We start from the raw sequence: 104,518 nt of genomic DNA on the forward strand, positions 1-104,518 counted from the left end.
ATCTTTGGACTGTGGAAGGAAAGTGGAACACCTGCAGGAAACCCACGGAGACACAGGGAGAACTTGAAATCTCTACACAGTCAGTCACCCAAGGCCAGAATTGAACCTGGATCCCTGGAGCTGCGAGGCAGCAGTGCTAGCCACAATGACACCGTGCCGCCCCCGTCAAAGGGGAGAGCAGCCTATGGGACTATGGCGACTTCACTCCGTGTGCAATGGTCAAGGGTATCACATCAACACCTCTGCCCCCCCCCCCCCCCTCCCCTCCCCTCCCTCCCTCCCTCCCTCCCTCCCCCCCCTGTGGCCAAATTACGTGAGGATTAAACCTGCGGGGTTCCTGCTCTTGATTGTTATTCAGTGAATTGATTTAGTTGGTAATGTGGACTTCTGATGGGATTGAATTCAGTTGTGATGCACTGAAAATCAACTAAAGTTCTGACACTGACTTATATATTGGACAATATATTGGAAGGTAGATATTGACCATGAGAATGAGTCAGCGCCTTTAGAAGAGGGAAAAAATGGAACAGCACAAAACAAAATAAAGGTATCAATTTTTTTTTTAAATATCACATTCACAATTTTTTGCCTTTTTGATGGTGTTCATAGCACAAATAACTCAAGCATGCAACGTAACTCACAGCCTGTACCAGCACCTCTGACAAACTGGTGTTAATATGAAGGAATAATGTTAGGCAGTGATATTGCCAAGCAGTGCCTATGCCAGCAGTGCGCATGTCTGCCATTGTCAATGCTTGTAATGTTAGAATCAGACCATACCAAGACCATAGCAGTCATATCAGTGCTTATTCAAGTAGTGACAGTGCCAGTCAGTGTTATTGCCAGTAGTTTTAGTGCCAGTGCCTGGATTTTTTTTTTATTGTTCTTTCACAGGGTGTCGGTGTCACTGGCTAGCCCAGCATTTATTGCCCATCCCTAAATGCAAGTATCATCAGTGCCAGGCATTGCCTATGTTGGTAGTGTTGGTGCCAGGCAGTGCAATTACTGTTAGTGCCAGTGCCAGGCTGTGTGATTACCATCAGTGTCATTGCACCAAATATTGTCAATATTAGTAATGCCAGATGGTGTAATTTCCATCAATACATGGCACCAGGCACTGTCTATGCTGGTAGTGCCAGGCAGTGCAATTATCAACAATGCCATGATGTCAGACATTGTCAATGCTAGTTGTGTCAGATGTTGATGGTGGGTGGTGTAATTACCATTGATGCCATTATGCCAGGTCGCATAATCACTACGAGTGCCAATGCCAGGCTGTGCAATTACCATCAGTTCCATATTTCCAGGCATTGCTTATGGTGGTAGTGCCAGCAACATAATTACCATCAGTGCCATGGTGGCAGGCATTGCCTATGTTGGTGCTAAGAAGTGTCATTAAACAGTTAACACTGGTTAACACTGCTGCCTCACAGCACCAGGGACCCAGGTTTGATTCCAACCTTGGGTGACTGACCGTGTGGAGTTAGCACGTTCTCCCCGTGTCTGCATGGGTTTCCTTCGTGGGCTCCGGTTTCTTCCCACACTCCAAAGATGTGCAGGTTAGGTGGACTGGCCATGTTAAATTGCCCCTTATTCTCCTAGTGTAGGTAGACGTGTAGGTTAGGGGAATTAGTTGGGTAAATGCGTGGGGTTCCAGGAATAGGACTGGGTAAGATACTCTGTCAGAGACTCAGTGTAGACATGATGGACTGAATGGCCTCCTTCTGCAATGTAGGGATTCCATGACTACCATCAGTGCCATGGTGCCAGACATTGCCTGTATTGGTGCTAAGTATCAGTGGGATGGTGCCAGGCATTGTTTCTGCTGGTAAGTTTAAAATTATTTATCAGTGTCACAAGTAGGCTTACATTAACACTGCAATGAAGTATCTGTTAAAATCCCCTAGTTGCCACATTCCAGCACCTGTTCGGGTACACTGAGGGAGAACTTAGCATGGTCAATACACCTAACCAGCAGTTCTTTTGGACTGTGGGAGGAAACCCACGCAGACACGGGGAGAATGTGATTCCGTGATTACCATCAACTGCATGGTGTGCTAAGCATCATTGTCATGGTGCCAGGTATTGTCTATGCTGGTGATGCTAGCAATGTAATTACCATTAGTAAGAGTTTTAACAACATCAGGTTAAAGTCCAGTTTCGAAACCAGCTGCAAACCAGACCAGCTGCGAAACTCTGCCAAGCAGACGAGACAAAGGAACTACACCATCTACATGCACACCAAGAACAGGAAACTTGAGAAACTCGGCATCACCACCAGCAGCAACCAAGCCTCCCCCCGGTACCACAGTAGAAAACAGTACCACTGCAGGGAAGTCCATTGTCAACTTGTCGGACTACACACTTCAACCAGGTGAAATCGAAGTTCTCAGCCGAGGGCTCAATTTTTGCCCCACCACCAAAATAGACCCCATCAGTCTCGCAGCAGACACAGAGGAATTCATCAGGCGAATGAGGCTGCGGGAGTTCTTCCACAAACCCCAAGAGGCCAACAGCGAACACAATGAGACAGCCAATGAACCGGAACAGCCGACAGAGAGATCCGCAGTGCAACCGAGGAGGAATGGACTTCAACCTGGGTGTTGTTAAAACTCTTACTGTGTTTACCCCAGTCCAACGCCGGCATCTCCACATCATGATTACCATTAGTGCCAGGCGTTGCCTATGTTGGTACTAAGCATCAGTGCCATGGTGCCAGGCTGTCGTGCCAGTGCCAGCCAGTGTTGGTCCTCCAGCAGCTCGGGAGGTCAGCGGTAGTTTGTGTAGCGGGGGACTCTCTTGCCCTCCCCCGGCCGGATGCAAGCTCATTGTTCCGGAAGCCGGTGCCGGGCTCCGGGTGTTGGGAAATGGCGGCCGGAGACTGCGATGTGATGATGGCGCCGGAGCCGAGCGGAGCCGGAGAGGCCGACCTGGAGAGGTAGCGGGAGGGGATGGCGACGGCCCCGGGGGATAGGGGAACAGAGCGAGGGGGATTTTTAAAAAAAAACCCGGGCCCCGAGCAGAAGCGGTGCCGGCCTTTCCCCTCACCCCGGCCTCACGTTGATCAACCCCCCCCAGAGGGAGAGATGTGGGCCTCGGGGGGGCAGAGACGGTTAAACCCTCAACCCGGAGCAACACACCAGCCACTGGCTCCAGGGGAAGGAGAGGCCCAGGCTGCAGCCGGGGCCCTGTGGAGCCAGCCATTCAAAATCTGCTTCAGAAACCTGTCCATTTTGAATCAGTCACTGAAAACAATTGATCATTTCTCAGCCTTGATGCTGCACCATTCCTTTTCCTTTATCTATTTCCCACTGCGCAACTCATCTGCCTCCAGTTGTGATTTGTGCGTTAATGTCCCTTCAGCCAGTCAGTACTTATCTGTGATAATCAGCATTTGGGTTTTTGTACCAGATTTTTATCCTGTGTGATTAAAGGAAATCTCTCTTTGGCTCCCACGTGGGGTCTAATATTAAGGAAATGGGAATTCCCTCTCTCCTCAAAATACTAGAACCTTCCACTTAGGCAAATAGGATCTGCATTTTCCCCTGTCATCAGCTTGCACTCGACTCTATCCAAGATGTCTTGCTTGGTTCCCACACATGGTTCTGATTTATCTAACGCCTGATTTACTCAGTCAAACAGAAGATTTTCACAGTAACTTTGTTGCAGTGTTAATGTAAGCCTACTTGTGACTAATAAATAAACTTGAACTTGTCGAAACCTTCCTGGCTATGCAGCAGCCAGAGATTGTAGTGAGGAGACTTTTCGTTCTGGTCTTGCAAGAGATTCCTTTCCCCACCTTCTCTTTAGATGTGACCTTCTCGGAAAATGTTTTTGTGTTATATGCGATTGGAAATTTATGAATTCCTCAGTTTTGTACTTGTTTACAGCAAAGTTTGAAGGCAGTACCGGAATTGTTATTGTACTGATATCATAGAATCATAGAAACCCTACAGTGCAGAAAGAGGCCATTGGGCCCATCGAGTCTGCACCGACCACAATCCCACCCAGGCCCTACCCCCATATCCCTACATATTTACCCACTAATCCCTCTAACCTACGCATCTCAGGACTCTAAGGGGCAATTTTTAGCATGGCCAATCAGCCTAACCCGCACATCTTTGGACTGTGGGAAGAGACCGCAACACCCGGAGGAAACCCACGCAGACACAGGGAGAATGTGCAAACTCCACACACACAGTGACCCAAGCCGGGAATCGCACCCAGGTCCAGATACGGGGAACCCAGATATGGGGATTGGAAAAACCAGTTCTTTGGATGTTGAGGATCAGGGTGATTTAATTGAATTGTTTCGGGTGATTAAAGGATATGACGGGGCAGAAGTAGAAGTTATCTCCTGTGGTGAGAAGCCCAGAAAGAGAGGACATAACTTTAATACTAATCTAGGCCATTCACAAGTGATATCACGAACCAGTTCTTTGTCCATGGTGGTGGGAATCTGAAACATTCTTTCCCCAAAAAAAGGTCCAGGCTGAATCAATTGAAAATTTCAATCTTGAATGCTTAGATTTTTGTTACGCATGGTTATTTAAGGATTACACAAACAAGGCTAATGTGTGGGATTGTGATGCAGATGAACCATGACCTGATTGAATGGAGGACACGTTCAGGAGGCTGAATGGCCTACTCCTGTGTCTTTGTTTCTTTTAACCATGACTATTGTTACAATCCCAACTGATAATACTGGAGAAGCCAGATCCCAGAGTGAAACCTGGCTTGATAGATCCTCAGATGAAAGCAAAATACTGTGAATGCTGGAATCTGAAACAAAAACAGAAAACGCTGGAAAATCTCAGCAGGTCTGACAGCATTTGTGGAGAGAGAATTGAGCCAACATTTCGAGTCTGGATGACCCTTTGTCAGGGTCATGATGATGGGTCATCTAGACTCGAAGCGTTAGCTCTATTCCCGCTCCACAGATGCTGCCAGACCTGCCGAGATTTTCCAGCATTTTCTGTTTATAGATCCTAACTTTCTTTTTTAGAAACTGTGGAGGAAAGTTACTGAATAAATTCACAAGATTCTGTAGGTGAACATTTGACACACACAATATTTATGAAACAAGAAAAAAATGACTGTGTATCATAGAACATAGAACATTACAGCGCAGAACAGGCCCTTCGGCCCACGATGTTGCACCGACCAGTTAAAAAAAAAAACTGTGACCCTCCAACCTAAACCAATTTCTTTTCGTCCATGAACCTATCTACGGATCTCTTAAACGCCCCCAAACTAGGCGCATTTACTACTGATGCTGGCAGGGCATTCCAATCCCTCACCACCCTCTGGGTAAAGAACCTACCCCTGACATCGGTTCTATAACTACCCCCCCTCAATTTAAAGCCATGCCCCCTCGTGCTGGATTTCTCCATCAGAGGAAAAAGGCTATCACTATCCACCCTATCTAAACCTCTAATCATCTTATATGTTTCAATAAGATCCCCTCTTAGCCGCCGCCTTTCCAGCGAAAACAATCCCAAATCCCTCAGCCTCTCCTCATAGGATCTCCCCTCCATACCAGGCAACATCCTGGTAAACCTCCTCTGCACCCTCTCCAAAGCCTCCACATCCTTCCTGTAATGTGGGGACCAGAACTGCACACAGTACTCCAAGTGCGGCCGCACCAGAGTTGTGTACAGTTGCAACATAACGCTACGACTCCTAAATTCAATCCCCCTACCAATAAACGCCAAGACACCATATGCCTTCTTAACAACCTTATCTACTTGATTCCCAACTTTCAGGGATCTATGCACACATACACCTAGATCCCTCTGCTCCTCCACACTATTCAAAGTCCTCCCGTTAGCCCTATACTCAACACATCTGTTATTCCTACCAAAGTGAATTACCTCACACTTCTCCGCATTAAACTCCATCCGCCACCTCTCGGCCCAACTTTGCAACCTGTCTAAGTCTTCCTGCAAACTACGACACCCTTCCTCACTGTCTACCACACCACCGACTTTGGTGTCATCAGCAAATTTGCTAATCCACCCAACTATACCCTCATCCAGATCATTAATAAATATTACAAACAGCAGTGGCCCCAAAACAGATCCCTGAGGTACACCACTTGTAACCGCACTCCATGATGAATATTTACTATCAACCACCACCCTCTGTTTCCTATCCGCTAGCCAATTCCTGATCCAATTTCCTAGATCACCCCCAATCCCATACATCTGCATTTTCTGCAGAAGCCTACCATGGTGAACCTTATCAAACGCCTTACTAAAATCCATATATACCACGTCCACTGCCTTGCCCCCATCCACCTCCTTGGTCACTTTCTCAAAAAACTCAATAAGGTTAGTAAGGCACGACCTACCTGCCACAAAACCATGCTGACTATCACCTATCAATTCATTACTCTCCAAATAACTATAAATCCTATCCCTTATAATTTTTTCCAACATCTTGCCGACAACAGAAGTGAGACTCACCGGTCTATAATTCCCGGGGAAGTCTCTGTTCCCCTTCTTAAACAATGGGACAACATTCGCTAACCTCCAATCTTCTGGTACTATACCAGAGGCCAACGACGACCTGAAGATCAGAGCCAGAGGCTCTGCAATCACTTCTCTTGCCTCCCAGAGAATCCTTGGATAAATCCCATCCGGACCAGGGGATTTATCTATTTTCAGACCCTCCAGAATATCCTGCACATCCTCCTTATCAACTGTAATACTGTCTATTCTACTCCCTTGCAACCCAGTGTCCTCCTCAGCTATATTCATGTCCCCTTGCGTGAACACCGAAGAGAAATATTGGTTCAATGCTTCACCAATCTCCTCCGGTTCCACACATAACTTCCCTCTGCCATCTATAACTGGCCCTAAACTTGCCCTAACCAACCTTCTGTTCTTGACATACCTATAGAACGTCTTAGGATTCTCTTTAACCCTATCCGCCAAAGTCTTCTCATGTCCCCTTTTAGCCCTTCTAAGCTCGCTCTTCAACTCCCTCTTAGCCAATCTAAAGCTTTCTAGTGCACTACCCGAGTGCTCACGTCTCATCCGAACATAAGCCTCCTTTTTCTTTTTAACCAACAAAGAAACTTTTTTGGTGCACCACGGTTCCCTAGCCCTACCAATTCCTCCTTGCCTGACAGGGACATACCTATCACAGACTCGCAGTAGCTGCTCCTTGAAAAAACTCCACATGTCGGACGTTCCCAGTCCCTGTAATCTCCTAGTCCAACCTATGTTTCCTAATTCTCTCCTAATAGCCTCATAATTACCCTTCCCCCAGCTAAAACCACTGGCCCGAGGTTCATGCCTATCCCTTTCCATCACTAAGGTGAACGTAACCGAATTGTGGTCACTATCACCAAAATGCACACCAACTTCCAAGTCTAGACTGTGTATCTGTTACATCTGACGGAAAGGTTGAAAAGTTCTCGATACAAATACAAGAAGACACTTCAATTTCACATTATCCTTTACCTACCAATATCGTTACAGACGCACAAACCAGTGAAGAGTTACCTCTAGCTTGACACACAAAGGCTTCTCACTTGGGACTGGCACAGTTGCAAATGGATTTTCTTCCAATTAATTCCTGAGCGTTCACTCCATGCTCTTCACCCGACTTGTATCCCCCGACATAACCTCAGTTTTCCGGCAACACCTCTGCTAAACTGACCACTTTACTGAGTTCTATACCTGCCTATTCAATCAACCACTGCCCCAATTGCCTTGTAGTGTTTTCTTCTGAGAGCTGAAAATCCCTGTCTTCACTCTGACACACATTGAACTCTCTCTTCTGTTTTTTCTCTGTGTCTGTGTCACTTGACCACTGTCACTGGACACAACAGTAAAGATTTTCCTCCAGAATCAGGTGGTGCGGCTCAGTGGTTAGCACTGCTGCCCCACAGCGCGAGGGACCCGGGTTCAATTCCAGCCTCCAGGTGCTCTGGTTTCCGCCCACACTCCAAAGATATATGGGTTAGGTTGATTAGCCATACTCAATTCCCCCTGAGTGTCAGGACGATAAACGAGGGGTTACGTGAATAGGATGGGATTGTTGTTGGTGCAGGCTTAATGGGCCGGATTGCCTCTTTCTGCACTGTAGGGATTCTATGAATCACTAGACTTTTAACCAATCTCTATCGCCTGAGGGCTTATAAAACCTCATTATAAATGTATATATGCAACCAAACCCAAAAAATCTAATCAGGAATCCAACTAGATGTCCCAGCATCAATGTTCACAGACAAAACCCTTTTTGCCTTACTTAACACACACACACATATATTCAACTTAAAAATTATACACTATTCCTAACACTATTGATGATTCTTTAAGTCTCTTGTTTCTCTTGCTTCCCTCTCCAAGAAGAAATAACTTGTTCTGAATGTAAGTAAATATTTACTGATTCATGAATTACGATGTCATAATAGGGTGGCACAGTGGTTAGCACTGCTGCCTCATAGCGCCAGGGATCCAGGTTCAATTCCGGCCTCGGGTCATTGTCTGTGTGCAGTTTGCACATTCTCCCCGTATCTACGTGGGTTTCCTCCCACAGTCCAAAGATGTCCGGATTAGGTTGATTGGCCATGCTAAATTGACCCTAGAGTCAGGAGGATTAGCAGGGTAAATGTGTGGGGTTACGGGAATAGAGCCTGGGTGGGAATGTGGTCGGTGCAGACTCGAAAAGCCAAATGGCCTCCTTTTGTACTGTAGGGATTCTGTTCTAAAAAAAAATGCAAAGATAGAATGCTTTTTGCAAATGGTATTTCCGAAATATCTGAAAATTCCCAAGTAATACTGAGTTGTATATATAGGAATAAGGCAGGGGAATTGAACTAGATTGCTCTTTCAGAGAGTAAGCCAGGAGGACTGTGGACTAAGTGACCACTACTGGAAATGATGTGATTATTCTATTTGCTATTTCACAAGTGGTGATTGTACTAAATTCAATGTACTGTTAGCATTTTGATCTGTTCTGCTTTATCTTTATCTGGGACTTGTTAAAAGACCTTCTCTGGGTCAGCTCTGATTCTTCCCACACACATCTTTTGAAGGTAATTATTATCATGTCACTCGAATTAATCTTTGATGCTTGCAACAGCACAAAAAGAGAGACTATTTAGCCATCACACCTGTCAAGGCTTTCTGAAACATTTACTCCCCTCTTTTACCCTATCCCAGTATATTTGAAGTATTTCTTCAAATTTTTCGTCCCTTTTTTAAAGCTGATTATGTATTCTCCGGAGCCCCGTATCCTGAAGAGTATTATCACATGCCCTAGCAATTCTCTGTTGTTAAAGCAAAAACATCCTTTCCTCGCCTTACACTTTTTCTGATCTTAAATGTATGATCTCTAGTTTCCAATTCACCAAACAGTGAAATTAGTTCTTCCAAATTTGCTTCAAAATCAGTATGTGTGTAGGACTGTAACTACAGGTTGGGATGAGTGTGGAAAGGGCCATGTGTACAGATAAAACAGAGTATGTCCAGGACTGTACCTACTGTTAGACACCAGTCTAAGCGGGGTCTTACTTTACAGACTTATGTCTCAGTCCATGAAGTAATTCTTTCTCACACTCAGCTTCACAGGTGACTGGGAAACTCTGTGTTTGGGAATTGTGCTGTCTAAATGCTTGCTTGCTGGATCTTGTGGAGTAGGGTTTCACAGAGAGAAATAAACTAAATCATATAATTACTCTGAAAGCCTGAGCGGGGGCAGTTCAAAACTAAACATTAAGCCTCGTAGATAAAGGATACTTGTCTAAATTCCTTAAGATTTTGATTTTAGCATATCAGATGAATGCTTTGTTGCATTCTAATTTATGTAACACTCGTTCTTTTAGACAAATGATCTGAAGTTTCTTGGTTATGAAATGGACGTTGTGTAAAAATGTGAATCTGTGAAATGGCAAATATTGTTCTGAATGTACAGCCCACCTTGCTCTAATGTTAAAGGGCTTCAGTAGATTTAATATTTTGGTTAGTCAGCTCACTGCCCAGTGAGGAGCTGCATCATTCGTTGCAGGAAGTACCCAGGTTTGATCCCTGATTTGCCAATATCAACTAGAATTCTGTAAACAGATGAGAGAGGGAACAGTCAGAGTTTACTCCCTTGATCACTGTTTAATCTTCCTTGCAGGTAATCATGTGTGGTTACCAGCTGAGGACAAAAACAAACTCGATTCTGATGCCCTCAGCAGCCAGTTAACTTTTTGAAACTGTTCAAATTTATATTGAAGTGGAATTCTACTTGAGAACGGGTGGTTTCTTTGTGGGAGTTGAGTGGGGAGGTGTGGATTAGTGCTATCCTCTTTTCAGTTTTGATGACAGCATACATCTGACTACATGGGCGGCACGGTGGCCCAGTGGTTAGCACTGCTGCCTCACAGCATCAGGGACCCGGGTTCGATTCCCGGCTTGGGTCACTGTCTGTGTGGAGTCTGCACATTCTCCCCGTGTCTGCATGGGTTTCCTCCGAGTGCTCTGGTTTCCTCCCACAGTCTGAAAGACGTATTGGTTAAGTGCATTGGCCACGCTAAATTCTCCCTCAGTGTTACCCGAACAGACGCCGGAGTGTAGCAACTAGGGGATTTTCACAGTAACTTCATTGCAGTATTAACGTGAGCCTACTTGTGAAACTAATAAATAAACTTTAAACATCTTGTCAGGGCAATTGTTTTATGAAGGTAAAAATTGTCCTTTTTCATAACTCTAGCTCGGTTATTATTGAGAAAGGAGGATTTCTGCCCTCAGTTGTAGTGACGACAAAACTGTCAACACTCACTGTCATTGCTGCTGTGGAGCTGACAGTGACTCCTGGTATCCACACATGCGCAGTTAAAAGCTGAAATTCAGAAGTAGCTGTCAGTGATTCCTGCTCCACTACTAGGTGCGCAGGTGAAGTCTCTACAGGCGGCAATCTTTAGAAATCACTGAACTGAGAAGAACTTTCCTTTTTAACATCGCTGTTAAAAACCTGAAAAGGTTTATTCTTGTTAATGAGGTGAAACTGCGTTTTTAATGGTGCATTAAGTCATAACTATTGATAAACAACCTCTCGAGGCTGGAAAATTAATTCTATATTTGTGCAATGTCATTTTTTTCCAATTTGAAACTTCCATGGTTTTTTAATATAATTATATTTTTCTAATATAATTGTTAGCTTGAAATTTTCGGTTAGCAATGAAGTGTGAGTGAAATTTTCTCTGGTAGCACTCTGAGCCAAATAAATCTTCCTGATAGTTGAATCTGAAGGTGTACGTGGGGTACAAAGACTGTTGACAGAAACAGTGGGAGAAGTTCAAAATAATGCATTAAGAAAGAAACATCTGAATGTTTCAGATTCACTGTCCCAATCTTTGTTTTGCTCTCACTTTTATTTTAAAATGTGATAGATAATCAGTGCATTTTACTTCCGGGTTTGCTGCTTCTGAAAATTCTTCAGTGTGGCTGGTTGCTTATCTTGCTTGCTGGTTTCATTTTTGCTGGGTGCCTGGAGATCCGCTTGACCCGGCAGCAGAATCAAATTAACGTTGAGAAAGGTGAGGTCCAGACTAGATCTATGTGGGCAACTGTTTTCAAGGTCCACATCAAATGCCGAACCCTTTAGTGCTGATCAGAGACTCTGGGCAAATGTTATTTTCTCCCTTTAGGTACTAGCATTCCAGCTATAAAGAGAAAACTTGTATTCATAAGCCACAGAAAGTACCAAAGCACATTTCAGCCAATTAATTGCTCTTGAAGTGTAGCCACCATTGAAATGTAGGGAAACACAGCAGTCCGTTTGCACAGAACAAGCTCCCACACACAGCATTGAGATAAATGACCAGATTATTTGGTTTTAGTGATGTTGACTGAGGGACACCAGAAAAAACTCTTCTGTTCTTCCTCAAAATCACGCCTTGGGATCTTTTATGTCTACCTGAAAGGTTGGATGGTGCCTGTTTAATGTTGTAAAGAACATGCCAACATATATTATCTTGTGTGAATAATGGATGTTGACAGGCTCTTAATCCATAAAGACCTTGGATCCATTTTTTGACAGGAAATTCTGAAGTCAAAGGACCTTTGGTTGGTTAATCCCAATTGTGATGATTCCCACTGCGGGCAAGAACAGAAAATCCAGGCCATTCTAGTGAAGCCTGATCCCTTCCTCAACCAATAGCCATATATGCACATTTCTAATGGTGCTTGATAATATTCAATATTGGGAACACGGCCTGGTTTTACCCTGGCATAGCTAATAGCCATGATGTGGAGATGCCAGCGTTGGACTGGGGTAAGCACAATGAGAAGTCTCATTATGCCAGGTTAAACTCCAACAGGTTTATTTGGCAGCACTAGCTTTTGGAGCCTCAAGCTCCTTCAGGTGAGGAGGAGGAGCTGAAGAAGGAGCTTGAGGCTCCGAAAGCTAGTGCTGCCAAATAAACCTGTTGGACTTTAACCTGCTGTTATGAGACTTCCTACATAGCTAATAGCAGCATCCTGCATGCTCTCTGGCTCAGACCAGCTAATTTGGTGCAGGCCGTAGATCAAACCTTGGACCTTTACATTTATTTGGAGTAATTTATTCAGTAAAGAAATACATCTTGTGGCATAACACATTGCCAATGTTAGCTTGAAATTTTCAGTTAGCAATGAAGTGAAATTTTCTCTGGTGGCATTCTGAGCCAAATAAATCTTCCTGATAGTTGAATCTGAAGGTGAACTTGGGGTACAAAGACTATTGACAGAAACAGTGGGAGTAGTTCAAAATAATGCATTAAGAAAGAAAGCCTTACACTTACATAGTGCCTTTCATGACCTCTGGGTATCCCGAAGAACTTTACAGCCAATGAAATACTATTGAAGAGTGGTCACTGTTGAAATGTAGGCAAATCAGGAGCCAGTTTGCACACAGCAACCTCCCACAAACAGCAGTGTGATAAATGAACAAATAATCAGTTTGTATGGTGTTGATTGGGGGATAAATATTTGGCAGGGAACTGGGGATAACTCTTGTGCTTTTCAGAATGGCGCATGAAATCTTTTAAATCCATTTGAGAGAGGAAATGGGGCCTCTGTTTAACAGCTCATCTGAAAGACTCCTTCAGTACTCAGCACATCAGAGTGTCAGCCCAGACTTCTGTGCTTAACTCTCCGGAATGAAATTTGGGTCCACAACCTGGAACAAAGGTGAAAGTGTCACTAAATGAACCATGGCTGATAAAATATCACAAAATGAGAATTATATAATTGATTAAGTAATATATTGGGATAAATTTAAGTTTACTTTTCCGCATACCAAATGAACACTAATATGCCAACTGAATATGATGATTTGGATGATACTATCTGCAAACTTTAGCTGGTTCTCTCATCTAATCTCTGAGAAAATAGTGCAAAAAGATTAGCAAGTTGCCTGATATTGGTGAAAGTCTCCATAGAGTTCAAGTCCACCTCCACTGCTGCTCAATAAAACATCAAACAAATAGTTTTGAAGCCATATAGTCATTTGGTAGCGCAGAACTTGATTATTGCTGATAAAATACATTTTTATCGAAGCTTTTCATCTTGCACTCATCAGGACAATAGCAAGAATACTAATGTCAGACCAAACAGCAACTTTATACTGTCTGAAAAGAGGATGCTGATCGGTTGGCAAATGAACTCTGATTGGTAGAGGCATTGCCATGGACAGTGCACCAGTTGATGATGATTGACAGCCAAACATTATTTGTGATTTAAGTCAGGCAGTTGACTGGTCCAGGCATTGCACCAGCAAATGGTTATCTCTTGTTTTGTTAGGCTGAATGGGGCCGTGTTCTTTTGCAGACAGAGGAACGTATACACTCCTCATGCCTATTTTCGACTAAACAAAATAAGCAATAGTTATTCGCTGGTTCATTCCACAGGGCAAAGCCATGACAAATCAGAGTCAATTATCTGGTTTCAATTTCAAACAATTCTTTACAGTTAACCATCATTCACCATCAATTGGTGTATTCTCCATGGCAATGCCTCTACCAATCCAAGTCCACTTGCCAACGAATCAGCACCCTTTTCTCATACAATATATAGTTCTTGATTCCCCGATATTGGTATTCTTGCGAGCAACACTCAAGTTTTACATTCCATCAATCAAGTCCAGCATGGACCGGTACAGTTGACATTGGCAGTGGTGTCATTTACAACTTTGTATTGGACTAGATTGAGATTTGCTACAGCTGCCCACACTGTAGATCATGCTAGTCGGCGATGTTCGCATGGCTGAGTTGTTTAAGTTTCCTTTCTGAGCTTAGGAAGTTGTAAGAAATAATTATTGCTCCTGTTTTTCTGTAACCTCCTTTCACATAGGTACTTTTTCCATATGCAGGCGCCATCCCTCTGTAACTTGGAAAAACTAAGAGATTGATTCATCATGTGATGCAAGTTACTGTCTTAGTGGACCTTATAAATAAAGATTTTTTCAAAGGGTACAACTCTTTACTTAAAATGTGATATCCTGGGGGAGAAAACACAAGATATTAAATAGCAGGGGAATTTATAGGTTAAAATAAAGGATACTGGCTAATGAACAAGTCAGTGGCTTCAATTGAGTTAAACCTTTTAAACTTTGTGCTCTCAAAATTATTTTCACATAATTAATCCAGAGAAGGTGGTAATGCCAGTATAGTAAAGCGATCAAATTAATTGTTTGTTTTGTTGGGAGTGATTTTATCAATAGCTGTAATGCGTTTAAGGCTTTCTGTAGAATGCTGACTGGCAAAGGGAACAAAGGTTTATGGGGGCAGACAGGAAAGTGGAACTGAGGCCACATTAAGATCCACCATTTTCTTATTGAATGGCAGAGCAGGCTCGAGAGGCTGAATGGCCTGCCCCGCTCCTGTTCAGATGGCATTGAATTGTGGCCAAACTTTCCTGACACATGATAATTCTATATTCACTCTGCCCAGGAACAGGAAACTCGTGTGTAAACTGTCAAGGTGATGCGGAGAAAATATGGTGATTAGTTTTTGGCTGCTGGAGTTCTGAATCAAATTCCCCAGGTTTATGACAGTCTGAAGTTTGGACTCTGAGTCAATCTTAGGCTGATGATCTGATTTGCCACAAATCACATAATAGCAAATCAGTAGTTGCAAGAGGGATAATACCGGAACAGAGAGGAACTATCAGGAAATGAACGGCTGGGGAGCTTTTCCCTAGAAAAGTAAAGGCTGAGGGATGACCTAATCGAGATCTCCTTGATTATAAAGTGGTTTGGTTAGGTGGATGTAGTGAAGATGCTTCTATTTCTGAGGGAGTCCAAAACTGAAGGACATGAATATGAGGTGGTCAGTAATTAATCTAATAGGTGGCAGGGTAGCACATTAGTTACCACTGCTGCCTCACAGTGCCAGGGTTCGATTCCAGCCTTGGGTGACTGTGCGGAGTTTGCGCGTTCTCCTCTTGTCAGCGTGGGCTTCCTCCAGGTGCTCCAGTTTCCTCCCAGTCTAAAGATGTGGAGGTTAGGTGGATTAGCCATGGTAAATGTGCGGGGTCACAGGGATAGTGCAGTGGGGAGAATTTGAGTGAGATGCTCTTTTGGAGAGTCGGTGCAGACTTGATGGGCCAAATGGGTTCTTCTGCGCTGTAGGGATTCTATGGAATTCAGGAGAAAGGTCTTTGCCCAGAATGTAATTACTTACTTTCCAGCAGATTGAAGTGATTACCGTAGAGGCATTTATGGGAAGGCTTGATAAATCTATAAGGGAGAAGGGAACAGAGGATTTTGCTGATTTGGTTGGATGAAGCAGGGTGGGAGGTTGTATGTAGCATAAGCACTAGCACAGACCAGTTATAGCAAATGGCTGGATTCTGTGCTGTAAATACCCTGTTCTGTGTAATGTGCAAAGGAGCTGCTGGATGTAATCACCCTCTGTTTTGTGCCACAAGAGCTGATGCTTTGTGTTTTAGCTTAAAGTAATGTTCTGATGTTGAAAATTTGCACACCCGGATAAAATGCAGTGTTGTAGGATTATCATTCATTTCACTTATTCACATGTTAGGTTTGCTTGCTGATGTCCGAGTGCGGAATTGATAGCAACTAGTTTATATGGTGTTTCCTTGCTATGACATTAGTAAAAATTAAATACTTCTCATCTTCCGTCGGAAGAATCCACCTCCTGCTGATTGTAACAGGTGATTTCTATTATGTAGTATCTTGTATGAACTATTGCAGAGGGCAAGGGAAATAGCCACCAAGATTGTTCTTTTTGCAGCTGCATTGCAATTCCATGTTCACTTTACAAATAAATGTTGCCAGTGCCTTACAGAGAGTCGGGTTTTACAAGGAAACTTTGGAACAAAATTAGGACCTGGAACTTGAGTGCATATACAGGCAGTCCTCGAACTTGCAACGCAATTGGTTCCTGAAAATTTTGCTGCAAGTCAAAACGTTGTAAGTCGGACCCAATGTTCCCATGGGAGCAATGGGATGAATGAGGGATTCGTTTTTGACCCCAGGCTGGAAATCACTCGTGGGATGCCTGGTGCTGTTAAAGCCTCTCAACTCTTGCCCAAGTCACTGAAGCAATTGTTGATGCCCACACGCCTTAGCACCAGTTCCTCGGTTAGTGTGGGTGATATAATGAAGCATTGATCACTGTTAGTTGCCTGTATAACCTTGTGAGTCTGAGTGTATATTAGACAATGCATTGGGCGCTGTCACACAATGGTTGTGCCAAAAAAACCTAACATTAGCTTACAGGTGGATCAACAGAATAAAACACTCACTTCCAACCTAATAAAAGACTGCAGTGGCTGGAGCGACTCAGAACATTTATGCGCATGTATGAATGTGCGAATGTTGCGCCGTAAAGTCAAAACTGGGTGTAAATTCGAAAATCATAAGGTTGAGGAATGCCTGTACAAAGTTCACAAATGCCTGACTATTGGATTTGCCATGACTGGTCCATGGGAAGCCAGAACAAGATGTACACAGAGCGGAGTACAGGAAAGAGATAGAGAATCTGGTGACCTAGTGCGATGACAATAATCTCTCCCTCAATGTCAACAAAACAAACTAGATATTCATCGACTTCAGGAAGTGTAGTGGAGGACATATCCCTCCCTGTCTATGTCAACAGGGACGAAGTGGAAATGGTTGAGAGCTTCAAGTTTCTAGATGTCCAGATCACCATCAACCTGTCCTGGTCCCTCCATGCCGTGCTACAGTTAAGAAAGCCCACCAACACCTCTATTTTCTCGGGCGACTAAGGAAATTTGGCACGTCTGCTACGACTCTCACCAACTTTTACAGATGCACCATAGAAAACATTCTTTCTGGTTGTATCACAACGTGATATGACTCCTGCTCTGACCAAGACCGCAAGAAACTACCAAGGGTTGTGAATGAAGCCCAGTCCAGGACGCATACCAGCCTCCCATTCATTGATTCTATCTACACTCTGCCTCGAAAAAGCAGCCAGCATAATCAAGGACCCCACGCAACCCGGACATTCTCTCTTCCACCTTCTTCCGCTGGGAAAAAGATAAAGAAGTCTGAAATCACCTACCAACCGACTCAAGAACAGCTTCTTCCCTGCTGTCGTCAGACCTTTGAATGGACCTACCTCGTATTAAGTTGATCTTTCTCTACACCCGAGCAATGACTGTAAAACTACAGTCTATACTCTCTCCTTTCCTGCTCTATGAACGGTACGCTTTGTCTATAGCACGCAAGAAACAATACTTTTCACCATATACTAATACATGTGACAATAATAAATCAAATCAAGGTGAAATTTCCTTTATTGGTAGATTGGTAATGCTGAAATAGTTATGGTGAGGGGTGGGATCTGTGGCCTCTGGAGCTTGTGAAGCTCAATCTCATGGCAGAAGTTTGAAACTAGGCTTGAAACTCTACCCAAATAAGGCACGTATAACATGCACTTCAAATTTAATATGCTGTAGACATTATGGGTCATGCATTACATTACCAATGTCTGATTATGTTTATATACCGTGTCTATGCAAGACTTTGGAAAGTGGTGGAAACCGAAGTGCCTCGGATAGAAAGAATGAATTTGCAACATACAGCATCTTTCATAATCTCGGGACTTTTGAAGTCTCATCACAATTATAATGTAGCGAAATACAGCAGCCCATTTGCACACAGCAAGGTCCACAAACAGCTGAGTGACAAGATAGCCTGATTTGCCAGGCGCTGTTTGAGGCATAAATCAGAGAAGCTCCCTTGCTCTTCTTTGAAAAGTGCCATGAGATCATTTAGCCACTTTCTCAGTACTGCACTGAAATGTCAGTCTAGATTATATGTTCAAGTCCTTGAGTACCTTTTACTGACCAGTGAGCCAAGGCGGAAACCCGAGTCATTCTCTTCTTATAGTCTGTGGCACTACTAAATTAGCAGTTTCAGTGAGTTGCTGTTTAGCGGTAGAACTGGAATACTGTGTGATGAGAGATTTAACCACAAGCATCTTAAATTTGTTTGGGGCCTCTCGTGCAAAGAAGCCTCCCAGGGCATTTCACATGTTGGAAATGAAACTGAAATACGCAATTAATGATTGACAACAACATGCATTCATGGGGAAACATCATGAAAAGCATAAGATGACTGTGGGAAAACAATGCTAAGATTACCTCTATGAATAGAGGGTCTGCATTGTCACCTTTCAATTTCGTCTCCAGCGGGTCAAGGGAACAATTCTTTGTGATTCCAAATCCTGGGCGACAAAAGCTGTATCAACCCAGTACTTCAAGTATGCTCAATCACAGCACCAGGGACCCGGGTTCGATTCCCGGTGTGGGTCACCGTCTGTGTGGAGTTTGCACATTCTCCCCATGTCTGCGTGAGTTTCCTCCGGGTGCTCCGGTTTCCTCCCCCAGTCCGAAAGAGTTGCTGGTTAGGTACATTGGCCGTGCTAAATTCTCCCTCAGTGTATCCAAGCAGGCACCGGAGTGTGGCGACTAGGGGATTTTCACAGTAACTTCATTGCTATGTTAATGTAAGCCTACTTGTGACTAATAAATAAACTTAACACTCGATTTTAATTCAATGTTGTCTCATGATTTAAGCACACTAATGCACTGAATGACTTAAAGAATGGTGACAGCGCAATTTGAGGTTGGTGAGGTGGGAATTGTGTGGGGTTATGGCATAGGGCTGGGGAAGAGGGCTTGGTTAAGAGAGTAAGAAGTCTCACAACACCAGGTTAAAGTCCAACAGGTTTATTTGGTAGCAAAAGCCGCTAACTTTCGGAGCGCTGCCCCTTCGTCAGGTAAGTGGGAGTTCTGTTCATAAATGGCATATAAAGACACAAACTCAATTTACAAAATAATGGTTGGAATGCGAGTCTTTACAGGTAATCAAGTCTTAAAGGTACAGACAATGTGAGTGGAGAGAGCGTTAAGCACAGGTTAAAGAGATGTGTATTGTCTCCAGACAGGACAGTTAGTGAGATTTTGCAACCCCAGGCAAGTCGTGGGGGTTACAGATAGTGTGACATGAACCCAAGATCCCGGTTGAGGCCGTCCTCATGTGTGCGGAACTTGGCCATCAGTCTCTGCTCAGCGACTCTGTGTTAAGACTTGATTACCTGTAAAGACTCGCATTCCAACCATTATTTTGTAAATTGAGTTTGTGTCTTTATATGCCCTGTTTTTGTGAACAGAATTCCCACTCACCTGACGAAGGGGCAGCGCTCCGAAAGCTAGTGGCTTTTGCTACCAAATAAACCTGTTGGACTTTAACCTGGTGTTGTGAGACTTCTTACTGTGTTTACCCCAGTCCCACGCCGGCATCTCCACATCTTGGTTAAGAGAGTCAGTGCAGACTTGAGGTTGGTGAGGTGATGTTACCTTAGCTAACTCTTGAATATCGACAGCTTTTGCTAAACCTTGGGAGATTAACATCATTAACTTTTAAAGTCGCTTAATAGTCATTTTATAGAACTGATCTTGAGTATTGCTGAAAAAAAAAAGAAATGCTGCCAAAGCTTTTCGTCTTGTACACATCAGGGCAGATCACAAGATTGCCAACTGTAAAGGGAGCAACATTTAAAACTGCATGGGAAGAGATTGGTTGACAAGTGGACTTTGGTAGAGGCATTGTCATGCAAAAGGGAACATTTAACTGCCAAGCTTTTGTTCAAATTCTAATGTTTACTGTCAGTAAATTTGCAACCTTTATCCTTTGTGCAGAATATTTTTACTTTATGGCATGCTCAAAGAGTAAAAATATCTTTAATCTGCATACAGCCAAAACTATCTCTTCTGGGTCCTTTTTAATTCATTTTACGGGATGGCTAGGCCAGTATTTATTTCCCATCTCTAATTTGCTTCAACGGAGTGGCTTGCAAAGCCATTTCAGAGATCATTTAAGAGTTAACCACATTCATAGAATCCCTACAGTGCAGAAGTGGCCATTCAGCCCATCAAGTCTGTACTGACTCTCTTAACCGAGCCCTCTTCCCCAGCCCTATGCCATAACCCCACACAATTCCCATGGCTAATCCATCTAACCTACACATTTTGGGACTGAGAAGAAACTGGAGTACCTGGAGGAACCCCATGTAGACACAGGGAGAAATGTGCAAACTCCATACAGTTTTTTTTTAGTTTATTTATTTTATTAGTGTCACAAGTCGGCTGACATTAACACTGCAATGAAGTTACTGTTAAAATCCCCTAGTCGCCACACTCCGGCTCCTGTTCAGGTACACTGAGGGAGAATCATCTAACGAGCATGCCTTTCAAACTCTGGGAGGAAACCAGAGCACCTGGAGGAAACCCACGCAGATACGGGGGGCAACATAAGAACATAAGAAATAGGAGCAGGAGTAGGCCATCTAGCCCCTCGAGCCTGCCCCGCCATTCAACAAGATCATGGCTGATCTGAAGCGAATCAGTTCCACTTACCCGCCTGCTCCCCATATCCCTTAATTCCCTTATCGATCAGAAATCTATCTACCCGTGATTTAAACATATTCAATGAGGTAGCCTCCACCACTTCAATGGGCAGAGAAGTCCAGAGATTCACTACCCTCTGAGAGAAGAAGTTCCCCCTCAACTCTGTTCTGAACCGGCCCCCACTTATTTTGAGGTTGTGCCCTCTAGTTCTGGTTTCCCTGCTAAGTGGAAAGAATCTCTCTAGCTCTACCCTATCCAGCCCCTTCATTATCTTATATGTCTCTATAAGATCACTCCTCAGCCTTCTAAACTCCAACGAGTACAGACCCAATCTGTTCAATCTCGGCACGGTAGCACAGTGGTTGGGGCGGCACGGTAGCACAGTGGTAAGCACTGCTGCTTCACAGCCCCAGGGACCTGGGTTCGATTCCCGGCTTGGGTCACTGTCTGTGTGGAGTTTGCACATTCTCCTCATGTCCGCGTGGGTTTCCTCCGGGTGCTCCGGTTTCCTCCCACAGTCCAAAGATGTGCGGGGTTAGGTTGATTGGCCATGCTAAAATTGCCCTTAGTGTCCTGGGATGCGTAGGTTAGAGGGATTAGTGGGTAAAATATATGTAGGGATATGGGGGTAGGGCCTGGGTGGGATTGTGGTCGGTGCAGACTCGATGGGCCGAATGGCCTCTTTCTGTGCTGTAGGGTTTCTAAGATTCTTCTACGATTCTCCTCATAAGCTACACCCTTCATCTCCGGTATCAACCTGGTGAACCTTCTCTGCACTCCCTCCAAGGCCAATATATTCTTTCGCAAATGAGGGGACCAAAACTGCACACAGTACTCCAGTTGCGGCCTCACCAGTGCCTTGTATAGTTGCAGCAAGACCTCCCTGCTTTTATATTCTATCCCCCTCGCGATAAAGGCCAACATTCCATTTGCCTTCTTGATCACCTGCTGCACCTGCAGACAGTTTTTGCGATTCGTGCCCAAGGACCCCCAGGTCCCTCTGCACAGTAGCATGATGTAATTTTTCTCCATTTAAATATTCCAATTTACTATTATTTCTTCCAAAGTGGATAACCTCACATTTGCCAACATTATATTCCATCTGCCAGATCCTCGCCCATTCGCTCAGCCTATCCAAATCTCTCTGCAGACTTTCCGCGTCCTCCACGCAATTCGCTTTCCCACTCATCTTCGTGTCATCAGCAAACTTTGATACCCTACACTCAGTCCCCTCCTCCAGATCATCAATGTAAATGGTAAACAGTTGAGGCCCCAGCACTGATCCCTGCGGCACGTCACTGGTCACCAACTACCAACCAGAAAAGCACCCATTTATTCCAACTCTCTGCTTCCTGTTAGATAGCCAATCCCCAATCCACGCCAACACCTTACCCCCCAACTCCATGTACCCCAATCTTCTGCAGCAACCTTTTGTGAGGCACCTTATCGAATGCCTTCTGGAAATCTAAAAACACCACATCCACCGTTCCCCTCTGTCAACCGCACTAGTCACATCTTCATAAAAATCCAGTAAATTCATCAAACACGACTTTCCCTTCATGAATCCATGCTGCGTCTGCTTGATCGAACCATTCTTATCCAGGTGCTCTGCTATTTCCTCTTTAATGATGGACTCCAGCATCTTCCCAACTATGGACGTTAAGCTAACCGGCCTGTAGTTACCCGCTTTTTGCCTACTTCCTTTTTTAAACAGCGGCGTAACAGTAGCTGTTTTCCAATCAGCTGGCACTACCCCAGAGTCCAGCGAATTTTGATAAATAACTACTAATGCATCTGCTATTACCTCAGCCATTTCTTTCAGTACCTTGGGATGCATTCCATCCGGGCCCGGGGACTTGTCTACCTTCAGTCCCATTAGTCTACCAAGCACTACCTCTTTAGTAACAGTAATTGTATTAAGGACCTCACCTCCCACCAACTCTCGATCTCTAATATTCGGTAAACTATTTGTATCTTCCACCGTGAAGACCGACACACAGAACTTATTTAAAGTCTCAGCCATTTCCTCGTTTTCCACTATTAAATCCCCCCTCTCGTCCTCCAAGGGTCCAACATTCACTCTAGCCACTCTATTCCTTTTTATATATTTATAAAAACTTGTACTATCATTTTTTATATTTTGAGCTAGTTTAGTTTCATAATCTATCTTTCCTTTCTTAATCGCTTTCTTAGTCATTCTTTGTTGTTTTTTAAAGCTTTCCCAATCCACTAATTCCCCTCTATTTTTGGCCACTCTGTACGCATCTGTTTTTATTTTAATACTCTCCTTTATTTCCTTCGTTATCTACGTCTGGTTATCCCTTTTCTCAGTTAGAAGTCTCACAACACCAGGTTAAATTTAACCTGGTGTTGTGAGACTTCTTACTGTGTTCACCCCAGTCCAACGCCGGCATCTCCATATCCCTTTTCTTACAGTCCTTCTTTATCACTGAAATATATTTTTGCTGAGTACTTAAAAAAACTCCTTAAAAATCCTCCACTGTTCCTCAGCTGTCCTACCTACCAGTCTGCTCGCCCAGTCTACGTTAGCCAATTCCGCCCTCATCCTATCGTACTCCCCTCTGTTCAAGCAGAGGACACTGGTTTGGGACCCTACTTTCTCACCCTCCATCTGTATCAGAAATTCAACCATATTATGATCACTCAACCCAAAAGGATCCCTCACAAGAAGATTCTTAATTCTACCTGTCTCATTACACAGTACCAGATCTAAGATAACTCGCTCTCTCGTAGGTTCTGTAACATACTGTTCAATGAAACTATCCTGACAGCATTCTAAGAACTCTTCTTCAAGCCCTCCACGTCCAATTTGAGTCGACCAATCAATATGCAGGTTAAAATCCCCCATGATTATTGCCGTTCCGTTTTTGCATGCATCCATTATTTGCTTGTTTATAGCCCTCCCCACCTCTAAGTTATTATTTGGGGGCCTATAGACCATGCCTACCAGTGTCTTTTTCCCCCTACTATTCCTTATCTCCACCCACAACGATTCCACGTTTTGCTCCTTAGAGCCTATGTCGTCTCTCACTACCGTCCTGATATTATCCTTTATTAACAGAGCTACCCCACCTCCTTTTTCTACCTGTCTATCCTTCCTAAATGTCTGATACCCCTGGATATTCAGTTCCCAGTCCCGGTCACCCTGCAACCACGTTTCTGTGATGGCCACTAGATCATACTCATTTGTATGGATTTGTGCCATCAACTCATTTACTTTGTTTCGAATGCTTCGTGCATTCAGGCAAAGTGTCTTTATGCCAGCCTTTATCTGGACCCGGTTTGTTGAAACGTTACTAACATCTCCCGAGCCCTCTACTCCTTTAACTCGCAACGTGTGGTATCCGCACAGACAGTGACCCAAGGCTGGAATTGAACCCCGATCCTTGGCGCGGTGAGGCAGCAGTGCTAACCACTGTGTGACCATGTTGTGATCTGGAGTCACATGTAGGTCAGACCGGGTAAAGGTGGCCGATTTCCTTCCCTAAAGGGCATTAGTAAACTAGCTGGTTTTACACAACAATTGACAGTGGTTTTATGGTCATTAACAGCCTGCAGCATTTTTATTGAATTCAAATTCCACCATCTGCTGTGGTCTCTGGATTACTAGTCCATTGACAATACCACAACACCACATCCTTACCATATGAAAGACAAATAAAAGACACAATTTGTTCCCCTTTTTAATGAATGCAAAATTTACCCAAGAGGTAAGATTTATCTTTTAAACTTGTAAAGCAATGAAATAAGCAAGCTGGCTGGTGAATTCTATGGAAGGCCATGACCTTTTATTGGCACAGAGTTGTAATCAAGTCTGACACTAAAAGCTACTCGGTCCTCAACACGAGTTTGCCTGAAGCTTTCCCTCTGGATTTTAACAGCTAAGCTGTACTGCAATAATAGTTATTTCTTTGAATGTCCTCCATCCCTTACTTTCTAACCATAATAGCCTGCAGCATTGGAAAACTAATAGGCTTAAAATCAATGTTTTGTCGGGTTTACCCTTTCTAATAACTGACTGAAATTATGGATCAGTGTTGTGCGATTTTTGGACTCGAGATCGATGCTATTACAGAAACTAATATTGGGACAACAAGAGAGTGATTTTTGTCAGGAGCTGTTTGCCTAGTTTACAATTTTAACAGCGACCAGTCCTTTTGGAATCCTGGAACTCCCAGTGACGGCTTCAGCAGTACTGTGCTCTAATACTGTTTCTATGTTTAGATGGGACACTTCAGTACTTCATACGCTTCTCAAGGACATTCATGTACTGTGATATTTGTTTAAAATAGTCTTCCAAATTCACTGCATTCCTTGCAAACTGGTAATCAAGGCTTACTTTCAAAAACATTTTTAGGGGGACATTTTGATATGCATTTCCCACTAAGTGTTTTGTTAACAAAGCCCAAGGTACTGCTACATTATTCGCCTTCGCTTCAAATCTTCCCTAGAATCATAGAATCCCTACAGTACGGAAAGAGGCCATTCGGCCCATCAAATCTGCACCGACCACAATCCCACCCAGGCCCTACCCCCATATCCCTACATATTTATCCACTAATCCCTCTAACCTACGCATCTCAGGACACTAAGGGCAATTTTAACATGGTCAATCAACCTAACCCGCACATCTTTGGACTGTGGGAGGAGGCCGGAGCACTCGGAGGAAACCCACGCAGACACGAGGAGAATGTGCAAACTCCACACACAGTGACCCAAGCCGGGAATCGAACCCAGGTCCCTGGAGCTGTGAAGCAGCAATGCTAACCACTGTGCTCCCGTGCCGCCCCACTGTGCTCCCCTGCCGCCCACTGTGCTACCGTACCGTGCCACTCCCTCTTGATAAAGAATCTTTTGGAAATATGAGTCAGCATCTAAAACAAAGATATGTTAATGTGTCCCAGGCATTGCTGATGCTGTTTCTCTTGAAGCATAAGCCTAACTTTCACTTTCCATTCCTGACGCATTGCTGCACCTTTCCAGCAGTTTCTATTTTGTTTCCAAATGTTCAGCCTCCATTTTACTTTCCCCCTTGCCTCTCCTTTCAGTTAATGATTTACTCATGTAAAAATGATTGGAAATGGGTGACCGTAGGTACTGTCTCCTCCAGAAGTAAACTGCCTATCACATAATTTACTTAGGTAGAATAAACAAGGATCAGACTTCAATCATAGCTTTTGTAAATATATGCAAACTTCAAATGTGGTGTCCTCATCTGCATTAAACATAGAAAATAGGTGCAGGAGTAGTCCGTTCGGCTCCTCGAGCCTGCACCACCATTCAGTATGATCATGGTTGATCATGCACTTTCAGTATCCCACTCCCACTCTCTCTCCATACCCCTTGATCCCTTTAGCCACAAGGACCATGTCCCGCTCTCTCTTGAGGATATCTAATGAACTGGCCCCAACAGCTTTCTGTGGTAGAGAATTTCACAGGTGCACAACTCTCTGTGTGAAGAAGTTCTTCCTCATCTCAATCTTGAATGGCTGACCCCTTATTCTTAGACTGTGACCCCTAGTTCTGCACTTCCCCAACATTCTTCCCGCGTCTAGCCTGTCCAGTCCCATCAGGATTTTATATGTTTCTATGAGATCCCCACCATGATACCCAGGTCATGTTGCACTTCCCTCTTTCCTGGGGAAGTGCAACATGACCTGGGTATCATGGTGGGGATCTCATAGAAACATATAAAATCCTTTCCTAAGCTGCCACCATTCAGATAATAATGTTCCTCCCTGTTTTTGCCACCAGAGTGGATAACCTCACATTGATCCACATTATATTGCATTTGCCAAGTATTTGCCCACTCAGCCAGCCTGTCCAAGTCACCCTGCAGCCTATTAGCATCCTCCTCACCGCACACACTGCCACCCAGCTTAGTGCTGTCTGCAAATTTGAAGATATTGCATTTAATTCCTTTGTCCAAATTATTAATGTATGTTGTGAATAGCTGGGGTCCCAGCACTGAACCCTGTGATACCCCACTAGCCACTGCCTGCTAGTGAAAAGGACCCGTTTATTTCCACTTTCTGCTTCCTGTCTGCCAACCAGTTCTCTATCCACGTCAATACATTACCTCCAATACCATGAGCTTTAATTTTGCTCACTAATCTCTTGTGTGGGACCTTGTCAAAATCCTTTTGAAAGCCCAGGTACACAACATTAATTGGTTCACCCTTGTCCACTCCACTGGTCACATCCTCAAAAAAATTCCAGAAGATTTGTCAAGCACAATTTCCCTTTAACGAATCCATGCTGACTTGGACTGATCCTGTCACCGCTTTCCAAATGCTCAGTTATTACATCCTTAATAATTGACTCCAGCATTTCCTCACCACCAATGTCAGGCTAACCGGTCTATAATTCCCTGTTTTCTCTCTCCCCCTTTTTTAAAATGTGTGGTTACATTAGCTACCCTCCAATCCACTGGAACTCTTCCAGAGTCTATAGAATGTTGGAAAATGATCACCATTGTATCCATTATTTCTAGGGCCACTTCCTTGAATACTCTGGGATGCAGAGCATCAGGCCCTGGGGACTTAGTGGGTTTTATTCCAAGCAATTTCCCAATACAATTTCCTGACTGATAAGGATCTCCTTCGGTTCCTCCTTCATGCTAGACCCTCTGTCCCCTAGGTTATTTGTGTCCTCCTTAGTGAAGACAGATCCAAAATATTTGTTCAGCTGGTCTGCCATCTCTTTGTTGCGCATTATGAATTCATCTGATTCTAACTGTAAGGGACCTACATTTGTCTTTAGTCTTTTTCTCTTCTATCTATAGAAGCTTTTGCAGTCAGTTCTTATGTTTTCTGCACGCCTACTCTTGTATTCTATTTTCCCCTTCCGAATTAAACCCTTTGTCCTCCTCTGCTGGATTTTCAATTTCTTCCAGTCCTCAGGTTTGCTGCTTTTTCGAGCCAATTTATATGCCTTCTCTTTGGCTTTAACACTCTTCCTGATTTCCCTTGTTAGCCATGGATGAGCCACCTTGCTCATTTTACTCTTACGCCAGTTGTTGAATTTCATCCATGTGTTCTTTAAATGTCTGCCGTTGCCGCTCCACTGTCAACCCCTTAAGTATTCTTTGCCAGCTTATCCTAGCTATTGCATGTCTCATACCATCAAAGTTAGTTTTCCTCAAGTTCTAGATCCTAGTCTCAGACTTAACTGTGTCACTCTCCATCTTAATGAAGAATCCTACCATATTATGGTCACTCTTCCCCAAAGGATCTCGCCACACAGGTTTGCTAATTAATCCTCACTCACTACACAATACCCAGTCTAGGATGGCCTTCTCTCTAGTTGGTTCCTCGACATATTGGTCGAAAAAACCATCCCTGATACATTCCAAGAAATCCTCCTCCATCGCATTGTTACCAGTTTAGTGAGCCCTATCAATATGCAGATTGAAGTCACCCGTGACAACTGCTTGTACCCTCACTGCACGCATCTCTAAAGGCCACAAGCACTAAATTTTGAACACTAGTACTGTACTTAATCACTGTGCTTTTTATGAGGTGGATTTTGGGACTAAGTTCAATGGAAATTTTAATTGAAAACAAAATTCTTCAGAAAGTAGTACTTGACATTTGGACTTGGAGCAATTGCTACAGATTCACATTTGTGCTTTGCATTTCAAGCGGGTTTTTAGAACTGCTGAAACATCTGAAAAGATTTAAAATTACTGTTATGTATGCGAAGAGGAAGCTTTTAATATTTTGAAATTTGATAGAAATGTGTTATTCATTGGAACAATCCTGTAAACGTTGAACACATCCACCAATTGTTTTCTGCTTCATACAGGAAATGTTTGCTAAAGCTTGTCCTCCTTCCCACTCCTACTGAATTTTATTAGTCGCCAATTCTTATGTTGGGCAGCGCTTGCTTGCTTCCTAACACCTTCAGGAAATTCCTGCTTGTATTGGAAGCTGGTGCTGCCATTAGAATACTCCTGCTGACTACGGTAAATTCGAAACCACCTTCCCTCAAGAAATCAGTAATTCAAATTGAGCAAGTTCAGTAAGACGGCCGAGGAGGCAGGTTGCTTGATTTCAATTCAAACCAGTGATTTGAATTAAGCAACCCCAAATTAAGATTGAACTGGCGCATGGATTATGTAACTCCAATATTAGGAGCTGCTTCATTTTATTGTAGTAATAAACCAATACATTTAAAATCACACCATCTTAAATAAGTGCTGAGTGGATTCTCTGATCTCATCCACCCGCTGCCAGCGAGAACAGAGAATTTGGCGCTCAGCCAAAACTCCATTCACTGCAGCAGGGCTGGAGAATCCCAGCTGCGGGTGAGGTCGGAGAATTCTGCCCACAAAGATTTGGCACCTCTTATCTCTGTACTCCCCATAATCCCCCTTACTATCTATTCTTTTGTCCTTTGCCTTTTAAACTGCTGTCTTTCCCTATCTATTATGATCTCAAATATTCCCATAAAACTGGCTGAATCGTTTTCCCAACCTTCATTCTTCCCTCTCTTGGTTGCCATCGTCCCATCTTGGAGGTGGCAAAAAACTTAAATATATGGCCGTTCGCTGATAATGCCTGTAAAGCCATCGAAGGATTTTAATCAAATAAATATACTTTTTGGCAATCCTTCCTCCACTCCCAGATATTGGTTAAGTAAACTTGGCATGGCGCTACAGAGTTTGTTCTGATTGCCCCAAGATTCTTGGAGTTATGTTCTTGCTGTGTTCCAAATTGAAATCGAATGTGATTATGTTAAATGAGTTGGCTATGGTTGCAATTACACCATAGGCTTTGATTCTTCTGTTTAGATGCCACCATGCATCTGGATATAGCATGGAACAGTACAATCTCTCAAGCTAAGCAGCAACCTAAGAAGTAATTTGCATGCTTCCAAGACCTTAATCTTAGTGAGAAGTTACAAAGTTTAAGTAGTTAAAATATCAAGTTGTTTAAGCTTTGCTCCTAAAATAAAATCACGGTATAAATTGTATTATTCATTCTCGGGAGGTGAGAACCACTGGTAATGGCAGCACTTATTATTCACCTGAAGATGCCTTGAGAAAACAGAGATAAGCTGGCGTTGAAACCCCTTCAGTCCTTGTGATAAAAGAGCTCCCACAGTGCTGTTAAGTAGGAAGGTCTCTGATTTTGAACCAGTCATGATGAAGGAACAGTGATTTATGTCCACTTGGGGTGGTGTTTGACTCAGAGGTGATGGTGTCCCATGCACCTTGTCTTTGTAATTGATGACGGTCTTGTTATCTATTCTCTGCACCTTGATTACCTGTTCGAACTATTGCACTTTTTATCAGACTTCACAATTTGCAAATAGCCACCAGAGGCCAGGTGCTTGATGCACATTTCCAGCAAGGTCAAAAGGCAAATGGGAGTAGGAATGACAAAGGAGCAGAATCGGGATTAATCAGAATTGAAGAATTATCTGCATCCTTAGCTTACCTATACCATCAAAGTGCATTTATTTCTTTGCTAAATTTACTTCTCCCTTAATTCTACACACTCCATTCTGCATTCACTAGTTGGTAGGTCTTGAGTGTGACCTTTTGTTCTTTACTATTTCCAACTAAGATTACCAAACAAGAATTAGAAGAAAAGATCACTCCATCATAAGATCTGCTTTAACCAATTTGTTGCCCTCCCCTATTGCTTTCAAAGTCTGAAATCAAATTTATCTGTTGTACATGACATTTAATTCCTTATAAAATGCTACTAAAAATCAGCTAATAAAATAACAAATTTGTAAATCAGAAATAAAGGCAAAAAATGCCAGAAGTTAGTAGTTGATCAGTTCCTGATGAAGGCAAAGAACAGAGGTTCTGGTATTTTTTCATACATACCCTTTATTAGAACACTATTTTTCTAAAAGGGTTCGGCCTGAAATGTCATGATCCCTCTTCTCCTAGCTGTGCATTTTCATCGTTTTCTATTTTTCTGCCAGAAATCGCTTCCTTTTGATATGCAATTGGTTATTCGATGCCAAGTTTTGCATCTGTACAGAGAACACCTATTGAATGAAAATGTGGCATATGCATAGACTTGAGGATTTCTCGTTTTCATTGACATTAGATGTACGACATCACTTAACATCACACCTGGTTTTCACAGGAGGCATTCTATTAACTAGAGCACCCTAGGCCATGTCTGCTAAGATAATGGCAGCCTGGAATATATGCTGTATTTATAGGCCACGGCCTGTTTCTACTGATAGTGTTGTGTCACGGTAATAACATTTCAGACCTCAAACAGATTAAATATTAAGGCTGTGCAGTTACCCTTCTGGTATTGTTTGTGATTGTGTTGTGTGAAAATACACTGGTTCATCGCAGAATCTCTGAGGGATACACTTGCATTGGAAGCAGTTCAGAGAAGGTTCTCAGCTGTTTCCTGGGATGAGGGTTTGACTTGTGATGAAAGGTTGGACTTATACCCATTGGAATTTAGAAGAATGAGAGGTGATCTGATTGAAACATACAAGTTTCTGAGGGGGGCTTGACAGGGTAGATGCTGAGAGGATGTTTCCTGCCATGATGCTTAGTAGTTAACTGTATTGTACACACCGGAGTCACATGTAGGAATGGCAAGTTCCTTTCACTCAAGGGCATTCATCAGCCAATTTGGAATTTTACAGCACTCTAGTAATTCCTGGTCATCTTTCTGATCTTTAAAATCGAGCTCCCTACATTGTGAGTTCGGCACCATAAACGGGCCGCTATCGTTTTTTTCTTATACGGTTCGTAAAGATGATAGAAGTTACTCGTACAATCTAAATTTATAAAGGTACAAATTTACAAAAATGTCAGGCATTGCAATTCTGTGCTCTTTTTTGTTAAATGACGCAAACCTGGAAATCGGAGAACCATTGAGGGGATAATGAAATAGATTGCATCTGGGGGAAAGAGTTATGATTCTCTATCTAATGCATCAAATTAAAGCTGTATTTTAATTCTACAGAGAGGCTGAATTATTTAAAGAGCAAGGCAATGCATTTTACGCAAAGAAGGACTACAATGAAGCATTTAATTATTACACAAAAGCAATAGGTAAGCATTTGGTTTAAATCAGCATCTGACATCATTACAGTTGAGGTGATTATGAGCTTTAAGTTTAAATTGACTCTTTGGAAATGATGCAGCAGTTCTGTTGTCACTTGAGTTTAATTAAAATGATTTACTGTCAACCTTTTCCAGAGTACTTTTCCTAAACTGATTTACAAGGACTGGCATAACATTACAATTCTGGGCAAAACTCGACTGACGCAATTAAAGTGTCACCTCTTTGCTTCTATCAATGTTGTGCATAACATTTGGTAGATTTAAACCTGGTTGTGGTGGCTGCAGGCATAAAAACTACCCCCAAGATTGTAATGAATTCTGATTTGATTTGAGAAAGTGGCTAGTGTGGGGAGTGGCAAAATTCACACTGCTGAGATTGTTGGGGCAAAGTAACTAGGAGCTAACTCTCCTTCTGACCATAGTCACAGCTAGTCAAAGTTACCTGATGCTGAAATTGGATGCAACAGCAACGCAAGCGTTGAATCCTCTATTTAAAAAAACAGTAGCTGTATTTAGGGCGGCACTGTGGCACAGTGGTTAGCACTACTGCCTCACAGCACCAGGGACCCAGGTTCATTTTCCAGCTTGGATCACTGTCTGTGCAGAGTCTGCACGTTCTCCCCGTGTCTGTGTGTGTTTCCTCTGGGTGCTCCAGTTTTCTCCCACAGTCCAAAGATGCGTGGGTTAGGTGGATTGGCAGTGCTAAATTGCCCCTTGGTGTCAGGGGACTGGCTAGGGTAAATACATAGGGTTACGGGGATAGGGCCTGGGTCGGTGCAGATTTGATGGGCTGAGTGGCCTCCTTCTGCACTGTAGGATTCTATTTCTATTTCGTATTTATTCATCCCTTTGATCCTGACTGGACAAAACATGAACGCGGTGAGTCTTGTTAAACCGACAAGGAAACAAGTGTCGCACAGCAATCGAAAGAGAAATATGTCACTGCAGTTTGTTCAGTCCATGCAAACTGAAAATGGTGATCTTGCTGGGGCTGAACTCCACTCTTAATATTACAAAGTAGCTTTAACAATTGTGATGCGAGAATTGGCTTCAGTTCCCCTGGGCTCCAGATTTTATCAGCTATATTCGAGGAAAGTAGAGGAAGATAGGATCAAACTTGGCTGTGATGCCAATCCTGCTTTAATGGCATACTGTGGCCACTGTCAAGGGGCTCACACATGAAGAATGGCTGTGGATGTGAGATGCCAGAGAGTTGCTGATATCTAAAGATTCAACTTCTGACTTTTAAGGAAAAGGTGAAAATTGGACAGTAGGGGAAAATGTAAGTGTGTTTAGAAGTTATTATTAAACCTGGCAAGCTGTTAACAGTTGTTCTTGATCTGTGGTTCCTTTTAAAACCACAGCCTTTTGTAACTTCAAAGAAATGTTAAATCCATTTTTTTCATTATCACAGCTGAAGGGAGACTGAATGGAATAGGATTTCATGGTAACCGATCAGTCTGTTGGTTCATTGCCACTTTTGTTACATAAAAGCAGTATTTTAAATTAGTCTTTGCAATACTAACTTGTGAAAAGGCTGGTTTATATGCTATTTTAGTTTGAAGTATTGCCCCCCTTTTTGCTATGCAACACAACCGTGTTCAGAGTCAAACTTCCTCATCTGAAGGCCCCCCCTTCGCCTCCAGAGTTTGAGACACCCATTTGTCTTTCCAGGACAGAGCAACTGTAGGGCGAGAGGTAAGCCTTTGTAGTGAAAGACACAACTGAAGAGGATAATGACCCTGATCTGTTTTCTTATTTAATGTAAGCAAAGCTGTGATATTACTGGTCTGAGTGACATTAGCCAAGGGAATCAGACCTTCAGATAATTTGTTCCACCGCAAAGTGTTCCATCTCCTTTTACAGGGCTTGAGAAAAAGCTTTGTCGAATAACAGCCCAAAAAAAGGTTAACATTTCAAAGGAATTGAAAAATAAAGCAGTGCAAAGTTTAATTCCCTGTCAGTGGACCATTCCGATGACTTCAATTGGGGATCAGGATATTGAATTTGATGATCAGCCATGGTCATAATGAATGGTGGGCAGGCTCGAGGGGCCGAATGGCCTCCTCCTGCTTCTAGTTTCTATGATTTCAATTTGTTTAAGCCCTTGGAGGAGTTCTGTGGGTAACTACGCATCAGTAGATGAGTTTAATTGCAGAGCTACTTCCTATTTTTGCAGATTTCTGAGGTATTCTTCCAGATTTGTGTTGGTTTTTCTGCTAAGTAACAGGTGAGGTGTTTACTTTGGCATTTCTTGCAACTGTTCTGAAGCTCCTCGTAAGTGTTCCATTTGTTTTCCCAGATATCTGTCCTAAAAATGCCAGTTACTATGGCAACCGAGCAGCAACTCTCATGATGATTGGTAAGTTCCGGGAGGCTCTTGAAGATGCACAGCAGGCTGTGAGGCTGGATGACACTTTTGTGAGGGTATGTCACGGATGATCAGACTGAATTGTAGCTTTGGGTAGTAGTGAAATCCCTGTTTCCGTTTTTATTGTATAATACACGACAGAATTCTCTTTCAAGTTTTTCCTTGCATTCTCCTTGTCACTACGAATTGTAATGTTTAGTGTGCTTGTAAGGAAGTGCAATGTCTTAAATTAGCTTCTCTGAGGAATGGGTGGTAACCTCAATCTCTGAAATTTTGGAATTCATTTTTATCTTTCCTATCACTAGCAGAGGATGGTACTCACATTTGCCTTGCATCAGTCCATTGTGACCCGCTTTATTTTCTTCCTGGAATATATTGGCCGGAATTTTGCCATCCCGCCCACCACGGGAATCGGAGCGGGTGAGGGGCGGGTCATGGAAAGGTCCGTTGGCCTCTGGCGGGATTTTCCGGTTTCGGGGCGAGCGAGGCTGGAAAATCCTGCCCATTGACTCCCTTCTTTAAAGCAAGACATTGGAGGTGGCCTGTTAAAGCTCTATTGTACATGGCGCTGAGTTGATATAACACATGTAAAATAGACCTTAAATGCTGGTTTAACCTGGTTCTAATAAATAAGAACATTTGACTGTCTTGAGCTGTGAATTACCTAAGAGGTCTCCTGGGATGAACTGAAAATTGGCTTGTCATTGGGCCTGTTAAGCTTAGCCTTGCCAATAAGCCTTAGAAAAGAACATAACAATTCCCCGTTTACTTTGAAGGGTTGTCTCCAGTGGTGCACTCCTTATTGCCAATTTTGCAAAGTAAGCGACAGTGCCACCGGAGTCACCACGACGCCCTGGGACTAAATTTGCCGCGTGCCTCCGATTTCTATATGCCAATGTAAACAGCTGCCTCCAGCAGTGCTTAAGTAACATCAAGCATCTCGGATCTGGCCGCAGGTGAGCTGACCCTTCAGCTCATCAGTACAAGCCGGCAATGTGCTTTGATATTTTTGGCCTGGGCGGGGCTTCCCTAAGTTTTGGAAAGGGCCCAGCCAGACTGAAAGAAGTATCAAACGTGCCATTTTGCTAACAATACCGCTAAAGCTGCTTTAAGACTTCTTTTGCAACTTCCAAATAATGTGATATGCACAAACATGTTGCCTGTTGTCATATCCACCCCATAACAAAAAAGATCACAGATTCAGGAGCAAGATCAGTATATAAACATACCAGTGGTGATGTTTCAGAAGTATAACTGTGTGTGATACTGTTAATTGATCACCTAAAATGGTTCCTGTCTTTATAACCACCATATGTAGCCTTCAGTATTTCACTTCAGATTTATAAAAGGGATGCTGGCTAAAAGAATTTTAAAAATAATTTTACTGTTGGGTGTTTTTCATTGTTCTATGTGCATATGACGTGAAAGTTTCATATCGCTTATACTTTGAAGTTCTAATTACAACACTGACTTGTACTAAAAATAGCAGTCACCATGACTGTTTTTCTTGCCAGTTTATGTCATTTTATCCCCAAGGGTTTCTGTGGCATATCACAGATTAAAGACGCGCCTTTATTAATTTGGCTACTTTTCTAAGCAAAAATTATATTAATCGTTTGTGCGGGAAGAAAACCATTTTTTTCTAACATCCTTTGTCCTTTTGCCGCAACAGTTCACTTTTATGTTACAGATGGAAAAAAGCAGCAACACTATTAAATATCGAACCATTTTATAATTTTAGGGTCACCTGCGAGAGGGAAAATGCCATCTTTCTTTGGGGAATGCCATGGCAGCCGGCCGGTGTTTTCAGAAAGTTCTGGAAATGGAACCCAATAGCCCTCAGGCACTTACTGAGGTATGGAGCAGGCTTGTCACAAGCATTGCCAGTATCTGATCTACAAGCCACCTTTAGACAGTGCTGTTGGATTATAGTTCTGCAGGTTGATCTGAGAGCTTATGTAAACATCATTACGTTTTTGCAATTTGTTTTTTAAGACGTATGCTGCTAGCCGCGGCCTGCTAATGGAATGCATTTTCATTTAACTACCCAGTCAGTTGTCTTTTGACCATCTTTGTTGGGTGTGCAGGGGAAGAGTAAGCCCACTTTGGGGTCAAACGGCTGTCGGGGAGATTGGAACAGATTGCTTTAATGCTGAATAGACAGTGGGAGAGTCCAAGAACAGCCTCTGAATCAACGGGGACAAAACGTCCTGTCTGACTGCCATTATATGAAGGCTACCCAGTACCATGCATTCACGTAATGTCACAAAGCAGTGGCAATTAAATAAATTATAAAAGAAACCGGGAGGGTGGGTGGAAGGTGAAGTCAGAGGTCAGGTTAGGAGGAGAAAACGTTTGATATTAGGACGTGCATATAAAACCAAAAGAAAATGCTGGAATGGGGCAGTGGGGTGGCACAGTGGTTAGCACTGCTGCCTGAAAGCACCTGGAACCCGTGTTCAATTCCGGCCTTGGGTGACTGTTGAGTTTGCACATTCTCCCCATGTCTTGCATGGGTTTCCTCCGGGTGCTCCGGTTTCCTCCCAAAGATTTGCAGGTTAGTTGGATTGGCCATGGTAAATGCGCAGGGATAGGGTGAAGGGGAGGCACCTGGGTAGGATGCTCTTTCGGAGAGTCAGTGCTGACTTGATGGGCCTAATGGCCTCTTTCTGCACCCTAGAGATTCTATGGTTCTAGTGGGGTACTGTTAAGAGGAGACTGAGTAGGAAGACAGAATGATCAAGGTTCCTTCCAGATGCTAGCATACTGCAATAAGATACCTGTAAATTATTGATCTGCTTTTAAAGTGAACACATGCCAAAACAAAAATCAACAGAGGGGTCAAAAATGACTTGAAAGGATAGTGAAATGCGGGCGTAAATGATAGTAATAAAAAAGAGCATTTGATGTGCTGGGGCTGGAGCAAAGGTCTAATTGCATCACCTCAAAATGAATCATAGAATTAATCATAGAATCCCTACAGTGCAGAAGGAGGCCATTCGGCCCATCAAGTCTGCACGAACTCGTACCCAGGCCCTATCCCCATAACGCCACATATTTTACTTCACTAATTCCCCTTAATCTATATATATATATATATCTTGGGACACTTGGGGGCAATTTAGCATGGTCAATCCACCTAACCTGCACATCTTTGGAATGTGGGAGGAAACCAGAGCACCCGGAGGCAACCCACGCAGACACTGGGAGAATGTGCAAACTCCACACAGACAGTGACCCGAGACCGGAATTGAACCCGGGTCCCTGTGAGGCAGCAGTGCTAACCACAGTGCCAGAGAGAGCTGTGCATATAGTTAAAACCAGCATTTTATTTGGGCTTTGGGGTACAGACAAAAGATTCAGACTCGGGTTAATTGAAAATATAAATGGATTCTAAATTGTTATGTTCTGATGTTGGGTGGGGGGGGGGGGAATAATTTGTTTATTTGAATCAAAGGGGACCATAGCAGAAGATAGAGAAAGATTGATGTCAAGAAAGGGCTGTTGGTAATCACGTTTTCAGGAACTAGGAGGGATTAAATGGAGCACATGATGGGTTTTGTAGACAAGGTGGGATTGATGAGGGAAGAAATCGTGACGAGAAATGGGATTAGATGGCAGATCAGGTGTTTCTCGTGTCGGTGCAGACTCGATGGACTGAAGGGCCTCTTCTATGCTGTATGATTCTATGACAGAAACGTTAATTCTGTTCCTCTCTCCACAGATGCTGCCAGACCTGCTGAGTTTTTGCAGCATTCTCTGTTTTTATTTCCGATTTCCAGCATCTGCAGTATTTTGCTGTTTGACTATATTATAGACAGATCCATATTAGGCAGATGGCTGAGCGTCCACGGTAAATTGCCTGTCTCGTGATTTGTCCAAACATACCAGCCTTTTGTATTTACACAGAATTAGAAATATCTTGACACGACATTATCTGCACTGGCAAAAATAGGATTGTGTGTTACTTAATGCTGGATGGCAGATCCTATCCGAGTAAGAACTTAAGTTACTATGTAAAGCAATATTTGAGAATGTTGACCTTGTTTTGAAACCTTCTGTTTGGATGTCCTGTTATTTCTCCAGCTGAAGAATGCAGAAGCAGTTTTGGAGTATGAGAGAATAGCTGAAGCTGGCTTTGTCAAAGGCGATTTCAGAAAGGTAGTCAGACCATCATATGTATATTGTTGGAAATGTGTTAAAATTTAATTTATAACAATATTGGGGCTTTAAAATGGAAATAATTTTAAACGTTGCGATATACATGTATTCAAAAAGTGCATGACTGCCTCACTTTTAAGGAGCTGCTTTAGAGCAGGCTTGTCCAACATACAGCCCGTGGACTAGAAGATAGGAGGAGGCCATTTGGCCCTTCGAGCCTGCTCCGCCATTCATTACGATCATGGCTGATCATCCGACTCAATAGCCTAATCCTGCTTTTTCCCCCATAACCTTTAGAAACTTAGAAGGTAGGAGCAGGATGTGGCCTGTGAAGCCCCTCTCTCACACACTCCCTTCCCACTCTTGCACACACCCCCTCTGCTCCTCTGACACCTTCTCGCACAGGAGGGAGATAGTGCGTGCGATGGGGAGGTGAAGGGAGTGTGTGCATGAGAGCGGGGAGAAGAGTGTGCGCGCGCGAGGGGGGGGGATTGCGGTTGTGGAGAAGAGAGGTGTGAGGGGGGAAAAAAGAGGATGTGAGAGGGTATGAGGCAAGAGCAAGGGTTGTGAGGGGGAGACAGTGAGTGTGGTAAGAGGGAGAAGGTGGGGGGGGATGGGGAAAAGGTGTGAAGGGAAAGAGAGCGAGAGGGTGTGAGGCCGGAGAGAACGAGTGAGGGGAGCAGAGTGTGTCCATAAGTCTGGCTCACTCCCAGTATCAGGGTTTTCATTCACCCTCACTCACTCACAGCAGGTTGAGGATTAGTGAGTGAACACCCTGAGTCTGGGAGTTAACCAACGCGCACACACTCGCACTCTATTACACTTTAATACTCATTTCTCATTGTATTTCTTTATGCAACAAATTATTTATTTTCATATCTTTTTTAAAAATTCATGTGTAATGCTGCACTGAACTTTATCTCCCTGAAATTTGCTCATTGGCCCCTTGGGTGAGAAACAAACTGAAATATTGCTGCCCCCCACCCCAGATCTGAGGGTCGGACAGCTTTCTGAACTGGAATTTAAATTGCACTCTTATCAACATGCTGTGCCTCTTTGATTTTTAATCATATGGCTTCCATTTTTAAAGTACTTTTTTCTCGCTCTTTATTCCCTTCCAAAAGAAGCTGCTGGTCTTAGAACAAAGAACAAAGAAAATTACAGCACAGGAACAGGCCCATCAGCCCTCCAAGCCTGCACCGACCATGCTGCCCGACTGAACTAAAACCCCCTACCCTTCCGAGGACCATATCCCTCTATTCCCATCCTTTTCATGTATTTGTCAAGACGCCCCTTAAAAGTCACTACTGTCTCCGCTTCCACTACCTCCCCCGGCAACGAGTTCCAAGCACCCACTACTCTCTGTGTAAAATATCTGCCTCGTACATCTCCTTTAAATCTTGCCCCTCGCACCTCAAACCTGTGCCCCCTAGTAATTGACACTTCCACCCTGGAAAAAGCTTCTGACTATCCACTCTGTCCATGCCTCTCATAATCTTGTAGACTTCTATCAGGTCGCCCCTCAACCTCCGTCGTTCCAGTGAGAACAAACCAAGTTTCTCCAACCTCTCCTCATAGCTAATGCCCTCCATACCAGGCAACATCCTGGTAAATCTTTTCTGTACCCTCTCCAAAGCCTCCACATCCTTCTGGTAGTGTGGCAACCAGAATTGAACACTATCTTCCAAGTGCGGCCTAACTAAGGTTCGATAAAGCTGCAATATGACTTGCCAATTTTTAAATTCAATGCCCCAGCCGATGAAGGCAAGCATGCCGTATGCCTTCTTGACTACCTCCTCCACCTGCATTGCCACTTTCAGTGACCTGTGTACCTGTACACCCAGATCCCTTTGCCTATCAATACTCCTAAGGGTTCTGCCAATTACTGTATATTTCCTATCTGTATTAGACCTTCCAAAATGCATTACCTCACATTTGTCCGGATTAAACTCCATCTGCCATCTCTCCGCCCAAGTCTCCAACTGATCTATATCCTGCTGTATCCTCTGATGGTCCTCACCGCTATCCGCAAATCCACCAACCTTTGTGTCATCCGCAAACTTACTAATCAAGCCAGTTACGTTTTCCTCCTCATCATTTATATATAGTACAAACAGCAAAGGTCCCAGCACTGATCCCTGAGGAACGCCATTTGTCACAGCCCTCCATTCAGAAACGCACCCTTCCACTGCTACCCTCTGTCTTCTCTGATATTTAACAATGCTGCTATGCAGGTGATTAGTCAAACTTTGCTACCTAGCTTCACTGTGCTTTCAGTTAATGTCCCCCCACAATAGCAATCCACAAATCGAGAACTTATGGTACATTATGGATGCATCCTCCTTTGATCCATTCTAAAAAATTCTCATCCATCCATCAGGGTCAGATTTTTAAAGATTATGCAACTTTAAGGGACCTTTTGGTACGAACCAATTCATTAAGGGGCGATTCTCCCAAAAAAATTCCAAGTGTCGAATTTGCCTAAAACTGGAGTAAATCGCGCTGGTTTTTCAGTGTGAGTTTAAAAATCAATCTCCTACACTCTGTGCACTTCAGAGGGCACTAGGGTGATTCACGCTGAAAATCAGTGAGCAGGGCTTATTCACGCTGGAGAGGACAGCAGCACAGCGCCGAGCGAGTCACTGCGCACGCACCGATCTGTCAGCGCAGAGATCGGCACCCCGCACTGCCGGACTCCCAATTGCTGGCCAGCTCGATCGCTAGCCAGCCCCGTATCGCCAGCCGTGCGACCCCCAAGGCCTAATCGCTGCCCCCCCCCCCCCCCCAACTCACCCGGATGGCCAACCCCGATCGTACTACCCCCCGCTACATTGACCCCGACTGCAGAGTGGTAGTGGGACCCCCCACCATTGATCGACCCTCAGAGGCCCCACCCTTTGGCACTGCCCCATGCCTGATGGGCAGTTCCAAGGTGCCAATGCCCAAGAGACACTCCAACCCCACTGGCACCCGACCCTCTGGGGGGCCTCTCTTGCTCTCCTCCACCCCCCATCCCCCTTTCACTTCAGCAGAGCTGAGCCACCAGCTCCCCGCAAGTGGGGAGCTATGGTAATCCCCTCTGGAATGAACCACTCCTCATGGAGGGGTGGGGGAGAGGCTAGCAGGCCGGAGAGTTCAATCCCAGGCCCGCTAATTGTATTTAAATCATATTGAAATTAAGATTTACGTAAATTATGCGCCTCCAGTGCAGAGTTGACAGCACCAGAAATCTGGCGCTGGGTGACGCGTGGAGGCCATGGCGCCCAGTGGGGAGCCTGTGAAACAACACCCGCTAGAGTCTCCCGGCCTGCTGCACTAAAAAAGCAGCACAGCAGGATGGCATAATCGGCCCCTGTGTCTTTGTTGGTTAACAAAGTTGAAGGGAATCTTAAAATAATTGAAAGGCTCTAATTTTACTTCCAATCTAATGGAATGAATTGTTTAATGTTCTATGTTATGTCTTTTTCTCCCAGGTTGTATACTATATGGATCGGGCCCTTGAGTTTGCCCCAGCCTGCCACCGCTTTAAAATCCTTAAAGCTGAATGCTTAGCACTGCTTGGTCGCTACCCTGATGCACAGTCAGTCGCAAGGTAGATATTCATCCATTTGAGTACCATAACTTTGTGCTGCGTGTATTTCCCTGATGACCAAATGAAGACTCCTATTCCTGCTCCTACGTTCCGATGTAAAGGCGGAGTAGGCAAAACATTAAGCTGTGTGAAACACCCAAGTTTTACAGACCAGAATGTACCAGATTTGACTTCCTGCCCATGCCGAGTTAATTAATCTCATCAAGGACGTCACTTGCTTTGGGACAATTGCCCTCATTGTGCCATGGCTGAACAGGGAGGGTGTGTGTGTGTGGAGAAACAGCCAAAAGAAATTCCTTTTGATTACTGACCTCTGCTAGAAAATGCATATGTGTTGACATTGCGTGAGAGCAGTATCAGACTTGGCTGCAACCTACTGTCCAGTGCCCTGCAGAGACTCCCTGTTCTGCCTCGCAGGCAGAGGTATCGTAGGGCTGCCAGTGCCCATGGGACCGTTTCACAACATGAAACAGTATTTTCCAAGGGGAGAGTGGATAAATTGGTGGGCAGTCTATAATTGTTTTTTTTATTAATATTTTATTTTGTAGCTTTGGTTTTGCTGCCAACCAAACTGTTTATTTTAGGTAGTTTAGTAGAACCTTAGAAGCCATTTGACCCATTATGACTCTTCTGTGCTCGAGTTGGTCGCATTCCTCTGATCTTTCCCCATTGGCCTGCAATGCTTTTTCCCCATTAAGTATTTATCCAGTTTCATTTTAGAAGTTACCAGTGAATCTGTTTCCGCCTTGCATTCTAGATCCTTTCTATTAAATCTCCCAAAATTTTGAATGCCGCTATTATATCATCCTTTAAACCTTATTTCCTCCAAAAAGAACAGTCCCAGCTTCCCTAATCTGCCTGCTTGACTGGAGTGTTCGCCATAACCCTTCGTTTCTGCTTTTATTTTCAGTGACATTCTGCGTATGGATTCAACAAATGCTGATGCCCTGTATGTGAGGGGGCTCTGCCTTTACTACGAAGACTGTATTGAAAAGGCTGTCCAGTTCTTTGTCCAGGCTCTAAGGATGGCGCCTGATCACGCAAAGGCGCGACTCGCTTGCAGGGTAGGTCTGGTGGCCCTTCTGTCAGGGGGCCAGCGGCTAAAGATTGATGCCCTTCCTATAGTGATTGATTTTTGTGAAAGAGATTTTCTCATCCAGCTTAGTGACATTTTAAATTGTTTAAAGTAGTTTGAGGTTCTTTAAGTATTAGTTGCAGGGAGGATTGGAGGAATTTATTTTTACGCAGCTGGGCAATATATTCTTCGATTATTGTGAAACTGGGTGAAGGGTCAGTACCAAGGTTAGCGAGAGAGAGAACGAGATAAAATCAAGTAGCAAGTGTGGGGGGAGAACTGAAAGTTGGATCTTGATTTGTTTTCCACACGAGCTGCCTTCAATTGGTTCAAGCCACTGTCGAATGCGGGAGCCAGATGAAGTGTACCCTTTTTCAAACAATAAATTCCAGATTATTACTGGATTGTTTCAGTTTTTCAGCTCTTTATAAGGGAGAAACGCGCCTAAAGTTTCATCCAGGGATCTTTTGAGATTCTGGCCATTCACGCCCTGCTGCAAGAGAGTGGGACCAGAGAATCCTGCCAGCATGAATGGCTGGAGTTTTCCGGCCCCTTTGGTTTTCCAGATTCTATTCGGAGCAAAGATCGACCCAATGATCTCCAAACTCAGAGTTGCATTATGCCTGAGCAGAACAAAATCAGGCCTGGTGCGGTGAATTTCTGGGTCGGATAAACAGATGTTGGGATGTATTTCTGTGAGCCAGATGAAAAGATAATTTCATCAAATCACAATATTCTCTGCCATCCAATGGTTGATAACTAAATTATATGTATTGTAGTAATTTATGAATGCAGTGAATGAACCTTTACAAGTATTGCAACAGCGATAGAACCAGAGTCAGTAGAAGGCTTCATAATATCCACACATCTGACAAGTCTGCAGAAATTTGAAGCAGAAGTTTTGACGGTTGGTGTCTCTTAGTCAAGTCATTTTATAACTTGGCTACCTGGTTATATTATATCGATAATGTTTTAACAAAAAATAAACCTGTGACTGCAGATTGTAATGAACCAAGTATTTGAGCAGCATAAATGGAAAGCACGATATATGTAGTAACAACATAGGCACAGAGTAGTATTTTCCTGTGTGCTTTTAAGTTTATTTATTAGTGTCACAAGTAGGCTTACATTAACACTGCAATGAAGTTACTGTGGAAAATCCCCTAGTCGCCACGCTCCAGTACACTGAGGGAGAATTTAGCATGACCAATGCACCTAACCACATCTTTCAGACTGAGAGGGGAAACTGGAGCACCCGGAGGAAACCCACTCAGACACTGAGAGATTGTGCAGATTCTGCACAGACAGTGACCCAAGCCGGGAATCGAACCCGGGTCCCTGGCGTTGTGAGGCAGCAGTGCTAACCACTGTACTACCTTAGTAAATAATCTTAATTGACCAAAAGGCATCTGCTATCTTTCCCTAGTTTGAGTTCCCAGATAACGTACAGTGTCTTTTCAGAGCACAATGGATTGCTCTCTGAGCCAAGATCTTCACTTTGCTGATTGCTTCTAATCAGTGGTACAGCAAGGAAGCTAATCTTACCACAAATTAACTTTGTTCCAGCCAATGGGAATGGAAAAACATTTTTTATAATTCATTCATGGGGTAGGAGTGTCGCTGGCGAGGCCAGAATATATTGACCATCCCTTATTGACCTTGAAACGGTGGTGGTGAGCCGGTGTTGCATTTCTGAAAATAAATTTTTAAGTAATTTTGCAATAGCTTCTGAGATGGTTCACTGAGGTTGCAACATCGTGGCCCGTGGAAGGGGTCAACTTATCAGGAAATACAACTTTCTGGACTTCACACTTTAGGAAGTGATAGAGGCTGAGAGAGGGGAATGTGCAATGAGACCTGGGTGTCCTTGTACACCAGTCACTGAAAGTAAGCATGCAGGTGTTGAAGAAGGCAAATGCTATGCCTTCATAGCGAGAGGATTCAAGTACAGGAGCAGGGATGTCTTGCTGCAGTTATACAAGACCTTGGTGGGACCACACCTAGAATATTGTGTGCAGTTATGATCTCCTTATCTGAGGGAAGGATGTTCTTCTCATGAAGAGTGCACAGCAAAGGTTTACCAGACTGGGATGGTGGGACTGATATATGAGGAGAGATTGGATCACTAGATTTTAGAAGAATTGGAGGGGGTGGAGGGGTGGAATCTCATAGAAGCTTATAGAATTCCAGCAGGAATAAACAGAGTAGATGCACGAAGGATGTTCCCGATGGCAAGGAGTCCAGAACCAGGGATCACAGTTTGAGGAGAAGGGGGTAAACCATTTTGGAATAAGATGAGAAATTTCTTCACCCAGAGAGCAGTGAGGCTGGGAATTCACTACCACAGAAAGTAGTTGAGACCAAAAAATTGTTTGTTTTCAAGAAGGGCTTAGATATTGCTTTTCGGACTGAAGGGATCGAAGGATATGGGAGGAAGGCAGGAACATGTTACTGAGTTGGATGATCAGCCATGATCATAATGAGGGATGGAGCAGTCTCCAAGTACCAAATGTGCTGCTACTCCTATTTTCTATGTTTCAATAATAGCCTCCTTTTGTGATGCCAATCTTTGTGACCTGTTGTTGGGGACAGGAAACATTCCACTAAATGAACAATTCAGAACAGTTGAACAAAATTATTACTTTTGTTCAATCATATTTGCTACTCTATAAAATACCGTAGGGCGGCACGGTAGCACAGTGGTTAGCACTGCTGCTTCACAGCTCCAGGGTCCCGGGTTCAATTCCCGGCTCGGGTCACTGTCTGTGTGGAGTTTGCACATTCTCCTCGTGTCTGCGTGGGTTTCCACCGGGTGCTCCGGTTTCCTCCCACAGTCCAAAGATGTGCGGGTTAGGTTGATTGGCCAGGTTAAAAAAATTGCCCCATGGAGTCCTAGGATGCGTAGGTTAGAGGGATTAGCGGGTAAATATGTGGGGGTAGGGCCTGGGTGGGATTGTGGTCGGTGCAGACTCGATGGGCCGAATGGCCTCCTTCTGCACTGTAGGATTCTATGATTTCTATGACCCTTGTGTGGGTAGCTTCTTAATTAATTAACAATTAATTATCCATTAATTTCTGCACTTGCATTAGCAACAGTAACTGTTGCATAACTGCATTAGTGACTTCAAAATATCGAGCCTGACAGCATGAACTTTGGGAAATATAGTTGCGTTGCTGCCTGTCCGGACCAACTCTGAAGCTTGTATAACTTCAAGATAATTAGCTTTTATCATTTATTTCATATGAATTGTCTGAGAAACCTAGGAAAATGGTGGCATAATAGTAATGTCAGTGCAGTAATAATCCAGAGGGGCAAGATAATGCCCTGGGTCATGACATCAAATCCCACCATGCCAACTTGTGAAATCCGATCTCAGTTAGTCGCAGTAATGGTGACAATTACAGCTGTCACTGATTGTCGTAACAACCCATCTGGTTCTCTGATGTCTTTGCAAGAAGGAAATCTGCAATCATCATAGAATCTCTATAGTGCAGAATGAGGCCATTTGGCCCATCACTTCTGCACCAACCCTCTGACAGCGCATCCCACCCAGACCCTATTGCCACAACCCCACGTGTTTAGCCCGCCAATCCCCCCCAACCCACACATCGCTGAACGCTAAGGGGTAACTTACCATAGCCAATCCACCAAACTTTGGACTGTGGGAGCACCCGGAGGAAACCCACGCAGACACGGGGAGAACGTGCAGACTCCACACAGACAGTCACCCAAGGCTGACACTGTGAGGCAACAGTGCTAGCCACTGTGCCGCCCAAAACCTTTACCTATCTGCTTCCGCTTGACTGCAGAACGACAGCAATGCCCTCTGAAGGGCCACAAACGACTGAGTTCAAGGGCAATTAGGGATGGGCAACAACTGTTGGCCTTGCCAGCGACGTCCACATTCACTGAAAGAATAAAATAAAGGGCTGAAATGGAGAGGAGAAATGCACAGCAGGTCAGCCAGAATCTGGCAAAGCAAAAGAGGTTAATATTTTGGTTGGGATCCTTCATCATAACTCTAGGTTCTGATGTGCCAGAAACACTAAGATTTGTCTTTCAGAAGCTTGAGAATGGATTGATTAGATTGTTACTATCTGACATGCTTTAACTGAAACAGCAGTGTGACGCTATCTCTTTCTGCAAACAGAATGCTAAAGCGTTACGAGCGAAGAAGGAAGAAGGGAACCGGGCTTTTAAAGAAGGATCCTTTGATGAGGCGTTTGAACTTTATTCAGAAGCTCTGAAAATAGATCCAAATAACATCAAAACTAATGCTAAATTGTACTGTAATCGAGGCACGGTGGGTTTCAAGGTAAGATCCTTGCAGTTTTTGTACATTCATTAATGTAAATGTAAATGTTAAAGCAATCATTGAGATAAATATGCGAGAGTAACCCTTGATTTTCCTGATGACTCATGGGATTTATCCAGTGATTTGTTAAATCATACAGAGCAGGAAGGCATCGTATGAGATAGAATAGAATCCTTACAGTGCATGAGGCCATTTGGCCCATCGAGCCTGCACCGACAACAATCCCACCCCAGGCCTTATCCCCACAACCCCACGTATTTACCCTGCTACGCCACGGTAGCACAGTGGTTAGCACTGCTGCTTCACAGCTCCAGGGACCTGGGTTCGATTCCTGGCTTGGGTCACTGTCTGTGTGGAGTCTGCACGTTCTCCCCGTGTCTGCGTGGGTTTCCTCCGGGTGCTCCAGTTTCCTCCCACATTCTGAAAGACGTGCATTGAACCGAACAGGCGCCGGACTGTGGCGACTAGGGGAATTTCACAGTAACTTCATTGCAGTGTAAGCCTTACTTGTGACTAATAAATAAACTTTAAATAATCCTCCTGACACTAAGGGGCAATATTAGCATGGCCAATCCTGCACGCCTTTGGACTGCGGGAGGAAACCGGAGCACCTGGAGGAAACCCACGCAGACATGGGGAGAATGTGCAAACTCCACACAGTCACCTGAAGCTGGAATTGAACCCGGGTCCCTGGCGCTGTGAGGCAGCAGTCTAACCGCAGTGCCACCGTGCCGCCCTAAATGTGAGCCCTTATTTCAATTGAGCGTGATGCTGCTTTCTTGTGAAAGTGCCCGGGTGCAACAATTGCCCTCAGTTATCTGAGGCAGAGAGGGGAAAATTATGCCAGATTTCTGTCCCTGATCACCATCCACTTGATCTTTGTTGAAATGCATATTGTTTGATGGGACGATGGGACTCAGCTGTGATGTTTGCACGCTCTCTTGCCACATGCCTGGCCATGATTCCCAGTCGAGGCTCCTGTGAATGGTAGGGATCACAACAGTTGCAACCATCAAAGATTCAATATCTAAAGAAAACGATGGGTGAATTAATGAAGTTCAACTCGGGTAATAAATGAATTGTGCAAATAAAATTCTTTAGAAATTTGAAAAGTGAGCTGTGTTTGGTCCATTGGCATTATAACCATGAAGATATTATGCCTATAATTGGGGTGAAAGGGTCACGTATCTTTGAAAGAGATCTTCCATTTTCTGCACTGTCAGGAAAGAAGCTACAATTATAAATGTTGCTGGAATATATTTTAAAATATCTTTCTGATTTGAGGTTGCTTGAAGAAAGTCTGTGCCTTGCTAAGCAATCGAGATATGCAGTTGTGGTGATGTCCATTCCTACAGAGAAACGTCATTACAAATAAAAAAAACAGTTCTTAAAAACTCCAGTTGTGACACTGTTGAACCAGATCAAGGAATAATAAGTTCACCGGTTGTTTGGAATATCTTTTGCAGCTCAATAAGATGCAACAGGCGATAGAAGATTGCACAAATGCAATAAAACTTGACGACACATACATCAAGGCATACATGCGGCGGGCACAGTGGTGAGTAACGGGTTTGTTGGGATAGTTTTCAGTGAATTCTGAAAAACATTTGTTTTGAACTGTTGCAGCCACTGGCATTAGACTGAGGCTTTACAATTCACATTTCTAGCCTCCTATCAGACTCTGATGGTTGGGTCTGAGAAGTAAAAGAGACATTGTCTTCACTACCATGACAGGCAGTCCCAACAGGACAAGTTTGTGTTGCAGAAAGTGGGCCTTGTTTAGAACATATTTTTTTAAGCTTCATGGAAATTGACCAAATGCATATTTAACTTGAAAAGCCCGCTGTATCTCCTAGCCCTGTTTGTAACCCTTTTAGGATGTAGAGCATTTTCTGTAAAAGGTAGTGCTAATTCTTTATAGAGGTTTACAGCATGGAAACAGGCCCTTTGGCCCAACTTGTCCATGCGGTCCTGTTTTTAAAAACCCTTAAACTATTCCCAATTGCCCGCATTTGGCCCATATCCCTCCATACCCATCGTACCCATGTAACTATCTAAATGCTATTTAAAACACAAAATTGTACCCGCCTCTACTGCTACCTCTGGCAGCTGGTTCCAGACACTCACCACCCTCTGTGTGAAAAAATTGCCCCTTTGGCCACTTTTGTATCTCTCACCTTAAACCTATGCCCACTAGTTTTAGACTCCCCTACCTTTGGGAAAAGATATTGACTATCTACCTTGTCTATGCCCCTCATTATTTTATAGACCTCTATAAGTTCACCCCTCAGCCTTCTACCCTCCAGAGAAAAAAGTCCCAGTCTATCCAGCCTCTCCTTATAACTCAATCCATCAAGTCCCGGTAGCATCCTAGTAAATCTTTTCTGCACTCTTTCTAGTTTAATAATATCCTTTCTATAATAGGGTGACCAGAATTGCACACAGTATTCCAAGTATGGCCTTACCAATGTCTTGTACAACTTCAACAAGACGTCCCAACTCCTGTATTCAATGTTCTGACCGATGAAACCAAGCATGCCGAATGCCTTCTTCACCACTCTGTCCACCTGTGACTCCACTTTCAAGGAGCTATGAACATGTATCCCTGGATCTTTTTGTTTTGTAACTCTCCCCAACACCCTACCATTAACTGAGTAAGTCCTGCCCTGGTTCAATCTACCAAAATGCATCACCTTGCATTTGTCTAAATTAAACTCCATCTGCCATTCCTCAGCCCACTGGCCCAATTGGTCAAGATCCCATTGCAATTGGAGATAACTTTCTTCACTGTCCACTATGCCACCAATCCTAGTGTCATCTGCAAACTTACTAACCGTGCCTCCTTTATTCTCATCCAAATCATTAATATAAATGACAAATAATAGTGGACCCAGCACTGATCCCTGAGGCACACCGCTGGTCACAGGCCTCCAGTTTGAAAAACAACTCTCTACAGCCACCCTCTGGCTTCTGTCAAGAAGCCAATTTTGTATCCATTTAGATATCTCACCCTTATTTAACCTTATGCAACAACCTACCATGTGGTACCTTGTCAAAGGCCTTGCTAAAGTCCATGTAGACGACATCAACTGCCCTGCCCTCATCTACCTTCTTGGTTACCCCTTCAAAAAAACTCAATCAAATTTGTGAGACATGATTTTCCACTCACAAAGCCATGCTGACTGTCCCGAATCAGTCCTTGCGTCTCTAAATGCCTGTAGATCCTGTCTCTCAAAATACCTTCCAACAACTTACCCACCACAGATGTGAGGCTCACTGGCCTGTAGTTCCCAGGCTTTTCCCTGCAGCCCTTTTTAAACAAAGGCACAACATTTGCCACTCTCCAATCTTCAGGCACCTCACCCGTGACTATCGATGATTCAAATATCTCGGCGAGGGGACCTGCAATTTCCTCCCTAGCCTCCCACAGTGTCCTGGGATACACTTCATCAGGTCCCGGGGATTTATCTACCTTGATGCGCTTTAAGATTTCCAGCACCTCCTTCTCTGTAATATGTACACTCCTCAAGACATCACTGTTTATTTCCTCAAGTTCCCTAACATCCATGCTTTTCTCAACAGTGAATACTGATGAGAAATATTCATTTAGGATCTCACCCATCTCTTGTGGATCCGCACATAGATGACCTTGTTGATTGCCAAACTGTATTAACAATGAAAGAGGCAAGAACTTTTTTTTTAATATAAAGTACCTTGGGATGTTGCAAAATGCTTTGCATCTAATTAGAGTGCAATCATAATTACCGTGTGGTATTGTCACTGGGCTAATGATCAAGTGATCCAGCATCATGCTTTGAGGGCCCAGGTTCAAATCCCACCAAGGTAGATGGTGACATTTGAATTCAATAAAAATCAGGACTGCGCTGTCGATTGTAGTAAAAACCCATCTGGTTCACTCATACCCTTTAGGAAAGGAAACCTACCGTAACTACCTGGTCCGGCCTGCATGCGACTCCAAAGCTCTGTGGTGACGTTGAAAATGCCCTCTGAGATGGGCTTGCAAGACACTCATTTCAGGGGGCAATTAGGTGAATGCCGGCCCAGCTAACTACCCACATCCTATGAATTAAAAAAACATGGCAGCTAATTTTTCAAACAAGGAATGTTGGCCAGGACATCATCCCTCCTCTGCCAATTTTGTATCTGCCTGATCTCACTGAAAGACTTCAATGATGTATAGTTTCCTGGATGCTGCACTGAAATATCAGCCAAGATTAAATGTTCAGATCCTGAAATAGGAACCCAGGCCCTCTTGACTTAACAGACAAAAGTACTCCCGACTGAGCGAGTTCATCTTGGCTTGGCTGGAATTGGCTGATAATCTGAAAGTGAAGATTGACCTTTCTTTGTAAACACTGGGGATCTGAGAGCACTCCGTTAACTATATTAAATTTGTGCGTTTTATGTATTCTTATACTATATAGTTATATGGACACAGAACAATATGAAGAGGCTGTAAGAGATTATGAGAAGATTTACCAGACAGAAAAAACAAAAGGTAAAATTAGACTTTCCAGTGGATGTTTCTGTAAATGCCTCATTGATGTAAAGCTCCAAAACGATCAAGATGTCTCAAAAGATATTTATTCAACAAGGCAAGCAGAATCCATTTGATCTATTTGTTGAAAGTTATTTATTAGTTACATCAAATGGTATATGAAATGAGGGGGCAATCTCACCGGCTCTTATCAGGCGACAGGAGATCTCCCAGTGTGCTCTGTACATTGTGTACTGGGAGATCATGGTGCCTGCGCAATGGCACCCCTAGAGCTCAGCAGCTGGTTTCCCGGCAGGAATAGGCTCCGACCTGCCCCTAATGGCGAGAATCACATCTGGGCTCTTTGTTTTTCTAAGTGCCGTACGGTTGCAACTACTGGCTCGCCCAAAAGATCGGCACAAATCTCACCCATTTTTTTTAGCTCGTTTGGCATGTAAGATTTTTATTTTTGGAAAGATTGTCCCCGAGTGTGCATGGTACAGTGTGACAGCCTGTGAGCTGTAGCGTGTTTTGTGATATGGGCAACTTTGGAGACAGCTTCTCTTAGTAGTGGCATCAGGGTATGCTGCTGCATTTGCCCAGTGAGTTTTGACTGTGTTAAAGAAATGTGATTTACCCAGTTACAGGCAAGATGACATGTGGCTCACTCTCATAGCATTTATGGGGAACGGTAGAACCTATTCTGTTTCTCTCACCAAAGTACGATTTCTGAATTAATTTGGGTAGTGCTGATAATTTATTGGAGGGGTCGGGAATAGAACTTGGCGCTCCCCAAAGTATAAGTATGACTGAGAGTGGAGTTGTTCATAACATATCCATGAATGGGTTCTGAATGCGGTGGGTTTGATGGGCTGAATTGCCATCTCTGGCTCTGAGTTTTATGTTTTTATAAAATTCCATAACCAAACCTTTACGAACAGCAGACGTTTAAGACCATAAGACATAGGAGACGAATTAGGCCACTCGGCCCATCGAGTCTGCTCCGCCATTCAATCATGGCTGATATTTTTCTCTACCATATTCTCCTGCCTTTTTCCCCATAACCCCTGATCCTCTTATTGATCAAGAACCTATCTATCTCTGTCTTAAAGACACTCAATGACCTGGCCTCCACAGCCTTCTGCGGCAAAGAGTTCCACAGATTCACCACTCTCTGGCAGAAGAAATTCATCATCATCTCTGTTTTAAAGGATCGTTTGTTTCTCTGGCTTCGGCTGTTCCAATTTCTTTCGAATGGCCTACAAACAGCAAAATAAAAAAATAAATCTGTAAATGAGCGAGACCCTGAAATGAAAAGATGAATAATGTGTTTAAATTTTAAGATAGTACTCTTTCCCTTGGTGGAGCACAGTCCCATGGCATTTAGGAGTTTTATGTTTTTTGTTTTCTGTTGTTAAGAACACAAGCAGCTCCTGAAGAACGCACAGCTGGAGCTGAAGAAGAGCAAACGAAAAGATTACTACAAAATTCTTGGGGTTGACAAAAGTGCAACGGAAGATGAAATTAAGAAAGCTTACAGAAAGCGGGCACTGATGCACCATCCAGGTATGCCAGGTTTCTCTTTGCTGCTGGCTCACAATGCTTTCCAAAGCTGAGTCTGAGCCCCAGTGCGACTGAAATTATTTTTGCTGTACCTGAAAAGAATATTCTGCCATGAAATTTGCATTTACGTAGAAAATAAGCAAGTTCAGCTACATCTATTTATTTATTTTTGAGTGAGATGGTGCCTTTTGGACTTCCTCGTTCGGCCTGTAAGTTTGTTTTCTTTTTTGAGAGCCACTGTGTTTTGTTGGGAGTTTAAAAAGTGAAGGCGTAGAAAACACTTCAGAGGCAACTCTGAAGCTCTCCTTGAAACCGGGCAACACTGACGCTAATTACCGGGTTGAGCTTGTTACCAAATGTTCAAAATGGCGACAACTTGCCCATCGAGCTGCTGGACACTTTGAGTCCCGTCGTGTTTTTGATAAGGCAAAGTGGCAGCAGAGAAGGGAAGCAAATGCTGCACTCTGGATCCCACTGCCTGCTGTGACATTCCGCCCTGTGCACCCTAAGATCTGTGGGTCGAGAATCGACCTGTTCAGCCACATTAAGACCCATGCCAGAAAATCAAAACCCGCAATCTTCAAATTGTGGCGATAACAGGTCCATGTTTGAAGAGCTTTGTTTCTGCATCCCTAGATCCCTTTCTTCTTTGGTGCTCTGAGCATCCTATCAGTTCGGTGATACTTCATTTTACTACACGTTTTTCCCAAATATGCTAATTCACATTTCTCTTCAATGAACCGCGTCTGTGAAATAGGAGCCCACTCTGCTGACTTGTCTGTCTCGCCTGCATTCTATCCAACAATTTGCCGTGACATTTAATTTGGTATTATCTGCAAACTTCAGCATTATTCCTTCTGTGTCTGGATGCAAATTATTTAATTCAACAGAAAGCCAGGAGCTATTTGACGTCAGCTGTAATGTTTTGAAAGAATTGGCCGTGCTGCTTTGGGACATATCTTCTGGCCAAACTGTGCCAGGTCCTGAGGCTAGTTTGCCTTTTGAAGGAGTAATCCCAGTTCGGAGTAGGCTGCCATCTAGTGTGATGGCTGGAAAACTCCCTGGTACATTGAGAATAAAATAGATGCAACAAACAGCAAGAAATATGTTTCAGTTACAAGGTAAAGGAACAGTTCATCAGATTTTTTTTTGGTCCACAGTGCAAAATGAGCATTTATTTCCGTGTAGTTGTCTTCCTCCATTTTACAAGGTCCAGCTACGATTGAGGGACTTGGATTTTTGCCATTCTGCGAGCTCTGTCAATATTAAAGCACCATCTAATGGCCAAACATATAGCAACAGATGCAACAATAAATGTTTACTCAGTGTAGGTTCTTTTACGGCTGTTATAGAACATAGAACAGTACAGCACAGAACAGGCCCTTCGGCCCACGATGTTGTGCCGAGCTTTATCTGAAACCAAGATCAAGCTATCCCACTCCCTATCATCCTGGTGTGCTCCATGTGCCTATCCAATAACCGCTTAAATGTTCCTAAAGTGTCTGACTCCACGATCACTGCAGGCAGTCCATTCCACACCCCAGCCACTCTCTGCGTAAAGAACCTACCTCTGATATCCTTCCTGTATCTCCCACCACGAACCCTATAGTTATGCCCCCTTGTAATAGCTCCATCCACCCGAGGAAATAGTCTTTGAACGTTCACTCTATCTATCCCCTTCATCATTTTATAAACCTCTATTAAGTCTCCCCTCAGCCTCCTCCACTCCAGAGAGAACAGCTCTAGCTCCCGCAACCTTTCCTCATAAGACCTACCCTCCAAACCAGGCAGCATCCTGGTAAATCTCCTCTGCACTCTTTCCAGCGCTTCCACATCCTTCCTATAGTGAGGTGACCAGAACTGCACACAATACTCCAAATGTGGTCTCACCAAGGTCCTGTACAGTTACAGCATAACCCCACGGCTCTTAAACTCCAACCCCCTGTTAATAAAAGCTAACACACTGTAGGCCTTCTTCACAGCTCTATCCACTTGAGTGGCAACCTTTAGAGATCTGTGGATATGAACCCCAAGATCTCTCTGTTCCTCCACAGTCTTCAGAACCCTACCTTTGACCCTGTAATCCACATTTAAATTAGTCCTACCAAAATGAATCACCTCACATTTATCAGGGTTAAACTCCATTTGCCATTTTTCAGCCCAGCTTTGCATCCTATCTATGTCTCTTTGCAGCCTACAACAGCCCTCCACCTCATCCACTACTCCACCAATCTTGGTGTCATCAGCAAATTTACTGATCCACCCTTCAGCCCCCTCCTCTAAGTCATTAATAAAAATCACAAAGAGCAGAGGACCAAGCACTGATCCCTGCGGCACTCCGCTAGCAACCTGCCTCCAATCCGAAAATTTTCCATCCACCACCACCCTCTGTCTTCGATCAGACAGCCAGTTACCTATCCAATTGGCCAACTTTCCCTCTATCCCACACCTCCTCACTTTCATCATAAGCCGACCATGGGGGACCTTATCAAACGCCTTACTAAAATCCATGTATATGACATCAACTGCCCTACCTTCATCAACACACTTAGTTACCTCCTCAAAAAATTCTATCAAATTTGTGAGTCACGACTTGCCCTTCACTAATCCGTGCTATCCCGGATTAATCCGCATCTTTCTAAATGATCGTAAATCCCATCTCTAAGGACCTTTTCCATCAATTTACCAACCACCGAAGTAAGACTAACCGGTCTATAATTACCAGGGTCATTTCTATTCCCTTTCTTAAACAGAGGAACAACATTCGCCATTCTCCAGTCCTCTGGCACCATCCCCGTGGACAGCGAGGACCCAAAGATCAAAGCCAAAGGCTCTGCAATCTCATCCCTTGCCTCCCAAAGAATCCTAGGATACATTTCATCAGGCCCAGGGGACTTATCGACCTTCAGTTTATTCAAAACTGCCAGGACATCCTCCCTCCGAACATCTATTTCCTCCAGCCTATTAGCCTGTAACACCTTCTCTTCCTCAAAAACATGGCCCCTCTCCTTGGTGAACACTGAAGAAAAGTATTCATTCATCACCTCGCCTATCTCTACTGACTCCATACACAAGTTCCCACTACTGTCCTTGACCGGCCCTAACCTCACCCTGGTCATTCTTTTATTCCTCACATAAGAGTAAAAAGCCTTGGGGTTTTCCTTGATCCGACCCGCCAAGGACTTCTCGTGTCCCCTCCTAGCTCTCCTAAACCCCTTTTTCAGCTAATTCCTTGCTAACTTGTAACCCTCAATCGAGCCATCTGAACCTTGTTTCCTCATCCCTACATAAGCTTCCCTCTTCCTTTTCACAAGACATTCCACCTCTTTCGTGAACCATGGTTCCCTCACTCGGCCATTTCCTCCCTGCCTGACAGGGACATACCTATCAAGGACATCCAGTATTTGTTCCTTGAAAAAGTTCCACTTTTCATTAGTTCCTTTCCCTGACAGTTTCTGTTCCCAACTTATGCCCCCTAATTCTTGCCTAATCGCATCATAATTACCTCTCCCCCAATTATAAACCTTGCCCTGCCGTACGGCCCTATCCCTCTCCAAAGTGCTCTCCCACAACCAAATCTAACACTTGGCCCGGTTCATTTCCCAGTACCAAATCCAATGTGGCCTCACCTCTTGTCGGCCTATCCACATATTGTGTCAGGAAACCCTCCTGCACACACTGCACAAAAACTGCCCCATCCGAACTATTTGACCTACAAAGGTTCCAATCAATATTTGGAAAGTTAAAGTCCCCCATGACAACTACCCTGTGACCCCCACACATATCCATAATCTGCTTAGCAATTTCTTCCTCCACATCTCTATTACTATTTGGGGGCCTATAGTAAACTCCTAACAACGTGACCGCTCCTTTCCTATTTTTACCCTCAGCCCATATTACCTCAGTGTGCAGATCCCCCTCGAAGTGCCTTTCCGCAGCCGTTAAACTATCCTTGGTTAACAATGCCACTCCTCCACCTCTTTTACCAGCTTCCCTACACTTAGTGAAACATCTATACCCCGGAACGTCCAACAACCATTCCTGTCCTTGTTCTACCCACGTCTCCGTAATGGCCACAACATCGTAGTCCCAAGCACCAATCCACGCCCCAAGTTCATCTACCTTGTTCCGGATGCTCCTTGCATTGAAGTAGACACACTTCAACCCACCTTCCTGTCTACCGATACCCACCCTTGACCCTGATACCTTCCCCAATACCTCACCACCCTCACTGACTTCTGGACTACTGTTGTTCTAGTATGTTCTACCTTTGGGTGAACTAGTCTGTTCAACACCTATTTTTGCTGTGAGCCTTTTATCATACTAAATTTACAAAAGTGCCCGTAGATTCTTTTGTTTTTATTCAAATTCTGCCTCTTTTTTAAAAAAGATTAATTGACAGGAGGTAGGCAGCGCTGGTAAAGGCAGCATTTGTTGTCCATCCCCAGTTGGCTCTTGTGAATGTGGTGATGAGCTGCCTTCTTGAATCGCAGCAGTGAATGTACAGACGGGAATTTTACTTTGCGTCGAAACTTCGCTGCTACTCACTCGCTCGCCATGCAGGACAACAAGCCAAACCGAATTGTTAACTCGCAAATAGATCCACCCCTCCCGTCTGGGATCTAACTCATCCCAAGGAGTCACAGTAAGAAATTCAGATGTATCGACTAAATTCTCCTGTCAGTGGTGGGCAATCCAAAACAGCTATGGCTTCATAAATTGTATATCTAAATGTAGACTTCCATGTAATATATCAGTGAATTTACACCTAAGTGTCCAGGAACATGTGCGTATTTTTTATTTATTCTTTTACTGGATGCGGGTGTCACTGGTTAGGCCAGCATTTACCACCTGTCCCTAATTACCCTTGAGAAAGTGGTAGTGAGCCACCACCTTGAATCGCTGCAGTCCACGTGTTGTAGGTACACCTACAGTGCTGCCAGGAAGAGAATTCCAGGATTTAGCCCAGCGACAGTGATGGAACGGCGATATATTTCCAAGTCAGGATGGCGTGAGACTTGGAGGGGAACTTGCAAGTGGTGGTGTTTCCACGTATCTGCCGATTTTTGTCCTTCTATGTGGTAGGGGTCATGGGTTTGAAAGGTGCCATCGAAGGAGCCTTGGTGAGTTGCTTATTGCATCTTATAGACTGGTGCACACTGCTATCAGTGTGTGTCGATGGTGGAGGGAGTGTACGTTTAAAGTGGCGAATGAGGTGCCAGTCAAGTGGGCTGCTTTGCCCTTGATGGTGTAGAGCTTGTTGAGTATTGTTGTAGCAGAGCAGCACTTATCTAGGCGAGCAGAGACTGTGCCACCATACGTCTGCCTTGTAGATGGTGGACAGGCTTTGGGGAGTCAGGAGGTGAGTTAATCATGAAGGTTACACATTTGAGAATTCAATCTTAAAATTGCAAAAAGCAACGCATTTCACTGCTAACTGGTCTCTTTACCTCTGTGCGCAGATCGACATAGTAGCGCCAGTCCAGAGGTACAGAAAGAAGAAGAAAAGAAATTTAAAGAAGTGGGAGAAGCTTTTAGTATCCTGTCAGACCCAAAAAAGAAAGCACGTTATGATAGTGGTCAGGATCTGGATGACGATGGCATGAACTCTGGTGGTAAGTTCTCCTCTTGGCAAAACTGGCGGTTGGCGTTCAGCATTCAACGCTTTAACCAGCATCATTTGTTTAAAAGTTTATTTATTATCACAAGTAAGGCTTATATTAACATTGCAATAAAATTACTGTGAAATTCCCCTAGTCGCCACACTCCGGTGCCTGTTTGGGTCAGTGCACCTAACCAGCATGTCTTTCAGAATGTGGGAGGAAACTGGAGCACCCGGAGGAAACCCACGCAGACACGGGGAGAACATGCAAACTCCTCACAGTGACCCAAGCCAGGAATTGAACCTGGGACCCTGGCGCTGTGAAGCAGCAGTGCTAACCGCTGTGCTAGCGTGCCGCTGCTTTTGTACAGCTTTGAACAGACTTTTCTACACAGGTTGTCAGTCTGCAAATTTCTAATTCAGAGCTACCTACCTATTCAAAGTCACTTGTAAGTTAATGATAAATGCACTCCGGTGCTGAGCTAGAAGCACCTTATCTGTGTTATTAGAGCCATTTCAGCTGAGGTTTCAGTTGAGAACTCAGATAGCGTTGCTGCCCCAGATTTTTTATTTGGGTGACTCCTACTGGAAACCTGTACGTGGACTCTCAGGTGTCAGGTTTAGTTCAGATAGTCCATATGTGGGCAGCCCTAATGTCCTCAGCACCTATATTTCATTGTGGGACAAAACTGAAAAAAGGATGCAAAATAGAAAGTTTAGATTTGTTTTACTTGCAGTCTGCAGCTTGTGATTCTTTTATTAATGTTAAATGTATATTTTTGTGTTACAGATTTTGATGCTAATAATATTTTCAAGGCATTTTTCGGTAGCCCAGGTGGCTTCAGTTTTGAAGGTAAGTTTTACGTATTTGGCACATTTGATAGATACAAGATGCACAACTGTTAACTTTTAATTAAAAGAAAATTGCACTTTAAGAGTTTCCTCACCTCAACCAGTGGGTAGGGGCAAGGCTTCCAGTGTTCTGAAGCTGGCAAACACTCCAGTCTGGAATTGAGAATTGGGATTGGATTGGTGACACGGGGCATGAATAAATAGTGAGACCACATTCCTCTGCCAGCTTACATGCAAACTTCAGCTGGAACCGTTTGTAACCCACAGGGTAATTTTCAGCAAAATGGTGGGCATCTATTTTTAGGTAGATGAAGGCAACCATTTGGCTTGTTTGATCTCATTCTCCCAGCATTCCAACCCTATTGCCTTCCCAGCAGAGGCAAGCGGGACTTCGGTCCAGTGTCCTGGTTGAAGAATGGGCGAGTTCTAACTGTGGTGGGACTTGAACCATCAGGGGTAGTGGGGTCGGAGTTACTCACCACAGCCAGCCTTTGATATTCAAGTAACCCTGTCGCTCCAGCAGCCTTCCAATAATATTAAACTTACTGTGCAATCCATCACGGCCCTTTGCAATCTAACTTGTGCGCAAAAGGGGCCTCCTTGCTTATCGAGGGAATATTCACTTTAAATACATGGACTTTACCCTGTGACCAGATAAAGCAGCGGTTCGCACGGCGTCTACTTGTCAATGTTAATGGATCTTTCTCTTTCTCTTTTCAGCTTCTGGTCCCGGGAATTTTTTCTTCCAATTTGGCTAATGCACAACTTTTTGTTCAATTTCACTGGATGTAACTCGAGCAGAAATAAATAAATACCCCTGTTTCCCTGTGTTTAATCTATTTAGAGGACAAACTTCCATGTTTCAGTTGAATACCTCTTGTATTCATGTAATTTTATGTTTTTGTTGAAGAAAGATGCTGTCGTCACAGAATGTGAAGCTGACCTTATTAATGCTTTGTTTTTATAATATTAATTAAAAATAAAAAAAAGGATTACCTCATTTTGAAGTATGCAGTCCCTCGCGCTAATGATCTTCAGTTATGTAAATAAAGGCCTCTGAGCTGTTCTGTAGGTGAGAGTATTTCCTTCCAAAACACAGGGGGGGAAAAAAAAAATCCCCTTTTCGTTCAAGCAAAAATAGAACTCGTACTTGAAGCGGTGGATTTTTCTGTGCTTCTCTTCACCCAGAATGACCAATTGTTAAATGACTGCCGGAGTGGCTCGCTTCGTCAGCCTCTCTGCACAGTCCAATTATTATGCCCTTCCCGGTTACCAACCTGGCTGGTGAATGGAGCATTTGCTACTGACGGTTACAGGTGCTAGCTTCAACTCGCTGCTGATAGGGAACGGGGAAAGGAGAGGGAAATGGTTTGGATAAAGGCATGTTTTGTCGCAACTTGAGCTTTACAGCTGGACTTGCAGGAAGCTTACCATCGTTTTAAGCTCATCGATTTAAGAATTTTCCAAACCAGTACAATTGCATTTCGTAAAGATCGTCTGGAAAAAAAAATCACCTCGAGTCCTGGAAGCCTTGAAGTGCTCCACTGACATTTTAAGGAAGTCGTCTGTATTTATAACCTAACTATTCTGCCTGCATGTGCTTAGTGTATGTCTACACATAGTGAAGTACAAGTGCAACAGTAATATTACCAGGACAGGAAACATGAAACCCCTCATAGTTAAACCCAAGATATAGCATTCCGCAAACATTATGTTCATTTGCCCAAAATAAACCACATTTTTGACGTGATGCGTTGCCAAGATCTCCCAGGGCTTCCCATCCAAGGGAAGAATCTCTGTCATGCTCACCTCGTTAGCAGTTTGGGTGAGTTGTTTCTGGGATGCTAACCCATTCCAGTCACGGAGATAGGATTGTGACCTTTAACCACAAAACGTTTTGAGCCAAGGCACCTTTTGATAAACGAGTACCCAGTACTATAAAGAGTCTCAGCTGCTTGTCAAACTTAACCGCACCTTCGCAGGCAGGTTCTTAAGTAACAGGCAGACTGGGAGAGGCACTACACACAAGGCAAGTTGCCACAGACTGCAGATTCTAATTGCAGAGAGGCCAAGGCTTGAAACATGTCGAACAGTCTCTGAGGCAAAGCAGTTTGCTGAGAATGAGATGAAGAGCGGATGATAAATTTTAAATTGTATTTTTTTTTTAATGGGCCCATTGTATGTTTTATGTGTGTGTGTTTTTTATGCAATTATTTGGTTATGCGGAAGTAGGAAGGAAGATAAATCTGCTTCAGAGTAAACGCTCACCTCCACGAATGTCGCATGGTCGATTGACTTTGAGAATTGAAGTAATGTCCAGGTCTTGAGGGAGAAAAAAAAAACGTATTCAAACTGAGCCCCTTTTTAACGAACAAACACTTCAGTAAATGTGCAATGATTTGCGAAACACAGGGCGCCCTGCGTTTAAAAACCCTGATCAGTTGGACTGCAGTGTGCAGGAATGGAAAGGATGGTTCCACATCAAGTCTCCCCTCCATCAGCCAGTAACTTGTGTCCGCGAAGCTTCAGGTTAGGAAATCTCGCATCTCTGGGGGGGTTGTACAGCGGGGGCATTCGCTTCTCCAGATTCGGCTGTATCACATTGATTTAAAAAGAAATCAAGTTCTTATTTGTCTACACGTAGTGAAGTACAACTCATTTTAATAGAGTTCTGGGACATTTCATCCAATTCTCTGTTATGGTTATTAACTCTGAAGTGCTGATGTCTGTGGGGAGCGAGCCTTTTGTATGATTCATAAACTTAGACCTAGTGCATTAATAAATTGCATGTCCCTTCCTCCTCGAAAATTGCTTTTACTTTAAAAAATGACACCCTTTCCGTGAATAACAATTAGTCCAATTGGTTTTGGTATTGGGCTGGCCATTTTCCTTCCGTTTAATCTTGTGAGTGGAAATGCACCATTTTGTGTATTTGTTAAAAATGCATTCAAATTGGATAACTTATTACAGGATTGTGAATTCTTGCAGCACTCTGCACAAAAGAAAGCCGGCCAGGCATTAGACTGAAACTTTTTTCTTCATGATTGGCCAGCATACTTGTGATTCATCCGTCTGGAGACAAGCTTCTAAGCGACCTGGCCCCAGTGAGATGCAGCTCACAAAAAAAAGTTGGGTTTCATCATATATATTCAGAGATGGCTTTTAAAATACAGTGGCGTTAAAGGAATGTTATTGAATATGCGCACAGATATTCTTCCCAGTCCCAGAAAGCAGGTTGGCTCAGTCTCCTTATCCTTACACCTTTGTGGTTTGTCCTGGGTTTTCTTTTAAGTCCAGATTTGGCTTTGTAAAGATGTTGTTCATGTTAATTTTCTGGGCAGAGTTTGATACATCTGCAGCAACCTGGTCACCCACATCACAGTAACTTAGTTAAGGCAACACTGGGGGTGAAAAGGTTGCGATAAAAAGATTTGTAGACGGAATTATCCTGTCATTAGTGCGCAACTTTGGGGGGAAAGAAACGTACAGGAGCAAACGTTGACATTGGGAACTTCTTTTGTTAATGAAGCAGACTACTTTTGAATATCCTGAAAGCTGTATTCGTGAAATACTTCAAACATCTGCCTAGTGAGGCTTGAATTATTGGGTCCGTCTGGAAACCAAAGCATTATTTTTCTTCCTATAGAATTAGCAGTTGAAAGAAAATGGCTCGAGAGAAAATGTGAATGAATCCTGTGTTGCAATTCTGATTATTTCTTTTTTTAAGAAAATTTAAAACAGTGCCACTCAACCGTGTGGCTACTTATCCACTGAGCCATCAGGACTCTATGTCTAAATAGATGTACGAGGGAAAAGGAGGAATTCTCAAACCTCTTTGATCTAATATTTTGAATATTTAAGTTAGAAAAGTAAGGTATTCAATAAAACTGACACTGATCATTTTTAAAAAGATGTTTGAAACTCTGTTATATGTTTCCCACTTGTCCACTAAACAAAGTATATTTTCAGAGAGATTTTAAAAATATGAATAACTCTGCCCACTCCCTCCCAGTCCTTTCTTGGCACATTCCGCCCCCCCCCCCCACTCCCCATGCAAGCCAAGTAGTGTAAGCTGTGATTTACACAAGGGTATAGTTCCACAGATTTTGGTGTCATTTTGGATACTTCATCCAAACAGTCATTCTTCCAAAACAACAAGTGTCTGTTCAGCTGTTCCAGCCGTGCTCCATCTTGATCTCACCTGATCTCTTACCGTACATGGCCAACAGGGATCACTGGATGACGTCACTCATTCCTGGCCATTTTCTCAGCTTCCATCTTCCCGGGAAGCTGAAGCCAGTGTTAGTTCCTAAATACTGCTTTAGTTGAGAGCAGCTAATTCAATAAAAGGATCGCGTCTAGGACTGTGGTGAACCATCTGCTTCGGTTCAACACTGATATCTGAAGGGTTGAGATTTTTAAAGGATCTGTCTTCAGTTTCAGACTGAGAATCTACAGATAAATTAGAGGTGACATCTGGAAGTTTGACTATCTCCCTGACTTTCCATCAGTGAATGGGGTACAAGTTAAATACCCCAATTAACTGAGCACAACATTGCAACTCTTGAGATCTCTAAGCTTGATATCTGTTCATTTCAGTAACTGGTGGATGAGTATAAAGGATAAAATGAAGTGCTGAAAACTTGAAATGAGGGGAAAATACGCGGGATTGGTATAGCTATGGTGGAGGTGCATCAGAATTGTTCAGATAAATAATCTATACCCAAAATAGTAACCAATTTTGTCACACGTGTGTTGATGTGTATTTGCAAAATGTTTGTGCTACCGACTTTGAAAATCATTTGCAATTATTAGTTTATTAAGAGGCCAATCATTACCGTGTAGGGAAAAGGAGACATTTATATTATGGATGATGCTCATTTTACAAACTGAAGTCTAATTGCTGTTGGCTATTACGACTATTTCTTTGGTTTTGTGCCTGTATTCACACTGAAAATTGCCAAACACAGACTGTCGGACTGCTGTTTTTTTAAACAAATAAAAGGGGAAGTAATCCCCTTTTTTTCAAACAAAAAAATCAACAGCGAGTTGTTCGCATGAATACATTGTTCCATAGAATACTTTTCTTCAACGCTTTATATTGAACCTTTGGAGAACTGGCCTTGAGAAGTTATCAAGAGCCTGAAAGGTGCGAGAATTAAACCAACTTTACCATTAAATTGTGTAAGGAACAGGTCAGTGACTCTTATACAGTACTGTTAATTTCAGTTTCCTATACCTCCTCCTGCTAATGATTTCCACAACATTATCACTCCTGGCATATAGATATCCAAACATATATCGTGTTTAAAAGCTTAATTCTGAGTAGTCATTTTCTGTTTAAGGTGTCCCGATGGTAGACTCTTAACTGCACCTTATGGAGGGTTTTAAATATGTTTCCTATTTTGTGTAATGTATTTCTCTAGTAAGCCTTGTGATGTACATTAAGCTGCACATACTTTGTTCTGATTGTATGATTTCTCACCGTTTTACTGCTGTACAATATGTACACTCTGTACAGTATTCATGTACAAAGTGAATGTTAAATAAAAATTGAAAAAAAAAAGGAATGCTCAGTTAATAGATGATTTCTGTACATCTGATCTATTCTCGTATCCCTGTTCTGTGGATAACGGCTCATGGTTGTGCTGCCCTCAAAGGACTTCACCTGATTGGTCCAGTGTGGCAATCTCAACAGAAGTGGTGTCTGACCATGTACAGTACCCATTTCCTAAGCTGTTCATACATATCCGCTCCATCATAGCTGTAGTGCCTGCCTGGTGCTAGGTTTCGGGACATTTGTTCAGAGCAGGAGAGGAACTTTCAGTGGGAGTGGGGAGGATCCCATTGTTGTGGTCCACGTAGGCACCAACTACATGGGCAGGACAAGGAAAGAGGCTCCGCATAGTCAGCATTAAAGAGCTACGCACCGAATTAAGAAGCAGAACCTCAAAGGTAACCTCTGGCACAGTGGTTAGCACTACTGCCTCACAGCGCCAGGGACTCGGGTTCAATTCCAGCCTTGGGTCACTGTCTGTGTGGAGTTTGCACGTTCTCCCTGTGCATGGGTTTCCTCTGGGTGCTCTGGTTTCCTCCCACAGTCCAAAGATGTGCAGGTTAGGTTGATTGGCCATGCTAAATTGCCCCTTAGTCTCAGAGGGATTAGCAGGGTAAAGATGTGGAGTTAGGGGGGTGGGGCCTGGGTGAAATTGTTGTCGGTGCAGGTTCAATGGGCCGAATGGCTTCCTTCAGCACCATAGGGATTCTATGATTCTAATCTGAGCCATGTGCAAATTAGCAGAGAGCAAATCAATTTGGAAAATGAACGGGTGGCTCAAAGACTGATATGTCAGAAATGGGTCCTGTTTTGTGGGGAAAGAAGTCACCAATGGAAATTGTTTACAGGTCCCCTAACAATAACCGAAAGGTATACAAGAAAAAACATTGTGATAAAGGGACGATAATAATGGATGATCTTAATCTACATGTAAATTGGAAAAATCAGACTGGCGGCAATAACCTGGATGATCAGTTCATCGAATGCTTTTGAGATAGTTTCATCGAGCAGCATGTTCTGGAATCAACCAGGTTATATTAAATTAATTAAGGACAAGTATGTGGGCATGAAAGATGCGCAAGCTGAAGTGAGCTGGGGTACAAGAGGATAGATCACCCGGGAAGCAGTGGCAGACATTTAAGGGGATGTTTAAGAATACCCAGCATGAGTATATTCCTACTGTAAAGAAACATTCTTAAGGGAAGGACCCAACATCTGTGGTTAACTAAAGTTAAGGAAAGCATCAAAACATCAGGAAAAAGCATATGCACCAGCACAGAGATGAGTAGCAGGTCAGAATATAAACAATGGCATAGAATGACTAAAAGATTAATCAGGAGAGTATGATAGGAAGCTAACCAGCAATGTAAAATGGATAGCAAGGATTTCTGCAAGAAATTGGCCTCCGAGCCTCCCAGTGTGGACATCGTGCCTGAACTCCACTAGACCAGCAATGGTTCTTGCGCCGTACCCAAAGTTCAGAAGATCCCAGGAGCTGGGAGAATCCAATGTCAAATGGGCTACGCATATTTAAATGCTACTTTAAATATACTAAATCGGCCTAAGGGGTGCGATCCGGTTGCACCATTGTAAAGGGACCGAGACAATTGCAAACTGTTTCTCACCAGGAACGAAGCAGATTTTTAGGCCACACACTATTTTCTGGGATCAGTGCAATCTGCGCCGTGCGTGGCGAGGTCGGAAAATTGCTCCCCCAATTTGCAGCGTTGGCCTCCTTATTTAAGGATGTAAATGCGTTGGAAGAGGTTCAGAGGAGGTTTACTAGATTAACCTGGAATGAGTGAGTTGTCTTGTGAGGAAAGGTTAGGCAGACTGGGCGCATTCCCATTGGAGTTCAGAAGAGTGAGTAAGTGATTGAAGTGTACAAGATCCTGAATGGTCTCATGAAGGTGGGAGGAGGGCAGGATGTTTCCTCTTCTGGGTGAGTCCAGAACCAGGGGACACTGTTTTAAAATTAGGGGTCAACCTTTAAGGCAAAGAGAGAATTTTCTCTCAGGGTTTTGCAACTTTGGAACTCTTTAACGCAGGAGGTGGCTCTGCATATTTTTACGGTGGAGATAGATATGATTCTTGTTCGCGAAGGGAATCAAAGGTTATCGGAGATAGATGAGAATGTGGAATATTGCCACCAGGCAATAGCAAAATGAATTAAGAAATGACAGTCTTGCTAAGCAAGTACTCTTGTATCTTCACAGTCAAGACAAAAAGCTAAATACCAAACATGTAAGGGAATCTAACACTAAATCAAGGGGAGGGATTTATTGGATTTAATGTCAATTAAGAAAGTGTTCGTGAAAAAAATAATGTGTCTTAAGTCTAAAAGGTTTTCCAAACCTGATGGTTTCTGCAGCTTATGACAGTATAAGTTAGAGTTGAAACAGAATGATTCCATCTCTTTTATTGAAGCACTGTGTAGTTACATCTTAAAAAGAAAGCAAGACATTGACATAGTCACTCAAAGACAATTAAAACAAAGAGCTTCACATTTAAAGCAAACTATCCTTTTCAATTATCTATGGGCCTCTCCCCAGCTGATCTGGACTGAATCCTGAGGTTTTGTGCGGACCCTCAGTTGATCAGGTGGATTCCCACAACAGGTAGAAACTCGCTCCCTCACCTTATCCACTGGTCGAGTGAGCTTGACTGAGCAAATTAGATACAAAGCATATTGCAGGCTTGTAACACCCCATACATATGTCCATCTGTTTATCAATAGTCTTAACCCTGATTCCATTACCAACTGACCCCATCTGAAAGCAGACAAGACTGGGCAGTAAATACTAGGCAAATAGTTAGTATGATAGCCAGACTATGATAACTAGCCATTATAGCACAAGCAAAGAAAATGTCCTACCTCAAACAGCAAAATTATCATTAAAAATTTAGAGAAAGTTAGGAAATTGCCACAGCAATTGATTTTGGTTAAAGTACATACCCTTAAAATGCTTGAATATGATCACAATTATCTACACACCAATGTACCATTTTAACTTTCACTGTCATCCAGTTAAAACTATTTTTGCGTCTCACATTTCGGTTCACACCTTTTGTTTCTTTCTAATTATCCTCCGAATCGGTTGTGAGCTTCTTTCTTTGGTAAAAACCAGAAAAAAGGGTCTTCACTTCAACTGGCTTGGGCAGTTTGACAATCCACCTCCCCAAGCCGTAGCAGGACAGCAAACCTTCCTCCGTCTCCATTTGCTGTTCAGGCTTCTTGCCTTCCTCCTCGAGCTTCAGAATTTCAAGCAGGTCTAAGCCCGTCTGAACTGCCTTTATTCCAGGAGCACAGGCCAAGGAGATGTGGGACCGGCTGCCAAACGGCAGTTTGGCCTCTGCGCTGTCCCCGCCACCTTCACTTGCTTCCTCCCTTGGCCACAGCAGGTCCTGGATTTTGTCCAGGACAACACGGGCTCCCACCGTTCTGGGTGTGACAAACAGCGCTGTCACTTTCAGGGTGAAGGTCTTCGCGTAATTTTGCTCAACAACCTAAAAGAGGGAAAAAGAAAACACAAAAAGAGTGCGGCGCCAGTTACTTATCAAGACCACCGCAGTGCAGAGAGTAAATGCTTCTGTTAAGTTGATAGGCTTTGCTTGTGGCTCAGTTGGTAGCAGTTTGGCCTCTGAGTCACAAGATTCCAGGTTCAAATCCCATTCCAGGACCAGAGCACAAAGAAAATGAGGCTGACGCTCTAGTGCAGTACGGAGGGACTGCTGCACTGTTGGAGGAGCAAGGCTCTATTTGCCATGCTGGGGTGGATGTAAAAGATCACATGGCATTAATTCAAAGAAGAGTAGGGGAGTTATCCCTGGTGTCCTGCCAATCTTTATACCTCAATCAACGTCGCAAAACCAGATGTCTGTTTGTTATCACATAGCTGTTTGTGGGAGCTTCCTCTGCACAAACTGGCTGCTGTGTTTCCTACATGATAGCAGTGACTACACTTCAAAAAGTACTGGCTGCAAAGTGCTTTGAGATGTCAGGAGATCCTGAAAAGTGCTGTATAAATACAATTATTTCTTTTCGATTTAGTTACCATAGGTAAATAGACAGTAAAAAAACAAAAGATTACAAAGATTGCAGGACGTGTGTTATTGCTCCACACAAACCTCCTTCCATCCCTTTTCGGATAAACCTAACCACCCATGCCTTTCCTCCCTCGCTCGGTCTCTTTCACTTCCCTTCAAATGCAACAGACACGAGGAGAGAGAAAAAACAAAATGTATTCTCATGTCTAGCCACACCAAATACCCGCAGTCCCATTAAGTGCCAGGTGGTGGCAGTGCTGAATGAATTGCCATTTTAAACAGCTCTGCGCTGTATTCCAAACCAAAAACCCTTCGTAGCCATCTAACCGGCACATCTTTGGACACCAAGGGTTAATTTACCATGGCCAATCCACCTAACCTGCACATCTTTGGACACCAAGAGGCAATTTACCATGGCCAATCCATCTAACCTGCACATCTTTGGACACCAAGGGTTAATTTACCATGGCCAATCCACCTAACCTGCACATCTTTGGACACCAAGGGTTAATTTACCATGGCCAATCCATCTAACCTGCCCATCTTTGGACACCAAGAGGCAATTTACTATGGCCAATCCATCTAACCTACACAATTTGGACTGTGGGAGGAAACCCACGCAGACACGGGCGAACGTGCAAACTCTACACAGACAGTGACCCAAGTCGGAATTGAAGCCAGGTCCCTGCGCTGTGAGGCGTCGATGGTAGTCATGATGTGGAGATGCCGGCGTTGGACTGGTTTTTTTTTTAAAAGTCCAACAGGTTTATTTGGTAGCAAAAGCCACACAAGCTTTCGGAGCTCCAAGCCCCTTCTTCAGGTGAGTGGGAATTCTGTTCACAAACAGGGCATGTAAAGACACAGACTAAATTGAGTCTGTGTCTTTATATGCCCTGTTTGTGAACAGAATTCCCACTCACCTGAAGAAGGGGCTTGGAGCTCCGAAAGCTTGTGTGGCTTTTGCTACCAAATAAACCTGTTGGACTTTAACCTGGTGTTGTTAAACTTCTTGCTGTGAGGCAGCAGTGCTAACCACTGTGCCACCCTTTGAGATTCTCAGGAGGCTTGACTGAGTAGATGCTGAGAGATTGTTTCCCCTTGGGGGAAGAGTCTAGAACCGAAGGGCATAATCTCAGAGTAAGTGGTCGCCCATTTGAGACAGAGATGAGAGGGAATTTCTTCTCTCAGAGGGTAGTGAATCTGTGGAATTCTTTATCGCAGAGGGCTGTAGAGGCTGGGTCATTAAGTATGTTCAAGGCTGAGATAGACAGATTTTTAATCAGTAAGGGAATCAAGGGTTATGGGGATAAGGGGGGAAAGTGAAGTTGAGGATTATTGTTTGTCAGAACGGGTCATCCAGACTTAAAATGTTGGCTCTATTTTCTCCATAGATGCTGTCAGACCTGCTGGGATTTTCCAGCATTTTCTGTTTTTGTTTCAGATTCCAGCATCTTCTGCTTTTATCTTGAGGATTATCATTATCAGGTCAGTCTTGATCTCATTAAATGGTGGAGCAGATTAGATGGGCCGAATGGCCTGCTTCTGCTCCTATGGGACAGAGTACCGTGTTGCCCACACAGTGATGTAAGAAGACACGGGACCCTGACTTAGGGTCAGCATGGTGTTCTCAGGGATGTGCAAGTACCAAGACATGGACACAGCTTCTTGCGTCTACCCTTCACCATAAATCTGTATATCATTACGATCAGGGACAGCACAGTGGTTAGCACTGCTGCCCCACAGCTCCAGGGACCCGGGTTTGACTCCCGGCTTGGGTCACTGTCTGTGCGGGGTCTGCATGTTCTCCCCGTGTCTGCGTGAGTTCCCTCCGGGTGCTCCAGTTTCCTCTCACAGTCCAAAGATGTGCGGGTTAGGCGCATCGGCCATGCTAAATTGCCCCGAGTGTCCCAGGACGTGTAGGTTAGAGGGGTAGGGTGACGGAGATAGGGCCTGGGTGGGAACGTTGTCGGTGCAGACTCGATGGGCCGAATGGCCTCCTTCTGCACTGTAAGGATTCTATTCTATTAATAAAGACTTGCGGTTTACCCACTGAAGACTATGAAGACTTCTTTAACAGATGCCATCCCATAACCAACACCCAAATCTCATAAATTAATCGCCTCAAATGGACTTGGGTCCACCCAGTTCATTCTGGCTTTGTAACTTTAAGAATGGAGTAATTTTTTTAAAATTTATTTCTGACTAACAGTGAATGACAAAGATCCCCAGCCAGTTACCAACCTTACTGCGAGCGTAAGATTCACAGCCTGGAGCCTCGCCAAAGTTGCAGAATTTTGTCGTACAATGCAGCATACTCGGCCTCTTCTGGAAGTATTCCTGGAGGTTGAATTCCTCTTCGGAATGCCACTCCACATCTGGTGTGAATAAAGTTAGAGTTACTGCACAGCTCAGCCCCTCTGCTTTATACTGCCGTGCCTCGTGGCCAGCGTTCATTGTCTGCGTGTCAATGGTCCGTCCCGGTGTTCCACAGAGAGCACTGGGAGAGGAGCGTTACTCAAAGTGGATCTTGTCCGTGCCCAAAGTGGTGGACAAGGCATTGTTCCATGGAAGCACAGGGAAACATTGGAAGTTCTCCCTCGTGTCCAGGTCAACTAACATCACTAAAAAAGAATAGATCTGGTCACAGGGATGTGCAAAGACCAAGACATGGAGACAGCTTCTTATTTGTACCCTTCACCATAGATTTGTATATCATTACAGGGGCAGCACGGTGACACAGTGGTTAGCACTGCTGCCTCACAGCTCCAGGGACCTGGGTCTGGGCAGATTGGGTGCTGTATTATCTGTATTATGATGGTGCCGTTGAGCACTCTGGGACATGCTAAGGTTTGTGGAAGGCGCTACGTAAATGCAAGTTTTTTCTTTCTTTCGTGAATATCCAAAAAGGACGGTGCCGAATGAGCTGGATCACTAACCGAGAAGCAGAATAAATCGGGAATATTCCGTCTCTCGATCCCTATCCGGGAACATCTGCTCGCAGAGAAGTTGAAAGCGCAGAATTGGGCCATTCCACCCAGCTGGTGGTGTTTCTGCTCCGCTCCTCTCTGTCTAACTCGGGTTGTATACAGAGCTTTAAACTAAAGACTGAATTGGTAGGGGTCACAGATGGAAATGTAAAAATCTGAAGAGAAAGCCCAAAGCATCAGAGCATAGAGTCATAGAGGTTGTAGCATGGAAACAGGCCCTTCGGCCCAACCAGTCCTTGCCACCCTTTTTTTTAAAACCACTAAGCTAGTCCCAATTGCCCACATTTGGCCCATATCCCTCTATGCCCATCTTATCCATGTGACTATCTAAATGTTTTTTAAAAGACAAAATTGTCCCTGCCTCTATTACTACCTCTGGCAGCTCGTTCCAGACACTCACCACCCTGTGTGTGAAGAAATTGCCCCTCTGGACACTTTTGTATCTCTCCCCTCCCATCTTAAACTTATGCCCTCTAGTTTTAGACTCCCCTACCTTTAGGGAAAGATATTGACTATCTAGCTGATCTGTGCCCCTCATTATTTTATAGACCTCTGTAAGATCACCCCTAAGCCTCCTACACTCCAGAGAGAAAAGTCCCAGTCTGTCCAGCCTCTCCTTATAACTCAAACCATCAAGTCCCGGTAGCATCCTAGTAAATCTTTTCTGCACTCTTTCTAGTTTAATAATATCCTTTTTACAATATAATAGACCAGAACTGTACACAGAGCAGCGTAGCAATGGTAAAGATAAGCAGAATGTGACAGGGAAGGCCAGAATGTTTAATGGTCAAAGTGTGAATAAGGTTCAAGCAGGAATAATGGTTGTTAAAAAAAAGTAAAAATACAAAACATCTCAACAAGAAAGGTGAACTTCTGGCACAATCATAGATAGATTTGATCTGATAATCTATGTCTCAAATACTCTCCCTTCCGCATCTAACCACTGTCTGGATAAAGAAATTTCTCCCAAAGTTCTTTTTAAATGTAACAGTGATGATCTGCTATTTTTCGCCTCTTGTTTTAGACTCCCCCAGATGCGGAAAGCTCCTCTCCAATGGGTTTTTGGGTGATCGGCTGAGGACTGAACCCACCACAGCTGTGATGGTCTTCACAGTCAAATAGCTTTCCAACCCAGGAAGAATGGGCACTCTTGCAAAGTACCAAAGGGCTATCAGCACCTCTGAAACCTAACTCACCATCTCTGGGAGAAAGGGGAAGGGGGGAGGAAATTGGAATTAAAATAGTGACTCTAATTCAGAGCAGGGGTTGCACATGGGCCAATTAAACTTGGGGCGTTTCATTTCATCGGCCAGAACCATGACCTTAAGATGTCATGGTGACACAGTGGTTAGCACTGTTGCCTCACAGCACCAGGGGCCCAGGTTCGATTCCCGGTTCGGGTCACTGTCTGTGTGGAGTCTGCACGTTCTCCCCGTGGGTTTTCTCCGGGTGCTCCGGTTTCCTCCCACAGTCCAAAGATGTGCGAGTTAGGTGGATTGGCCGTGCTAAACTGCCCCTTAGTGTCAGGGGATTAGCAAGGTAAATATATGGGGTTACAGGGATAGGGTCTGAGTGGCATCATTGTCGATGCAGAGTCGATGGGCCGAATGGCCTCCTTCTGCACTGTAGGGATTCTATGATTCTATGCGACATTGCTCCTTCCAAAAACCCTACAGAAAAGATCACATACTTGGTTTGAACTCTTCTAAAAACTCTTTGTTACAGGTGAGCAGTTTCAGAAAATCCTTCGCATTTTTGCGCATCTCCTGGGCGCTCTTCCTCACCAAGAACCAGCCAAAGTAATAAGGTATGATGCGCTCCAGAGAATCTGCAGGCTTCTCCCACTTGGTCACAGAGGTGACAATGACGACGATGTAGTCATTGTCCTTGGCCAGACCGGCGAGGTAGTCCAGACGCTGCGCACTGCGGTGGTTGTCATCGACCAGTATGACATTCTTAACGTCCTTCATGCCCTGTTGAATTTTCTCGTCCACCTGGGCAAACCAATCGCCATCGGATTCGTCCTGCTCAGCCACGGGAGCAGTCTCCATGGTGCAAGCAATGGATGATGGGTATGTTGCCAAAAGTTTTGGGCCGAAGGTAGACTTGACACTGCCTGGCAGACCACGTAGAATGAAGAAGGTGTGAGCTTCTTTAACGGTCTGAATGGTGTCTCCGTCGCTAAAGAACGGGAAGTGATTGTAATCATGGTTTGATTTGGACTTTGAAGTCTTTTGCCCCATCGTAACTAAATTCCTAATCTACGAAACAAGCAAAGAGAAACAAAGTGAGAATGGCCAAAAACAATTGCTGGTGAAGGTAATAGGATTTCGGCATCAATTTACCACCGGATGCTGGGATTTTTGGTTTGCTTCCTCGCAGAATCCTGCAGTGTAGGAAACCATTTGGCCCATCAAGTCTGCACTGACCACAATCCCACCCAGGCCCTATTCCCATAACCCCATGCATTTACCCTAGCTAGTGCCCCTGACACTAAGGGGCAACTTAGCATGGCCAATCTGCCCAACCCGCACAATTTTGGACTGTGGGAGGAAACTGGAACACCCGGAACCTTGTTTTTAAATGGTTGCTTTAAAAACTCATTTGATCTGAAATGCCGTGGAATATGGTGACTGAGCATCAGATGTTTTTCAATTGCCAAGTTGATTGCTGTAAATTGAAAAAAGCTTCTTAAATATGGTTAATATTTGGTAACAAATATATATTTGTTGTACCCGGAGGAAACCCACGCACTAAAACTAAAAGGCTTCCATTCGTAGTGTTTGTCGTGTACATTAATACTCTGGACATGAATGTGGGGTTATGATGTGTAACATCCACCCGAGCAGGCAGGTGGGGCCTCAGGTTAATATCTCACCTGAGGGAACATCAGCCTTGGTTTTTACGCTCAAGCCCTGGAGTGGGATTTATGTTTAAAGTTTATTTATTAGTGTCACAAGTTCGCTTACATTAACACTGCAATTAAGTTACTGTGAAAATCCCCTAATCGCCACACTCTGGCGCCTGTTCGGGTACACTGAGGGAGAATTTAGCATGGCCAATGCACCTAACCAGCATGTCTTTCGGACCATGGGAAGAAACCTGAGCACCCAGAGGAAACCCACGCAGACACGGGGAGAACATGCAAACTCCATACAGGCAGTGACCCAAGGCTGGAATCTAACTCAGGTCCCTGGCGCTGTGAGGTAGCAGTGCTAACCAATATGCCACCGTGCCGCCCCTTGAACCCAGAACCTTGATACCTCAGAGACAGGAGTTCCATTAACTGAGCCTAACATGCTGGCATCTCAGGGTGACCACACTGGAATAGTGTGTAGCTCTGATTCCTATATTAAAGCAAGGATAGACGCACATTGGAGGCTGTACAGCAAAGGTTCACTACAGTGGTCCCTGGGGTGAGAGGGTGCCCTGTGATGAGAGGCTCAGTAAATTGGGCCTGTATCCTCTGGAACGCAGACAAATTAGAGGTGATCGCATTGAAACACAAATTATTCTGAAGGGACTGGACCGGGTAGACTCTGAGGTTTCCTCTGGCTAGAACACAGAGGGTACATCTCAGGATGATCGTTTACAGCTGATATGAGGAGAAATTTCTTCATTGAGCAGGTTGTGAATCTTTGGAATTCTGTACCCGACAGTTGTGGATACTCCATTCTTGGACATATTTAAGGCTGGGATAGGTGGATTTTTGATCTCTCAGGGAATTACATAGAAACATAGAAGATAGGAGCAGGAGGAGGCCATTTGGCCCTTCGAGCCTGCTCCACCAATTCTTCACGATCATGGCTGATCATCCAATTCAATAGCCTAATCCTGCTTTCTCCCCATAACCTTTGATCCCATTTGCCCCAAGTGCTATATCCAGCCACCTCTTGATTACATTCAATGTTTTGGCATCAACTACTTCCTGTGGTAATGAATTCCACAGGCTCGCCACTCGTTGAGTGAAGAATGTCTCCTCACCACCGTCCTAAATGGTCTACCCCGAGTCCTCAGACTGTGACCCCTGGTTCTGGACTCCCCCACCATCGGGAACATCCTCCCTTGCATCTGTCCTGTCTAGTCCTGTTAGAATTTTATAAATCTCTATGAGATCCCCCCTCATTCGTCTGAACTCCAGTGAAAACAATCCTAAGCTAGTCAATCTCTCCTCATACATAAGTCCCACCATCCCCAGAATCAGCCTGGTAAATCTTCAGTGCACTCCTTTCCTCAGAACATCCTTCCTCAGAAAAGGAGACCAAAACTGCACACAATTGAGGGATATGGGGAGTGGGCCCAGAGTTGAAGCCCAAGATCAGCCATGAACGTACTTGTAGTTGGGTGGCCTTTTAATGGGAGGTTCCTGAGGGTCACATTATTGGTGAGGACACTATGGATCGTCCCAGCAGGAAGCTAAGCCAATTGGCAGGAGGATGCGTACCACAGATCGAGGAGGGACTTGCAATTGGAGCTAGGGAGTTGAAGAGCTGTTGCATTGTAAGCTAGTCTGACCTTGTTGCATATATATTATTCCTAATTTGGCAACAAAGCCTTTGTTGATTCAAGCCACATCAAGTCGCCCTCGATCTATTACAGTATTGAATGGTGGAGCTCCTGCTCCTATTTCTCAAGTTCTTGTGTTCCTAGCTTCACATGCCTGATGTGATATTGATGCAGGATGGCCACTATCAATTGAAAGTAGCAGTGGGTTTGCCTGGTCTCAAAGGACTCCTGGCCTAGGCTGCGAGAAAATTAGCCAGGTGTGAGGAAAATGTTTTTTGCCCAGCACGTGGTTAGGATCTGGTATGCACTATGTGGGATCATCATGGGTTTCAAAAGGGAACTGGATAATTATCTGAAGAGGACAAAGTGGGAGGCTGTAGGGAAAAGGCGAGAGATTGGGACTATCTGAATTTTGCAGGAAGCCAGCACAGACACAATGGGACGAATAGCCTACTTCTGTGCTTGATTCAGCCTGTCACACACAATTCTGAAACATTACTATCAGAATATATACACTCTCTGTCCCATCCAAATCCATGTGATCCTAAGCTGGTGGGATCTACTGGTCCTGCCGAAGGTGAACGGAGGACCATTCGGTGATTTTGGCGTCCAGATCACGGCGCGAGGGGGCCTACTGAAAAGCTGGTGAGTAGCAGCAGTCAGAGAAGGCCCCACCATCAGCTCATCAGGGCAAGTAGGAGTGAGCAACAATTGACTCCCATAACCCAAAACGGGCAAGGACAAATCAGGCAAAGCTTCCCTTGACCAACTAGTTGACTATCATGAGAACTGGTGCTTTAGTCAATAGAACAAAGTGAGGCTGCGAACCTGCGCAACTATGTCAAAATCCCCCCGGGCAAAACGACATCGTCAGGAAGGGGAGTCGCATGGGTGGAGGGGAAGGAGATAAAATGGGGAAGTTAATAACTACAGATGCCTGACCTTTACGCAATAGAATTTGAATCTTAACAGCACAGAAAGAGGCCATTCGGCCCATTATGCCTGTGCCAGCTCTTTGAAGCGGCCATCCAATGTGTCCCCATAGCCCTGTATTTTTTCTTTTGAAGCAGATATCGAATTGTTTTCAAAGTTACCATTGAAACTGCTTCCTTTCCAAATCATTAACAGTCTATAAAAGAAAGACATACTTAAAAATACAACTCAGTGCTTTCCTAGATCATTTCAGAGGGCAGTTAAGAGGCCACCACATTGCTGTGGATCTGGAGTCACATGTCGGCCAGACCAAGTAAGGACGGAAGATTTCCTTCCCTAGAGGACATTAGTGAGCCAGATGGGTTTTTACAACAGGCAAGCCATGTAAATAGCTGTGGGCATCAGCAGGACCAGAAGATCCCAACAGCAGCCAATGGTGAGCCACCTCCATGCCAGAAAACACACCGCGGGGAGGGGCTGGAAAATCCCACTCAATCAACCCTATGACGTCTTAGCCGGAATTCTCCGACCTCGCCTGCCGCTGGGATTCTCCGGTCCTGCTGCAGTGAATGGAGATTCGGCTGAGCGCCAAATTCTCCCTTCTCACTGGCAGGACGTGAATGGCCGGAGAATTCCAGCCCTAACCTAGGCTTAGCTTTCTACAGCTTCAAATTGTGATCGCTGGACCTCGCTCGCCTCTTTAACCAAAACAAACTGTCGAGTGGAACACAATCTATTCTCCAAACAGTAGCAACAACAACAATAACTTACAAAGCGTCTGCAGCGGAATGAAACGTCCCAAGACACTTCACAGGAACATTATAAAACAAAATTTAACATTGAATCAGAATCACAAGAGGAAATACTGGGTCAGAGCTTATTAAGATTTGAGGGTTTTAAGGAGCGTCTTAAAGGAGGAAAGCGAGGTAGAGAAGGTTAAGAAGTTTTTAAAAAACGCACAAAATACCAACACACCAAACGTTCCAGAACAGATGAGTGCACACGGCGCACTACAAACAGGTGTTAGAAGCTGTTTTCTTTTTAAGGCTGCCACAGTGGTTTCCTGTACGCGAGGTCGACAGTGAAATGGTTCAAATATAAAAAACAATCAGATGAATATCCGTACTCCCACTACTCTCTTAAGATAGAAACAGTGGCATATGTGAGCACATGGAATGAGTGACTCCTGGTTAGTTAACAAGAAAACAGTCATCAAGTTAACCCAGTCATCAGCCAGCGTCAGAAACAGGAGTCGAAAAGCAGAATACTGCCGATTCTGGAAACCTAAAAGAAAAATTGAAAATGTTGGAGAAGGAACTCAACAGATCTGGCAGCAACTGTGGAGAGAAATGGAGTTGATGTTGCAGATCTGTGACCTTTCATTAGAACGTCTGATTAATGCTCGAAAGGTCACAGATCTGAGACATTAGATCCTGTGTGAGTGGCACAGTGGTTAGCACTGCTGCCTCTCAGTGCCAGGGATCTCGGTTCAATTCCCGGCTTGGGTCACTGTCTGTGTGGAGACTGCACGTTCTCCCCGTGTCTGCGTGGGTTTCCTCCCACAATCTGAAAGACCTGCTGGTTAGGTGCACTGACCCGAACAGGAGCAGGAGTGTGGTGGCTAGAGGAATTTCATAGTAACTTCATTGCAGTGTTAATGTAAGCCTTACTTGTGACTAATAAATAAACTTTAACTTTATTTTTTCCTGTGGTGGGCCACCTGTGGCCCAGGGGCCACGTGCGTGCCACCCGGGTTCTGAGTGCGCCCCACCAGACATTTTGTTGACCGTTGGCCATTCCGCTGATTTCCATCCACGTATTTTTCTTTCTTACCAGTATGACTGAAGTGATACGCACGTAAAGCAAGGGCAAGGGCAAGTGAAGTGCATACTGACTGCACACAACATTGATGGCGACAGCCTTACACTCCCTCTACAAGCAAAGAGTAAGTATTTATTTTATTTTGATGATAGATCTATTAATATGTAAGTGAGTAACTATAACTAGTTATGAAGTATTTGGCGTGTATTAAATGTTTTCAATCTTACACATGGTGTGATGGGCAGTACGGTGGCACAGTGGTGAGAACTGCTGCCTCACAGCGCCGGGGAAATCATAGAAACCCTACAGTACAGAAAGAGGCCATTTGGCCCATTGAGTCTGCACCGACCACAATCCCACCCAGGCCCTACCCCCATATCCCTACATATTTTACCCACTAATCCCTCTAACCTACGCATCCCAGGACACTAAGGGACAATTTTAGCATGGCCAATCAACCTAACCCGCACATCTTTGGACTGTGGGAGGAAACCGGAGCACCCGGAGGAAACCCACGCAGACACGAGGAGAATGTGCAAACTCCACACAGACAGTGACCCAAGCCGGGAATCGAACCCAGGTCCCTGGAGCTGTGAAGCAGCAGTGCTAACCACTGTGCTACCGTGCCGCCCCTGGTGGACTCGGGTTCAACTCCTGGCTGGGGTCACTGTCTACTCGTTCTCCCCGTGTCTGCATGGGTTTCCTCCGGGTGCTCCAGTTTCGTCCCACAGTCCAAAAGACTTGCTGGTTCGGCACATTGGCTATGCTGAATTGTCCCAGTGTACCCAAATAGGCGCCAGAGTGTGGCGACTCGGGGAATTTCACAGTAACTTCATTTCAGTGTTAATGTAAGCCTACCTGTGACTAATAAATAAACTTGCTTTTATTTTATGATTTGTGAATAAGCCCAATTTCAATCTTGTGGCCCACTGAGATGAAGGAGGGCCACTCATGCAACCCACTCACGCAACCCACTCACTAGCCTAGGTTGCCCATTAACCGCTCACAGATACTGTCGGATCTGCTGTATTTTCCAACATTTTCTGTTTCAGTACCATAAAGAGGAGGCTTGTTTCGTGCTGGGACTCCATGAGTTTGTCAAGAGATTTGTGGTGAGGTAGGATTCCCAGCACTGGAATCACCATATCCAACATAATGGAGTGGATTTGGACAGTAGGAGATGGAAACAAGCAAATAATCACGAGTCCACAGATTCACTCATCAAGCTTCAGACAGAACAATCAGTCACGTCACTGGGACGACACACTGTTTCATTGTTTTTAAAAGAACAAAGATACAAAATACACAAACATATAAAACTCTTGGCAACACCCTGGATAATAATGGCAGGTTCAGAGTGTCTGAAATGAACCAAATCTTGGGTTAAGTTGATTGGTGACAAATCAGAACCAGCACGCTTGAAAATTTCAGGCAATTGAGAATAACTGAGGGGTGGATAATGAAAATTTTGCGAATGAGGCATTGAAAATTACATTTATGTTCTACTATTAATTGAAAGTGAATTGCGCAAAAATTTTCGTTTAGAGGCTGACCGTTTCCACCATTTCAGGCTTGTCTCTCACTAAATATGAAGTCTGTAAAATTTCCAACACTTGATAGTTAGTCATTCCTATTTCACTCTTCATTGTTTATAATTTTTATGGTGGCACTGTGGTTAGCACTGCTGTCTCATAGACCCGTGTTCAATTCCAGCCTTGGGTGACTGTGTGGAGTTTGCACGTTTTCCCCGTGTCTGCGTGGGTTTCCTCCCAGTCTAAAGATGTGCGGGTTAGGTTGATTGGCTATGCTAAATTGCCCCTCAGTGTCCCAAGATGTGCAGGTCAGGTGGACTGGAAAGGCTAAATTGCTCCTCAGCGTCCCAAGTTGTGCAGGTTAGATGGATTGACCATGCTAAAGTAACCTTGGTGTCCAAAGATGTGCAGGTTCAGTGGGATTGGCCATGCTAAATTGTCCTTCAGCATCCCAAGATGTGCAGGTTAAGTGTATTGACTATGCTAAATTGCCCCTCAGCCTCCCATACGTGGGATTACAGGGATGGGGCCTGGGTGGGATTGTTGCCAGTGCAGGCTCGATTGGCTGAATGGCCCCCTTCTGCACTGTGGGGATTCTAAGAGCGTAGAAGGCCGAGGGGTGACCTTATAGGGGTCTATAAAATAACGAGGGGCATAGATCAGCTAGATAGTCAATACCTTTTCTCAAAAGTAGAGGAGTCTCAAACAAGAGGGCATAGGTTTAAGGTGAGAGATACAAAAGTGTCCAGAGGGGCAATTTTTCCACACAGAGGGTGATGAGTGTCTGGAACAAACTGCCAGAGGTAGTAGTAGAGGTGGGTTCAAATTTGTCTTTTAAAAAGCATTTAGATAGTTACATGGATGAGAAGGGTACAGAGGGATATGGGCCAAATGCGGGCAATTGGGACTAGCTTAGCGGTTTAAATAAAAGGGCAGCATGGACAAGTTGGGCCGAAGGGCCTGTTTCCATGTTGTGAGCCTCTGACTCAGTGCTCCCACATTGTGTGTGTTTATTCCCCAGCATTTGTGTCTCTATTTGGGGGGGGGGTTCTCCTTTCTCTCCCCAGCCACAGCCGCCTCGGGACTTTGTAAATGTTGAATTCTGGCTGCCCGCGCCGAGATGAAAGGAGAGATACCCGCTGCGCGGAGCCCCCTCTGTCCCGGTGCCGCCGGCGCCCAGCGTCTGAAATGGCGGCCCCAGCAACCGTTTGAATCTCGCGCCGCCGACTTCCGGCTCCCGACCCGACTTCCGGCGCTCGTCAACCTTGGCCGGGCCCCGGTCAGTGTGCAACCGCCCCCGAGCGAGTCCGCACTGCAACAGCGACCCCCGGACTTTAGTTCCGGCCCGTCGCTCAGCACCGAACCCCACCCAGCTCATTGTCACAAAGTGTGTGTCTTTCCCCAAAAATAACACGGGGGGGGGGGGGGGGGGGGGCGGGGGGAAAACAAGCTCCGCAACCTGATTTTTACGTGATCTATTTGTTCACTTTCATCGAGTGAAAGTGAACCTTGCATTTTTTTTAAAAATAAGCCACCAGGAGAGATTGGAGCTGATTCCGGGAGAGTTGGCAACCCAGCCTCCTCAGCACCACCCCCCTCCCCTCCTCCTCCCCTCCTCCCCCTCCTGACAGACTCTGCAACAGGGAATATTGATGTGTTCATTCTCTCGGCCCAACACCCCTGATATTTGGGACTGGTCTATTTTGTAGCACAGTAAGAAGTCTCACAACACCAGGTTAAAGTCCAACAGGTTTATTTGGTAGCAAATACCATAAGCTTTTGGAGCGCTACTCCTTCGTCAGATGGAGTGGTCTCCTTATTCTGAGCGGTGCTGAGAGACCACTCCATCTGACGAAGGAGCAGCAAGCTCCGAAAGCTTATGGTATTTGCTACCAAATAAACCTGTTGGACTTTAACCTGGTGCTGTGAGACTTCTTACTGTGCTTACCCCAGTCCAACGCCGGCATCTCCACATCATGACTATTTTGTAGCCGCAGATTTGCTCCAATAAGCAAAATAACTGAAAGTTTGTGTTCTGAAAGCAGTCATGATGTGGAGATGCCGGTGTTGGACTGGGGTAAACACAGTAAGAGTTTTAACAACACCAGGCTAAAGTCCAAAATCCAACAGGTTTATTTGGCAGCCAACGCCACTAGCTTTCGGAGCGCTGCTCCTTTGTCAGGTGAGTGGGAGTTAGAAGTCCCACTCACCTGATGAAGGGGCAGCGCTCCGAAAGCTAGTGGCATTGGCTACCAAATAAACCTGTTGGACTTTAACCTGGTGTTGTTAGACTCCTTATTCTGAAAGCAGTCCATTGTTAAATGATGAGTAACCCACACAACCAGTCAAGGTCTGTTTCACTGGCGGGGGGGGGGGTTTCCAAATGGTAGTTCTTTCAAAACAAAATGATTTGCATCAGATGAACCTTTCAAGGCTGCGGTTAGCATCATAAAGATATACAGCATGTAAACAAGCCCTTCGGCCCAACTCGTCCATTCCGACCAGGCTTCATAAACTGAACTTTGCGTTTGGCCCATATCCCTCTAAACCTTTCCCATCCACGTACTTGTCCGAATGTTGTTTAGATGTTGGTAATTGTACCCACCCCAACCACCTTCTCTGGCAGCTTACACAATATGCACACCACACTGTGTGTGAAAAAGTTGCCCCTCAGGTATCTTTTAAATCTTTCCCCTTAAACCTAAGCCCTCTGGTTCTGGACTCCCCTACCCTGGGTAAAAGACCGTGGCTATTCACCTTATCTATGCCCCTCGTGATTTTATGAACCTCTACAAGGTCACCCCTCATCCTCGTACGCTCCAGGGAAAAAGTCCCAGCCCATGGAATGTTAGCATTTATTGCAAAAGGACTGGAGCCCTGGGTCTCTCTGTTCCCCAACACTCCCCAGGGCCCTACCATTAAATGCAAGTCCTGCCCTGGTTTATCTTACTAAAATCCAACGCCTCATATTTGAATTAAACTCCATCTGCCATTCCTCGGCCCACTGACCCAGTTGATCAAGATTCCCGTTGTAGTCTTGGATAACCTTCTTCACTGAAGGGGGGGGGTGGTCAGTGTGGCCTTTGACAGGACCAGAAGATCCCATACATTAACTCTGTTTCACTTTCTTTAAAACATTTTTACTCCTTTCGCAAAGTTAAAAAGCCAATGTGCAGCGTGGACAGGGCAAGCCCTTAATCCATCTCATTGCTTGCTCCAAAAAAAACCAATTCAAATTGAATCCAATTCATGGTCCCCACAAGAGACCAACACAATCCAAGCTGACAAGATAAGGCATTAAACCCGATCTCGGGTCTGATCTGATGCCAGACTTACTATACTTGGTCAAAACGCTCTCTCTCTACACAGATGCTGGACTTACTATACTTGGTCAAAACGCTCTCTCTCTCTCTACACAGATGCTGAGTTTTTCCAGCATTCTGTTTTTATTTCAGGTCTCCAGAATCTGCTTTTCTTTAATTTTTTTACTCCATTCTTAAAGTTACAGAGCCAATGCTCAGAGTGGATTGGGCAAATCTGAATCCATTTCATTGCTTGCTCCAAAAAGAAAATTAAAATCAAATCCAATTCATGGTCCCCACAAGAGAGACAAACAAGATCCAAGCTGACAAGATAAGGCATTGCGTTCCATCTTGGGCTTGATCGTACGCTGCTAGCTGTTGACCAGGTTACCTTAATGGTAGTTTTCTCAATAGGGTTATTCCGTAACCAGCAGACACTCATTCCTCATGCTCAGATACGCCACAGTGTCTATTTCTTAAGCGAGCGGCAGGGATACAAATATTAATTCTGCATTCCAAATGAGGACTGCAATCAACATCTGATATTCAGCTTAACTTTAAAAAAAACCCTGTATTTATATCGAACCTTTCACAATCTCAAAACAACTTACAGCCAATCATGTCCTTTTGAAGTGTAGCCACTGTTGTAGAGCACACAGCAGCCAATTTGCACACAGCAAGATCCCACATACAGCAATTAAATAATGAACAGATAATCTGTTTTCGTGATGTTGAATTAAGGATAAATGTTACTGGGGATAACTTCCCCTGCTCTTCTTGGAACTAATACCATGGGAACCTGTCACTAGACTAGTATTCCAGAAACCCAGGTTAGTAAATTCAATTAATAAACTAATAACTCTGAAATATAAAGTTAGTCTCAGTAATGATCATCACGAAACTACAGTCAATTGTCATAAAAACACATCTGGTTCATTAATGTCCTTTATGGAAGGAAACCTGCCACCCTTACCTGGTCTGGCCTACTTGCGACTCCAGACCTCCAGCAATGTAGTAGACTCTTAACTACTCTTTGAAATAACCCTTTTAAGGGCAATTAATGATTTAATAGGGTCTTGCCAGTTGTTTATCCAGAAAGAACTCTTCAAATGTAGACAATGAAAATATAACAAAACTTACTCCAACTTATAAATCAAAGAAAAGGTTTAATAAAGAAACTTCATTTTTTTAAATATACTTTTCCAATTCAATCAAATCAAATCCAATTCAGAGTCTCAACAAGTTGAGACATTTCAGATCCAGGCTGACAAGACAGGGCGAGCGACCAAACCACCCTGTCCTGGGCCTGATCTACATGAGCCAAGCTGATTGGAGAAGGGGGAGGTTCCTCCTCCAAGACTTGAGCTCATTTGCATCTTAGCCAAAAGGCCGAGATGCCGCTTTAAAAAATTGCTTCATATGAAACATATGAAGCTTCAGTGTAACCTAATGACCTCAACCAGGTGCGGCCGACCATGGGCTGCCGACCATACTACACTTGATCTTAGCCAAAAGGAAATAAACTTCATTACTCCAAACTAAAGGCCTCACCCTGGGCCATTCCAAGCTCCCCACAAGTCCCAACATGTTCTAAATTTATACTGAGTCAGCTGGTCAGCTGATCACCACATCATTCCGTCATTGGCTACATGGTTTACTGGGTCAGCTGACCCTTACAGCCTGTTACCATTGGTCACATTACAACAGATCCAATGTTATCACCGGTTACATTCTAACACCAGTGACGCAAATATCCCATGAAAGTGTATAAAACTTAAACCCAAAGGACAGTTGGGGCCTTGGTTTGATTTCTCCACTAAAAGACAGCATCTCCGGCAGTGTAGAGCTGCCTCTGTACTGCACTTGAACATTATCCTTGATTTCTGTACTTCAAGTTCTAGACTGGAACCTGAACCAAGAACCATGTGACTCAGGGGGGTGAGAATGCCAACAAATGAGCCACAGGTGACAACGAAGTGCTTTTGAAATGTAATCCCACATACAGCAACGTGATAACGATCAGGTAATCTGTTTTTGCAAAGCCAACTGGACGATAAATAATGACCAGAACTCGTTTGCTCTCCTTCGGAATACTGTCATGCGATCATTCACTTTGTTTCCTGCTATTTTATGGAAAACATGCAATGTTTGCACTGATATTTTCGGAACCTTCTTTGAAAGCACCAAGTCTCAGTGAAAGTTCCATGGTTTCCATCTGGACTAATTCCCCAAAGAAAGGTCTAACCCGGTGGGCAACCTGCAGCCCAGGGAGGCCACATGTGACCTATCTGGGTTCTGAGTGCGGTCCACGAGGCATTTGTTGACTGTTGCCCATGCGCAGGGTTGCCATTTGATTTCCACGTACATAGCTCTTCCTACAGGTATGACTGAAGAGAGATGCGCATAAAGCAAGGGTAAGTGAAGTGAGGTGTGTGCTGGTTGCTCACAACATTGACCGTGAGAGCCTCTGCATCCAATGTGTAAATATTTATTTTGTTAATCCCATTTGAAGTTGATGACATTTCTATTAATAGATAAATGATTAAGCATTTTCTATAACTCGTTATTCAAGCCTGATTTCAATCTTGCAGCACTCCCCACCCCCTCCTCTCTATCCTAGGTTGCCCAGCACTTTCTCAGTGGCACAGTGGTTAGCACTGCTGCCTCACAGTACCAGGGACCCAAGTTCGATTCCTGGCTTGGGGTCACTGTGCACGTTCTTCCCATGTCTGCATGGGTTTCCTCCAGGTGCTCCAGTTTCCTCCCACAGTCCAAAAGATGTGCTGGTTACTTTCATTGGCCATGCTAAATTCTCCCTCAGTGTACCCGAGCAGGCGCCGGAGTGTGGCAACTAGGGGATTTTCACAGTAACTTCATTGCAGTGTTAATGTCAGTCTACTTGTGACACAAATAAACTTTAACCACTTTCTAATTTCCCCTTACTACAGGTCAAATGGTAAATACTGCGCAGCAGCTGTCAGGGTTACTCAAGAGGAGAAGGTTCTTGGTGCATGAGTCAAGCTGTGAACGGTAGCTTATCGAGTACATTATGTCCATTAACAGCTGCCACAGAAAAACAATAAGTCTATCCAACTAAATCATGTGCCTACAGAGGTAGCCAGAATTAAAGAATGTTAAACTGTAACAGGTCTTGAAAAAATTATGATTGAGTCCCCTGCGATTTGGAGCAAGGGTTCTCAAACATTTTGAGATCCCACCTCCTGTGTTATAAACATTCCACGGATCCCCGCGAACACAAGGATTTTTTTCTGCATAAAAGTGAGTTGTACAATCAAACACCTATATTTATACTTACTGGAAATTTTACTTACTTAACGAGAGAACCTTGTTGCCGATGCTCCTCTCTGAAACACTTTATGGCCACACTCCTCTTTCCTGAGTCTGGTCCCACCTCCAGCCCCTACAAATTGGGGTTGGGGGAATGGGACCTGGGTGGGCTTATTGGTATTGCAGGTTCGATGGGCCAAATGGCCTCCTTCTGCACTGTAGATTCTACAATCCTCCGAAATCTCTGCCTTCTTCCAATTTTGGCAGGTCCTGGATTTCAGCACCTTACCATCAGCATCCTGTGTCATCAGCTGGCAGGTCCCAAAGTTCTGGGAAACCCTCCCCCCCCCCCCCCCCCCACCCACCCCCGCTTAAATCCCTGCACCCCTCTAACTCCCACTGCTCCCATCAAACCCGTCTCTTCAATTAACCCTTCAGCCACCCTGTCACTCATAATTCCCTCATGTCTCCGGGTGTCACATTTTGTTCGCTGAGGCTCCCGCGAAACACCTTGGGATATTTTGCTACATTAAAGGTGCCGTATCAAATCAAATTGTTGTCGCCAGGGCTGTGGGCATTCCTGGGATGCTGTCATTGGGTTCAATCTGTGACGAGCGCCCGGGAAACATTGCTCTAAATCAGCTGCGAATCATTCAGCAAAACGTTGCACGCATTTCAAAAGGAATCACCTGTTAGTTTGTGACTGGGTAAAATTCCACTGTTGATTCTTCACCTCCACAGGTAACAGTTACTCTGTTTCTTCCAAATCCTTCTCCACTTCTGAAAGCTTCTGCTCAATAACATTTAAACTCTGTTCAATTTCTCGGAACTGCCACTCCACTGGGATTTTTTATTTCAGAATTGTGCCCCCCCTTTCGTTCCCCGAGATCTCTGGTTAAGCTTGGCTTCTTACTAACACTCTGATATAACCATAGAAACCCTACAGTGCAGAAAGAGGCCATTCGGCCCATCGGGTCTGCACCGACAACAATCCCACCCAAGCCCTATCCCCATATCCCTACATATTTACCTGCTAATCCCTCTAACCCTCATATTTACCCACTAATCCCTCTAATCTATGCATCCCGGGACACTAAGGGGCAATTTAGCTTGGCCAATTAACCTAACCCGCACATCTTTGGACTGTGGGAGGAAACTGGAGCACCCGGAGGAAACCCACGCAGACACGGGGAGAACTTGCAGACTCTGCACAGACACTGACCCAAGCCAGAAGTCGAACCCAGGTCATTGGCGCTGTGAGGCAGCAGTGCTAACCACTGCGCCACTGTGTCACCCACGTATCACAGCTTGGTATGGCTCCTGCTCTGAGCAAGACCGCAAGAAACTACAAAGGGTTGTGAACGTAGCCCAGTCCATCGCGCAAGCCCGCCTCCCATCCATTGACTCCGTCTACACTTCCCACTGTCTCGGAAAAGCGGCCAGCATTATCAAGGACCTCCACACATCCCGGACATACTCTTTTCCACCTTCGGGAAAAAGATACAAAAGTCTGAGGTCACGTACCAACCGACTCAAGAACAGCTTCTTCCTTGCTGCTTTTGAATGGACCTACCTTATATTAAGTTGATCTTTCTCTATCTATGACTGTAACACTACATTCTGCACCCTCTCCTTTCCCTCTCTATGAATGGTATGCTTTGTCTGTACAAAGCACAAGAAACAATGGGTGGGATTCTCCCAAAAATATTCTAAGGGCGGTATTTTACCATTTTTTGTCTAAGTGCTGGGCGGACTTGAAACTGGGAGAGTTTCAGATCTGTCTTTTGGGTGTATTTTTAGACCCCTCCATACACACTCTGCCTGCAAAATTCTGAGCGAGCCTATTTCTGAGCTTAACACACTCAAAAGCCTGCAGAGGGAGGTATTGCGCATGTGCAGGCCTCTGATACTGTACATGCACATTAGTAGTAGCCCGGGTCTGACAAAGAGAGAGCTGTCAGGCCCCTGCTAGTGCAGGCAGCCTGAAGCAGTTCCCCCCCCCCCCTCCAATCGCAGGGGCCCATGGCACAAGATACAGCCCCCACCAATGCCCCCGCCCCCCCCAGACTGATCGCACACCCCTTCCTCCCCCACCGATTGTGGCCCCGCTGCCCTCCCCCCCACCGATCGCTGCAGAGTGGCAGTGGGGCCACTCTCCTTCCCTCCCCCCACCGATCACCGCAGAGTGGCAGCGGGCCCCCTCTCCCCATTAGCCCCACCCTGCTGGCCCCTCCCCATTAGCCCCACCCCCACTGGCCCCTCCCCAATAGCCCCACCCCCACTGGCTTCTCTCCAATGGCCCCGCCCCACCAGCCCCTCCCCATTAGCCCTACCCCCACTGGCCCCTCTCCAATGGTCCCGCTCCCCCATTAGCTCCACCCTGGCACTGCCCGGTGGGCATTGCCCAGGTGCCAGGGTGGCACTGTCAGTCTAGCACTGCCCAAGGGGCACCCTCCCATGCTCTCGGCCTCCTCAGGGGCCTTAATGGCCTCCGGTTCCACCGGCGAAGCCACGTCGACTGCTCCTCGTTCATGGGGAACATGTCTATTCCTTGCCGGCGAGAACCTTTCCCGGCGAGGTCATAAAGGCAGGGAAGCCCTGACAAAGACCAAAGAGCAGTACAGCACAGGAAACAGGCCCTTCGGCCCTCCAAGCCTGTGCCGCTCCTTGGTCCAACTAGACCAATCGTTTGTATCCCTCCATTCCCAGGCTGCTCATGTGACTATCCAGGTAAGTCTTAAACGATGTCAGCGTGCCTGCCTCCACCACCCTACTTGGCAGCGCATTCCAGGCCCCCACCACCCTCTGTGTAAAAAACGTCCCTCTGATATCTGAGTTATACTTCGCCCCTCTCAGCTTGAGCCCGTGACCCCTCGTGATCGTCACCTCCGACCTGGGAAAAAGCTTCCCACTGTTCACCCTATCTATACCCTATCTATACCCTTCAACTGTTCACCCTATCTATACCCTTCAATTGAGTGCCAGGCTCACTAATGACGTGTAAATACTTATTTTAATAAATTTCAATAAATTAACCTGCCTCTCGTCCATTTCCGCGAGAGGCTGACCGCGCTGGAAATCCTGCGCTCGTAAAATGGCACCGGTCACGGAAACCGGTGCCAATCGTGCTAATCGCTTTACATAAGAACATAAGAACTAGCAGCAGGAGTAGGCCATCTGGCCCCTCGAGCCTGCTCCGCCATTCAATAAGATCATGGCTGATTTTTTGTGGACTCAGCTCCACTTACCCGCCCGCTCACCATAACCCTTAATTCCTTTACTGTTCAAAAATTTATCTATCCTTGCCTTAAAAACATTCAATGAGGTAGCCTCAACTGCTTCACTGGGCAGGGAATTCCACAGATTCACAACCCTTTGTGTGAAGAAGTTCCTCCTCAACTCAGTCCTAAATCTGCTCCCCCTTATTTTGAGGCTAGTTCTAGTTTCACCTGCCAGTGGAAACAACTTCCCTGCTTCTATCTTATCTATTCCCTTCATAATCTTATATGTTTCTATAAGATCTCCCCTCATTCTTCTGAATTCCAATCAGTATAGTCCCAGTCTACTCAGTCTCTCCTCATAAGCCAACCCTCTCAACTCCAGAATCAACCTAGTGAATCTCCTCTGCACCCCCTCCAGTGCAAGTATATTCTTTCTCAAGTAAGGAGACCAAAACTGTCCACAGTACTCCAGGTCTGGCATCACCAGCACCTTATACAGCTGCAACATAACCTTGCTGTTTTTAAACTCCATCCCTCGAGCAATGAAGGATAAAATTCCATTTGCCTTCTTAATTACCTGCTGCACCTGCAAACCAACTCCTTGAAATTCCTGCACAAGGACACCCAGGTCCCTCTGCACAGCAGCATGCTGCAATTTTTTACCATTTATATAATGGTCCATTTTGCTGTTATTCCTCCCAAAATGGATGACCTCACATTTACCAACATTGTACTCCATCTGCCAGACCCTTTACATCCCACTTTACAACCACGTCGCACCCGAAAACCGGCGCAACGCCATGATAAAATCGAAGTGTCGAATTCACGTAAAAACCAGAGTAAATCACGTTAGTTTTGTCAGCGAGATTTTCAAAATGAGTTTCCCACACTCTGTGCACTGCAGAGAGCACGAGCGTGAATATCATTAAAAAGCAGTGGACGGGGCCTATTCCCGCTGGAGAGGCCGGCACTATAGTGCTGAGCGGGCCACTGCACGTGCGCTGATCTGTCATAGCAGAGATTGGCACATGCACAATAGCCCTGCACTGCCGGCCTCCCAATCGTTGGCCAGCTCAATCGCTGGCCAGCACAGAAACCCTTTATCGCTGGCCATGCGACCCCCCCCCCTCCCTCCCCCCCCCCCCCCCCCCCCCACTACCACCACCACCCAATCATAGAATCATAGAAACCCTACAGTGCAGAAAGAGGCCATTCGGCCCATCGAGTCTGCACCGACCACAATCCCACCCAGGCCCTACCCTCTTTTCCTACATATTTACCTGCTAATCCCTCTAACGTACACATCTCAGGACACTAAGGGGCAATTTTAGCATGGCCAATCAACCTAACCCGCACATCTTTGGACTGTGGGAGGAAACCGGAGCACCCGGAGGAAACCCACGCAGACACGAGGAGAATGTGCAAACTCCACACAGACAGTGACCCAAGCCGGGAATCGAACCCAGGTCCCTGGAGCTGTGAATCGCTGGCTTCCCAGAGCCCCCCCGCCCCCCCCGACCCAACCCCCCAGGCAATCCCGATCCCCTCCCCCCCCCCCCCGCTGGCAGCCCCAACACACACCCCCGCAGTCCCGACACACCCCTCCACCACCACCACGATGGCCAGGCCTAACCACTGGCCTCCTTCCCTCTGTCACCGCTGAGTGCAGAGTGGCACCAAAACTCCCACCCCTCCTGATCACCTCCCTGTAGAGGCCCTGCCCCTATAGGCCCCACCCCCTTGGTACTGCCCGAAGGCTGGTGGGCAGTGCCAAGTTGCGCCCCCCCCCCCCCCCCCCCCCCCCGAGCATTACCACCTTGCCCCTTGGACAGTGCCAGGTCAGGCTGGCACTGCCAAGCTGGCAATGCCCAGGGGGCATCCCCCCCTTAGCCCTGACCTCCTGGGGGGCCTCGATGGCCCCTGTTCACTCCAATGAAACACTCCTGGCGGGGGTGGAGAGGCTAGCAGGCCCGGAGACTTTAGTCACCATTCCCAATCGTGAAGATCTCCCACCATTGGGAACAGTGATGCACTGAACATAAGTTGCTGTTACTCGCTGGGAGCCATTAGACATTCCGACACCCACACATCACACATTCACTGTAATTACCTGGCAAGTTTAAACTGCACTGTCCAGGGCACCACACACAAGTCTCTTACATTGATTTCAGTGTTGGAGATTTGGGCTAGGTAGGCACTGCCTACTTACCTGAATACTTACCCTAGAATTGTTACACAGTTCAATCTCCGCCACCAGCCCCCCACCCCAAACAACCTGATCCGACTACCCTCCCTGTCTACTCCCCCAAACTGGCAACCACACCCCCAACCCAACTACCCTCCCCCCCAGATTACTTACACCCTCCTACCCAACCCCCCCTCCAACCCTGACTAAACCCGGACCCAACTCCAAATGTCTGCCGACCTGACTAACTGCCGATCCAAGCACTCACCCCTCCGACCTAACCCAATGACTACCCTTCAACCAAACTACCTGCTCCCATTTCACCTCCCATCCAATCACTCACACGCTCACTTTCTGACTAACTCACTCACTTGTCCGTCTTCTCATCCACCCATTCACCTCCTCACTCACCCATTTAAATGACTCACCCCCTCACTCACCCACCCACCCATCCCTCACTCACCCACCCACCTATCCCTCACTCACTCACCCACCCACCCATCCCTCACTCATCCACCCACCCATCCCTCACTCACCCACCCACCCATCCCTCTCACCCATCCACCCACTCACCCATCCTCTCATTCACCCACTCAGTCATCCATACTCTCACTCATCCACCTATCCGCCTCACACTCACTCACCCATCCTCTCATCATTCACTCCCTCATTCACCCACTGACTCAGCATCCACTCACTCCCTCATCCATCCACCGGCACTCACTCACTCACCCCATGATTGACTCACCCATCTCTCGCTCACCCACTAAATGCCTCACCCACTCACCCGTACTCCCACTTATTCACCCCCTCACTCACCCATGCACCCTCTAAGCCAATGAAATTCTTAGAGTCATAGAATCTTAGAGTCACAGAATCCCCACAGTGCGGAAGGAGGCCATTCAGCCACTCAAGTCTGCACCGACTCCGACAACAATCCCACCCAAGCCTCATCCCCGTAACTCCACGTATTTACCCCACTAATCCCCCCGAACCTGCCTGAACATTTTGGCTGATGTAATCAGGGCCTATGTCTTCTGTGCTGTTCCTGTTTGTCCACCTTCTCCTGCGTTCTCTGCCGTTTCCCTGATAGGGGGGGGGCACTGATCCATCACTGCCCCTTCCGGGATTGGCAGTCCCGGCTTTGAGAGCGTGGGGACCTTTTGCAAGCAGGGTTAACGCCGCGAGGCGTCGCATGCGGACCGTAGATCTGACCGTTATCACATTGCTGTTTGTGGGAGCTTGCTGTGGGCAAATTGGCAGCCCTACACAACACTTGGAAAGAACATCATCTGCTGTTAAAGGAGGGGGGGGGGGCTTCCGGAGGATGTGAAAGGTGCTATATAAATGCAACAAACTCTTGATCAGAGATCACTAACCTGAAGAAGTTTAACTCAGTTTCTCTCTCCACACAGGCTGTCTGACCTGCTGAGTATTTCTTACTTTTATCCCTGTTTTAATTTCAGATTTCCAGCAATCCCAATGAATTTGCTTTCCCCTAAATCCCAAGCTAATTTCCAGTTGGTGAAGTAAGTTGTTGTGGATCCTGCCAGTGATTGAGACCCAGCAGCGAGTGTATCAGAGAGAGAAACAGCAACATTGTATGTCCCAGTGTATCAGAGGCAGGGAGCCAGCCCTCCGCTATTAGCGCAGCATTTTGCTGAGCTTTTAGCGGATTCCGCTCCGCACTCACCAGCCTCCGGACGGCACTTCGCATTTCCCAGCGTCGGAGCAGCAGCGACAAGGGGTGGGGAAAGAGAAAGAAAAACTAACAGGCGCGGCCCCGACACCCAGCCCTGCGCGCCCCCGCGCCCCCGTGCGCGTCCCCGAGACAATAGCGGGGAGTTGGGAGGGGGAGCGTGCGCGTAACCGAGTCATAGGCAGAGCGAGTGTCCCCACCCTGGGACAGAATGTGTGCTCTGCCTCACTGTGTCCCCTCCCTGAGAGAGAGTGTGTCCCCTCTCTGGGACACACTGTACACCCTCCCTCACATAATGTACACCCTCCCTGACTGTGTATAATCAGATAATGTGTCCCCTCCCTCAGAGGGTGTCCCCTCCATAGGACAGAACGTGTACAGTGTTCCTTTCCTGTCTACCCTCCCTGGGACACACTGTACACCCTCCCACAGATAATGTACACTCTCCCTGACAGTGTGTATCATCAGATAATGTGTACCCTCCCTCAGTGTGTCCCCTCCCACAGAGGGTGTACCCTCCCTGAGAGCGTGTTCCCTCCCGAGGACAGAATGTGTACCTCACTATATACCCTCCCTCAGACCAGTGTATATGTTCCCTCAGACAGTGTGTACCTTCCCTCAGAAAGTGTGCCCTCCCTGAGAGTGTGTCTTTTCCCTAAGTGAGTGTATACCCTTGGAGAATGAGTCTCCTCCCTTAGACTGTGTACCCTACCTCAGAGTGTGTACACTCCCTCAGAGAGTATTTCCATCCTCAGGCAAAGTATGCCCCTCCCTCAGAGTATGTCCCCCCTCCTCAGAGTGTGCCCCTCCCTTAGAGTGTGCCCCCACCCTTAGAGTGTGTCCCCTCCCTCAGAGTGTGTCCTCTCCCTCAGAGTGTGTCCCCTCCCTCAGAGTGTGCCCCTCCCTCAGAGTGTGCCCCTCCCTCAGAGTGTGCCCCTCCCTTTGAGTGTGTCCCCTCCCTCAGAGTGCGTCCTCTCCCTCAGAGTGTGCCCCTCCCTCAGAGTGTGCCCCCCCTCAGAGTGTGCCCCCCCTCAGAGTGTGCCCCCCCTCAGAGTGTGCCCCCTCCCTCAGAGTGCGTCCTCTCCCTTAGAGTGTGCCCCCTCCTTTAGAGTGTGCCCCCCCTCAGAATGTGCCCCTCCCTTTGAGTGTGTCCCCTCCCTCAGAGTGCGTCCTCTCCCTCAGAGTGTGTCCCCTCCCTTAGAGTGTGCCCCCCCCAGAGTGTGCCCCTCCCTTTGAGTGTGTCCCCTCCCTCAGAGTGCGTCCCCTCCCTCAGAGTGCGTCCCCTCCCTCAGAGTGTGTCCCCTCCCTTAGAGTGTGCTCCCCCCCTCAGAGTGTGCCCCTCCCTTTGAGTGTGTCCCCTCCCTTAGAGTGTGCCCCCTCCCTTAGATTATGCCTCCTCCCTTAACCTTTTCCCCCCTCTCTTAGAGTGTGCCCCTTCCTTAGAGAGTGTATCATCCCTCAGAGTGTTTCCATCCTTAGGCAGAATGTGTCCCTCCTTCAGTGTATACCCTTCCTCAGAGAATGTACCTTCCTCAGACAATGTGTACACTTTCCCTTTCCCCGAGACAGTGTACCCTCCCTCAGAGTGTACACCCTCAATCAGCAAATGCATAACTCCATTCAAAGACCACCAGCTCCCCCCCCCTCCCCCCCACTCCTGCCCCAGGCTCAGGTGGAGAATGTGCTTCCACTGAGATCCAAAGCACTAGACAGTGAAGCTCAGAAATGAACGAAGGAGTGAGCATGAGGCTAAGCTTCAGTGGTGAAGAAGTGTGCAATCTTTGCGGGATAGAGAGGGTGTCGTAGTGAGGCAGAGCAGGGCAGCATGAAGGCACAGTGGTTAGCACTGCTGCCTCACAGCGCCAGGGGCCCGGGTTCAATTCCCGGCCTTGGGTGAGTGTCTGTGTGGAGTTTGCATGTTCTCCCCCTGTCTGCGTGGGTTTCCTCCGGGTGCTCCGGTTTCCTCCCACACTCCAAAGATGTGTCGGTTAGATGGATTGGCCATTCTAAATTGCCCCTAAGTATCCCAAGATGTGTAGGTTAGATGGATTAGCCATGGTAAATGTGTGGGGTTATGGGGACAGGGCGGGGGAGAGGGCCTGGGTGAGATACTCTGTCAGAGAGTCGGTGTAGACTCGATGGGCTGAATGGCCTCTTCCGCACTGTAGGGATTCTATTGTTCACAGAACATGTGCCTCTAACATAGAGCTTTCCCATACTGTTTGAGACTCTTTTCTATCTTGTTCGAATGGAGCCCTTCCAGCTCCTGAGGAGCCTTGGAAACTCTCTGATTAGAGTGGAACGGAATCCACTAAAGACAATCGGAAAGAAAAATGACAGCGATAAGGAGGCCTGGAATGAGCTTCTGAGACAAAGGCAGTGTTCTCTTATCTTTCAAGGTCCATCCACAATAAGCCCACTATGAAGGCAACTTCGCTCTAGCATCAAGGCAGAGTCAGTGGGAAGATATTTCTCATACTAACAGAAGGATTCAGTATCATGAAAAGAAACTTACGAGAGACACCAGCATGTGCATTACAGTGACAGAGATGATGATCTGGATCCAAATTGTACAAGTTAATGTTTTTTTTAATAGGCAAGGAAATACTAGCATGCATTAGGTTAGGTGGATTGACCATTCTAAATTGGCCCTTAGTGTCCGAAGATGTGTAGGTTAAGGGGAATTAGTGGGGATAGTTACAGTTACAGTTTATTTATTAGTCACAAGTAAGGCTTACATTAACACTGCAGTGAAGTTACTGTGAAATTATCAGGCTCCACTGGAGAGTCGGTGCAGACTCGATGGGCCGAATGGCCTGCTTCTACACTGTAGGATTCTATGGTATTTGTGATACTGTGAAAACCATCTGAAAGAAAGAAGGAATGTAAGGACACGAGTTCTCCAGTAGGCGTGTGAGAATGGACACATGTCGCATTGGATCTAATGTGGAACAGAGACAGCTGTGCATGTCACTCAGTAGGGAGAGGTACAAAGGGAGTTTCCCTTGCACTGTGCTTCAACCCCTGTCCATCTTTATGATCACCTATTCTTCCTCTGTCCCTACCTCACAACCACTGTGTGCCTCTGACTTCAACTTTGGACAAGCTTTCCTTGCTGGCTTTCCCAAGCTCCAAACCCTGAATTCATCCCAATTAACCCGGACCTTAGATACTCGGTGAACTCAGCAGACTCTCGATATGCCAACACTCTTTCAAAGTTCTCATCCTCATTTACACATCTCTCTATAACCCACGACCCCCATTCCATCCAACAGAAGCACCCTCAAACAGCCCAAATATCCCGGTTTTCATTTTTCCAACTCTGCACTACAGTTTGTGCTGCCCACTGCTTAATAACATACCATACAGCAAGATTTCCATTTACTACATTCCTGTGTTCGGGAATTCTCTTCCTAAATCCTTTGAGAATTTCCTTCCTAAATCCTTCAGGAAGTCCCTATCTAAATCCTTCAAGAATTTTCTTCCTAAATCCTTTGGGAACTTCCTTCCTAAATCCTTTGGGAACTTCCTTCCTAAATCCTTTGGGAATTTCCTTCCTAAGCCTTTTGAGAATTCCCTTCCTAAATCCTTTGGGAATTCCCTTCCTAAATCCTTTGACCATTTCCTTCCTAAATCCTTCAAGAATTTCCTTCCTAAATCCTTTGGGAACACCCTTCCTAAATCCTTTGGGAATTCCCTTCCTAAATCCTTTGGGAATTTTTTTCCTAAATCCTTTGGGAATTTTTTTCCTAAATCCTTTGGGAATTCCCTTCCTAAATCCTTTGGGAACGGCACTTTCAAAAGGCTTTTACATTGGGTGACTCTCTATAACTCTTATTAGATATCCTTTTACAAAGTGCAATGTGACGCTTCACTACATCAAAAGATATTCTCAGTGGAATTTGTTGACACTGCTCACTCCCCAGCATATTTTGTCTTTTTACTGGTTCTGTTTCTGTTTCAATCTGCACTAATGTGGCTGTGTTACATTCCAAAATAAACTACATGTGCAACCTGTCCTCTCCCCAAGGACAGGAGCTAGGATGTAACCAGCAGCTGCCAAACTACATAAATTGCCCACACACCAAACTGCAACAGCCAACTGTCTTAAATAAAGAAAGAGTGTCCTTCAACACTGGCACGACCAAAACCATCTAACTGGGCTCTCACTACCACCACCAGATTTTAACCCGTGGCCCCACGCTGCTCCTCGGCAATAACACAAAATCGACGAGATGCTCAAAGTCTGAAATTAAAAGCAAGGTCCATGGAGAGAGAAATGGGGTGGGGGGGGGGAGCGGTGGCAGGGATCATTCACCCCACCCCCATAGTGCGCCTTTCAGCAGTGGAGGTGGCTTGCTATTGTCCCTCTGTGGGATCTTCATAGAATCCTACAGTGCAGAAGGAGGCCATTCGGCCCATCGAGTCTGCACCAACCACAATCCCACCCAGGGTCTATCCCTATCCATATATCCCCATGCATTTACCCTAGCTAGCCCCCCTGACACTAAGGGGCAATTTAACATGGCCAATCTACTTAACCCGCACATCTTTGGACTGTGGGAGGAAACCGGAGCACCCGGAGGAAACCCACGCAGACATGGGGAGAATGTGCAAACTCCACACAGACAGTGACCCAAGCTGGGAATCAAACCCGGGTCCCTGACGCTGTGAGGCAGCAGTTCTGGTCCCGATGATGTCTATGACATCTTGCGTGGCTTACCTATCCTGCCACCAGGGAACCTGCCACTGCTGGTGGGAGGGGGTGGTTGCCCTTGGCAGAACTGGAAGATTTAAATTTTTTATTCGTGTCACAAGTAGGCTTACATTAACACTGCAATGAAGAGTTACTGTGAAATTCCCCTAGTCGCCACACTCCGGCGCCTGTTCGGATACACTGAGGGAGAATTTAGCATGACCAATGCACCTAACCAGCACGCCTTTCGGACTGTGGGAGAAACCGGAACACCCAGGGGAAACCCACGCAGACATGGGAGAACATGCAGACTCCACACAGTTACCCAAGCCGGGAATCAAACCCAGTTCCCTGGCGCTGTGAGGCAGCAGTGCTAACCACTGTGCCACTATGATTCCCCCTGCTGGGAAGGGCTGGAAAATCCCGTCCAGAGTTAAAGTTTCAGATCAATGACGGTTCTAACAAAAGGTCATCGACTTGAAACATCTGTCTCTCTCTCTCTCTCCACAGATGTTGCCAAGCCTACGGAACTATTTCCAGCATTTGCTGCTTTGATTTTGTCGACATGGCACAATTTTGATATCCTATTTGTTCCCAAGTTGAATTTCAAAACTCACTTATTTGGAATCTCCTCAATCCCATCTCGGTAATATTTCCAGATCTATCGGTCCCTCACCCTCAGCCCTAGCGACTGGAATCAAAACCTTTGGCTTGATTACTCTGACATTCTCCAGGTCAAGCTCAATATTTCTGCCACCACAAATCACAACTTGTCCAAAAGCCCATTGCCCAAATCCAACCCATGCTAATTCCCACTCCTCGCTTATCCAAGTCCCCACAAACCTGCACTAGCTCCGAATGCAATAATTTCAAAATCCTATCGCTCTCCAGCCTGTCCACGGCCTTTCCAAAATGTATTCTTCAGTCATGTAGCCTTGGAAAAGTTGGAACAATTATAAAACACTGGTTTGGCCTCAACTGGAGTACTGCGTCCAATTCTGGGCACCGCAGTGTAGCAAGGATGTGAAGGCTTTAGCGAGGGTACTGAAAAGATACATGAGAATGGTTCCAGGGATGAGGAACTTCAGTTATGTGGATAGATTGATGGTTATTCTCCTTGGGGAAGAGACAGTTGAGAGGAGATATGCTTGAGGGTTTCAAAAACATGGGAGGCGTGGACGGAGCAGGTAGCCATAAGTCACCTGACATCTGGTTTTGCAAGTTGACCAGTTTTTGGACGGTTCCAATGTGAATTACAATTCAGACAAGCTATGCCATCCGTCTATGGAATCTCACATCTGCTGATGTCAAGAACTATAAAAGACATATTACTATATTGAACCTCACATTTGCATTTCTAAAAGGCTACCTTATAGAGATCAAGCAGAGATGGAAATTCTACTAGGACAACAGCTGTATGAATAGCAAGATATTGACCCACTGGGGGGAGGATCAAGAACCAGGGGGCACCGATTGAAGATGAATGGCAAACGAACCAAAGCTGACGTGAAGTAAAATGTTTTCATGCAGCGAGTGTGAAGGGTCTGGAATGCACTACCTGTGAGTCCGGTGGAAGCAAAGTCCATTGTGGCTTTTGAAAGGAAATTAGAGAATTATCTATAAAAAGACAGGGGGGTGGCACTAGATGAGTTGCTCTTGCAGATAGCTGGCACAGGAGTGATGGGCTGAATAGCTACCATTTGTGCTATAACTACTCTATGATTCTATGAGGGATGGGGTGGCATGGTGGAATTGTTACTAGACTAATAATCCAGAGACCCAGCGTAATGTTCTGGGGGCCTGGGTTTGAATCCCACCATGGCAGATGGTGAAATTTGAATTCACTAAAACTCTTAAATGAAAAGTCTAATGATGGCCACGAAACCACTGTTAATTGTCGTAAAAAAAACATTAATGAATGCCCTTTAGGGAAGGAAATCTGCCATTCTTAGCTGGTCTGGTCTACATGTGACTCCAGATCCACAGCAATGTGGTTGACTCTTAAATGTCATCTGAAATGGCCAAGCAAGCCACTCAGTTCAAGGGCAATTAGCGATGGGCAATAAATGCTGACCCAGCCAGTGATGCCCACATGAATTCATCCGAGAAGGAAACTTCACAATGTGATTGTTAAGAAGTTGCTTTTAGAACAGGTTGATGTGTTTCTTGATGGGTGTGCATTGCGACGTATTGAGGCCAGATGGGGAGGGGTAAAAATGACTCCCCTATCCTACCACTGAGCTAGGGAGGCACGGTGGCACAGAGGTTAGCACTGCTGCCTCACAGCGCCTGAGACCTGGGTTTGATTCCTGCTTAGATCACTGTGCAGAATCTGCACGTTCCCACATGCCCCCCCCGCCACCCCCCCCCCCCCCCCCCCCGGCTGTGTCTGTGTGGGTTTCCTCTGGCTGCTCCGGTTTTCTCCCACAGTCCAAAAGGCGTGCTGGTTAGGTGCATTGGCCATGCTAAATTCTTCTGAACAGGCACCGGAGTGTGATGACTAGGGGATTTTCACAGTGACTTCATTGCAGTGTTAATGTAAGCCTACTTGTGACTAATAAATAAACTTTACTTTTACTTTATCCAAGTCTGACAAAAAAAAGGGTTTTCTTTTTGTGAATTTATAAGGATGAGCCATTTATTTATTGCCTGTGCTTAACCATTTATTTGATGATTGTAAAGAAACTAGTCTGGCAGAATTTTCTTAATTTTAAAACAAAAAGGAGTTAGTTTTTATTTCGTAAAAAATAACACCCAGGTAAAGATATGAAAATAGTTTTAAAAATAACCCCATGTCTGACCTTCACAATACACACACCACAAACGCCAGCATGCCGAATTACACGATATACAGTACGAAACTGCTTTCATAACTCAATTAAAGTTCGTTGCTAAAAGGTTAAAAAACACAAGAGTTCACTGTTCAGGAGTCCTTTGCTGGTATCTGGAGCTGCAGCAAATTTCCCTCCACGGTGATCTTGAGATTCCAGGAGCTGAGGCATATGTAAAACTGGAGACAATTTATTTTTAATCCGTCTTTTCCAGCAGTCAATGCCTTTTACACCCGAGGGTCCCCTCGATGGAAATTCTCAGTCTCTGTGTTGGATTTTAAAACTGCAGCAAGATAGGGTTCTAAACTTGGGAGAGAAACAAGCTTGTTACTACTTCATTGCCAGCTCTTCTGGACTCCTGTTTTAGCAGCTTGCGCGCTGTATTTGCAGAGATTTTATAAAGTGGTTACTCCAATCACACAATTTCTCAGCTCATGATGATTTCAGAAGGTATTTGCTTAGCTGGTGTCTGAACCAGACTGTGGCTATTGTCCCATGGCCTGTAATGTCCCAGCCATTCATTTCTGAATGATTCATTATCCATCTTGATGAGACAGGGAAATCAGTTATTCATATAGCTGTTGTCCTGATAGACTTTCCATCTCTGTTTGATCTCTATAAGGTAGCCTCATAGAAATGCAAATGTGAGGATCAATATAGTAATAAATCATTTATAGTCCTCGACATCAGCAGGTGTGAAATTCCATAGGCGGATGGCATAGCTTGTCTGAATTGTAATTCACATTGGAACTGTCCAAAAACTGGTCAACTTGCAAAACCAGATGTCAAGTGACTTATGGCAGCCATCTTATGTCAGTGTCTTCACTTGCCTATTTTTAAACAGCTCAATATATGTTTGATCAGCCGCTGACACTTGACAGATTACTATCACTTGTGCGCAAGTCATCATCATGGCAGGCAGGAAGTCACACAGGGTTCAATCCATAGTCTACAATGAGTTAACTGATGGTAGCAAGCTTAGAAGCCCGGCAGTTGGTTTCATTGTCCATTGTTCAGGGAAGGAAATTTCAGCAACTAGCTCCTATCCGTGAATCTGTTCCGGATGATGTTCCTATGCAAATTTTGGGTGGCAGGATAACTCAAAATAGATCATTTTTGTCTTCCACTGTCAAATAGTTTGTTAATGCTCACTGGAGATTTGGGCAAGATGTCAAGTGGTTGCTGGCATCCATGGAAAGAATGCATACACTCAGAGAAAAGGAGGGAATAAAATTGGAACAATTATAGTTCTTCTTTAGATAAGTCCTCAAGGTTAAGCTGATTTCAGAGCCTCAATCTGGAGTTTTCCATTAAAGAAGTGTTGAATAGCATTTCCAATATAAAATGTAACAGCACATTGGAACATTGCATACAACTGGGAGAGGAATGACAAACATGTGCACAAGCACATTTTGTTCTTTATTTACAAATGTACTATTTCTCAAACGCATTTCTAAAAATGTGGGGGTTTAAAATTAACAGAGAGGAGAGCTGGACTAAATTAAAGAAAAATATCATCAAAATATATATTTTAAGAAAAATAATCCTACATATATTCATTTGCAACTCCTTCTGAATGAAGTTATTTCACCTTTTGGTGCCTCAGATACTGGCATTAGCCCCTAAAGTTACAAGATGCTGTGTGGCAATTAAAGAATTCCATTGACATATGTGCTTACAGTAACATTGATATCAATCTCAAGAGAGTTAGGAGTTCACATCCTATTGTCTATGTTGAGTCTGCACGTTCTCCCCGTGGGTTTCCTCTGGGAGCTCCGGTTTTCCTCCCACAGTCCGAAGATGTGCAGGTTAGGTGGATTGGCCATGCTAAATTGCCCCTTAGTGTCCCAAGATGTGATTAGCCATGGGAAATGTATGGGGTAATGGGGATAGGATGGTGGGGGGGAGGTGATGGGTAAGACAC

At 45.0% G+C, this 104,518-nt stretch overlaps 2 protein-coding genes across 12 annotated transcripts; one reads left to right on the forward strand and one right to left on the reverse strand.

Moving 5' to 3' along the window:
* The first annotated feature begins 2,829 nt into the window (after positions 1-2,829).
* dnajc7 (DnaJ (Hsp40) homolog, subfamily C, member 7) lies at positions 2,830-60,811 on the forward strand. Of its 2 annotated transcripts, none has more exons than XM_078224069.1 (14): positions 2,830-2,938; positions 31,859-31,947; positions 34,262-34,386; positions 36,072-36,185; positions 38,417-38,491; positions 41,965-42,083; positions 42,994-43,147; positions 47,310-47,474; positions 48,941-49,032; positions 51,920-51,993; positions 53,392-53,538; positions 58,998-59,150; positions 59,928-59,990; positions 60,710-60,811. In XM_078224069.1, exons 1-14 carry the CDS (start codon positions 2,868-2,870, stop codon positions 60,745-60,747), a joined length of 1,479 nt encoding a protein of 492 aa, XP_078080195.1. In that variant the 5' UTR covers positions 2,830-2,867; the 3' UTR covers positions 60,748-60,811. The 2 variants fall into 2 exon arrangements, with proteins under 2 accessions (XP_078080195.1, XP_078080196.1); XM_078224070.1 differs by having other exon boundaries at positions 2,849-2,938; positions 34,139-34,386.
* Positions 60,812-67,950: 7,139 nt separating this feature from the next.
* On the reverse strand, positions 67,951-95,170 carry cnp (2'',3''-cyclic nucleotide 3'' phosphodiesterase). 10 transcript variants are annotated; one of them, XM_078224077.1, is made up of 4 exons: positions 94,748-95,170; positions 74,271-74,841; positions 71,835-71,968; positions 67,951-69,053 (listed from the first exon to the last, which is right to left on the reverse strand). In XM_078224077.1, the coding sequence occupies exons 2-4, from the start codon at positions 74,821-74,823 to the stop codon at positions 68,625-68,627; spliced, it is 1,116 nt and encodes a 371-aa protein (XP_078080203.1). In that variant the 5' UTR covers positions 74,824-74,841; positions 94,748-95,170; the 3' UTR covers positions 67,951-68,624. The 10 variants fall into 10 exon arrangements, with proteins under 10 accessions (XP_078080203.1, XP_078080200.1, XP_078080206.1 ...); XM_078224074.1 differs by having other exon boundaries at positions 95,062-95,151; XM_078224080.1 differs by lacking the exon at positions 94,748-95,170 and adding an exon at positions 94,345-94,439.
* Between the last annotated feature and the right edge of the window lie 9,348 nt (positions 95,171-104,518).

This window comes from Mustelus asterias, chromosome 11, assembly GCF_964213995.1.
Source record: "Mustelus asterias chromosome 11, sMusAst1.hap1.1, whole genome shotgun sequence".
In the NCBI taxonomy this organism is placed as follows: Eukaryota; Metazoa; Chordata; class Chondrichthyes; order Carcharhiniformes; family Triakidae; genus Mustelus; species Mustelus asterias.

Coding starts and splice junctions, on each gene's coding strand:
- cnp (XM_078224073.1), bottom strand. CDS start 83,618: ATGCCACTAGCTTTCGGAGCGCTGCCCCTTCATCAG. Junction 74,842..83,582: donor GAGCGCTGCCCCTTCATCAG/GTGAGTGGGACT, acceptor CTTGTTTCGTAG/ATTAGGAATTTAGTTACGAT. Junction 69,054..71,834: donor AATCTTACGCTCGCAGTAAG/GTTGGTAACTGG, acceptor TCCCTCTTTTAG/GTTGTTGAGCAAAATTACGC.
- dnajc7 (XM_078224069.1), top strand. CDS start 2,868: ATGGCGGCCGGAGACTGCGATGTGATGATGGCGCCGGAGCCGAGCGGA. Junction 47,475..48,940: donor GAGGCACGGTGGGTTTCAAG/GTAAGATCCTTG, acceptor TATCTTTTGCAG/CTCAATAAGATGCAACAGGC. Junction 59,151..59,927: donor CGATGGCATGAACTCTGGTG/GTAAGTTCTCCT, acceptor TTTGTGTTACAG/ATTTTGATGCTAATAATATT.